Source organism: Cupressus sempervirens, chromosome 10 (genome assembly GCF_028749045.1).
Source record: "Cupressus sempervirens isolate cs-2001-9-10 chromosome 10, ASM2874904v1, whole genome shotgun sequence".
Lineage (NCBI taxonomy): Eukaryota > Viridiplantae > Streptophyta > Pinopsida > Cupressales > Cupressaceae > Cupressus > Cupressus sempervirens.
This window is the reverse complement of record NC_143127.1, coordinates 530813174-530957352: the sequence shown is the minus strand read 5'-3', so window position 1 is coordinate 530957352 and position 144179 is coordinate 530813174.

The window sequence follows — 144179 nt, the reverse complement described above, 5'->3', positions numbered from 1 at the left end:
AAGCCAAAATGGGCTTAATCGAGTCATGTAAGGGGTCCAAACGGAGGTTTCATTTGGTTTTGAGAGTCTAAATGAGTTTAAAACCTCATTACCACATGTGGGAGACAAGTTTGGATGGTCAAAATTGATTGATAATGTAAGAGTTTTGAAGTTTGAGCAATGAATGTATAGTTTTCCCTAAAATTTGAGTGAATAAAAAGGGGTATGTGATTGCTCCAAAGGTGGATTTAGTGTTTTCTCCAAACAAGAGTTTCATTTTATGTTGTAAGTCATCTAATATAACCAAAGTGAAGGTGTTTCAACCATTTTGGGGTTCTAGAGACGTTGCAAAGTAAGATTTCTAGAAAGCCCTAGGGTAAAGGGGCTAGAAAGGTGGGTTTTGTAAAAACCATTGTAAAGTTGATCATGAGACCAAAAACATAGAAGAATAATTGAATTTGAGTCATCTCTTAAGAATATTTTGGGTCATGGGAGTTCCAAAAGTCAAGGGATTGTAAGTTGCTTTGTAAATGGCCTTAAACTAGACCTAGTTGGCAGACTGAAATAGCCAGTTTTGAGTGATATTTTACAAAACAAGTGTAGTTGGTTTTGGAGTATATTTTAGAGTGAGGAAAAGGGTATTTTAATCACCCAATAGTTTAGGAATTTCTATGGGAAAGTTTGGAGAGAACAACAAATTAGTGAGTGGCAAGGGCTAGTTGGAACAAGCCTAGAAGAGGCAAAATTGAGAAAGTGTAAGAGATGAGTTGCTGAGAGTGTGCAAGGAGTTGGAAAATGTTAGATGGGATTTTTTGAGATTATTTAAGGTGTTGGGGTCATCGCATGAAGCCAAGGATGAGTTTTGGTATGTTGGAGGCACCAGGGTACGCTAGGTGCATGGTGAACAATGTGAGTGTTTAGAAGACAAATTGAAGATTTGGGTTATAACCTCTTAGACATGGTTGTAGGAAGATGTTACCAAGTTAGAGACCTCCTCTTGAACCCTAGTAGAGTCTAATTCCTTGGGTAGATTCCAAGAATACAAGAGAATCCCAGAGTTGAGTTGTGGTTCCTAGGGGAATATAGGAGGTCTTTGCATCAAACACACACACTTGTTGTATAGTCACAGATATTGTGATCATCCATGAACTTGAACAACACCATGTTAGAAATAATGTTGTGAAAAAGGAATACAAAATAGAGGGAAATGACCATCAAATATGCATGATTTAAATAGCTACATTAAATAGCCCTTTACTTCATAAATCACTTCAACTCAATCATTACATTGTACAAACAACCTCATCATATGTCACTTGAACAAAATGATCATGTAAAAAATGAGGAAAAAATTCACAAAATTAAATCTTAAAATGTTACAATAGTATTAACGTCATGGAACACACATGGGATGAATATACATAATCAAGTATTAACCCTTTCCAACATTACAACTTTATGATAATAATGAGTCAAAGTCCAACAAATTGGAATGCAATGATTGCATGTATTCTTGGGTATCTATTACAAGCAACCATGGTTTGCAAGAAAATTAAGAGTAAATTAGTCTTGTAGCCAGGAAAATGAGCTCAATAAACACTTTTGAGATGGTCATCTCATGATGATCATGGATAAATCATTCAAAGCATACGCTGAACCTACCCAATATATACTTGCATCACTTAAATCACATTAAATGCTGGCACAAAATCAATAAATATAGTAAAAGTTGTTAATATAAGAACCATTTTATGGAAGACTAAATTGATTTTCTGTATACTTTTAATTCTTGTCAAATCCATCAATATACATTTTGTATCCTAAAATATCAAAAGTTCAATTTCTTTTCAGTAGACTTAAATAGCCTTTTTGGTTCTCTCAACCTATACATCAGCTGATCAAAATTATCCTTAGAGAGAACTATATCTGTCATTGCCCCATTATCATCAGATCGAGACCTATTTTCCTTCTTACTTTTTGATGATTGTGATCCTCTACAATTCCAGGCATAAGATGATTAACATACAATGGTACTTGAACAAAGAACACTAATAAATATTGAGGATGTGAATTGATAATACCATTTCGCAGATGATTTTGGCATCTCACCCTTTATCACTTGTGCATCAACTTTATTAGCCCTCTTCTTTGGTGACCTGCAAATGAAGAATTAGCACAGTAAAAAATCTAAGATAAGATTAATCCACTAAAATTAGAGAATGACAAAAATTGAATTTGGCTTGTCATTAAGAATTATCCATTTGTAGAAATCCTTTCTTTCTGAGTTATATGATAACCCTTGCTTGATGAGTATTGAAAACTTCTCCCATTGTATCCTTGCTTTCACTAGTTTGAAGTTTCTAGTTACATGCACACAATCATGACTTTACATCACAAAGAATTCACATTCTAACAATATTCATGTTCTTTCATTACATTTTGATCTAAACAACAAATTCTAAACTTTCACTTATTCAAACGACTAATCTAAAAATGGGTCCTATTAAAGAATCTAATATAAATTCAAATAATGTATCTAGATTCTAAACAAATCAAAACTAAATCTCATCACTTACACATCATAACAATACGGTCCACCTTAGTCATGTGAATAGTCTTGGGGAAGAGGTTGTAACATTGTATTTAGATCCAAATGATCACTCTTTCTCTCTCTCCCTCTCTCCCTATTCAATCTAATGAGCCAACTAGATCTGCTCGACATTTTAATGTCTCAAGTATTGCCTCATGGTATGACTCACAAACTTTCCAAAGAATCTTATTATGTGGTTTTCCACCATATTTTATCAAGTGGACATTTGATGCAACAAGAAGGTTTGAATAATGAATAATCTTCCTCTCTGTTTGCCAAACCTCGAATAACCACAAGTTAGGTTTCTTCATAGAATATCATCTAAGCCATGTGCCTGTTACAACCACCGCACCGACATTGTACTCTAAACCTTCACCATCTATAACTGAGTGATCCAATTTTTGTTTGGCTTCAACACAATGACACAAATAATAATCTGTCCCTTCTTCATTGTCTTTAGGTGCAATAATAGGAAAAACATGGCCTGCAGTGACAAATGTACAAAATGTGGTCATTAATTCAAAAAATACTTGGTAAAAGTTATAAAGTTACATATAGAAATTACAAAGATATATAAATATATTTATTACTAGGTTGCACTAGATCTAACAAGCAGTCAAAGTCAATAGACGAATCCATCTCTACCATTTCCAGTGCTTGTGGGGGATGATAGGTATCAATTGGGTCCAAAACCCCTATATCCTATTTGTCCACCCATTCAGTTAACTCACAGTCATCCCAATTTTCCTCTGCACATGATGGACAATAGCATGCCATTTTTCGTGTGTGGATACTCCATGAACCTGCATCAGAGCTTCTAAAAGAGTGTAACTCACTAGATCCTATTAGTGTGCAAAAATCCTAATATGGTGCAATGTTAGTATTATCTATCAACCAAAAAAATCTACGAACCGTAGACTCATCCTCCTTACCTAGACCCATTGTAGCGTTACACCATTGGACGATGGATTTTGCATCTATCAATGTTGCTCCATCTTTGTACTTTAGTTTTTCATGAGCCAAGGCTCTTTTAATGCATGCGTCTGTACCATCGTGCTCTCCCTTACCATGACCAACCTTTATGAAATTCCACATATATTGAATTCTACACAACTTGTGCATCTTGCTCAACTAATCGAACATCCATGTATTCTTGAACTGAGATGTGCAATTTTCTAACCAAATAATGTGCTGACAATATGTTATGCCCTTGTTAGCAAAATATCCATAAAATAGTTGAAAACAACCATGTACGAAGTTCGTAGAATGTGATCGATCATTTTTGATGTAAAAATTGTACTCCCTCAAAATCTTTCTGTCATCCTCTGTTCTTGTAGGTGAATGCATGAATGTTATGTAAACAAATATGAAAACCTATTGAGAAGTATAATACTTTTCTTGCACCTCATTTTTTCTAATCTACTATTTCATTTCTAATTGCATGTGTACTATCCATATGTTGACAAGTTGATAAAAGTTGCAAATAACCACAAAATAAGCACATACCATCCAAGCATGATGTCTTGTAAAATTGTTGGCCGCCCCCTATTTCACATAAAATGTTGGATATGAATTCTATTGAAGATCTTGGTGGCTCATTCATGTCACAATCCTGCAAAACAAACTGAGAATGCAAAAGTACACATATATGCCTAAAAATATCAAAATGGTTAGAAAATTCAATATGTATCCTACAATAAAAAGTTGTGCATGTGTGATTCATCTTCACATAAAAAGGTTTACCCATCTCAAAAAATATTTGACTTATTCGAATTTGAGGATACATACCAATAAATTTTGCAAAAAATTGTGTCTGAGTTGAGTCCAAAAAATGTTTCACATGTGGGTCACGATTTTGGCTACCAATCCTTCTTACAACATCTCTTTGATTAGGGGAAACACGTGTGTTATTTTTCCAAAAATCTTCGATCAATGATTTCAAGGCTTCACTAATTTCTTTATCCTTTCGTGGTAGTCTACTGCTAAATGTCTATAACTCATTTTTTGTTGGATCTTTCAATCTCTCACGCCTTAGCATGGCTCTCCTTAGAGTACCTCTACCAATTTTTAGTGTTTTTCTTGCCTTTCTCATGAGTCAAGATTTCTTCATTTGGCTACTTACTATTGTCGATGTAAGTACTCGTCTTGTGATATTACTATCTTTGGTGTGTGATTTAGAACCCACTTTGTCATAAGCACTCATTAGATTCTTTACAATATTTTTTTCATTTGAATTGTCCATCATTCTTAGCTCAAGAATCTTCATGATAGGCCTAAATTTTAAATTTCTCATCATTTCAACAAATAATTGGCATTGACCTATAATATTTAATTCTTCAAAAAAAATCTCCACATACGATTAACTTTTTTTGACAAGTACGCTTGCTAATCTTATTAGGCATTGATTTCAAAATGTTAGTATCAATATCGATCAAATATTTTTGTCTTCTAAAATAAATTCTAGAAGGTGTTATAATCTCTTCCATTCCCTCAATATTTTGAACATCAACATAAAGTTGAGTGTATTGCGTACCTTGAACCAAAGATGATGTGCCTTGACAATAAGATGCAAAAGATGGAATATCACCTACTTGATATGTTGATGTTGTGCCTTCAACATAACATGATGGAGTCTATATATCATCATATCTACAAATTAGTGTCTCTTCAACATGAGAGGATGGTATGACTTCAACATTGGAAGATGGTGTAGTGGACAATATGACTCCAACATTGGAAGATGGTGTGGTGGACGATATGACTCCAACATTGGAAGATGGTGTAGCGGACAATATGACTCCAACATTGGAAGATGGTGTAGTAGACAATATGTCTCCAACATTGGAAGATGGTGTAGCTTCACAATTCAATTGTCTTCTTGAGTGTAACAGTCTCATTTTTTCTCTTTGTCTTTCTAATTCTTCCTCTTTGTTTCTTTGTACCAGTGGTTCTTGATCCTCTTCGAAAGTCAATTCTTCATTATTACTTTGCAATTTTTTTTGCTCACGTAGTAATTTCATTTTATCTCTTTTAATTGCCAAATCTCTCTCTCTCTCTCTCTCTCTCTCTCTCTCTATCTTCATTTGTTTGAGTTTTTGGTTTCTTCTTTGGCATGATGATGATTTCTACATGTCAAATTATTCAAACATCTAAATTACTTAAAATGTGTAAATTACAAATTATTCAAATACATATAAAAATTATAATTATTTGAATGAATACACAATATATATCAAATGACTTGTCAAATTTCTAACCATTTCGAAATAACATTTCATTCAAATATACAAATTTTAATGAATTCACTATATATTAAACATGTCAAATTATAATCAAATTTGTATCTATATATCAACAAACAATATTTAAAATAGATTGCACTAACCTTTTCTATACAAGGAATATTAAAAAAGTCTTCAAATCACATATCCAATGATTGAATTTGGTGTTTGCTAGCTTCCAAAAGTGTTGAAATAGTGTTTGCTATGTTGAAATGCATGATTTTTGTCAAAATAACAGAGTCCGTAATAGACCAAAAGCAAAGAATGGATGAAATGGGCCCCAAAGTTGCTTTTTGTCCATTTTTAGGTGATTTCACATAGTGCGTACGCACTATAGTGTGTATGCACTATGTGGAAACACATCACTCTCCATCTTCCCTACTCTCTATCCTCCCTACTCTCTCTCCCATCCCCTACCTGCTCTCTCTTCCTACTCTCTCTCCCCTCTCCCATCCCTTATACTCGCTCTCTCTCCCCTCTCCCATCCTTTACTCTCTCTCGCTCTCCCTCTCCCTCTCCCATCGCCTACTCTCTCTACCTCTCTCACCCTCTCTCCTCTCCCATCCCCTACTCTTTAGATCTCTCACACACACTCTTATCCCCCCACTCTCTTCTCTTTGATCCCCTACTCTCTACATCTGTCACACACACTCCCATCCTCCCATCTCTTTCCCTCTCCCTCTCCTTCTGCCTACTCTCTCTCTCTCTCTCTCGTTCTCTCTCTCCCTCTCTACTCTCTCTCTCTCTTCCATCCCTTACTCTCATGCTCTCTCTCCCATCCCCTAATCTCTCTCACACTCTCCCATCCCCTAATATCACTCTCTCTCCCATCCCGTATGAGCTCTCTCTGCTACCACCTACTCACTCTCACACTCTCTCCCATCTCCTACTCTATCTCTCTTACACACACACTCCCATCGCCCCCTCTCACCCTCTCCCACTCCCTCTCCCACCACCTAATTTCTCTCCCCCATCCCCTACTCTCTCTCTCCTCTCCCATCCCCTACTCTCACACTCTCACACTCTCTCTCCCATCCCCTACTTTGTCTCTCTTACACGCATTCCCATTCTTCCTCTCTCTCTCCCTCTCCCACCACCTACTTTCTCTCCCCATCATCGTACTCTCTCTCTCTGCCACCCCCTACTCTCTCTCACACTCTCACACTCTCTCCCATCCCCTACTCTCTCTCTTTCACAAACACACACACACTCTTATCCTCCCACTCTCTTCTCTCCCATCCCCCTATCTCTCTCCCTCTCCCTCTCCCACTCCCTCTCCTACTGCCTACTATCTCTCTCTATCTTTCAAGTTCTCTCTCTCTCTCTCTCTCTCTCTCTCATCTTGTACAAGCTTTCTCTGCCACCACCTACTCACTCTCACACTCTCTTCCATCCCCTACTCTATCTCTCTTACACACACACTCCCATCCCCCCTCTCTCTCTCCCTCTCCCACTCCCTCTCCCACCACCTAATTTCTCTCCCCCATCCCCTACTCTCTCTCTCCTCTCCCATCTTCTACTCTCTCACACTCTCACACTCTCTCCCATCCCCTACTCTGTCTCTCTTACACACACACTCCCATCCCCCTCTCTCTCTCCCTCTCCCACCACCTACTTTCTCTCCCCCATCACCGTACTCTCTCTCTGCCACCCCCTACTCTCTCTCACACTCTCACACTCTCCCATCCCCTACTCTCTCTCACATTCTCACACACTCTCTCCCATCCCCTAATCTCTCTCTTTCATAGACACACACACTCTTATCCCCCTACTCTTCTCCTCTCCCATTCCCTACTCTCTACATCTATCATACACACTCCCATCCCCCCTATCTCTCTCCCTCTCCCTCTCCCACTCCCTCTACTACCACCTACTATCTCTCTCTCTCTCTTCCTCTCTACTCTCTCTCTCTCTCTCTCTCTCCCATCCCTTACTCTCACTCTCTCTCTCCCATCCCCTACTCTCTCTCACACTCTCCCATCCCCTAATCTCACTCTCTCTCTCTCCCATCCTATATGAGCTCTCTCTACCACCACCTACTCTCTCTCACACTCTCACACTCTCTCCCATCCCCTACTCTGTCTCTCTTACACACACACTCCCATTCCCCCCCTCTCTCTCTCCCCTCTCCCATCCCCTACTCTCTAGATTTTTCACACACACTCCCATCCCCCCTCTCTCTCCCTCTCCAACTCCCTCTTGCACTACCTAAGTTATCTCTCTCTCTCTCTCTCTCAAGTACTCTCTCTCCCTCTCTACTTTCTCTTTCCCATTCCCTACTCTCACTCTCTCTCTTCCATCCCCTACTCTCTCTCTCTCTCACTCTCTCCCATCCCCTACTCTCTCTCTCTCTCTCACCTCCATCCCATACAAGCTCTCTCTGCCACCTCCTACTCTCTCTCAAACTCTCACACTCTCTCCCATCCCCTACTTTATCTCTCTTATAAATAAATACACATTCCCATTCCCTCTCTCTCTCTCTCTCTCTCAGTCCCTCTCCCACTACCTACTCTCTCCCATCCCCTACTCTATCTCTCTTACGCACTTCCATTCCACCTCTCTCTCCCTCTCACTCCCTCTCCTAGTGCCTACTATCTCTCTCTCTCTCTCTCTCACACACACTCTCACTTTCTCCCTCTCTCTTACATTCCTCTACCATTGCCTACTCTCTCTATCTCTCTCTCCCCTCTCTTATTTCCTACTTTCTCTCTTTCACACACACACACACCCATCCTCTCTCTCTCCTCTCCCATCCCCTACTTTTTTTGTTACTTGCTCTCCTTCTCCCACTCCCTCTGCCACCACCTACTCTCTCTCTCTCTCTCACTCTCACTCACTCTCACTCTCACTCTCTCTCTCTCTCTCTCTCTCTCTCTCCCTCTCCCTCTCTCCCTCTCTACTCTCTCTCTCTCTCTCTCTCTCTCTCTCTCTCTCTCTCTACTCTCTTTGTCTCTACTACCCCCTACTCTCTCTTACATTTTCACACTCTCTCCTATCCCCTACTCTCTCTCTCTTTCTCTCTTACATATATTTATATCCCCACTCTCTCTCCCTCTCCCATCTCCTACTCTCTCTTCCATCCCCTACTATCTCTCAAGCTACTTTGTCTTCCCCCTCTCCCATTCCATACCCTCTCTCTTTCACACACATGCACTCCCATCCTCCTCTCTCACGCTCTTCCTCTCCCACTCTATCTCCCACCGCCTACTCTCTCTATCTCTTTGTCTCTCTCACACACACACATAGCCATTCTCTTGCCCCCCCCAACCTAGCTCTCTTTTGGTCTTGGTTTGTAATTTAGGCCTCAATAGTGCGTGCGCCCTATAGCGCACACCTACTACTAAGAATTCAATGCTTCTAATAGCGCATGCACATATAGGGCGCACGTGCTATTGAAAGATTTGCATTAAACCCAAGCCTAAGGCTTGGTTTTGCCTTGAAGATCCAAACCAAAGGTTTGGCATTTATAAATAGGTTTGATACATGTTTTCTAGCAAACATACCAAAAATGATTGATTTTTCTTGTGTGCTCCCTTTCAAGATTCCTCATGGTTGGGTATTGATAAGATCAGCTTACATAGCATTATAGGTCTTTGTGTTAGCTATCTAACCATATAATTTATTTTTAATTTGAACTATTTCAAGCCTTTCATCTATAATTTCTTTTGAATGTATGTTCATTTTTTTGTCAAAAACCACCATGTACTAATTGGGCTATAGATTTTAGCTCGTTCATCAAATTTTACAAGAACTTAGTTTTTTAGAAACTAGACTCCATTATACACACTTTGAAAAAAAGAAGTTTTGATTTTAGATTAGTTTTCAATTATTTCTAGGGGGAGCACATAGATATTTCACATTTTTTGGATGTGTCTAGTTAAAAAATTTATTAAAAAAAAATACACATTATAAAATTACTCGAAAAATCTGGGATAAACTACATAGTGTTAAGTAACTTTTGACTAGAGCAATTAAAGAATTTCAAAAAAAAGTTAAAATTTTAGGGGGCCCACACTTTGTACTGTGTTATGTTTTTTTGGAATAAACAGTACCACTTCTTGTGGCCCCCTTTTTTAAGGATCTAAAACTAAACCATTTTGAAAAAAATTAGTATTTTAGAAACTAGATTCAAAGGACTATGACTTTTGTTTTTGTCATATCTTAAAATTTTGAGCATAACTATCTTCAAATTCTTGTTGAAGTTCAAAATTTGCAGATTTCAGGAAAAAGGTGTCCACTTATACCCCCCTTTTGGCACCACAACTTGGTGCACTTACCCTTGTAGGATTATATTATGCTTTACTTCTAGCATGTTAGATTTCCTTATTCTTATGTTGTAGCACATTTTAGTAGTGATGTCCTCATAAGATAATGCCGACAATTTGAATGATAGTTTGGGATGTTACGCATGGGGGATGTCTAGGATCCATGATGGTCTTATGATGCTATTATGGTTGGGAGGAACCACACACTTAGTTTAGTTGTTCTGTTCATTGTGATGTTGTCTTAGTTTATTGTGATGTTGCTTTAGTTCACTATGATGTTACCTTCTGTACTTTCCCTTTACTACTATGTTAGATGGCTAGATGAAGTTTCTATCTTGTAGCTATTGTTTCAAGTGTCTTTTCCTTGACTATAGATCTAGTAATCCCATTGTGGAGGTTTGATTTCCTATTTTATCCCTTATTTTGGTCCTTAGAGTAATTCTTACTTTCATTGGGAAACTATGCATCAGCATTGGGTAATACATTAAAGTATCGCACGCTGAAAGGAGAAGAATCATATGATACTAGAAAGTATCACATGCACTTGCAAACTCTAGTGAGTGTGACACTTTCTTGTATCACACACCTCTTGGAGAAAGGTCATATAAAAATTGGTAAAGTATCACACACCTTCATTAGAAAGGTTGTACGATACTAGAAAGTATCGTACTATGCTGATTTAAAATATTACTTGGGTTTGGAAAAACCTACTTGGGTAGGCAGCAAGAACTTCTCGATTTGTCTAAAAGTTTTTCAGAGGTGTTTTGGATACCCTTTATGGTTTTCTTGTATACCTTGGAATTTCATTTTGAATTCAAATTTTTTCCAGATTCTTATTTGTTTGTGTCCTTCCATGGTTAGTCATTTTGTTCAGATAGCAACATTTGGAGATTCATTGGTTGTCGAGATGGTGGTTAAGTCTTCCATGGTGGTTAAGTCTTCAATTTTTTCATCCTTGTTCTAAGGATCACTAGGTGGGGCATTACAGATCAATCGTGGTGTCTGTGTTGATTAGAAGAGGACTAGTAAATGTGACCTCTCATCCGATATCAATCTAGTCATTAGAGCTTATAATGACTCTAGCACACACCACTATGTACCAGAAGAGAAAGTGGTTAAAAGTGTGATCGAGGAAATTGTTTTGGATATCAAACCTCAAAATATTGAAAATTTTTCCCATCTACCATAGGTAGATGAGTACTTACAAATAACCTATGACATGGTAGATAGGTAGTACAGAGAAAATTTGCAAGAAGCTAAGGAAATCACAACAATTATCAAAAAGTTATAGAATTAACATCTAGACATCATTTTTCTCCAAAGGGAAGAAAACTCATTTGTTGGAAATTATGTTTTGGTACTCAATAAAATCTTGGTAAAATCTGATCTTGTTAGAAGGTGCACTTTTCTAGAGATGCACTTTTTTGAAGGTGCACCAAACCCAAAAGGTGCACTTTTTACAAGGTGTGCCAAATCAAGAGGTGCGCCAACAATTTTGGAAGATGAAGTAGTGCACTATTAGTTAACAACTAGTTGCTATTTTTGAGTGTTTCATGCATTGGAAATGCATTTTGATGACAATTTAACTACCAAAAACACCTAGAGAAGTCCAATCTTGCATTTTTAGAAGTCCTAGTGACTCCCAAATCATCTCATGGATTCTCTCTTCTTATCTTCTTCTTTTATTATTTTAAGTCATGTAAAGGTTGATGCGACCATTACTTGATATAAACAAGGGTGGAGACATACTTAACACCATTTAGAGTCATTTTATATTTAGTTAGCTTTATTTTATTAATTTTTTAGCATGAGTTTGCATTATAATATCTCTCACTCTTAGCAGAAAAGAAGGAGAGAGTTTCTTATAAATACATGGATGTAAAATGTACTCAAGGCTATATTTTGATGCAATAATATATGCTATTGGTGCTCCTAGTCTAAGTGTATTATATCTTTCTCGAGTGTGGTATTTTTTGTGAATTCATGTTTATGAATGATAATAGAGCTAATGGTTTTATTGCATTATTGTAATTGGGTGATGTTTTAGTTCTGGTGTTTTTCTTATGTTAACAAATTTTATTGTTGTGACAAATTGGAGAAAGGATCATTATTGTTCTTATATAGCATTTTGTCTTGTGTGACACACTTTTGTGGCCACATGGTTTGATGAATCATGAAACATCTTTTAGTATTCATTAAAGTTCCCCTAGATGATTCCATGAATGGGGTTGAGGAAGTGTTTCTCCTAATTCGATTAGTTTCCTACCAGGTCCTTTTGATAATTTAATTTGAAGATGTGTTGTTGCTTTGGCTTATGTCTGTTAGGAATTTTATTTTCAGCAATTTTCTTTAAATCTCTTGTTACTCTATCTCTATTATTTTCTTTTCAAGCACTTGGTTAAAATATAAATTCATATAGTTGCAATGATTAGAAATTGCATTCATCATAAAATAGAAAATACAAAAATACAATATTTTGTAGTTATGTTCCAACAAAGTTGTGTAGAATCAGTAGATACCAGCAAAGGCCTTCTTGTGAACATTCACATTTATCTTCAATTGAGTTACCCAACAAGTTGAAAAATAGCCATCTAGAACCTTGGAGTTGGTTATTGTTCAGGTTTTTAAAAGAAATATTTATGAGAATTGTTGTTAGCCTCCTACAAAAAAAATGCTCACTAATATCATAAAGCATAAATTTAATATCTCATAGTAAGTCTCAAATCAAGTTGCTAGTGTGGCACTACATGACACAATAGCAATAGTGGAACAAGCAAGGAGCAATTACAAGCTAAGAAATAGGAACATAAATCTAGACTTTGGAAAACCTCCACAATCTCCTATTAAGAAGTCACTACTTAATTTATAGAAGGAAAAAAGGAGAGGGAAATACCAAATGATCAACATTCCCAAGATCAAGTAATTCTTCCAAAGGTAACAAACCCTATTGATAAGAAATTAACAAGTACCAATTTATTTATTTTTAATGCTTTATCTCAAGTAAATTTTAGTTTCTTTTCTTGAAAATATTAAATTATTGAATATGGGAAAGAAGTTATGGACATTCTATCTAAAGTGAATGAAATCCCTACTAAAGATCATATGAAAGGGGAAAGTGTTAGTGGGTCACCAATCATATATCTTGGAACTAATGTTAATAAAACTCATCACAAGTGGATCCCTTGTACTTGACTCTAATAATAAACAATAAATTGCTTAAGAACTGTATGATTGATTCACATTCTACAATGAATATTATGCTTGTAGATGTTATGAGAAATTTAGGAATAATAGTGGATACACCTTATGAAAGATGTTATACAATGGATAATAGGTAACTACCTACAGTTAGAATTATGAGGAGTGTTGATTTTAGATTCTCTACATCTCTGAAATTATCATATAATATAGATGATACTGTATTAGACCTATAGGACTAGTATAGAATTCTTCTATCTAGGCAATGGTCAAACCTAGTTAGCGGAATGTCCATTTGGATATGTCATATGCAACTATCCTGGTAAATGAATTTTTTTATAGAATTGATAGAGAACTAAGATCAACATATTTGGTGGAAGATTTTGACCCCAACTATGGAATTAACTTTTGTTAGACTTACATGGATAACTTTTAGGTGAGTATAAATAAGCCTTTTGAAATGTTAATAATCCTAATGAAGTATACTTACAAAATGAAGATGGTGATATTTGGTAGATGTAGTTTGATGGAGCTTGTAGCAAGGAAGAATTTTGGTAAGAGCTTCAAGTATTCATTCTAATTAAACTTTGAATGTACTAACAACATCTATGAATACAATTCATTAATCTTAGGGTTGACTCTTACAAAAATGCATACGATCAAAATACTTTCTATCTTTAGTGATTCTAAACTGATTGTCTATCAAATTAGAAATAAATTCATTACCAAAAAATCTAGGTTAAAATAATTTAGGAATTACATTTGGGACTTAATTAAATTTTTTAGATGCATACCCAATTAAATGGGTTAATATAGAGGATAATTCCTTAGCTGACTTGATGGATAACATATCCATCAAAGAAGTTGACATCCTATTTGAAGAAGTTGCAAAATTTGAAATGAAAATAAACCATCTATACTAGATAATATGCACAATTAGCAAGTATTTGATGATGATAAAGACTTATTCAAGTTTCTAACTTGTGAAGAGAAATATTAGGTGGAAACCCAAGATGGCAAGTAAACTTTGTTTGGAAAGGAAGTGGTGTATCTAAAGAAAAATAAGATATCCAAAGGATTGGTTACCTTAGAAATATATATTGATGAGCATGAAGTCTCAAGGCTTCTAAACCAATTTTCGTACAAGAAGTAGAGAAAATTAATCTTGGGAATGAGAATACTTTGAAGAAATATTTTATTTGTCAAATATTATCCCAAAAGATAAGATCAAAGTTGATATCTCTACCGAGAAAATATAGGAATTTATTTTCTTGGTCTTATGATGAATTAAAAGCTTATAGATAAGATATTTTATAGCATGAAATACCTTTAAAACTTGATGCTAAGCTCTTTAGAAAAAAGAAGAGACATATTAAACCAATGCTAGCCCCAAAAATAAAGAAATAAATAATTAAAATGAGAGATGATGAAATTGTTAAAACCCATTTGACACCCCACATAGGTCTCTAACCTTGTCCCAGTGAGAAAAAAGAGTGGGAATATAAGGTTGTGTGTGGATTTCAAAAATATGAACATATCACCATTGAAAGATATCTATGAATTGCTAAATATAGATATACTATTGTGAAAGATGACAGGTAATGAATTGCTTTTAATGATAGATGATTTTTTAGGGTATAATCAGGTAAAATTTAGGGAGTTAGAATAGTACAAAATAACATTTACCACTTCATGGGGGTACGTATGTGTATGCAAGAATGCCTTTTAGATTGTCCAATGTAGGTGTTACTTTTCAAAGAGCCATTGATGTTTCTTTTGAAGGGCTCAATGATCTCATTTTTTTTTTATCACAATGACATCACTACTTAAATAAGGTAGAAGATTAGTGTAATCACTTGGAGAAACTATTCACGAGGGTTTTTGAGCATGAGATGTTGCTTAATCCTAAAAAGTATCAGTTTGGGGTAATAGAGGGAAAGCTTCTAGGGAATATTGTGTCCAAAGATGGAGTACAGATTGAGATAAAGAGAGTTGTAGTAATTAATGACATAAAAATTCTTAAGATGGTCAAAGAAATTCAATCATCCTTTGGCCAGATTAATTTTTAAAAAAGACTTGTCTCCAATTTTGCAGAAGTAATCAAACCTATTGCTAAGTTGTTGAAAAGAGGAGAAAATATGGATTGGGATGAAGAAGCCTTACAAGAAATTTTAGACATAAAAAAAAAGGTAATTAAAGAAGCACTAGTTTTCAAATCTCTTGATATTTTTCTCATTTTCTTCTTATGAAATCATTGCTGTAGTTATGCTACAAAAGAATGAAATGAGGCATGAACAACCCATTGCTTTCTTTAGCAGAAGTTTGAAAAGTGTTGAGCTTAAATATGATATCAATGAGAAAAAAGATTATGCATTTTTTAGAGTAGTAATATCATTAAAAACATACTTGGTTGTTGTAGAGATTATTGCATATGTACCAAATGTTGTTGTCAAAGACCTCTTTAGACAAAAGAAAGACTATAGAAAAAACATACAAATGGATAAATAAAATTCTTTAACTTTGAAATCCAAATAATGAAGTTTGTGATAGGTCAAGCGTTGGAAAAGTTCATGGCTAATACAAATATAAATGTAGCCCATGTAAATCATGTAAATCTTGAACACATGGAGGTGAGCATTGAAAGATGTCCCTAGTATGGTGAAGTAGTATATTACTTGAGACATATCATATATCATTATGATGTAGATGAGAATCAAAAGAGAACTATAAAAATCTAGGTAGAAAAGTATGTTCTAATTCATGGTGATCTCTACTAGAAAAATAGATATTGAGTGCTTCTTTTTTGCTTGGACACATATCAAGTAGAATCTATCTTAAGGAATTTCATGAGGGAGTTTGTGAAGGACATTTTTCAGCTAAAATATAGCACACATGATTATACATGCATGATACTATTGGCCACACATATTTAGGGAGTTCTATACATATGTGAGAAAGTGTAAGCATGCCAAAAGTTTTCAAGAAAATTAAAGTATAATTGAGCCTTTCCTTTAAGGACTCTACAAGCATAGGATCCCTTTCAAATGTGGGGAATAGAATTTATAGGAGGGATGAGTACTAAGACTAGTGGGGGATACAATTGGATCTTGCTAGCCATTGATTATTTCACTAAATGGGTGGAAGATATACCACTTAAGCAATCTATTAGTAAAGTTGTAAAAAAAATTATGATGGAAAACATCATGAAAAGGTTTGGAGTCCTTGACAAGATTATTGTAAAAAATGGCATGTGCTTTAGGTAAAAATAGTTTTATGATATGTGCAATACGTATGGTATAAACATTCCTTACTCTTCTCCATATCATCCTAGAGAAATGGACAGGTTGAGTCAAGTAATAAAAAAATTCTTAAGATCATCAAAATAATGTTGGATAACAATAATAAGGCATGAGACACTAAATTGAACCTAGCATTATGGGTGTTAGAATTATTTCAAATAACTGAGAGGGGGGGGGGGGGGGGGGGTGAATCATTTATTCAAGGTCCAAATGCCCTAATAATACTTTTTCACAAATTATAGTGAATCCATAAACTTTTCATCCATCCAAGCTTAAATCAATCATCCTTAGCAAATTACAATAAATCAACATGCGGAGATAAAACATACAAGATCAACACATGACACAATGATTTACGTGGAAACCCAACTTGGGAAAAACCACCAGTAACATGCTACTTGATTTTCACTCTTCTAAAGTGATGCTCTGTTAAAAGTTTGCCCTGTTAAAGGCTTGCAACACACTGTTAAATGTGACCTTGTTAGAGGATTTCACCATACTGTTAGGAATGGGCCTAGTCAAATGACTCTAGAACATTCACTTGGAATGTCACCTTATAACATATCTTGCAGATTTCAGATCACACTTTAGCTCAATCCTTTGCTTGGCTTTAATCACTTCAGCTCTGAGAGCTTGTCATCTCAAGTTTCATCTCCTTCAATCTTCTTACTCATCATACCAATGTAATCATATTTGTGGTCATTTGTTGAAGCAGAGTAACTATGCTTTCTTACTCCTTAGCACCTCCTTCAACACTTTATGCTTTCATGCTTGACCTCTTCTCTCTCTTAGCTTTGTGACCTTGTTATTCCTTAAATAGAAATCTAGATTATCTTTGCCGCTCGATTCTCCCTCTCCAACTTTAGGGTTTCAAATGGATTAGGTAAGATACAATGTATCTACCCCATATCTTGCTCTTTTCTAGAAACTTTGTCTAGAGTCCAGTTGTATTCTTCAAAAATGTTCTACATGGTGTTTGACACCACCAACTCATCACTCTTATCTTCTATTTAATTCACAGAATTCAAGATAATAACCTTGTCGGCTTGAATCTTTGATCTTTGAAATAATGGAGCAGCTTGACACTATTGGTTTACTAATGCTCGGCACCTGATCTTCGCTCGGCATTTGATCTTTACTCGGCATCTGATCTTTACTCGGCATCTGATATTTACTCGGCATCTAACATTTACTTGGCATCTGAAGATCACTCGGCATCTGATATTTACTCGGCATCTGACACTCACTCGACACTTGTTGTCTTGACTCGGCACTTGAAGATCACTCGGCATCTGAAGTTGAACTTACTCAGCTTCAACTAGGAATCTGTTTGGCACTAACTTGCTTGCTTGGTTCTCTCTCTCTAATAAACTTAGTTAGGCTTTACAAATAACTTAGCTAAAACCTTACATCTTTGATATGTTTCAGTGTGCCCATTCTCTGTGTCTTAGAGTATGTCATCAATACACTTTTTTCATCAATGGCTTAGCTAATCCTTGTACTTCATTACAACATCATAACTTCAACCTTTCTCTAGATGTTCTAGTTACATCTTATTGATTGCCTCCTCCTTGTCAATCAACCAATTGATAGTATTTGGATCACTAAAGAAATTGTCATTCCTGCAAGTAGCAAGTTTGACATCAATGAAGAAATAATGATTGAGAACATTCTTTACCAGTTCCATTACTTTTTATGTATGATCTCTTCAGTTATTTCTAAAAATCTCCCTCATGATCTTTTTCAATCATTTCCAACAATCTCTCTCATGATCTTTTTCAATCATTTCCAACAATCTCCCTCTTTGGAATTGATGGCAAACCAAATTGATCAATTGATCAACTTAGTTACCACCAAGATTGTATATGTTATCTTGACTGTTGCATCCATACTACTAATCTCATATATCTCCCTCTTACATATATATCTCCCTCTTGCTTTGTATTGATCAAATTTTCTACATATTTCTCCCTCTTTGACATAAATGCCAAAGATGTAGCATCTTTATCATGTGAAATATAAGCTTTGGCTCTAATGTTTTTCTCCCTCTGTCACCATGCTTGTGACTGATTTGGAGTTTCTGCTCCTGCTGTCATCCTCTACATCATTTTTCTGATATTTCAATGATTTGTTCCTGTTGATGCAGGGCAGCTTCCTTGTTATTTTATACTACTTGAGTTAGGGGTATTGCCCCCAACTTGCCTCTAAGATATTCATAAGCATCCTTGGGCAATGGTTTGGTGAAGATATCTGCAGTTTGTTCCTTTTTGTGAATGTAATCCAACTTCACTTGTTTGTCTTCTATCAATTCTCTGACATAATGATACTTGATTGCAATGTGCTTGGTTTTTGCATGCATTACTGAATTTTTGGATATGTTTATAGAACTTGTATTATCACAATACAATATCACATGTTTAGTTACTTCTTCTTTCATTCCTTTCAATAAATGTGTGAGCCACACAATGTTTGTGCAATTGACTGCTACTGCCACATATTCTGATTTTGCAGTGGACTGGGATGTGCATGTTTGTTTCTTGCTAGTCCAAGTAACTAGCTTTTTACCTAAAAATAATGCACCTCCACTTGTGGTTTTTCTATCATCAATGTTACCTCCCCAATCTGCATCTGTACATTGAGTTCAAACTTCTCATTCTTTTTGTAATATAGACCAAAGTTATCAGTTCCTTTAAGATACCTCATTATTCTTTTTACTGCTTTGAGATGATTTTCTTTGGGATTAGCAGAGAATCTAGCCACTATTCCAACTACTAATGCTATGTCTGGTCTGCTATGTACAACATATTGTAGTTTTCCAATCATGGATATGTACATTGTTTGATTGAATTTAGCTAATTCATCATTTTTGGATAGCTAATTTCCTATTGCCATTGGTGTGCTGATTGGTTTGGACTCCTCCAATCCAAACATTTTAAGTATCTCTTTGATGTATTTTGATTGTGTCACAAATATACCATGTTTTAGTTGATGTACTTGCAATCGAACAAAAAATTTGATCTCTCCAAACATAGCCATCTCAAACTCATGTTTCATTTTGTTAGCAAAGCCTTTGCAAAGCACTTCCTTTCCTCCAAAAACTATGTCATCCACACAGATCTCAGATACAATAATATCCTTATCTTCTTCTGATTTGATGTACATGTTGCTGTTATCATCAATTCTTTCAAATCCTATTTGCACTAGATACTTGTGAAGTCTTTCATACCATGCTTTAGGTGCTTGTTTTAGACCATAGAGTGCTTTATGTAATTTACAAACCATATCCCTATTGTTCTCATCAACAAATCCCTCTGGTTGTTCAATATAGACTTCTTCTTCTAGTATACCATTTAAAAAAGTAGACTTTACATCCATTTGATAGAATTTAAAATTTTTATATGCAGCATATGCAAGTAAAGTTCTTACTTCTTCCATTCTGGCAATAGGAGCGAATGTTTCCCCATATTCTAATCCTTCTTCTTGAGCATAACCCTTGCATACTAGTCTAGCTTTGTTTCTAGTAATCTCACCATTCTCATCTAGCTTGTTTCTGAATACCCACTTTGTGCCAATCACATTCTTGTCAACTGGTCTGGGAACCAAACTCCAGGTTTTATTCTTCTTTATTTGATCAATCTCTTCTTCCATAGCTTTATACTAGTCATCATCTTGTAATGCACCATATACTATCTTAGGTTCATATTTTCTAATCAGACATGATTCATGTCTTAGTTTGTTCCTTGTCATTGGTCTTGCATCTTTGTCACCAATTATCTGTTCAACAGGGTGATGCCTTTTTACATATTTAGATAATCTTGGTTTTGTCCTTGTTTACATGTTTGATCTTTCAGATTTGGGGTCACTATGCACTTCGTTGTCAGGTTGTTCTTCATCTGTTTCATGTGTACTGACTTCAAGATTAGATTGTGCATTTTCTTCATTTTGTAACCCGGCTTCTGAATGTAACTTGGCATTCACTGGTTGTGACTTGGCTAAAACTAAAATTTGTTGTTGAATTTCAATTGTATTGACAACATCCTCGTCAACAGGCATTCCTTCATAAGAATACACGAAGGTTTTGTATTCGTTCATTCTCTTTGGTTCTTCGGCTTGGACTTTTGTATGCTCATCAAAGGTTACATTTGCACTTTCCATAATTTTGTTAGTGTTAGTATTCAAACACTTATATGCTTTACTTCTAGTGGAGTACCAAGGAATATACCTTCATCACTTTTTGCATCAAATTTCTCATTTCTAGCATCTTTAAGGATAAATCATTTACAACCAAATACTTTGAAATGTTTTACATTGGGTGAGTGACCATACCATAATTCAAAAAGTTTTTTATTTGTGCCTTTATTGACTTGTACTCAGTTCAATGTATGAACAACTACACTTATAGCTTCTTTCCAGTATTTTAGAGCAATAGTCTTTTCAATCATTAATATTCTGGCACAGTCAATCATAGACCTATTTCTTCTCTCAGCAATTCCATTTTGTGGGGGAGTTCTAGGAGCTGACATTTGTCTTTTGATTGCTTTTTCATTACAAAATATCTTGAATTAATTTGATGTGAATTCACCACCTCTGTCTAATCTCAGGCATTTCAAACTCTTTCTTGTTTCCTTTTCAACTCTAGCCACATACCACTTAAACATTTGAAAAGCATCAAATTTTTGTTTTAGGAACATAACAGTCATCATCTTGGAATAGTCATCAACAAACAACATTATGTATTTATCTCCTTTGTAGCTTTGTACTTCCATTAGACCACATAAGTTAGTATGAACTAACTCAAGTACTTCTTTAGATGTATAGTTCTTACTTTTGAAACTTGACTTTGTCATCTTTCCTAGCTGACATTGTTTGCACATGATATTGTTAAGTTTTTTAAATTTAGGTAAACCTCTAACTTTCTTCATTTTACTGATATTGACCAGATTCTCAAAGTTGACATGACATATCCTTCTATGCCATAACCACTCATCATCAAATTTTGCAACAAAACAAGAAACATCATCCATATCAAGGTAAAATAGATTACTTCTTGTTTGATCTCCTTTTCCTATCAATTTGCCATCAGTATCATAGATTTTTGCAATTTTGTTTCCAAATTCTACTTTGCATCCTACATTGCCTAACTGTGAGACACTCAGCAAATTGTATTTTAATCTTTCAACATAGTATGCATTATAACATGAAATTTGTTCTGTAAGCTTAATTGAGCCTTTTCCTTTTATTTGACATGGAGAATCATTACCAAATCTAACACTATTTCCATCATACAGAGTAAAGTTAACAAACTTACTTTTGTCTTCTGTCATGTGATGTGAGCATCCACTGTCTATGATCCATCTGTCATTTTTGTTCATACGTGTTACCAGTGCTATAGGTTCATCTTCATCAGACTAATCCTTCATGGCTACATAAACAACTTCATCATCATTATTATCAGAATTCTCTTCAGCAATATAACACTTCTTGCCTTTGTCTCTGTAATCTTTCTTATCATCTTCTCTTCTATATTTGTATTTTTTGCCTTCCTTGTAATCCTTTTTCTATGTACACCTTGCAGCAATATGTCCTACTTCATTGCAATTGAAATAAATGTTAGGAATCTTACCTTTGAATTTTCCTTTGCCTCTGTGAAATCTTCTAGCTAGCAATGCTTCCAATTGTTCCACATCTTCCTCATCAGTGCTACTATCATTGGATACATATTTCATTTTTCTTCCTTTCTTTAATTTTACCTATTCAACATCTTTCTTGGCTTTGAAAGTAGATTCAACATTCTCAGGTCCGTAGTTGTCAAAGTTAGATAACTCAAATGCAGTGAGTCTACCCAGTATTCCTTCAAAACTTAGATTATTTTCTCGTACACATCTTAGTTCTTGTATTGCTAATACTCTAATAGCATAGATAGGGAGAAAGGTTCTTAAGAACTTACTATTAATAGTACCTTCATCCAATTAACCATTTAAACATCTTATTGCACTTACCACTTCTTTTATTCTTGCACCATACTAAGCAACATTCTCATTTTCCTCCATTTTCATATCATCAAAATTTCTAGTGAGGCTTTCTCTTTTAGCTCTTTGGACATTTTGATCTCCTCCATAGATGTCTGATAGGGATTTCCACATTTTGAATGTAGTGTCACATCCTTTGATATCATCAAATTCAACATAGTTGAGTGCAGAAGCAATTTCCAGCATTGTCTGATTGTGTTCCTGTTTGTTTTTCAAATCTTTTGCAGTAAGAGTACCAGTTGGATCAACATGTTTAGTAACAATTGAATTTTGGGCATAATCTCCTATGTATCCAATATTTAGCTTCATCAAACTTTTCCATGCAACAAAGTTGTCTTTGTTGAGCATGGGGACTTCTCTCTTAGGCATTCTGATCTTTTCTACTTCTAGTCCCTTTAAACTGAATCAGCAGTTTGGCTCTGATACCAATTGTTAGAATTCTTTAGAATAACTGAGGGAGGGGGGGGGGGGGGAATCAGTTATTCAAGGTCCAAATGCCCTAATAATACTTTTTCACAAATTATAGTGAATCCATAAACTTTTCATCCATCCAAGCTTAAATCAATCATCCTTAGCAAATTATAGTAAATCAACATGCAGAGATAAAACATACAAGATCAACACATGACACAATGATTTGCGTGGAAACCCAATTTGGGAAAACCACCAGTAACATGCTACTTGATTTTCACTCTTCTAAAGTGATGCTCTATTAAAAGCCTGCCCTATTAAAGGCTTACAACACACTGTTAAATATGACCTTGTTAGAGGATTTCACCATACTGTTAGGAATGGGCCTGGTCAAAGGACTTTAGAACATTCACTTGGAATGTCACCTTACAACATATCTTGCAGATTTCATATCACACTTTAGCTCAATCCTTTGCTTGGCTTTAATCACTTCAGCTCTGAGAGCTTGTCATCTCAAGCTTCATCTCCTTGAGTCTTCTTACTCATCATACCAATGCAATCATATCTGTGGTCATCTGTTGAAGCAGAGTAACTGTGCTTTCTTACTCCTTAACACCTCCTTCAACACTTTATGCTTTCATGCTTGACCTCTTCTCTCTCTTAGCTTCATGACCTTGTTATTCCTTAAATAGAAATCTAGATTATCTTTTCATCTCGATTCTCCCTCTCCAACTTTAGGGTTTCAAATGGATTAGGTAAGATACAATGTATCTACCCCATATCTTGATCTTTTCTAGAAACTTCGTCTAGAGTCTAGTTGTATTTTTCAAAAACATTTTACATGGTGTTCTATGCCACCAGCTCATCACTCTTATCTTCTATTTAATTCAAAAAATTCAAGATAACAACCTTGTCAGCTTGAATCTTCGATCTTTGAAATAATGCAGCAACTCGGCACTATTGGTTTACTAATGCTCGACACCTGATCTTCACTCGGCATCTGATCTTTACTTGACATCTGATATTTAATCGACATCTGACATTTACTTGACATCTGAAGATCACTCAAAATCTGAAGATCACTCGGCATCTGATATTTACTCGGCATTTGACATTCACTCGACACTTGTTGTCTTGACTCGACACTTGAAGATCACTCGGCATCTGAAGTTGAACTTGCTTGACTTCAACTAGGACTTTGTTCGGCACTAACTTGCTTGCTTGACTCTCTCTCTCTCTAATGAGCTTAGTTAGGCTTTACAAATGACTTAGCTAAAACCTTACATCTTTGATATGTTTTAGTGTGCCCATTCTCTGTGTCTTAGAGTATGTCATCAATACACTTTTTTCATCAATGGCTTAGCGGATCCTTGTACTTCATTACAACATCATAACTTCAACCTTTCTCTAGGTGTTCTAGTTACATCTTATTGATTGCCTCCTCCTTGTCAATCAACCAATTGATAGTATTTGGATCACTAAAGCAATTGTCATTCTTGCAAGTAGCAAGTTTGACATCAATGACAAAACAATGATTGAGAACATTCTTTACCAGTTCCATTACTTTTTATGTATGATCTCTTTAGTTATTTTCAACAACCTCCCTCATGATCTTTTTCAATCATTTCCAATAATCTCCCTCATGATCTTTTTCAATCATTTCCAATAATCTCCCTCATGATCTTTTTCAATCATTTCCAACAATGGGAAGATCATATCACAATGAAAAAAGCTATAGGCTTTTCTCCCTTCAATCTAGTTTATGGTAAAGTCAAACTTTCAATGAAAAATTTCTTTCTAGTATATAAATTCATGATTGATGAACAATTTGAAGATATAGACTTCATGGAGGAGAGGATAAACACCCTTTTTGAATTTGATGAGACCAAATCAACATTTGAGCACAACATTACTAAGAAAAAATAGGTTAAGTTCCTCGGTGATAAGAAATCAAAGGAAAGTCTTTCTAACATTGGGGACTAGGTACTAAAGTAGAATGTTAAGGACCAAGACAAAGGAAAACATGGTAAATTTTATGCCATGTGGATGAGTCCTTTCATCATTTTGGAGAAATAAGGAGAATGCTCTTATTTCTTGTAAGAAATATCCATGAATTCCGTATGCACACCCAATATCTAAAACCCTTTTTTACATAAATATGATATGATTTATCTGTACAATTAGATATGTTTAATCTGTTTATTTTTCTCTTATTTTTATTTATTTTTCATAGAGATAGATATATTCTTTCCATATTTATAGGAAATATGCATCCCTAAAAATAACTATTGATTGTGCCTCAAAAAAATTCCTAGAAGTAATCATAAAAACCCATTAAAATTAGGTTTTCTTAATTTTAGAAGCAAGTTGATAATGACCAAGTGAAATAGCATAATTTTTCTATTTTGGATGTAGCATATTAATAGGAAGGCAAAAAAATAATTTTTTTCTATTTCACAAAGACCATGCAAAGAACCTTGGAAAATCATGATTTCACAAGCATGATTTGGGAGGCCTAAGTAGAGAAATTTTACAAAATTGTAGGAAGAAAGTTGAAGAGCTATGAGTTGGAAAATTTTGAAATGTTTATTGTAGTTTTGGAACCCATGGGTACAGAAGCATGTGAAATGGTGAAATAATGACCTATCATAAAAATGTCTTAAAAAATATAAAGCTTGAATTAAATGTTTAGTTAGATGTAACAATTTTGAAGCACGTGTAAGGGAAAATATGCATGGAATGGTTTCTAAAGTGACATTCAAATTAAAGGAGCATTAAATGTACTTTTTATATTACGCAACCATGCTGGGTTGGTATCGTTGTGGAAAATATTAAGCACATAGGTCAAAGATCCATCTTCATTACATCATAATTTTTGTTTGTAAGTCTACAAGAATAGGTGAAGAGCCAAAGCTAGTGTCTCAGCTAGATCTTACCCTTGAAAAAAAGGACCAAATGGATTTTCATCCACAATTTTTAGGTGGTCACATGGGAGATGCAGACTAGCTATGCCATTTATGCCAATGACTGCCATGAACTTGAAGTAGAAGAGGATAATGCCGAAATACAAATTATCCTTGTAGAATTTCTAGATCAATGGGACAATGGGTGACATGTGATTGAGATATTTAACATGGCCTGAATACTCTAAACTATTTGATCAAGGAAAATAATAAAGTTTTTAAAATTTTTTGTTTCAAATTATTCTACAAATTAGCAATTGACACCAATTAGTTTTGGTTAGTTACATTTTTAAAAGGGTATGAAGCTGTGTTGCACCCCTGCATTTTCTATAAGAAGGGGTATCAAGACCACACACACACACACACACACACACACACACACACATGTATATCTATATATGTATATATATATATATATATATATATATCTATGTATATACATGTATATATACATATATACATATACATATATATATATACATATATGTATATACATATATACATATATGTATATACATATATACATATATGTATATATACATACATACATCTATATATATATACATACATACATACATATATATACATATATATATACATATATATATATGTATATATATATATGTATCTATATATATATATATATGTATATATATATATATATATATGTATATATATATATATATGTATATGTATGTATGTATATATATATGATGGAGACACAACCCAAGAATAGAATGGACACAATAGAAAAAGGGAAATTGTATTAACTGAAAAATAAGCTAGTACATTCAATATAGAGAAAATAAACTTCAAAACATGCCTTAAGGGCTTACAATAGCATAAATGTGGAGATAATTTCTCCTTTTAGTACCTCCTCTCAAACTACACTCCGAACTGCCTTCTACAATGCCAGGAATCTCCTTAAATAGACCCCGGAGGGTTAAGGACTAGGAATACATTCTAGAAAGTGCTAGTAGGCATCCACTGACCAAATAGAAGGCTCCAGAAGCTGCATTAGAAGTCGGCACAAATCTAGAAGAATCCAAAAATGGTAACCGAACTTCCGAGAGGCATAACTGTTGAACCGTAGCTCCGATTGACGAACCGTTTACATTTTCAAAAAGCTCTTGAAGCGCTCTATAGCTCTATGGACCAGATTTGCTCATCCCCCATTTTCAGCCCTTTTCTAAGTCATTTAATGCCCCTAACCTGACTTTGAAGCATTCTTAGGAGGTCTCCAAAACCCAAAAAATTGCAATAACTTTCAAACCGTGGGGCCTTTTGATCTGATTCTTTTTTTGGAATGCTCTAAATCACAATTACATTCATATGGCCAATTCACACCTTCTAGTTTACCAAAATGATGGCCCAATTACATACTCCTATTTTTTTGGGATTTACTAGCACACTAATAGTGGAACTGTGAGAGTTGGAACCTTTATTTGACCCAAATGGGTGTCGAAAAATGAAAACACATGAAACAAAAACTAAGTCTAAGTACATTTTTTTGGGTGACACAGGATTGCCCTTATACCTCTGGATGCTCCTGCATCAAACAGCCAGGGTAGATTGAAAAGTGATCCTGTCACTTTATGAATGGTAGAGGAAATCCCAAATGGGAAACCTCAGCTACTGAAATCCAATTTGAGTCCTTGATCAGTCATCCTTTCCATTTGACCAAATACTCTTCATACTACCTATTTCTGGTACTCCTACCCACATGATGATCTAGAATGTCTTCTATCTCCTCCTTCTTAGAAGCAGGAATCAGACATGGCTCTACCACCAACTCCTCATATGCACCATCATCATGATACTCTATTAAATCTGCAATGTTGAAAATGGGAGAAATGTGAATACCATCTGGCAGCTCCACCTCATATGCATTTCCTGGATCATATTTCTTCAAAACTTTGCAGGGGCCAAATTTCTTCATTTTCAGCTTGTTGTAAGTACCGGTTGGAAATTTTTCTTTTCGTAAGTGCACCATGACTAGATCCCCTACTTGGAATTCCTTATGTCTTCTCCATTGATCAGCCCTAGCTTTATACTCTTGATTCATCTTGGTAATGTGTGCCTAAACCTCCTCATGTAGACGCTTGATATGTTTAGCAAATTCTTCTGCTTCAGCACTTGTCCTCTCCCCTTGCTCTATCTTCCTCAATTCTGGTCCAGTCCTGGGGCTATTCCCATATACAATTTGGAATGGTGATTTTCCAGTACTCCTATTTATAGAGCTATTGTAAGAAAACTCTGCTTGTGGTAGAATCAAATCCCATCCCTTGGGCTTATCCCCAACTAAACATCTCAGCAAATTGCCCAGACTTCTGTTTACCACTTCTGTTTGGCCATCAGTTTGTGGGTGATGCGTGGAACTAAATTTCAAGTCGGTTCTTAACTTTTTCCACAATGTCCTCCAGAAATACCTCACAAATTTAGTATCTCTGTCAGAAACTATGCTCCTTGGAAGACCATGTAGTCTTACCACCTCTTTGAAAAACAAGCCTGCAATATGGACAGCATCATGAGTTTTGTGGCATGGAATGAAATGTGCCATTTTGGAGAACCTATCAACCACCACAAATACTGAGTCATTACCCCTTTGTGTCTTTGGAAATCCAAGAACAAAATCCATACTTATGTCCTCCCATGGCCTTGATGGAACAAGCAATGGCTGATATAGGCCAGTATTGTGACTAAACCCCTTGGCAACTTGACAAACCTGGCAACTCTGTACAAACTTCTTCACATCCTATGAAATTTGAGGCCAGAAATAATGTTCTCTAAGAATGGCAATGATCTTATCTTGACCAAAATGTCCTGCCATCCCTCCATTGTGTTTCTCCTTAATCAGATTTTCCCTCATGGAACTCCTTGGAATGCACAATTGACTACCTTTGAACAACATGCCATCCTGAATCAAATAGTCTAACCACTTGGTTCTATCTACAACAATAGGTTCTTTACAAGCTTTCCATGCTTCAACAAAATCAGGATCCTCGGGGTACAAATTCTTGAGTTCATCAAACCCAACTACTTCAACCTGCATAACTGTAAGCAACAACTGTCTCCTACTTAGTGTATTGCAACCCTGTTAGATTTTCTACTTCTATGCTTCAACACAAATGTATAACTCTGCAGAACTCTACCCACTTCATATGCCTCTGATTCAATTTACCTTGGCTATTTAGGTACTGTAATGCCTGATGATCAGTATACAAAACAAATTCCTTTGGCAATAAATAATGCCTCCATTTCTTTAAGGCCTGAACTATTGCATAGAACTCTTGATCATAAACATAATACGTCTTTTTTGCATCATTCAATTTTTCACTACAATATGCAATAGGCTTACCTTCTTGGCTTAATATAGCCCCAATAGCGCTGCCACTGGCATCACAATCCACCTGGAAAACCTTTCTAAAATCTGGAAGTGCCAACACAGGTTGTTCTGTTACCTTCTTCTTTAGCAATTCAAAACTTCTCGCAGCTGCTGCAGTCCATTTGAACTCTTTTCTATCCCCTCTTATTTTATCAGTTAGGGGTGCACATATGCCACTGAAATTCTTAATAAACTTCCTGTAAAAACTAATTAGACCATGAAATGATCTTACCTCAGTAGCAAACCTTGGAGTAGGCCATTCCAAGATGGATTTTACCTTCTCTAGATCCATTTTGAGACCTTCGGGTGATATAACAAACCCTAAATAGACTAACTCCCTTTTTGCAAAGATACACTTCTTCAGATTAATTAACAGTTTCTCTTCACTTAGCCTTTCAAGGACACTACGAATATGCAATAAATGTTCTTCCAAAGTCTTGCTGAAAATTAAATTATCATCCAAATAGACAATAAATTTTTTTTCCAAGAACTTCTTGAGTACCTCATTCATGAGCCGCATGAAGGTGCTTGGGGCGTTCGTCAATCCAAAGGGCATGACTAACCACTCATAGAGACTCTCCTTGGTCTTGAAGGCTATTTTCCACTCATCTCCTTCTCGAATCTATATCTGATGATAACCACTCTTGAGATCTATCATTGTGAAGTACTGAGCTCCACTCAAGCAGTCTATAAGATCATCCATCCTTGGCAAAGGAAATCAGTACTTGATGGTTATCCTATTTATAGCTCGAGAATCTGTACACATCCTCCACTCTCCATCCTTCTTTGGTGCAAGTACTATAGGTACTGCACATGGACTCAGGCTCTCTCGAATCAAGCCCTTCCTCAATAGCTCCTGAACCTGTCTATTTAGCTCCTCTCTTTCAGTAGGAGTCATCCTGTGAGCAGCTTGTTAGGCAAACTAGCTCTTGGAATCAGATCTATCTGATGACTGATTTGTCTTACTGGTGGCAATCTATCTGGAACATTATTAGAGATAATATCTCCAAACTCCCCTAGTAAATCTAAAACTTCAAGTGGTATTTCACTACTACCTTCTTTATCTTTCCTAGGAATCAAAGAATAGCACATATGCTGATGTTTCATGCCATCTAAAAACTTCCTTTCATCAACAAGACAAATCCTAGCACTGCTACATACCTTTTCACCTTCCTTTTTCATGGGCTTCAATTTGTGGCAAACTCCATCCTTTGTCAGAGATTATGTGTTTGCATGTCCATCATGTACTGCATGTCTATCAAACTACCATGGTCTACCCAACAATAGATGGCAAACATCCATCGGAATAACATCACAGAGAACTTCATCATGGTAACTCCCAATTTTGAATTTCACTAAACATTGTTCACTTACTAGGACCTTATGATCATCTTTTACCCAAGCAATCCGATAGGGCTGGGGATGTTTCTCCTTCTTGAGCTTCAGCTTAGAGACCATCTCTTCTGATACCAAGTTATTAGTGCTACCACCATCAATGATCACGTCACAACATTTATCCTCACACTTGCATCTGGTATGGAACAAACTCCTCCATTGTCCTGGTTCAATCTCACCACTTAGTAGGACTCTTTCATTTACCAAGGTCTCTCCTCTTTCTGCATCCTCTGAATGTGATGATTGTGCATCTTCATCCACATGAGCAACCCTAGCTTGGCCCTCAGCTCTCCTATTTGTCCTTCCTTGTCATTGAGGGCATTCAAAGGCACGATGACCTTCTTCATTGCAATGGAAATAGGTACCACAGAAGCCTCCTCTTCCTTGTCCATGTCCTCTACCTCTTCCTCTCTAATTTCCAATGTCTTGATCATGGGAGCGGTTGAAACCCTCATTCCTCTGGTTCCTGCTAGTACCCACATCTTCTTTTTTCTTTTGGGTTTCATTGCGGCCTCCAGATGATCTACCACTTCCCCTTCCTCCTTGACCATGCCCTCTTTGTCTTCCTTCAAACCTTTTATTTAGCTTCTCTTCAACTTTTAAGGCAAACTCGTATGCCTCTTCAACGCTGGTCATTCTTACCAGACTTAATTCCTCCTGGATACTAGGTCACAACCCACTGATATAATGAGAAACCTTCTCCTTATTTGCTTCTGCATGCCCTACTCTAATCAAGAGTCGATAAAATTCCTCTGTATATTCTTGGACTAATCTTCCTGCTTGCTTTAACCCATGCATCTTCTTAAACAAATCAAGCTCATAGTCCATAGGAATGAATTGCTTCTTCAATTTGTCCACCATGCGATCCCATCTTGTGATCTTCTCCTTTCCTCTTTTGTTTCTTTCCAATTGAACCTCTTGCCACCAAATTTTGGCATGGTCTTTCAATTTGGCCTTTGAAAACTTAACCCTATCTGGGTCCCTGATATCCTCATACTCAAAGTATTCTTCCAGTTCATTGATCCAATCGATCAACTCATCTGGTTTCAGATTTCCTGAAAATACACCCACTTCAATTGTGGGTCTTTTCCCAAACTTAGTAATGGCCCTAAAAAGCCTTTCCTCTACATGATTCAAAACTTCCCCATCAAATTCCCCTTTTGTTTCCATTTCTTCTTCTTCATTGTCATCCTCACTGTCGTCACCTGTGGCAACATTTGCTCCTCTACGAAGCTCCTCTTGCAATGCCTGTACCTACCTTTGGAGGGCTCTAACCTCCTCAAGATTAATAGCTCTGGCCCTTCCATCATGCTCTCTTCATGGAGGAATCTTCTAACTCGAACCCACAACTACACAGTCCTGGTGCAAACTGCCTCACAGTCGGCGCTTTGTCTACACACTCAGGAAAACTGGCTCTGATACCACTTGATGGAGACACAACCCAAGAACAGAATTGACACAACAGAAAAAGGGAAATTTTATTATCTAAAAAATAAGCTAGTACATTTAGTACAGAGAAAATAAACTTCAAAACATGCCCTAAGGGCTTACAATAGCATAAATGTGGAGATAATTTCTCCTTTCAGTACCTCCTCTCAAACTCCATTTCGAGCTGCCTTCTACAATGCTAGGAATCTCCTTAAATAGACCTCAGAGGGTTATGGACTAGGAATACATTCTAGAAAGTGCTAGTAGGCATCCACCAACCAAATAGAAGGCTCCAAAAGCTGCATTAGAAGTTAGTGCAAATCTAAAAGAATCCAGAAATAGTAATTGAACTTTCGGGAGGCATAACTTTTGAACCGTAGCTCTGATTGACAAACCGTTTACATTTTTGGAAAGCTCTCAAAGCGCTCTATAGCCTTATGGACCAGCTTTTCTTGTCCCCCATTTTTTGGCCCTTTTTGAGGTCATTTAATGCCCCTAACCTGACTTTGAAGCATTCTTAGGAGGTCTCCACAACTTGAAAAGCTGCAATAACTTTCAAACTGTGGGGGCTTTTGACCTAATTCTTTTTTTGGAATGCTCTAAATCATAGTTACATTCATCTGGCCAATTCACACCTTCTAGTTTACCAAAATGATAGCCCAATTACATACTCCCATTTTTTTGGGATTTACTAGCACACTGATAGTGGAACTATGAGATTTGGAACCTTTATTTGACCCAAATGGGTGTCGAAAAATGAAAACACATGAAACAAAAACTAAATCTAAGTACATTTTTTTGGGTGACACAGGATTGCCCTTATACCTCTGGATGCTCCTGCATCAATATATACATATATACATATATACATATACATACATATATGTATATATATATATACATTATATATATATACATATATATACATATACATATATATATATATATATCTATATATATATATGTATATCTATATATGTATGTATATATATATATGTATATATACATCTATACATACATATATATCTCTATATATATGTATATATATATGTATATCTATATATGTATGTATATATATGTATATATGTATATATACATCTATACATATATATACATATATGTATATATGTATATATACATATGCATATATACATATATACATATATATATATATATATATATATATATATGTATATATAGCAAATATTGAACTAAATATAGCATAAAGCTAAATGCTTTTGTAGTCTTTTGATTAGGTATTGCAACTAGTCACCACTTAATTATACTTATCCTTTTGAAATTAATACAAAAACCCTATTTTCATTTCAAGATTGGGAAAATGATTTCCATATACTTGCATTTTCTAAATTATGCTCTTAGATTAAAAATTACTATTGATAGATTGAATTCAATACCAAATCTTGATTATCAAAGTATACATGCAATGTTTTCTTTGCCTATTCAATCTTCTTAAGTTGAAGTTAGACTAGGGTTCGGTATTTTGATGTTCTCTATCTAATGGTTGATAGTACTATGAACTATCTCCAAAGAGTTTGATGATTACAATTTCATTTAAGTTGGACTCTATTTGCCCAAATCTTGATAAGGAACTGGTCTTATTTATTTCATCAAATAGGCCATCTCTTTTGGTTTATGATATTTATTACCATATTCATTTTCTTATCATTGAATTTCCCTGCATACATTCCCTCAATATTTTAAAACACTCTAAATAAAAATTAAGTCTCAGTTTTGATTTCTATTATGAATTACTTTCCTTTCAAAAGAGAATCACCCAAGAAATCTACAATAAAAGATGTGAACCAGTTTGAGAGTTTAAGGTGTAGGTATACCCATCTAGGTTTTGCAAAGCCTGAAGAGTAGGGGGTTTGATATTTGAAGGATAAATTCTATTCATTGACCAAATTGTATTGGAATTCCCAACATTAAGTAGGTAAGTTCATAGGATTTCAACCAACAATTTGCAAAACTAATAGGGTGATCTTCTTGGGGAGGTTTTGTTAGAAAGTAGAGTCCACCAATACAAGGGTGGGGGGGGGGGGGGGGGGGGTGGTGTTGGGGTTAATTAATTGTACGATTAGTTAAACCTAACCTTAACTTATAAAATCCAACTTTAATAATCAATGATGTGAATAATACGAAGAGATATAACATACAAAATGATACAATGATTTGTTAACTATGGAAACCATTTATTAGAGGGAAAACCTTGGTGGGGATGTAACCTGCAAAATGATGTACCAATATTAAAGTTTATTGTAAGAGGATATGAACCTATTAGGAGTATATTCAATAAAATCAATGCATATGAATCCCTATTTGTTTGAATATTTGTTAGAAGATCCTAGCCCTGTTAGGAGCAATAAAGAAGACAATTGAACTCATTGTCCAAATTTCTTTATAATTATTACATAAAATAGATCTCTAGAATAATATATCCAAGTAGTGAACTAACCAAAACCTCTTTTCTAATACAATTCCTTTGAAGTTATCTAACTAATCTCAACATCATATTATATTCTTCTCTAATCAAATTTGCTTCCTTAGCATCCAAACATCAATTACACAATATCTGTACAATACATTTACAAACAAGGAAACAATATTTCATTTATACCTTATCCTAATAACTAATTGAGTCAAAATTTTGAGATTTGAAAATGTATAATAAGTAATATAGGAGATAAATATGATATTATAATTAAGTTCCACATGCTACATTAAAATTTACAACTTCCAAAATAAATCTCATTACAAAAGTTGACTACTAGTGAGCATATCACACATTACACTTTAGAGACCTCCAATGAATAATCTCCAACATCTGCTATCATGGACATAAAATCAAAAAAATATCTTTAACCATGATCTAAGATGAAATACCTTAATTCCATGTCACTTACTAGATAGAACTGAATTACTAGTAGACTATTTCCTGCACATTAGCCTACAACAAGTCTTCACTAAATCATCTCAAACTCATTCAATTATTTGTATCAACATAAGAAGAAAATATGTAGCATCTGAATACATCCATGAGCATAAAAAATAATCCCACATATCTTAATTTATCATACCCAAACCTCATTTATCCAATCTTCCTTTGTGATGTATAGAAACTATGTCTATCACATACCAAAATACATATATGTTGACATCAATAATATAAAAATCATGAGTGAAACCCATAAGAATCTAATCCAAGTACTAATAATATGCCACTTTGGTATGTACTCAATTCTCAACAATCTTGACATGCTAACAATCTCCACCTTTGACATTGATGGCTATATATGATAAAAAACCATCAACGCAAAAAATAAATCTCTCTCTAAACAATCTACCCAACTATCAAACATCAACTTCATGTAACATAATGAGTACTATACATATTCTATAGTACTCTCCCCCATAGATATAAGAGTTTTTCATGTATTACTCCCCTCTCATTGAAATCAATGATAAAGGTGTCACTATGTCAATCTAGGAATTTGAAGTGTTATCATTATTTACCTATCAAACCAATCTATAGATACCAAGTGTCAATATAATCTTTTGTATCAAAAATTACATTTGAGTTCTTCAATAACTCTACCCAAATAAACTACTTTCCCATAGGAGGAACATCAAGCATCTAGTCTAAAATGAATAGTGCTTTGGTTTCAGTGGGCCGATGCTATCCTTGCATTAATTACTCTAAAATAGGCTAGGGAATTACCCCAATCTTACCTCTAAGTTACTTAATAGTATCCCTAGCCGAAGAAGTAGTAAAGATATCTGCTATTTTTTCCTTTTTACAAACCTTCTCCAATCTAATTTCCTTTTCAACAACTTTCTCTTTGAGAAAATGATACTTTATAGAAATGTGTTTTTCCTTTAATAGTAAAACTGAATTCTTTGACACATTTTTGGCACTTTTGTTGTCATAATGAATACTTATAGGTTCTAGAAATTGAATGCCTGTATATTTCAACATTTTTTTCATCCAAATAATTTGATTATAATCTTTTTTTTGCCACATACTTTGCTTCAACAATTGATTATGAAATGTAATTTTGTTTCTTGCTTAGCCAAGAAACCAGTCTTTCTCCTAAGAAGAATGCATCACCACTAGTAGTTTTCATGTAATCCACATTACTTTTCTAGTTTGCATCAGTTTATGCATACAAAGTGAAATCATGTAATTTTTCATAATGTAATCCATAATTGATTCACCCTTCAAACTTATGAATATTCTATTTACTATTGCTAAGTGAGTTTCTTTAGGGTCTTCCTAGTATTTTGCAATAATTCCGGTTGCATTTTCTATATCTAGCCTTGTATGAGTTAGATATTGCAATCCTCCTATTATTGATATGTACTAGCTTCTTTATATTGAACTAGGGGACTCATCCTTGATAATTTTCAACCTATAACCATAGGTGTACTGACTTTCTTACATTTCTCCATCCCAAATCTTGTCAATAGGTCCTTTAGATACTTGGTCTATGAAGTGGAGAGTCCATCCTTGATTTAATTTATTTTTAATAAAAAGAAATATTCTATTTCACAAATCATACTCATGTCAAATTCATTCTTCATTTCCTCAAAAACTTTCTCACTAGCTTCATGATTACCTCCAAATATAATATTATCAAAATATACTATAACGATCAATAACCAATCTGAATTCTTTCATAAGTACATGATACTATCTACATTACATTTCTTGAATCCTAATCTTATCAAGGTCTTGTCCAATATTGCATACCAAGCTCTAAGATCCTATTTTAGTGCATGTAATGCCTTCTTCAATCTATAAGCCATGTCTTTTTCTTCAATGAGGGTAAATGCATCAGGTTGTAGACTTCTTTCTTAAGTTCATCATTTCAAAATATTTACTTAACATCCATCTGATATACTTTTAAGTTCTTGTTAGATGTATAAGACAAAAATAATATCACTTCTACAAGTCTTGCAACAAGGACAAAAGTCTTTTCAAAATCAAATCCTTCTTGTTTTGAGTAACCTTTACATACCAGCCTTGCTTTTTTTCTTACCGTTTCACCTTTTTTATTCATCTTGTTCCTAAATACCCACTCCAAATTAATAACATTCTTATCTTTAGGTCTAATAACTAGTTCCCAACTCTAATTCTTTTCTATCTAATCAAGTTCTTCTCTCATAACCTTTATTAGATATTCATATTTGCATGCCTCATCTATTATCTTAGGCTCAACTTCTAAAATTAAACACATATCTTCAATTACATTGTTCCTTGTCATCAATCCTCTATTTATGGTTTCAATGATTTTTTCCATAGGATGGTTCCTTACAACATATTTTAGTGTCCTCCATTCTAGCATCCTCTGCTCTCCTTTAGCTTATTGTTCAGGTTCGTCTCTAGATTCCTCAATATGTAACTATAAATCATTATCTATCTCATAGAATATTTCTTACATTCTACATTTTGATTATTAGTCCTTTGACTTGTACCTTCTTTATTATCACAATCATAATCAAACCTCCTCTCTTGTACCCTACATTTCTCATCAACTCTTACACGTTCACTCTCAACTATTGATCTCAATCTATTATTATAACATCTATACAATTTTCTCTCTAATGTATAACAAAGGAATATACCTTCTTCACATCTTGGATCAAAATTTTCTATGTCATCCTCTCTCTTTATATAACATTTTCTTCCAAAGATTCTAAGGTATTACATGGTAGGTGTATGTCCTATCCAAAACTCTTAAGGTGTCTTACTAGTACCTTGTATGATATGGACCTTGTTCATAGTGTATAATATTTTGGTAAATTATTCTCTCTAATGGACATGTGCTACATTTTGATGTAGAGGAATCAAAATTCCAAAATACTCTTCCAAGATTTCACAAAATTAGTGGATAAATAGATGTGATTTGGCCACATTAAGAAAGAAAGTACCAAAAATCATATTGATTTGACAAAAATAATAATCATAATAGCTAGGGAATCTAAAAATAATCCAAATCCCAAGTTTTAGCCTCTATCTTACTATTGTTTGTAAGTTACAGGTATTTTTATAGATGCATTCCTTGAAAATGAAAGAAATAACCCTACGTGCTACTGGGATAAACTATTGAAAATAGATTGATACAAGTGTGATAAATGTGTTTCAATCATTCTTTTGTCACTTATGTCAAACCTAATATTTTCTCATAAGACAACTGCTTATATGATTTAAGTACTATCACTTATTTGATTAATGAAGAGGATTTGATCAAATGATGTAACAATAGCACCTAGAGGAAAGGTTGGGTTGTGATATGAAAAGGAGTACAAGAATTAGCTAAGACAATGATATCATAGTGCTATGGTAATCTACTTAAGGCTGCAAAGATTGGTTGCACTAAGCAAGTTTAGAAGAACAAGTTAAACAAAGTTTGTCTGTTAAGCTTGACCAAGTGGACAATAGGTGCTGAGAAAAGTTAGTACAAGTTGAGTAGAAAATTAGCTGGATCCGAGTAAAAATCTATTTTAGTGTATTCCGAGTAAAATAGTTAATGCTAAGTAAATTTTAGTTGATGTCAAGCATTAGTAAACTTTTGTTTGTACCATGTGATTTTTACATAGGATTCTAAGCAATGTAGTATGTGTTGAGCATTAGAAGCTTGTCAATTTTGAGTGTCAAAATTATTTGAAAGATCATGAATTTTATAGATCTAAGCCAACAACTTTGTTTTCTTGGATTATGTGAACCATATGGAAGATAAGATTGATGAGCTAGTGACACAAAATCCATCATAAACCATTTTGAGGAAAATTCAAAGAGGATTGAAGGTGAAATTTCAAGAAAGGGATGAAATGAAATAAGGGGTAGATTCATTGAATCCTACCTAATATTTCCTAACCCTGAATTGGACGATGGAGAATGAATGAAAAAATATCTTAATTCTCTATTTATAGGGATGACTGGTCAGAAGGAAATGTTATCACGTGTGAGAACTTAAGGAAGAAAAGGAGTCTAGGGTATTGCTTCATTCAGTGACCTAAGTGAAGAGTTTGCATTGACAAGTTAAACAAAAAAGCTTAAGGGTATAGGTGCTTGAAGGGTGAACAAGCTATCAGAGCTGAAGTGTGTGAAAGCCAAGTAGAATGGAGGACTAAAATAGAGATCTATAATCTGCAAATGGAGTTGTAAGTTGTTATCAAGTCAAGCCTTGTTGCTATTCTCTAATAATTGTATCAGTCTAGGGTCATTCCTTTGGATTAAGGTTGGCCTAACAATCATTGAAAAATCCTTTAATCAGGTGACATTCCAAGTGAATGGTCTAAAGTCCTCTAACAAGGCTCACTCCTAATAGGGTGATTGAAATCCTTTAATTGGGTCACATTTAACAATATGCATTGTAACCTTTAACAAGGTTGGACTTTCAAAGGGCATCCATTCAGAAGAGTGAGAAAGAGTAGCATGTTACTGATGGTTTTTTTCCCAAATTGGGTTTCCATGTAAATCATTATGTCAAGTGTGTTATTGAATCTATTATGTTTCGTGTTTACATTTTTGCAAATTGATTTGATAGTAACCTACAAGTTTTAAATGACTACATAATCTTATGTATGCATGCATGCTGATAAATGTTTTATGGGTTCACTAAGCTGTGAAAAGTTTTAATAGTACACCTAGACCTTGGATAATTGATTCACTTCCCTCTTAATTATTCTAAAGAATTTCAACAATTAGTATCATAGCCATCTACTTAAGAGGACTAGTTTGAAGGTATAGAAGCACAAAGATCAAGCTATAAAAAAGAGAAGTACCCAATCTTAATAGAGATAGCTTTCCTACATGGAAAAGTTTGATGAAGCTACACCTTGGAGGACTAGGAGATCATGCACAATCTACCATTACTATTGAGCATACTGATCTTACTGGAGCCCAAACTACTGAGGATCTAAAAAAGAAGAAAGAACACAACCAAAAAATGTTGGAGATTGCCTCTACCCTAACTTATGCTAAGTTTTATGATATTAAAAGTCTTGATAGTGTAAAGAAAATGTGGGATGCTCTACACACCATCTATGGAGGAGACAAGAATGTATTGAGAGCTAAAGCTAAAAGTCTTTGAGGTAAGTTTGATGATATGAGAATGCAAGAAGGTGAGGATATTTCTCAATATTGCTCTAGGATAAAATATGTTGTTAATGCAATAAGAGGAGCTACTGGTACAATAGACGATGATACAATACTAATAAAAGTTTTAAGAACACTGCTACCTATATATGCTATTAGAGTTTCTACTATACAAGAACTAAGATGTGTACCAAGGAATGTTCTAACTCTTGAAGGTCTATTAGGTAGACTCACTACTTTTGAACTATCTAACTTTGATAATGACAAACCTAAAAATATTTAATTTACTTTAAAAGCTAAGTTTTCAGTGAAGAAACCTGACAAGAAGAAGAAGAAGAAAAAGACAAAATATGTGTCTAGTGATAGTGATACAGATGAGGAGGATGTAGATAAACTTAAAGCACTATTGGCAAGGATATTTCATAGAGGTAAAGGAAAGTTTAAAGGTAAATTACCTATCATTTGCAATGAGGTTGTTCATATTGCTACTAGATGTCTAGATAAGAAGAACTACAGAGATGGTGACAAGTATAAAAGTAGAAGAGATAAAGATAGCAAAGATTATAAAGACAAAGGCAAGAAATCTTGCTACATTGATGAAGAGGAAATAAGAGATGAATATGATGAACATGATGATGAAGTGGTGTATGTTGTAATGGAGAATGAATCTAATGAAGATGAGGCAACTACACTTGTGTCTTGTGTGAACAAGAATGATAGATGGATAATTGATAATGGGTGTTCACATTACATGACTGGAGATAAAAGTAAGTTCATTACCTTGAATTGTTATGATGGAAATAGTGTAAGATTTGGTAGTGATGCATAATCTTATGGATGCAAGCATGATGATAAATTTTTTATGGGTTCACTAAGCTATGAAAAGATTTAATAGTACATATGGACCTTAGATAGCTAATTCACCCCCCCTCTCAATTATTCTAAAGAGTTCCAACATAAAATAGAATCAAATGATACATAAAAATAAAATTTATAATCCTTGAATATATTCTCTAAATCACTTAAATCCAAAATTCCATTGAGTTTTTCTAGAGGAATGAGGAGAAGAACATATTTCTTTTTAGAACCCTTGATTTACAAGCAATTTCAGAGCTCCTATCAAATATTTTATCATTTGTCACATATAATGGCATATAAGGAATTATAACCTATTTTACTTGAAATATATTTTGCGCCCCTAAAAATTCATAGAGGTTTCATGCCTTTATCCTTCCATACATGCAAGTGCCAAAGCCAAAAACAAGAAAAAAAAGTGAAAAATAACACTCAAAATTTCAACCACTATTTAATAAATTTTACTTTTCTCTTACATACAGATGATTTATAACCTATAACTATTATAATTTCTAGAATAATTAAGGAGGGGAGGAGGGTGAATCAATTCTCCAAGGTCTAGATGTATTGATTGAATAAACAAACAATTAAACTAATTTAGATCTTATTATTCCATAGCTTAATCTCTATGATCAAATTTTAGTAACACCAACTAGAAGTTCACTATCTTAAATATAAAATACTTGCATAATTTGAATGTAAATTGTATATTGTCAAAAATAACATCCATACAAGTTTGGCACTAAGATTTAATGTGGTAACCCAATTTGGGAAAAATCACTAGTAACATGTCACCAATAGTTTCACTCTTATAAAGTGAGCTCTGTTAGGAGCCAACCCTGTTAAAGGTTTACAAAGCACACTCTTAAATGTGACCTTGTTAAAATATTTAACCACCCTATTAAAAATAGCCTAGTTAGAGGACTTTAGAACATTCTATTAAAATGCCACCTTGATTAAAGGATTTACATATAACTATTCAGTCAACATTGATTAGAGGATTTCAATTACTAATTATAATGGTTAGAAATTAATAATAGATTTTGATCTATCAAGTACAAATCACTTTGAAAATTTAGATCTCTATTCAACTCTCATGTTGATCCACCAACTAGCCTTCATTGTCATCTCAATCTTTGATTCACTTGGAAACCCTTCAAGAAATCACTCTTCTCCTCTTCTCAACTCTTCTCAACCATTTGCTTCAATTCACCAATCAATAGCATCAACACATTGTTCCAACCCTATTAGGTCTTCACTAGCTCTTGTGCTCTCTCTCTCTCTCTCTCTCTCTCTCTCTCTCACACACACACACACACACACACACACACACACACACACACACACACACACACACACACACACACACACACACACACATCTCTCTTTTTAAACTTAGCCCTTGTACTTCCTTAAATAGGTAATTATGATCTTTTGTCATTTCCTCATCACCACATATCTTAGGGTTTACAATTAGATTCAACATATAAAATGAATCTATTTGCCTTCTTGTTTATCTTTTTCTTTTCTAGAAACTTCTCTTGGAATCCATTCCTTAGTTCACTTATCTAATCCCTTCCAAGGATTAAATGATCTAGGTAACCCATCCTTACCTTTAACATGTTTTCCATTTTCCAAGAAATCGACTTAGTCAACTAGAAATCATGATTTCTCACAAATTATTTAAATGTTGTTCCTTGACCAACACTATATTCTATCATTGGGTCACCACTATGTGACTCAATCACAACTAAATACTCTACTTGACACATATACTAACACTTAGTCAATATTAATGCTTGGCCAACATTGATTCTGTTAAGCTTGTACTAGTGCTTGGTCTACACTTAGCATCACTCGACATATATCTCAAGTTCCTTAATCTTTTGCTCTATTGCTCAGTCAAGCCTATGCATTTGATCTATCTTTGATCACTTTTTTAAGGATTTAGTATAACAATATTCTCTACTTAGAATATTATTAAACAATCATTGTAGCTTGTTAAATTCTAACTAAGCAAGTGTCCATTGTAATATCTTCTCATAACTTTAACTTTTCCTCTAGGTTCTTTTGTTATGACTAACTTCTCAAATCCTTTGCATCACTTAAATATATATGACACTTAATTTAGATAGAAAACTATCTCATCACTAAGATTTGACATCAATGACAACATAACAATTATTCCAATTGTAGTTTTCAATAATCTCCCTTTTTGGCATTGATGGCAACACCTCTAGTTACCATGCATTCCAAAACATGTATTGTCTCAAGCAAACTCCCTCCATGTGCAAGTTCAGATCTTCTTTAATGTCCTTAGTTTCATTTTGATTCTCATCCATGCATAAATCACATAATATATGAACTCCCTCTTTGATACATATCCTTTATTATTCACATACTCTCCATCTAAATTACATCTTCATGGTTGATCTCTCCCTTTGCTATATGAATAAAAATCTCTCATCTTTTGGTTAATCTCTCCCTCATTTACCTTCATGGCATAATCTTTCTCTCTTTGGATAATCTCTCCCTCTTTGACAATAATGCCAAAGATATTTTAACTTATACATCTTCTTCATGTATATATCTACATGTCAGTACCAATTTCTTCATCTGTCATCTTGGTATGACTGATACAACATTTTTTCCTCCTTCATTACCACCTTATGAAACTCTTAAAGTAGGATTGTCTGTATCAATTTGTAAGATATTCCAATCACAAATTTGATGCAAAGCTTCAATTCATCTTAACTATCCTTGTCTAGGGAAATCATCCCTAGTTTACCTCTTATATATTCATGAGAATCTTTCGATAAAGCTTTAGCAAATATATTAGCTATTTTCTCTTTAGTATTCACATACTCCAATTTCACTTCTTTGTCTTGAACTAGCTCTCTCAAGTAATAATACTTGATAGAAATATGCTTAGTATTTGTGTGCATTAAAAGATTTTTGGATATTTTAATAGCACTATTGTTATATCACAATAGATAACAACTGAATCTATGATCTCTTTTTTCATGCCTTTTAACAATTGCTTGATCCAAATGATATTTGAATAATTTACTATTGCAGCCACATATCAACTTCTATTATTGATTGGGAGATGCAATTGTACTTCTTCCTTGTCCAATAAATTAGTATCTTTCCTTGAAAGAATGCACCTCCACTTGTTCTTTTTTTGTCATCAACATTACCTACCCATTATGAGCTAGTAAATACCTTCAGTTCAAACTTGTCATTCTTCTTATAATACAATCTATAGTCTTTTGTTGCTTTCATATATCTTAATATCCTTTTCACTGCCATCATGTGATTCTCCTTAGGACTTGAGGAAAATCTTGCAACTATCCTAATTTCTAATACAATATTAGTGTAATCACCCAAAAATGGTCATCTAGACTATGAGGCCCTTTTCTATCATTTTTGCATAATTTATCTAATTCTTATTCTTGATCAAATCATTATTTTTCTATTCATTCAGTTTTATCCTATAGTTTGACCACTTTATCCTAAGTTATATCCCCCTTTTAATTAAATAAAATTCCCCGCTCATCTCTTATCCTAAGTTGCACAAACAAAAGCATTTTCCTTATTTCAAAATAAAAGATATTTTTGTTCCCAATGGGGGAAAAAAGTCAACTCTTCATCAAGATTGATGGAAATGCTTGTGCACATGGATCACTCCCACTTTCAAACTCCACCCTTGATCACACACATATTTCCTCATGATCTCTATCATCCATTTCTCTTTAAAAGGGAGAGCTCTCTCCTCACTTCAAAACTCTACTCTTTTACAAAAGTTATTCTGCAAGATTGAAGATCTCATACTTGTGGAGCTCCTCTTCTTCTGTCTTCTATTCTTCATTCTTTATGCTTCTCATTCATTCTAGTTTCTCTCCATGCTTATAGCTTAAATCATCTATTATAATTAGGGGTTGTAATACTTATTTTCTAGTTTAGCTTGCATTCTAATTGCTCTCATTTAGCTTTCATTTGCATTGCATTTATTCTACATTCTTAGATGCTAGCATTCTTGCTCCCATCTTTGAATCTCTCATTCTATAGTGCACCTTGCAAGGGTTACAAATTTTGGTTTAGTTTAGAGCCACCATCTCATAGCTTTTGCACATCATAGATAGAGAGCTATATGCCACTTCTTTAGATTCCCTCTTTCATGGGTATTCTCAAGAATAATGCTTTATAGAAGTGTGAAACTTTTTGAACACACATTTTTGGTACCGAGTTTGGGGCTTGAATCAAGTTTATAGCTCGAATTGCTTTCTTTTTAGTTTCATTTCTCATTTTTCATTTTTTATAGTAGCATATTGGATCTAATCAAGTGATTTTGAAGGTTTCCACTTTGGTTTTAAGGCCAATCCTTGTGTAGATTCATTAGGAGGCCAAAACTCTAGATTTTTGAAGATTTAATCATATCTCCTAAATCATTTGGATTTTGATCCTAATATTTTTTTAATAGTTTAGGGATGCATCCAGAATGTCTCTGTCTAATTTTCATATTTTTTTGAGTTGATGTATGCCTGTTATACTTTTTCTTTGTTTTTCATAAAAAGTCATTTCTAGTTGCAAATCAACAACATTTTCAAAAAATGTTACATTTTTGGAAAGATCTTTAAATTATATAGGGGATTAGTTATTTGTGCTTTGAATTTAGAGGTCATATTAGGGCTCAAAAACTCAATTTGAAAAAGAATGAGATATTTTGGAAAAATGAGTCAGTAGGGCACAAATTAAGAGATATTGTTGAATTTATTGTATTTTTAGAAATCTCTCCAATTTTTAGCAATAGTCTCTTCTTTTCATTTTTATTTTTGAATCTGAAATCATAGAAAACAAGTCCAATCTTGTTGACTAGGTAAAAAATAAAAAATAAAAAAGAGAGCAATTGTGATTAGTTTGCACTCTTTTTGCATATGCTTTATTAGAAGACAACTTGGATTTTTGAGGCAACTAACCACTTTGTGTTGCAGGCTTTACTTATTTTTTATACCTTAACCTTATTGTTTTGTAGAGGTTTCACACTTGCTTGCCAAAATAAAATAAAAGAACACATGTTAAAGAATCTATGCTAAGAGGCTACTAATACTTAATTGGAGGGGTGTCTAAAAACATAACAACAAACAAATAAATGTGCTTGTATTTCCTTTATTTTGTGTGCAAAATTATACTAGTTGTTGATTTTTGTAGGTATGTAAACTTGAAATTAGGATATTTTGGTGGTAGGAAAGTATTTTCTTCACCCTTGGGGTGAATCAAAAATCTTTACCCACCTTTAGATTTCTAAAGTAAGTGGGATAATTGAGATTCTTGGTGTATTTGGTGGAAGCGATTGGAATAGGAGAGTATGCTCTTCACCCTTGCAATGAATTAGAAATCTTGACCTCTAAAAGTGTATCCATTTTGTGTAGCCTAGAATATGACTATTTTGACCCACTATAAACTCAAAGCTATCAAGGACACAAAACCTTGGTAGACATAGTTCTTGTCTTTTCTTAGTGTGAGTACTTGTGGGATTTGGAAAATGAGGAAAATTCTAGACAAGAATGCTTAAGGTACTCTTATGGCGTGAAGTCTATTACTTACTACAAGGTAAGGTATGCCATAATTGAGAGCAAGAGGAGCATTATGAATGAAAGCCCTTTCTAAATACCATAGGTTACAAACTACCTTATTTTTCCACTCAACATCTTGGTGCAAGGACCGATCCTATTGGATTACCCAAATCACCCCAAGATTTTCCACTCACCATTTGTGTCCCCTTTGTTTTATCGATGACATCTCCATGAAAAAGATAATATCTCTCATGTAAAACCACTTGGTGTGAGATGAAGGGGCATCAAGCATGGGCCAAGTTGTTGAGTAACGAACCATGACTCTTACTCAAATCTTTCTTGATGTGTTCTCAAATGTATTAGACCTATGGAAATTATTTGAACATACACATGATGGTATTCTTTAGAGGTCTTTTTTTCTTTGAAACCTCACAAGTGCTTGGATTAGCAAGGTTACTTTGTCCTTTGTCCAATTTCTTGAAGACATATGCTTGTATCTCAATGGATATCAAAACTTGTTACTTTGCTATCAAAAATACAACTTAACACTACTAAAATGGTAGTATGACATTTTATGCTATCAAACTATCACCTAGATTACCATATTGTCTTGCCTGGTTGCTAAACTTGATGTTTTTTTCTCCAAACTTGTTCTTGGGTTGTCTAGGGTGTCTATACTTGGTTTACCATGGTTCCTTGGGTCTAAAATCTATATGTTAGAGTAGGTTTTGCTAAAATGGCTACCTTGATCTCTTGATTACATTGCTTGATTGGGAGAGTCATTCACTTGCCTTTACCTATCTATCTACTTGGCTATTTGGCTTCTTTCCTAGCTCTTGACTTGTGTCACTCATGTCATAGTTTTATTCAACACTTTATTTAACAAGTCATTCATTGCTACTATAATCACTTAAAAATGGTCATCTAGACTATTAGTCCCCCTTCTTAGTATTTTGGCTAATTTAATTAATCATTTACCTAGACCAAATTGCTAATAATCAATTCATTTGATTATAACCTATAGTTTAAGTATGCTATCATGAGTTTATTATTTGATTAAAAGAACATGTCCCCTTTTAATTAAATTAAAGACCCCATTCTTCTAACCCACTTAAAGTGCACACATAAAGTCCTTTTTCCATTTTACAATTTAAAGAAAACGCTTTTGAGACTTTTTGTCTTATATGACTAGTCAACTTATATTCTATTGGTTGACTTGTGTATGCACATGGATCACTCCTCTTTTTTAATTCCACCATTGATCATCCACCCATCTTTATCTTGATCTCTACCATCCATACAACTTTAAAAGGGAGAGAGCTTTCCCCCTCAAAGGATCTACACTCTTGAGTATTGTTATTCTATGGGTTTTCTATTCAAATTCTTGAGAGATTTTGTGGAGAACTTCTATTTTTTGTCTAAATTTATTTCATCCATGACATTTTGTCATATGGCATTCTAGTTTACTTTTATGTTAATGTAGTTATTTTGAAATAGTTTAGCTCACATAGTTTAATTAGTATGGATGTAACACTTTCATTTTCTTAGCTTAGTAGCATTGTGCATTTCATCTTAGCTTACTCTTATTCTTGCATTACATACTCAAGGATTCTTCGACACTAGCATTCTTGCTCTTGCTTAAAGAATCTCCCATCTCATGGTTTAGTAGCAAGGGTTGTGTTTCTAAGGCTCAACTGAGAGCTTTCTTTATGCTCATTTGTATGCCTCTTGCACTCCATGACTAGGGAGCTCTAAGTTGCCATTCAAGCTTTCTAATCTATGGAAAACCTTGGATAAGGGTTTAGAGGAGTACACTTTTTGAGTGTACATTTTTGGCACTCACCATGGGGTAGAATGTCTTAGTTTTGCTTTGCTTTTAGGTTCATTTTTTCACATTTTCTACATTTTGTTTGCAAGTTTCTTTTCTTTAGTCATAATTCTTGGGTGATATTTTTCTAGTGTTGCATGATAGTTCTCCCAACTGTTAGGTGATACATTTTGGAAAAAGTGTCATACTACTATCTAAACATTATCACCCCAGTATAGGAAGTTCTATCATCTAGCTTAGAAAGAAATATCAGACAGGAAAGTTCTATCATGCGGCTATACTAAGAGGTATCGCATGAAAGTCTTCCACCAAAAACTATTGCCTAACAGAGATTTTCTTGCTGTTAGGGTTTTTTTGGTCAGTTCTCAGTTTCTACTTGTTGGTTACTAGTTTTTCTATAACTCTTTAGCTATTCTATAGAGGTCCATGTTGGGGAGCAATTTTGCACAAGGCCAATGGCAAGAATCCATTGCATGATATCCTCTCTTGAAAAGCTAATCCTTTTAGGGATCAACTCCAAGGTTTCGTATTTGTCTTGTGATACACTAGAATCCGCTCAGTTGAAGATAAATGTGATTGTTCACAAGGAGGCCTTTGCTGGTACTAATCACTTTCTTTTGTTTTGAAATCGAAGTAGATCTGTTTGTTGTCTCAGAATCACACACAAAAGAACAATATTTTGTATTTTTGTTTTTTTGAATGAATGCAAACTACCAATGCAACTAAAATGCGTTCCTATTCTAAAAAAGGGGTTTAGTAAAGAAAATAAAAAAACTAAAAGCAAATAATTTGAAATTGAAAATCCTAATTGGACATAAGCTACAAAACACAACATGCTGCGAGTTAAGCTTTCGAATAAATTGGTGGAAAACCAATGAAAATAGGAGCAATGCTTCCTAGAATCCACTGATGCAATCATCAATGAGAAACTTTAATGATCGAATGATGTTTCACCTTCCATCAAATTGCAAGGCCATAGAAAGTGTGCTCATGTGAGATAGAAAGCTATGCAGACACAATTTTGTTGATCTCTTCTCAAGCTTGTTACATCAATGGAATTCGTATACCTGTAGCAAACACCAAAACTATAGAATCACACAACCAGAAATCACACAAAAAACTTTTGGCTCAATCACAATCTCAAGAATCAAATCCACAAAAATATGACACATTCAGGAAAGAATGACTACACTGCAAGTGCGAGCACCAAAAGCATAATTTTATTACATAATAATGGTGGCCCTTGTTACATCTTACAATGGGGTATTTATAAGAAATAATTTCCTCAATTTAAGTTGAGAGTGAGAGATATATTCATGCAATAAAATGCTTTTAAAATATTAAAAAAACTAAATATATAAAAACTAACAATCTAACTGGTGCTTAGAGGGACTCATCCATATTTTATTCATTAATTAGATGCATGAGTCCTTTACATGTCAAAAATAGAGAAAGCATGAGAGATAAAGTAGGAGGAAGCCATTAGTCAAAGTGGAAGTGCATGGAGACACCCAAAATAGAAGTTAGCCCTTCACTAGGTGTGTGTCGAAGTTAACTTGCCATCAAAATGCACTCCCGATGCATGGAAAGTGCTATTTTTGGAATTGGCAGTTAGTTGTTGATGCACCTCTGAATTGTGGAGCTACAGACTTGTATAAAAATGAGGAGCTATGGACCTACAGAGCTACATGAAAATGTGGAGCTACGGAGCTACATGAAAATGTGGAGTGGACCTACGTACCTCGATAGCTCAAATCGCCAAAAAATCAAAGTTGTTAATTTTGAAAATAGTTTCTAGGTTTTTCTCAAATGTTGTTTTAGATCACTTTTTTTGTACATTCTTTGCCCCTTTTTGATGATTTATACCCTCTTTATTGCCAAATCACTTTCATAAACTTGAACTCCTACTTCTTCGATCTAAAATCCCAAGGCACCTACGTTGAATCTTGCCATTAACAGCTACATAAGATGAGGAACTTGTTCCACTTCATGTGTCTAACCTTTGTATCTTTGACCTTTTTCTTCTCTCCAACTACCCTATCCTTCCCGATGAGAAACCAAGTGATCCAGATGATCAAATGTTTGAAATTTTTTCATATTTTTTCACAAGTTTTTCTAGGCATTTTTAAATGGCTTTTTTAGAGGTTTTTCGCTCAAAATTTCAAGTCGACATGTTCGTTGGTTCCTAAAATTGGGAAATTGAAGGTGCACTATTTTAGGGACTAAAATTAGATCTTTAGTTCTTCTTTCCAACGGTGTAAATGGTTCTGAATTTCAATCTCTGAGTCAAAAGTTATGACCCTGACAAGTTAAGGATACCTTTTTTTACCTACACAAAGAAGCACAAATTAGTCTAGAGATGAAAATGCTTAATTAAGACAAAGTAAAAAAAACCCTATTAAAACACCTAAAAAAAAAAACACTTAACACCTTTGAAATACAAATTTGGGCATACCTTGCACACCACGAAGGTGCGCTAGGTGCATCCTTTTATTTTATTAAAAAAAAAATTTCATCATTTTTTTTTTGGTTTTTTTGAGAAATGCATAGTTGTGTGGTGCAAAATTGTGCATGGAGGAGAGTGCAGAGCTTGTGGCAAAGGTACATGATTTGTTATTATGGGTGCATGCACTAGGAGGGCATGTGCAGTGCCACCACAAAGGGCGTGCACGACACACCTTCATGAGGGGCATGCAACACTGCCATGGAGGTTGCACGCAGTGCATCTCCATGAAGGGCATGTGTGACACCTCCATGGAGGGTGCATGCAACATTGCCACTGAGGGCGTGCTCAGCATGCCTCCATGAGGGGCACACCCTACACCTCCATGGAGGGTGTGCCCAGTGCCTCCACAAAGGGCACACATGGCATCACCACTGAGGGTGTGCTCAGCATGCCTCCATGAGGGGTGTGCACGGTGCCTCCATGGAGCGCGTGCATGGCACACCTTCATGAGGGGCGCATGTGATGCAAGAAAAAGAAGAAGGGCACAATTGTTTGAATGCACCTTGTGTGCGATGAGCAAAAAACCAAAGTGTAATGAGAGTAAAATGAAATGATAAGGGGGGGAATGAGTTTTATAGCCCCTTGGGTGTGCAGGGTATATATTGCACCCCTGCACAGGTGTGCGGTGTGCAGCTTGCGGGCCACTCGCACTTTTTTTTTTGACTCTAAAATTCTAACTCTAACAAAACTTTTTTCTCCTGACTCTCAAACTGTGAGTTTAGGAGTCAAAAAAAGTAGGGGGTCCCCATTCCTAGTAAGGAATGGGGCATGTGATGTGGACACCACAATAGTCCATTTACAGATTTCTTTTTGTTTCTTTTTTTAAGGCTAACTTGTGGTGCTAAAATTTGTGATTGCAAGGTGTTGTTTTGAAGCATTAAATGTTGCCTAAAATTGCCTAAATGAATGCATGTCAAAGCTTCACATGCATAAGGGCTACTAATGATTGTTTGTAGGGCTTCCCAATGCATAAAAACCCATCTTGCTTGCTTTTTGATTTCATGTGCGACATCTCCTAGTTGTTCTTTTTTTTTAGGCACATTAAACTTATGATTGAGGTTCCTTGTTAATAAGAGAGTATGCTCTTCACCCTTGCAATAAATAAAAAATCTTGACCCACCTTTTAATTTTGAAATAAAGTGGATAATTGAATCTTCTTGGCATGTTTGGGGGAAGCAATCAAGGTAGGAGAGTATGCTCTTCACCCTTGAGGTGAATCAGAAATCTTGACCCTTGAGAGTGGATCCATTTTGTGGTCGTTAGGATCTGTTAGAGGGCCTACTTTTAGACAACCTAAGAGGAACAACCCAAATGGGGACAAGAAAATTACCTAGCTCTTCCAACTCACTATAAACTCAAGGCTATCAAGTAAACAAAACCTTGGTAGACATAGTGTTTGTCTTTTCTTAGTGTGATCTATTATGGGATTTCAACCATAGGGAGATCACTAGGAAAGAACACTTAAGATGCTCTTATGGCTACAAGGTTTGTTACCTACTACAAGGTGGGGTGTCCCTTAATTGGAAGCAAGAGGAACACTACAAATGGAGGCCCTTTCTAGACACCCCAGGTTAGTATGTAGCCTATTTTGTCGCTCAACTTCTTGGTGCAAGGATCAATCCTAGTGGACTACTCAGATCACCCCAAGATTTACGCTCACAATATGTGTTTCCTTGGTTGCGCTTATGGCACTTCCATGAAAAAGCTAGTATCTATTGTGGGCAACCACTTGGTGTGAGGTGAAGGAGCATCAAGCGAGGGGCAAGTTGTTGAGTAATGAACCATGACCTTAAGGTAGATTGCTTGGCTACTATTTTCAAATGTGTTGACCAGTGTTAATGTTCTTACACATCAAAAATCTTAGTAATATTGATAGAAAGGTTGTGCTAATAGCATAGGTGTGTGTTGGAAAGGTTGTTTTTACCCTTGTTCAATTGTTTGACACATGTTAACACTCCTATTGTTTGTAAACCTTGTTGATAATTGACATGAACTAAAATTTCTCACTGTCTAACTCAAAAACCACTTGATTGATCAGCTGAAACATAGAATTTTGGAGTCAAACTTGTCCTTTTTGCACAAAAACTGTCACTTTATCATCTATTCACTAAAGAAATATCATGTCACATTATTTTTTACAAATTATGTCACCTGCCTTTACTAAAGTCTATCGTCCTAGTATACAAAAGTTTGTTGTCTCGCCTTGGGAAAGCTATTGTCTATAAGAAAAGTATCACATGGGTGTTTTGAACTGTGTTGTACAATATATTATGCTATCCTAATATCACCTAGCCTCTAAAAAAGTATTTCCTAAGACTCTTTGCTATCAAAATAGAGTCTGTGTTCTACTTTTTTTGATCTAGGGTCTGATCACTTCCTTCCCCTTGGTTTTGGTTGCACATCCATGTGTTAGGAAACTATCCTAAGTTGAAAAGATGGGTTTAGTCTATTAGATGTAAGTCTTGAAATTTCATTGATAAATCACTTGTCAAGATCTGATTACCATTCTATTTTAGCTATTTTCTATTGAGCTTCTTGCTCACTCACTCAGCTCAAGTTACTAGGGCTGTAAATTCTTGGGCATTGTTTGACAAGCCATCTATTATACTTTGACAAGTGATTTTTCTTGATTGTAAGAGCTTCAAATCAAACTTACTTTTCTTGTCTTATTAAATAAAGACAAGTCCTTACCTACTGGTTACAACTAGATTTCAAGTTGAGAGTGGTAGTCATACCCCTTTTGTCTTCAAACAATTAGAAAACCCACCTAGACATCCTCATGGACAACCTTGTGTGGAAGACCTTGGACCTATTGAAACATGAATAGCTAACATCAGGCATAATTCACTTTATAGTTTTGAAAACCCATTCGGCACACCCTGTGAGACACCTAAGGGTGAGAATGGTTTGGTCACCATGGTGCACCTTGATGAAGTCCAATGCCACTTAGAAGAACAAGCACATGAAAATCAAAGGATCTTAGAAGCTATGTATGCTAGGGAGAAAGAACATCAATAAGTTGAAAAAAAAACCATACCTGCCATGAAGGGAACAAGGGGACTTGCTCTCAAAATCCTTTTGATGGAAATGATGGCAACAACACACCTCCAAGAACTCCTAGAGTCACAATGGGCATATGCCCTTCTAATCATGAAAGTGATGAAGAGGTAACTAGTGAGGATGTTATAAAATTCCAACAAGATGACTTTGCTCAAAAACTAATGCTTAGTACTTTAGAGTTAAACAAACACCAATACTTTCGATAAATGGCATCAAGAGGATGGAAACACCCTCAAGATTTTGATGTAGAGTGCATAATTCCAAAATTAGAACCCACTGAAGCTAAAATATTAAGGGAAGAAATACAAGAATTAAGGAAACAATTTGGACAACTACAAACTTCAAAAGAACCACCCAAAACTTCATTTGTTGAATCAATATGTGCTCTTCCATTTGATAGGAGTCTTTACATGCTACCATTTCCCAAGGATATAGAGGTTCCTAAGTATGAAAAATATGATGGAAATGGTGATCCTCATGATCATGTGAGGCATTTTTATGCTCTTAGCATAGATTTTATGCATGAATACACCTTTCTTTCTTATGTGATTGTTTCCTAGGAGTCTAAGAGGAAAAGCTATGGAATGGTTCACCAAATTGAGTCCTCCTCTTAAAACATTTGTGAGCTTCTACAACATTTTATTGAGCAATACTCCTATAATATTCAACATCCTTCAATGCCATGGTTGAGAGTGTGTATCACATCAAAGATGTTGCAAATGGGGTTGCAAGATTTGGGTTTAACCATGGAGGAAACTCTGTAGTTAAGCACGTTGAGGTTGGAGTAGTACTAGGATGGGTGACCTTCTGGGAAGTCCTAGTGCTTCACACCTATGAGCATCACCTAGATCCAATGAGTGCTAAGTATTCCATTTATTCTCATGAGAGATGGATTCATGTTGAATCACTACTCATGAAATATGGTTCAATGAGTTTGACTCAAAATCACACAGTTAAATCTTGATAGCAATATCACAAAGATGTTGCTATAAAAAAGGGTGACATTGTTATAAATAAAAACAAGAACAACAATGGAAATGGTAAAGACAAAGGTAAACCTTGGAATAAAAATAGATATGTTGTCAATGATGGAGTAGTGGACACTTGTAAGACCAAGGAACCTATTTTAATCTTTCTACTACCATCTATGCCACAAAGTAACAAGAAAATGTGAAACCACAAACATTTGACAAGAGCTCTAAGTTTATCAATAAACAATGTGTTTATACATGAATGGTTGAGCCGTATGAAGTGGTCTTAAAAAATTCAATTGCAAACAAGCTGGTTACTTTGCTAGATAATTCTCGACCCTATGACCCACCCATCAATCCCCTGTGGTGGAGAGAGGATCATATCTATAGTTATCACCAAAGCAAGGGTCACAACATTGAAAACTATTTCAAGCTCAAAGATATAATTCAAGACCTTATTGAGGAAGGAAAAGTTGTCACAGATGGTCTCACCACAAATGCTAATCACAAAGCTTTTAAACAACCCTTACCAGAATATGATAAAGGTGAAACCTCTAAAGTTGCTAAAAAGAATCATGATGCTAAGATAAGCTATGCTTATGTTGACACAGACAATGTTATAGGCACACTTGAGCCTGTTGAGTATTTATGCATGGCAAATTCTAATGATGACAACCAATATATAGATGAATGATTCAAACTAATCTTAAAAATGCACAATGTTCCTCAATACCATAATGAATCTAGACCTAAGGTGGTGCTCTAGGTGACCGATTCTTTTTCATCATAAGTGAACCACTTAATGCCATTAGTAGGGGGCAATCCAAGGTTGTTCTAAAAGTTTCCTAGGATCCTAAGAATGCTTTATCTTCTAAACAACTAACTACTTCCAGAATCTCAAACTATGACCTTGTCAGTCAACTACAAAGTGCCCTAGCTCAAATTTCCTTGTTTGAGTCATTGGAATTATCCCCTTTGCATAAGGATATCCTTAAAAAGGCTTTACATTCTACCAATACTCCCACATATATTGATGTAGAATGATTCCAAGCTATGGTGAACCATATCTCTTCACCTCGCTATGTCACCTTTTCTAAAGAAGATGACTGAGCTATTAGTCATCCCTATAACCTTGCTCTCCATGTTGAAGTTCAAATCTTCTGCACTCACATTTGTCAAGCCTTGATAAAAAATGGTGTAGGGTTAAGCATCATTTCATTCAATGTAATCCAATAGTTGGGCATGTTTGAATTTTCCATTGACCCTAAAAGAAAGATCACTATAAAAGCCTATGACAAGGTTGAAAGACCTTCCAAAGGTCTAATTGTGCTTCCAATTAGAATTGGTCTAGTTGAGAAGAATGTTATTTTTCAAGTCCTAGACATACTACTTGAATACAATTTGTTGTTGGGATGACCATAGATTTATGACATGCAAGCAGTAGTCTCTATGTACCATCAGTGCATCAAGTTCCCTTTTAATGGTATTGAAGTAGTTGTCCTTGGCAACAACTCAATGTCTATCAACACACTATCCACTGCTAAAACATTGGTTCCACATAATTTCTCTTCTCATGAGTAGACACCATCCTTTACAGAGTGTGAATGGAAATTGAAGATAATGAGCCTTGTAATGGGAAAATACACTTTAGACTCTATTGCTACTCAACCTATTTCCCCTTAGTCTTATATGAAGTCATCTACTAAAAAAAACCTTTCATGTCTACCATGACTCTTTTTGGAACTTTTGTCTAGTCCTTAGTTCCCCTAGAAGCAAAAAAAGAAGAACAAGCTATTAAAGATTGGATATATAGGGGAGAGGAAGATGAGAAGGACATTACAGTCACCACTCTCATTTCTCCTAAATGATATGGAAAAGGATATAAGATGCTTGCAAACATGGGCTATCAAGGTCATGGGTCCTTAACTGGTAATAAAAAAGATCTAGTTGAACCTTTAAGTCATACTCAAGGTCATGATGCTTGGGATACTACTGGCCTAGGATTTGGGTAAGAGGATAATATACCAATGTCTGCTCGAAGTGTGCCCATATCTACTAAATCAAAGGATGATGATCCTCCCTTTTTTGCTACCACTTGACAAGATAAAGACTTTATACCCATAAGTTCTCTTCTTTGGGGAGAAGAAACATGTACCACTAATGATGATGCTTAGGCTTCCACCTCTAGATAGCTAGAACAAGATGAATCTGACCCTAAAGATTTAAATAGAGGATGAGTTAGATAAAATATTTCTCATCTAATTGTTAGATATTAGAGTACAAACTCCCAAGAGTATGAATGGGAAATTTTATTAGACGCCTCTTGTGAACTTGGGGTTGATGTCATTCATACTTATGCAATCCAACCAAATGGGGTAGATGAGTCTAGTTTAGGGTTAGATGAGTTTGGCTTGCAAAATTCTTTAGTGGGCCATGCTAGTCCCTCTAGGACTATTCTTGATCTGGATACCTTTGAAACATTCACTATAGGCTCAACTTCCCATATCACCAAAGATGACTCTTTTTGCATCAGTAACCTTGAAGCTTCTACCTTACTCTCATTGATTTATCTTGATCTCATAGATTGGTCCATTCAACATTAGAAATTGAAAATACATTCTTTTTGAAACAACTATTAGATTTCCTATTACCTAAATACCATTGAACTCGTCACTTCTTCCACCAGTGAACCCTGATTCAAATGATAGAATTAGATATCAAGTACCTCAGTCATAAAATCAAAAGAAAAAATAAATAGTCAGATGGTGAAAACCACATTATGGCGGTATCTGAGCTTTAAAATAATAAAAATAAAGGCTTATCTAATGGTGAAAACCTCTTTGAGGCACCTAAAGATGAGGTACTTGGTAGTCTACCAAGCTATTTTCAAGGTAGATCATTGGTTCTCATTGAGCCTACATAGCCTATCAACTTGGGGACAAAGGAATCTCCTAAAATCATTCATGTAGCTCAATCTTTGTTAGTTGAAGAAAAGGAACAATTTGCCTAGTTTTTTCAAGACAAAAGATCAATTTTACATGGACATACTTAGACATGCCTAGGTTTGACATAGATATTATCATGCATCATTTTTCTATTTTTCGTAATATCAAGCCTATTAAACAAAAGTTGAGAAAGATGCATCCACATGTAGCCTTGTTGGTGAAGGCAAAATTGGAAAACTCTCGAGTGCAAATTTTGTTAGAGATATTGACTATGCAAAATGAATTTCTAACATTGTACTTGTATCTAAACATGATAAAACCATCTGAGTTTATATTGATTTCAAAGACCTTAACAAAGCATGCCCCAAGGATGACTTTCTACTACCAAACATCGATATGATAGTGGACATGACTGTGGGTTATGAAATGTACTCCCTTATGTATGGGTTTTCTAGTATAATCAAATTAAGATAGCTCCAGATGATCAAGAGAAGAGAACCTTTACATTTTCATGAGGTACTTTCTATTAGCACATCATGCCTTTTGGGCTCAAGAATGCTGGTTCTACCTATCAAAGAGTAATGACCACCATATTTAATGATATGAGTTATAGAAATATGGAAGATTATGTTGATGATACATTGGAAAAATCTAGAAAACGAGATACACATCTTTAAGAGATTAGTTTGATATTGGACCATATGGGACAATTTCAACTTAGGATGAATCCAAAAAAGTGTGCCTTTGGTTTCACTTCTAGAAAATTGCTAGGCTACATTATCTCAACAAAAGGTATTGAGGTTGATCCTGAAAAGGTCCAAGCTATCATGGATATGCCTCCTCCAAGAAATATCAGTCAACTTAGAAGTCTATAAGGATGTCTAGAATCCATAAGAAGGTTTATTTCTCAATTGGCTGATAAAGCTCAAACTTTTAACAATAATTTGCATAAAGGCTCTACTCATATCTGGAATGACAAGTGTCAACAAATTCTAGACCAAATCAAAGGATACTTGGCAAAACCTCTAGTTTTGATTCCAACTATTCTAGGAAAACCTTTGATCTTGTATATCTTAGCTATAACTTCATCTCTAGAAGTGCTATTAGCCTAGAGTGATGAGACTAATAAAGAATAGGCTATATATTATATTAGTCAAACTTTGGTTTCTTATGAGATGAATGACACCAACATCGAGAGGATACAACACCCATACAAGCTAAATTTCTAGATGCCTCAATTATGTACATCACTGAGAGAATTTGGAAAATGTTCTTTGATGGTTCTCATACACAAAATGGAGCTAAATCAGGTATCTTTTTTATTGCCCCTCATGGATATAGAATCCCCAAATCTTACAAACTCTTGTTCCCTTGTACAAACAACATGGCAAAATATGAGGCTTTAACAAATGGGATCAAGATGGCTCTTGAATGGAGAATAACTAAATTTTATATCTACAAAGATTCTCAACTTGTTATTAACCAAGTGAATAATGACCATCAAACAAAAGATGACAAGTGGATACCTTGCAAAAGATTGATAGAAGTTCTAAGGACCTATTTCACTTTTGTGACATTTCAGCAAATCCTTAAAGTAGAAAACAAGGCTATTGATGCTATAGCCACTCTAGCATCTATCATCCAACTACAAGAACATGAATCTCGATTTGAGTTCCTGGTGGAAGAACTATGTCATCCCACCTATGATTCCTTTGATAACCAAGTGATTTGCACCATTGTAGCTGATTCCTCCCGCTATGCATCCATTTTCTCTTACCTGCATGATCAAATTGTTCTTAAGAACCTCACACACAACCAAAAATACCAATTCCTCTATAGTGCCTCACATTACACTTTGGTCTCTGGTGACTTGTACAGGAAGGGTCTAGATAGAACATTGCTTAGGTGTTTAGAACTAGAAGAGTTTGAAAAGGAACTTGCTGAAGTTCATGATGGCATTTGTGGGGCACATTCTAATGGCCTTGCACTTGCTTGAAAGTTACTTATGGTGGGTTATTATTGGTCAACTATGCAAGTTGATGTTGTTCGTTATGCTAAGTCTTGTCAAAAATGCCAACTCCATGGTAACTTAACTCATGCTCCTAGATGTGAGTTGATTCCTTCTGTGACATATTGGCCATTTCAACATTGGGCCTTTGACTTGGTAGGAAAAATTCACCCAAGTTCATCTAGTGGTCACAAGTTCATCATTACAGTAACTGAGTATTTCACCAAATGGGTTGAAGCTATGCCACTATCTGCTACTACTGGAAAACATATTGCCCTATTTATACTAAATCACATCAGTTGTTAGTATGGTACTCCTTCCTCTATTGTCACTAATAATGGAGGACAATTCAAAAATAAGGACCTTAGACAACTATGTAAGAAGTTTTGAATCAAACAACATTGGTCTTCTATTTACTACCCTCAAGGGAATGGCCAAGTAAAGGCCTCCAAAAAAATATTGTTGAAAATCTTGCATTGCATAGTTCATTTGAAAATCTTGCATTGCATAGTTCATAAGTTTGGGAGAGATCGGCACCTACAGATAAATCCAACACTTTGGGCCTACAAAACTACCATCTGTACTCCTATTGGGACCACACCCTTTTCTTTAGTCTATTGCTTTGAGGCCATTCTCCCATTAAAAGTATAGATCCCCTCCTTATGAGTCTCCTTACATGGGTTAATAACTGATGAAGAACACATAGCTATGCAAATATAGGAATTAAATACTCTTGATGAGTGCTGCAAGGTAGCTTTTGATCCATGCAAGTTTCAAGTTGGTGACTTCATGATTAGAGAAAATCTAGAAAATCAACAACATAGAGAGCAAAAGGGAAAGTTTGAACCTAACTGGTTAGGCCCATATATTATCACAACAACATTTGAGTCTGGTGCTTATTAGTTGTCTACTCTTGAAGATATAGAACTTGTAGAGCCTATCAATGTCCTACATTTAAAGAAGTTATATGCTTAGAGGCTTGCTGCTTAGTTATCTTGTACATATATATGATGTTGAAAAACTCCTTAAAAAAATTAGAAAATGTCTTGAAAAAATGATCATCTTAGTGAAAACATAGTAATAGGAACTTTGATGTATCACCAAAAAAAAAAAAAAATACAAAAAATACATAAACAAAAAAAAAAAAGAGTCCTACATTTTTTTGCCAAGTGGTGAAAACCTGGAAATAGGTGCTACTTGAGACCCTAACACCTATTTCTATCAGTCTCAATCACTTATTTCACTACACATTTCCTAGCTCGAGATATTTTCTTGTCCTTGTCTCAAGGGCACAACTACTTAGCCTATTGAGATTTTCCTTATGCATTAGGGTTTCTTTGGAAACTCATAAAATAGTGTTTTTCAACACTTACCCCCCCCCCCCCCCTCCCAAACAAACTTGACATCAAGTGTTTCTCAACACTTTTCACATAGTTTACCTATGGTCTCCAATGTCATGATATTTCTCACTATTAGAATGAAGAAAGGGTCAAGTGACTTACACACACGCACTTAATCACTTAAATGAATGAGCTATGTTGATTTTTATCTACTTTGTGTGTTGTTTATGATGATTCCTTTGCTATATATTCCCTCCCTAATAGTCTCTCAAGGATGTCATGGACTAGAAGACTGGGGGCATGGGGCATGTTTGCTTGATTTTTGCTTGTGGGTATACTTTATTGTTCTATAGTGCTGAAAGTATTCAAGCTTGTCCTATTTGACACTTTGATTTATCAATGTATCATGCCTGACTATTTTTGCAAGACCACAATTGGGGGTTATCCTAGCGCTTATGCCTTGATACATGTGTAATCTTGCTATACTAAACTTAAGGAATCTAATTGCATACTCATCTTGACCTATTTGTCTTTGATGCATAGGTTAGATTCCCACATTTCTATCTGACATAGATCATATTCATATTCTCATAGTTATACTAGTGATGATTGTATGATCTCATGATGTCCCTAATAAATGCTCAATGATGAAATAAGATTCTAAATATTATGTGTCCTTTGTTGGTAAACCACTTTGCATGTTAGCTTGCATTATAGGTTCATTTTTTAGCTTAGTCTTGCATTCCTATATATGGGAGAGATCTCTCTTCATCTTTTGTGGACATGTCAGCTAATTGCTTTCACATCTTTCTTCTTTATCATGTCTTTTCATCTTCTTGATCTTTTGCTTCATCCTTTGCTATCCTATCATCATAAGGGAGTTAATCTAAACATCACATTCAATCTATCCAAGTGTCACATATTTTTTGAAACATAAGATACACATGAGAGCTAAAAAAATCCTACATGAGAGAGATACACGAACATATACACATATGTATCCAAACAATGCATATATGAGCAAGCAACAAAAATTGAAACATCACATGAAAACTGAAAATACTAAAACATCCATTTAAGACAAGTACACAAAATTGCCAATCAAATCTAGTATCTCATATATCAATGTGTCACAGTAAATATACAAATGTGAGATCCAAAATTTGGATATCTATCTTTAAAATACATGATGTACAATCAAAACTATCAAAACTATCATAATCAACATATGACTAGCTTGCACTCTCTCTAGCTAGTGGTGGCCTAGGTGGTGGAGCATGTCTCCTATTTGGTCATTGTACCACACCCTCTGATCTACCTGCCCACTCTAAGTAGTTAGGAAGTCCTTTCCCTAGTGGCACTACACCCTTATAGGTGGCATAATAATATGTGGCACATACACCATGATGTGCTACCTCTTGCATCGCCACAACTCGCTCCCTACGGAGCTCATTCCAGCTTGCCCATTCATCTATAAGCTGCTGATCTCATACCATAATAAAAAAACAAGCTATTTTAAGCTCCACCTCCAAAGTGCGGATCCTCATATCTTGATTATTATCCCCACTAGCTAGCTACTCTTCTTGCACCTCCTCCACCCACACCACTCACCATCCCCTTAGTAGCACCTCCTCCTCCCCCTCCTCCCTAGTGGTCTATGCCCACATCCTCCTCCTCCTAGAGTGGGAATCCTCTCCAACCTCCATCTATCTCCCTCCTCTGCCTCCACATCCACCTCCTCTATGTCCCCCTACTACAGGAAATGCATCCAAATCTATAAACTAAGGGAATGAGTGTCTCTACATCTCATAAAAATATGTTGGGTCCACCCCTACATCTACCACATTTGGGCAATAATTCCAACTAGAGCCCAAACTAGAGCTATTGTCTTTCGCACTGTTGCATGATAATCTAACATAGGCAAGCAACTCCATGCCTTATCAGAATAAAACTAAGCATAGGTGGTGGACTCCACTAATATCACCTATCACTCTGCAAACTACTACCATACTCAGATGATCATGAATCACTCTATGATCTTTGCATGCTTGTCTACCAGTGGCTTACCATACCTCATGTACTCTAGCTCTCAAACATCTGACCATCTATGGAAATCTGAGTAAGGCCACCATATGAACACTATCAAATAATAAATAATATGCTAGTAATAGGTAGTTTCCCCACTATGAGTCTATCAAAAAAATCCTCTATACCCAAAAATGTATGGCTGGCTTTGTTCCCATGGTTGCACCTATGGTCAGATCACAACAATGTGCTCCTAGGCCCAGTTTTGTGCCAACACTGCCCCAAATGTCTAGGAATGACCACTATGGTATACTATCTCATGGAGCTCATGGTACATCTCTGCTAGTATTCCTAGCCCCCATGCCATCTTGTGTGGTTCTGCAATCAGATCCACTACCAATTGACCCCATCTAGTTGGAAACCCTTATGGCCCTTGTCTATCACCAAGGCCTTAAGCTACCTGAGAACACAATAAGTTGGGAAGAGGGTAATCTACTCCATACTCCTCAATTAGTCACTCCAAACTCAAATGGCAGTCTAGGATGGTAACATCTTGGAATAGCCACTGCATCACTGCTCATCCCTCTATCAAAGTCTGATCATAATACACCTGTCACACATCATCAAACTTGATACTAGCACAACATTACAATCCAAATTGTAAAGCATGATAAGGAAATCAAATGGACAACTTACTAGATCACCATAACAAGGCACTCAAAGAATATGATACACATCCTCTAATGTGATCAAGGCCTCTCGAGTTGGCAAGTGAAAGGTGTTATGCTCACTGTGCCACCGCTCAACCAATGTAGTCAACAATCCATGGTTTTCCTGGATATGGGGCATTCGTATAACCCATTGCAAACCCATGGTAGATATAGTTGCATGCTCATCATCTTTCAAATGCTCTATAACTCATAACCCCACCACTTTGGGGGCTCTAATGAGTAGTGCTGGAAATACCTCCTATAAGCACACAACATGTACACATCAGTAACCCATTGCTAACATGATCACAATGCAAAAATAACCATAGAAATGCTCAAAAAAAAGTTGTACAATACTTTTCCCATGCACAGGTGATACAATATGTTGGAAATATATCATGCAATACTTTTTGTAAAGGAGTGCGATACAATTCTTTCATATGACATTTCATACTAGTGCAGGTGACAATTGGGTATGTTTCATATGAAAAACTTAAAACTACTCATGCAACACTTTTTCTACTTTGAAATATCGTGTGATATTTTATAAAGTACCCATGTGATACTTTTAAAATATTACACAATATTTTGCATTTAAAACCTTAAAATGTGTGAAAAACACTAAAAATGCTCAAAAATTTGACAAAAAGAGTAGTCACTTACTAGTGTCCTATAGTGCTTTGGCCAGTTGTGCAACTGGTTGTGCTCAAAATGGTGTTGGTGAGTTAGAATGTTCACCAAAGCCATGATTCTCTCTCGACCACTCACAAGCTCTCACAAAAGACAAATGATTTTGAAAATGACACTTGGGCCCCTTTTATAGCTTTCAATCTCATTTTGACCTAATTTCCAAACTCCTCAAAATTTCATGAAAATTGCACCCCTAGCTAATTTTTACATCCTAGATCCATTTTCAAGATCAAAATCAAAATCCAAGTTCATCTTGATCGTCAAAATTTCATTTTAAAATTGTACCTTCTTTTGAGAAGTTTGCTGACCTTCTGAGGTCCAATCTCTGAATCATCATTGGGGCATCTTCATTTCTTCATGTGTTCATCACCTCTATGCTTCATATCTACTCAAATTCACCCTTTAATATCTAAAATAATCTTTCTACTTGATTTACCTAATTTTTATGCTGTATCCTTCATGGTCAACTCTAGTCAAACTAGGGCATTCCGTCACTCCTTCATAGTCACTCTTTGGTTCTAATCATCTATCTATCATCTTGGACATTGCTATATTCTAATTTACTCATATCTAGCTTGTTTCTATATCCCCTTACCTCATTTTGATTTTGATCCCGAGGGGGCAAAAATACCCTATCATTTCTTGCTACAACCATCTATTTCTTAGGAGCATTTTGTTTGATCTTTTCACTTGCTCTTGATCTATCCGCTTTGCTAGGTGTTATCATTCTTCTTGAATTTTGACATCATCTTTTTCCTAGTGTTCAGTACTACCACTATCAAGCTGTACATTCAGGATGTGCTATCTGCATTTCATTCTTTGGAATCAAATATCTATATCTACCACTGCCTACTTGGCTTCTTTTTTCTTTGATGTAATGTGTTCTCAGATCGATCACACATTAATCAAAGAGGGGCAAATGTAATCAATTAAAAATGGTCATTTAGACTATTAGCCCCCTTCTCTACATTTTGGCTAATTTAATTAATCATTTACCTAGACCAAATTGCTAATAATCAATTAATTTGATTATAACTTATAGTTTGACTATGTTATCCTAAGTTCATTATTTAATTAGAAGAACATGTCCCCTTTTAATTAAATAAAAGACCCCATTCTTCTAACCCACTTAAAGTGCACACATAAATTCCTTTTTCCATTTTACAATTAAAAGAAAAGGCTTTTGAGACTTTTTGTCTTATATGACAAGTGAACTTATATTTTATTGGTCGACTTGTGTGTGCACATGGATCACTCTTCTTTTCAAATTCTACTATTGATCATCCACCATCTTCATCTTGATCTCTACCATCTATACAACTTTAAAATGGAGAGAGCTTCCCCCTCAAATGATCCACACTCTTGAGTATTTTATGCTGCAAGTTTTCTATTTGAATTCTTGAGAGCTTTTGTGGAGAACTTCTATTTCTTGTCTACATTTCTTTCATCCATGGCATTTTGTCATATGGCATTCTAGTCTAGTTGCATGTTAATGTAGTTCTTTTGCAATAGTTTAGCTCACATAGTTTAATTAGTATGGATGTAACACTTTCATTTTCTTAGCTTAGTAGTATTGTGCATTTCATCTTAGCTTACTCTCATTCTTGCATTATATACTCAAGAGTTATTTGATACTAGAATTCTTGCTCTTGCTCAAAGAATCTCTCATCTCATGGTTTACTAGCAAGGGCTATATTTCTAAGGCTCAGCTGAGAGTTTTCTTTATGCTCATTTTTATGCCTCATGCACTCCATGACTAGGTAGCTCTAAGCCACCATTCAAGCTTTCCAATCTATCGAAAACCTTGGATAGAAGGGTTTAGTGGAGTGCACTTTTTGAGTGTATAGCTACCTCTTCTTGACAAGTGAATACTCTACCCCTCTAGTTTGAATATCAAGTTGTCTTGTGTCATTTTATTATCTTCGTCTAGTCTCTTTCATGCTTGGCTTTTTTTTTACAACTATGGGATTAAAATTTTGTGCTACCAAATCTCAATGAAGTCTAGACAATCCTGAGTTGCTTGATCTCTTTAGGGAATTGCAAAGCCTACACACTCAATATAATAAACTTGAAGAGATCCCGGACCCTTCTTACATTAGTCTCACTAGTGGAATGATAAAAATATACTCTATATTTGAAAAAATGGTAGAGGAATAAATGACATCATCATACAATTCTCTCTCTAGTCCTCTATATGCACACCAGTTAGCTTCTTTAATGTCATCTGGTGTAGGAGAACCTAGGCTATTCCTAAATTCCTAATCAGCTTTGGCTTGTAATTGACTCTAGCCAAGTTAGTATGTCTTTTCTGAGACCTTAAAAGGTCTTGTTTTTGTGTGTGTCTAGATGAATTTTCAATTAGTGCTAATTTCAATCTAGTTTAATTTAGTTTGCTTTTAAGTGTTTAGTCCTTAGAATAGGCCTAAATTTGGGAAATGTGGTCTAAATGTATCCCAGACCTTAGCATAGTGAAAATATTATTTAAAAGGATTTAATGTTTTTAATTCATAAAGTTGTATGGGTTAGAGGCCCTAAAAGTTAGGTTGCATCATAAATGCAAAAGTTGCTAAAAAGTTGTCATGACAACATTTGCAATTTTTGCAAAGGTTGCATGCAACTTGAAAAATTTGGATTCTCTTCATTCTAGGAGTTGAAAATAAATGTTGAAGAATTTAAAACATGGGAGAGGAACCTTATGATACTTTGTGGCTCATTTCTTGAAGTGGGGGATTACATTTTGAAGTGAATGAATAGAACACTATTTTAATTTTCTAGTACAGTTGAGGTGTTTTGAGTTAATGAGTGATTACATGGATTGAAATGAAAATTTAATGTTGTATCTCTATCAAGTATTTAGTTTCAAGTAATTTTCATTTTTTTATCAAGTTTATTAGAGTATATTAGAGTGCATTTATAAATTATTTAAGTTTTAGGCTAGTTGCTGGTCTAGTTTAGTGTAGTTTTTAGTTTCATGGCTCCCCCATGAAATACAACAATAGGAAAGTCCAAAGGTTGGGGAGCCTCTATAAAATAGAAACATTCAAGTAGGAGGTCAGAGGAATAAATTTTCTATTTTTAAAACCATGCCCTAGGAGAGCTTAGACTATTCAAATAGGTGTATCGAAGATGAAAATCTAAATGCAGAAGCAAGGGTGAGTGTGAAAGAACTAAACAAAGTTTTGCCAATCCATTTGAATATATTTCTAGGTAGAAATCAATCCACTACTTTCTAGGAACCAAACTAGCCCTATTAGCCCTACATTTTAGGACATTGGTGTATAGAGGATTTGCAGACCTTAGACCAAGAAAATATTTTAGATTTTTGAAAAGGTTATAAGGATCCTAGGTTATAATTTGGGGTTGTTTGTAATTTTTGGGAGAAAATTTAGAAAAACCCCTTGGATAGGGCTAATAGATCAATTTGGCCTAATAGGGTCCTAAAAATAGTGAATTTGAAACTCAAATGAATTGGGGTTGGAGACATATTAAAATGGGAATGAACAGATTCAAAATGAGTGAAAAAATAGTGGATGAGGCCCTTGTAGAATTGGTGGAATTAATAAGAAGGATTTACACCTAGAATCCTTGAAGAAAATGTAAAGAATTGAGACAAAACTAGTGATAGTTGTCCTTCAAGGTCTTAGGCTTGGAGTCTTGAGGCTATTGATATCCTAGTAGAGGAATCATGATCCAAAGAATATTGGACAAATAGAGTCCTTTGGGAGACTTGTGTGGACACCCCTTGGAGGACATCCATCAGATTGGTATCATAGCCTAAAATATTAGGCTTGTGGTTAATATTCCAACCAAAAGAGTTAGTTGGTGTGTCCATAATGGTTACCAATGTAGAGATTTCTAAGAAGGTAGATGAACAAGAGGAAGATAATAGGTTTCTCAAAGCTAGGCTAGCTCAATTGGAACAAAAGTGGATGAAGTGGATGAGAAGGTTGAAGAAGTCAAGAACAAGATTGAGGAACAATCTAAAGAAAAAAAAAGGCAAGGAGGTTGCAATTGAGGATGAGGTCCCTGAACTAGACCCTATATTCCTTAAAGCATTGAGAGCCTTAAGTGGAAAATCTCTAGAAGGAATTCCAATCTTTAGTGGTAAGATGAAACTTGAGGTAGTCCTTGATTGGATAGAAGGACTAGAAATTCACATTGAATGTGATGACGTAACTAAAGCTCAAAAGGTTAGAGTTGCAAAGGCCAAGTTAAGAGGGTCATACTCACTTGGTGGAAATTTATTGGAGATGGGATAGAGAGAAGGAAAGAAATAAGCCCATTGCCCAATGGAAGGCTATGGTAAAAAAAATCAGAGATACTTATGTGCCTAAGGATTATGAAATCTAGTTACATAAAAGGAGACAAAGTCTTAGATAGAAAGACTTGGATGTGAAATCTTATGCTAAGGAGTTTCAAAGATTGCATATGAGGTCAAGGGTTGTAGAAGATGAGAAGGTGAAGGTAGAAAGATACCTCAATGGACTTAAGTGGACCATACAAGATGAGATGAGTCTCTTGACTCTAGACACTACTTAGAAGTGCCACCAAATTATTGTCAAAGCTAAAGAGAAGTTGAGAAAGAAACAAGATTCTAGTACTACTAGAGGCAGAAATAAAGGCAATTACAATAAAGGATAAAGAGGGGGATATGGAGGAAGAAAATCTAAAGAAAAGAGTCAAGGAGAGAATAAGTTTACTAAACATCAAGAAGGAAACTCCAATAGAGGGCATTAAAATAGAGAAAGAAACCCTAACAATAGAGGAAGAGGCATTAGCCAAGGAAGAGGCAACTATTCTGCCAATATGAAGTGTTACCACTATAACCAATTAGGACATCCTACATATAGGTGTCTAGAGAAAGGCAATACCTCTCAAGGAGGTGACAAAAGAGTGATTTATGTTCATAAAGAAATAAGTGGAGGAGGAAAAAACCCTAAATTGACCTTAGAATATGAGGAAGGAGAGAATGTCATGATGAGAAGAACTCTAATAAAGGAGCCAGTAAATGAGGAACCTAGTCAAAGAAGGTCACTATTTAGAGTGAAGTGCAAGATGATGGGTAAGGTTTATAGAGTCATTATAGACTCAATGTCTATTGAAAAATAGTGTCAAAGGAGGAAGCCAGTAAATTGAAGATGAAAAGAATACCTCACACTAGTCCATATAAAGTTACTTGGTTGAACAAGGGACAACATGTCCTGTCAATGAACAAACTTGGGTGGAGTTTTCAATTGGGATATATAAGGATAAAATATTATGTGATGTCTTAATTATGGATATATGTCACCTTCTCCTAGGTGTCTAGACCATGGAAATTTGATAGACATGTGATACATGATGGAGTGAAAAGCTCATACTCTTTCAAGAAGGATAATGTGACATTTAAAATACAATCATTGTTAGAGGGTGCTAAAGTAAAGGCAAATAGTCCCAATGTCCTCATGGTGAGTGAAAAGAAATTCTTAGGAGGCCTAGAAGAAGGAGAAAAAGTTGGTCTTGCATTGGTGTTGAAGCCAAAATGAGAAGTTGTAGACAAGACAAAAAAGAGGACAAACTTGCTAATAGAAGTGTAGGAAATATTGCAAAAGTATGAAGGCATTGTGAGTGATGGAAAACCACCAAATGTGCCCCATAAGAGGGCTATAAGCCATCAAATAGATGTTATTTTAGGAGCTACCCTTCCCAATAAGGTAGCCTATAAGATGACCCCTCAACAAAATGAGGAAATTTCAAAACAAATACAAGAAATCTTAAGCCAAAGACTCATTAGGAAAATCATTAGCACTTATGTTGTACCCACTATCTTAACCCCTAAAAAGGGAGGAACTTAGAGACTATGTAATAACTCCAAAGCAATAAAAAGGATAACCATTAGGTATAGATTCCCTATCCCTAGGATAGAAGACCTAATGGACTATCTAAGAGAAGCCAAAATTTTTACTAAGATTGACCTAAAATGTGGATACCGCCAAATTAGGGTCAATGGGGGAGATGAGTAGAAGAAAACCTTCAAAACCATAGGACTGTATGAGTGGCTTGTAATGCCATTTGGTCTATCCAATGCCCCATCTACATTCATGAGGTTGATGAATGAAGTCCTTAAGGATTTTATTGGCAAATTTTTGGTGGTGTACTTAGATGATATACTCATCTATAGTAAGACAAGAGAAGAACACCTCAGACACCTAGAATTAGTATTCAAGAAGCTACATGAGGAGAAGTTGATGATCAACTTAGAGAAATGTGAGTTCATCAAGATAGAGCTAGTGTACCTTAGACTTGTGCTATCCCAAGGAAACCTAAAGATGGATCCAAGAAAAGTGGAAGCAATTATCAATTGGCCTACTCCAAGGACAACAACTGGGGTAAGAATTTGTCATGGTTTAGCTCAATATTATAGAAACTTTACCAAGCAATTTAGTGCAGCTTGTGCTCCTATGTTAGACACTATTAAAGGGGTTATCAAAACTGAGTTTGTATGGAATGAAAAAGTTGACCATGGCTTTGAGTTTCTGAAAAGAAGATTGCTATCCAACTTATTTTGGTTTTTCCAAGATTTGAGAAGCTATTTATAGTAGAGTGTGATGCTATAAATGTAGCAATTTGTATTTTCTTGAGCCAAGAGGGAAGACTGGTGGCTTTCCATTCTGAGAAGTTAGGTGAATCCAAGAAGAAATGTTCTTCTTATGACTAGAGATGCATGCTCTGGTTCAAGCACTAAGAAAGTGGAGGCACCACTTGCTTCCAAAGGAGTTTTTAGTTTGTTCAAAAAACCAAGCACTAATTTTTTTGAATTAACCAGAGAATCTTAGGCATAAACATATGAAATGGTGGAATATCTATAGGCATACACATTCAACATCAAATAGAAAAAGGGAATAAAAAATAAAGTAGTAGACGCCTTAAGCACAAGAACCCTCACTATTCAAGAAATCCAACTGCAAAGAATGGGGATAAACAACTTTAAAGACCTCTAAAATGAAGATGAAGAATTTGCAGACATCTATAAGGTATGCCAATAATACAAGAATCACTTTTATAGAGAATACTCTAAGTATACTTTGTAGAGTAATCTATTGTTTAAAGGGAGTAAATTATGTGTCTTAGGGGGTCTATAAGGGAGTATTTGATTCAAGAAAAACACAATGGTGCACTTAGTGACCATTTTTGGGTCAATAAGACACAAGAATTAGTTCATATATTTTACTTTTAACCCAAGATGAATTTTGATATTAGGAAGTATGTAGAAATTTGTGCTGTAATGCCCAAAAATTATAGGGAAAAAGCACAACTACAATTTTTTTTAAAATAATGTTTTTAATAATTCTTTTTTTAAATTTTTTTTAAAGCTAAACTTAAGGTATCACATGCTAACATATGCATATTGCAACTAGGAGACTGAATAGTTTGATGACATTGTCAGATAATTCACTCATTCAAATACTTCTATTTCACTACTTAGATAACTGAATGGAAGATCATATATCATTTATTAGGGTTCAGGTTATGACACATGGGCTAGATTATAATTGCTTCCAGAGCAATAGGCTTTCCTCGAGGCTTTATTGAGCATGTGTTAATAAGCGACATCACTTTTAATTTCATAACCTAACTTATAAGTAATGTTGTATTCATAGATGTGGGATATCAAGTCTTTATATAGGTTCACAACTTAATAAAGGTGATGTATCAATGATAGATAGTCATATTCATTCTAGTACATATATATGTTTCCAACATTTTTAAGGCAACCTCAATTCATAATTTTCTATTCCAATTTTCACATCTTGAAATAAATGTTTTAATGGACTCTTACATTCTAGGTACACATTTCATAGGTTAAGCGCATGTATAGTATTTGCATTCAAATTTAACATTACAACACTAGAGTATAGAGTAATTAGCATGAAAATATAATATAAACCCTTATATTACTGTAGAGTTATTGACCCTTTAATTATGTACTTCTAATGTCTACTAGTATTAATACAATTACATTTTATTTTTTAATAAAACTCTAATCACACTACTAAACTACTAGCTATGCTATGAAAGTTATTTACTAATTATTTTAATTCTAAATACTACTACGATAATATTATTATCTACTAATTATCAATTATCTACTAAAAATTTAACATCTATTAATAATTAATTTAGTAAACTTAAATACTAAATTCCAACTAAGCTTATCTACTAATTCACTATAACTATCACTAAATCCTAACATCAATTAATAACTATTCCTAACCAACCACCATTTACAACTATCTCACTTAATTTATTCATTTATTAGTCTCAAAACCAAACCAAATGCATAGATAATACTATGGACATATACTTTATCCTAACATTTGTTTCCCTTTACCTCCTATATCCACGTGGCCCACCCTAAACTCCAACCTTACTTATTCCTACGTGGTCCTTCCTAGACTTTTCTTAGTGCTAAAGACCAAACACTAATCCTAGCACTTCTAAGCCTATGCTCTATACTACATTTACTAATACTCCTTTATTTTCTACTCAATTCCCTAACTCCTAACCTCCATAAGTTTACATTCCAAAAACATCGCATGGTCCAAAGGAGTATGTGAGTGATGTGATGGGTGGTCGGTCCATGTCCTTTGGTGGCCCTTTTTGTGGCACCTAGGGAGGAGAGAGAGGGAAAAGGTTTGAATCATGTGATTCTTACTCTCTAACACAAATACACATGTCCTTGATTTACACAGACTTTACTTTGATTGGAGCATGGTATATATTTTTATTTTATTTTATTTAGGCCACTTTTTCCATAGACCTAAGGCAATGGTTTATGGGATGATTTATAAGGTGATTGTACATTTTTTAAGGTATTATAGTATATACATATATTTTTCTAATTTTTTTTTCTCCAGGTCATAATGAGATGTCAATCTCAACGCACAGACTTTATAATCTGCTTACTCTTTTGTTCACGGTAGTAATAGTTTATCCTTGCTTTTCATGTAAGGAATTATTTAATTTATTTTCTATGTAGGAGATCTTGAGTATATTCTACCTGATTATTATATGAGTTTGTATATTGATCTCACTGTATCTTATTCTTCTTCACTATCATACAAAATCTAGAGAGTGATTTTGCACTTACATGCTATTTTTTAAGGTGATTTTATACTATATTGTCTATTGATTTGTTTTCTCTATGCATCTATGATGTTATAAGCCTTCATTTTGATAGTCACCTTACATCCCAATGAAGTGTCTATGTAATTATTCTACCAGACTACTTATATTAATAAATTGAACGCAAGCATTTTAATATTGAACAAGACTGAGCAAGGAATGGATAACATTTGTGTTATAGTGGATATATTCAATAAGATGGCACACTTTGTACCTTGCAAGATAACCCACGATGCAAGTCAAATAGCTTCCCTATTCTTCAAAAAGGTAGTTAGAATACATGGTTTATCATTGACCATAGTGTCAGATAGAGACATCAAGTTTATGAGTCATTTTTGGAAGACTCTATAGTAGACGATATGAACCAAATTATCTTTTGGACCTACATACCATCCTTAGATTTATGGTGAAATTGAGGTAGTCAATAGGAGTCTTGGTAATCTCTTAAGGTGTTTAACAAAAGAGTATGGTTAAACTTGGGACCAACTCGTTGGGCAAGCTAAATATGCCTATAATGAAATTTTGAACATGATTATTGTTAAGAGTCCCTTTGAAATAGTTTATGGCCTATACCCTAGAGGAATATATGAGCTCAGAGATCTGAAGGATGCAGCTGAAGGGAGTGGAATGTAGAGGACTTTACATATGCTATGCAAGAAGCCCTGACATAGTAAGGAAGACATTGATTGAAAACACAAAGAAGATAAAGAATAAAGTGGATGAGGGAAAAAGAGATGTCCAATTAAAAGTTGGCCATCTAGTGATGGTACACCTCAAAAAATTTAGACTACAGAAAGCAATCCCACATAAGCTATATATGCAAAGAATTGGTTCATGCACCATACTAGCCAAATATGCAGACAATGATTACAAGGTGGAGTTATCAGAGAATAGTAGCTTATCACCTATTTTTAATGTAGGAAACTTGGTGTTATATAAAGGGCCAATACTTGATCTAGATCAGAGTTTGACTAAAGTTATTTAGGAGGTAGAAGAACTCAATTTGCCATCTACACCAATCAAGAAAGAAAAATACATAGTGGATTCCAGAGTATACAAGAAGATAAGGAAGAAGGATTACAAGGAACACTTGTTGAAGTGGCATGGACAACTGGATGTAGATGAAACTTGGATAAAGGAGTTAGAGTTCAAAAAGTTGGGTATTGATCTCAACTTACTTAATCCAAGGATGGTGCAAGAGCACCTAGGCTATTTGTAAAGTCCCAACGAGTTTTGGCTTGTAACTGACTCTAGCCAAGTTAGTATGTCTTTTCTTAGACCTTAGAAGGTCTTTTTTTTGTGTGTGACTAGATAAACTAGTGGTTAGTGCTAATTTTAATCTAGTTTAGTTTAGTTTATTTTTAAGTGTTTAGTCCTTAAAATAGGCCTAAATTTGGGAAATGTGGTCTCAATGTGTCCTAGAACTTATCATAGTGAAAAATATTCTTTAAAAGGATTTAATGATGTTATTTTATCAAGTTTTATGGGTTAGAGTCCCTAAAAGTTAGGTTGCATCATAAATGCAAAAGATGCTAAAAAGTTGTCATGACAACATTTGCAATTTTTGCAAAGGTTACATGAAACTTGACAACTTTGGATTCCCTTCATTCTAGGAGTGATAAATCAGTGTTGAAGGCCTAAAAAAAAATGGGAGAGGCACCTTACGATACTTTTTGGCTCATTTCTCGAAGTGGGGAATCAATATATGTAAGTTTTGAAGTGAACAAATAGAACAATGTTATGATTTTTCAGTACAGTCAAAGTGTTTTGAGTTAATGAGTGATTACATGGATTGAAATGAAAAAATTAATGTTATATTTTTGTTTAGTAGTTAGTTTCAAGTACTTTTCATTTTGTGATCAAGTTGATTAGAGTATATTAGATTGCATTTATAAATTGTTTAAGTTTTAGGCTAGTTGCTGGTCTAGTTCAGTGTAGTTTTTAGTTTCATAGCTCCCCCATGAAATTCAACCATAGGAAAATCCAAATTCTAGATGAATGTGTAAGGGGAGCCTCTATAAAATATAATTATTCAAGTATGAGGTTAGAGGAATCAATTTTCTATTTTTAATACAACGCCCTAGGTGAGCTTAGACTGTCTGACAATGTGTGTGGAAGATGGAAATCTAAATGCAAAAGCAAGGGTGAGTGTGAAAGAAATAAATAAAGAATGGTTATAGAGTCATTAGGGTACTATATAGCCCTAGGTATGAGATAAGAGCTTTTCCAATCCATTCAAGTATATTTCTAGGTAGAAATCAGTCCACTGCTTTCTAGGAACCGAAATAGCCCTATTAGCGTTACATTTCAGGATACTAGTGTATAGAGGACTTGCAAACCTTAGACCTAGAAAATATTTTAGATTTTCAAAGAGGATATTGGGATCCTAGGTTAGAATTTTGGTTTTTTTGTAAGTTTTGGGAGAAAATCTAGAAAAACCCTTTGGACAGGGCTAATTGGTCAATTAGGCCTAATAGGGTCCTAAAAATAGTGAATTTGGAACTCGACTGAACTGGGTTTGGAGACCTATTCAAATGGGAATGAGTGGATGAAAAATGAGTGAAAAAATTATGGATGAGGCCCTTAATGTGATGGTGGAGTTAATAAGAAGTATTTACACCTAAAATCCATTAAGAAAAAGTGAAGCATTGAGACAAAACTAGCAATAGTTTTCCTTCAAGGTTAAACACAAGACAACTAAATCTTGGAGTGGAGTTAGGATAGTCTTAGGCTTAGATTATTGAAGCCATTTATATTCTAGATGAGGAATTAGGATCCAAATAATACTAGACAAGTAGAGCCCTTTGGGAAACTTGTGTGGGCACCCCTTAGAGGACATCCATCATCATCCTCTTCTTCTAGGTCTACATGATCTACTTCAAGACATTAATTATCTTTACCTACGAGATCTAAAGACCTCTTTATAGAGCTAGCAAGGAAAACCTCCTTTGATTCTATTCTAAACTTTCATTACAAGGCTATCTTTAAATAATACGATGAAGATATGGATGCATACTATGCATTTGAGAAGCAATAAAAAGAGCCTAAACATACTTTTGAGATGATGTTTACTCCCTTGAAAGATTCTTATGATGTCATCTTGCAAATTATTCTTATCTAATGAATTCATCAAATTTCCTAAGTCTAGCTCACATGGATATCTATTGTTCTTATCATTGATATATTGAGCATAGTATGTCAGATTGCATTAAGATGAAACATAAGGTCCAAGATCTTATTGATGGTGGGATTTTTGATGCCTGCAATGACTCATGTGATGAGGATACTTCTCTTGAACAAGATCATGTTGATGAACCTATGTCTAGTGATGGTCTCCTTGATTCCTCCACTTCTTCCAACACTCATGAACCTCTTAAAAATTCAAAGCTTTCCAACATGCCTCCATTAAACAAAGAACCTAATGCTTTGTATTCACTATGCATACCCTCAAGGAATACCTCTAAAAAAAAGCAAGCTAATCTTCACTTGGTTGCAAAGATTTTTCATGCTACTAGGACTAAACATCCACAACCTTCATGTGCTACTATACCTACTCCATTCCCTCTTCATTCTCCCTTGTCCTTAGAAGTGTTTCCATGTCAAGAGGACTCTCAAAATGCTAAATTTCTAAAGAAATACCAAGATCAAGCACCCTTTCATCTCCTTTAAGAGGTCACTCTTCCATATCCTATATTTTTATCCACCTCCTAGGTATGATGAAGACATCACTTCCACTATTTCCATTAAGCTTATTGAAAATCATGATAAATGTTCTAAGCCTTTGCTATCTAAAGAAACATGTCAAGATCAAAGTATCCCCTCTTATTCTACTTCTCCATATCCACTTCAAAAATATGCTCAAGCTTCAAACATTCTTTCTAAAGATATTGCTTCTATCAAAGTTATGCATGGGTCTATTGATGCTCTTGACCATGTCACTCACTCTACAGATGTTGATATCCCTGCTCACTATGCCTTTACATCTCCTAAGTCTATACTTGGTCTTTATCCATCTAAGATAAATCCTTCAAACCTTCCATCCACATTGGGACTATATTGTTGGAAATATAAGATAGGCTAGGTCACTGAGAGGGGAGGGGTGAATCAAAAATCAATAAAACTTAATCTTATTTCACCAATTAATCCTTCATATATATTATGATCTAATTGCATGCACGAAAGACTAAAAGCAATAAAAAATTCATGACATATTAACACAAGATATGGTGACCTAGAAACATTCCAAATAAAAAGTAAAACCAAGGTGGGGATGATACCCACAAGCTTTAGTACTGTAGTATAAAGTTAGCCAGTTAAGACTTATAATTGATCACTTCTATTGATCTACCCTATTAGGAGTAATAAAGACTGCTAGATCCACCTTGTGAAATTTTTTACAAAACATACAAATAAGTATGCACTCAGTAAAGAGATTTGCAAAAGACTATGAAGTCTACCTTGTTAAAATATTTACCTAGTACACCTATTAGGATGAACCAGTGGCTGATCTTTGATCAGTAACTCTGATTTTCTGATTGAGATTCCTTTGAAATGTAATGATCACCTTGTTGTGATAGATAAATCTTTTCTACTCCTTATACTGATTATATCCTTTTCACTTCACACTTTTTTTTCTCTATATTTTCTTCATTACTTATTACACATATATTTTTGATGTGATACAATACATTACAATCCAAATCATAATTCATTAAAGTTGGCTACAACATAAATTACCAATAATAATCATAAAGTTGACCCAACTGCTAGTACTCGGGTTGTGAAGAAAAATGCAGTGAGGTTCTGATACTCGAAAAACATTGTCAACACTTAGCATCATCATGTTCTCAGTAGATGTAGAAGCTTGGCTCATCTAATCACTTCAAAGTAGTTTGAACTTGATCAACACTAGTGACTTGGTGAACACTCTAAAAATTGGTATATAAACTGAATCACTTGGTTGACAATATATGGCTTAGTCAACACTAACATTGCAAGCTCGGGATAAATTGAATCACTTGGTTGACCCTCCTTGGATCGGTCAACACTAGATTCACATCACTAGCACAATTAGCTTGGTAGACACTGTAGATCATGGTTGACACTATGCAACTCGATAAGAACTATGAAGCTCAATTTGCATTGTCACTGATCAACTCATTAGATACTACTTGATGTGAATTGGATACTGATTCTAAAATTTTGTAACAACTATAGAATTCAATAGAACTTGGATTACACAATTAACATAGAAAACTACAAGATAAGCTTAGTAGCTATTTAACCAATTGACTGATTTTGAGTCACTGATAAACAAACTTGACCTTAATGTCAATAGTCTCACCTTTGGCATTAGTGAAAAAAAAACTTATCAATCCAAAACTAAATTCTCAAAATTTCAAGTCCAAAATACTGTTCTATCTCCATCTCATGTCTTCAACTCAATAATATACTCTATTTTGATATTTTTCAAAATTTCTTTTGCAAAAGATGTTTTTTGATTATTAATACATGTATTTGTATAATATTATGCTACTCCCCCATACATATTTGCACTTAGTATACTTTTCTCAATATATATTATCTTTTCTCCTTTTTATATATCATATCTTATCCCATCTTTTCTCCTTTATATATCACATCTTCTCCCTCTTTTTGACATAAATGCAAAAGGTATATGCTATATTGTAATGCCAAAATTTGATAAAAAGTTAGAATGTACCTTCAAAATCTATGCCATTCTCTTGTCCCAATTTTCCTATAATACCTTGCTTGCATGAAGTGCAATCTATACTTCTATTGATAACTCCATCATGTGTTCAGCTATGGAGAAGTTATTATCATGGATGAGAGTTTTAACATGTGCAATGTGTTTCTACAATGCATCCCTATTTGGTAGAATCATGCCTTAGATGTCTACAAGTGTGGCATTAATCCTATCTTCTTCCCTTAATAATTTTTCTTGCATATTATTCAAAAATTTGATCTTAGAGTAGTGAGTAGAACTGTAGCTCGGGTCAAGTGACAACTAGTGTTCACTTGCCTTCAAGTCTTCATCTATCTTAGATAGTTTTTCTTTGATTCCCTAGGTGAGGATAGATGTATCACACAACTTGCTAAATAATACTACATTATTTGTAGAGTTTTCTAATGAGATGAGAATAGTAGACAATTCTGTTTGATTTATTGCAATTTTTAGTGCAACTTGCTCCAATACTTTGTTCTCAAATATCCTCTCTACTCTTTGTAACAAATTTTCTTGTCCATGAGATGCTTTAAGATAGGAGACTTTTCAATTGGAAAGGAATATCTAGAGAAAATCATGCTTTCCTTAGGCACTATAACTTATCTATTGCCCAACACAACATGATTATATAGAATAGAGGATGGTGAGCAAGAGTAGGAGCAGTGCATGTGTGGTGGGTAGGACAAATGGATTCAAAATTTGGTGGGGGGGGGGAATGAGACAGATTTGACTGGATTGAAAGTGCGAGTAGAGTTAGCAAGGGAGAATACTACAAAGGTAAATGATCCCAACGATGTTGGGACTACGAAGGATCTAAGAGGGGGTCCTAGGCAAGCTATTGTTTTGCCAAAAAAATGGGCCAGTCTATTTGGTATCAAACTGACTGACAAGTTTGCATTTCTGCTAGTCAAGAATATTTCTTCAAAGGATAAAGGTATGTTTACAATAGAAATCCCAGACCAAATCATTGATAATAATATTCTAGGATGGATTCAACCTTGGTAGAAGATTTTTAGATACTAGGCCCAACATTGAGGTTGTTAGGGCCTTTGTTTGAAGGAAGTGGGCCTTAAAAGGCTAGGTGGACATTGCTGTGATGGCTAAAGGATGCCTATCATTTAGTTTTTCTTGTGAAGATGATAAACATGAGATCCTTTGTAATGGTCCCTAGGTTATGGGTAAACATACTTTGATTATGTAGAAATAGGCTCCAAACTTGTATTCTCTAGATGAATCTAGAATTCAAGCTCCAGTTTAGATTAGAGTAACAAGGTTACTACTAGAGTTTTGGGTGGAGGATGTGTTTCAAGGTATTGCTGGTACCTTTGGTGAGCTCTTCTCTATGGATTTAGAGTTTTGAGGAGAATAATGACCTATGCTAGAATCTTTGTGGGTGTTTTTCAAGGTACAGATATGCCAAAATTTATTGCGCTCAAATCTAAACTTGGCATATGGAAGTAGAATATTGAGTATGAGACTATCCCCTTTTCTTGTTTCCACTATAAAAAATCCAGACATTGGGCTAAAAAATGTCCATCTTTGAATGAAGCACCCAAAAAGTTAAAAACAATCTAGGTGTGAAAAGGATTGAATGATTAGAATGGAGATGAGATTAACAGGGGTGAGGCAAATAATTTCCAAGTGGTTAGGGATTCGGTAAAGGGGTCACTAATGGTTGATGAAGAAGCTTCTCAACCATTGATGAATCCTAAAGGGGATAATTAGGTTAGGATTCCACTGGATCATTGTAGTGGGGATATTGGTCTGGCTCATGGAGGAGGTGTGATTGGTCCCAATAATGGGGATGACAAAAATAGTGGAGAGATCCATGGTAGTGGGGATATTGGTCTAGCTCATGGAGGAGGTGAGATTTGTCCCAATAATAGGGATGAGGAAGATAGTGGGGAGTTCCAAAATGATAACAATAATGCAAATGTTTTTGATTCATTTGAGGAACCTATTTCTTTCTCCATGAGTAAGGTTGATCAATGTTTGATTCAACCCCTGGCAAATGTTATAGCCATAAAAAGTAATCATAATAGGGGGGAAGTTAAGGAAATATTTAAAGTGCTATAGGGGGTAGAGGAGAACCCTGGTGCAGACTAGATTCAAGTTGGGGGTAATAGAACCTCTAAATCTAAGAAGAAAATTGAGGGTGTATCCTCCATAAATAACAAAGAGAATGTTGTGGTTAAAACTAGGAGCAATAAGAAAGGAGATATCCCTAGCACACCTTTGGGAAAAGACAATAAAAAAGGTAAAATGAAGAGCAGTAGGGCTAGGGACTACTTTCCACCTGCAACACCATCAAGTAAAGGTTTTAAGGTTAGAAATGTTGGTTTATCTCCTTCTTAAATAGGTAGACTATCTGATGTGTAGAGAAGAATTGTTGAGACTGACAAAAGTATCATAGGCAGTAGTCAAAGGACTATCTTAGAATCAAAAAATTTCTATAAGAAATGAAGTTCATATCATGGAATATCAGAGGATTAAATAATCCTAACAAACAAAATATTATAAAAAATATGATAGGGATAACAAACCAGATATTGTACTAATTCAAGAAACTAAAATGTGGAAGGATAAGGTGGAAGGTCTCTTGGTTTTTAGGGGAGTCAAGATTATTGGGAATGATTTAGATGGGGCCTTAGGTGGTATGGCATTTTATTGGAATGATAAATGTATTGATGGGGAACTTATCCTCGGAATAGAAATATGATGAACATCAGATTTACCAATTCTAAGGATGGCTCTGCTTGGGTGCTTACTAATGTCTATGCTCCCAATTCTAAATGGGGTAGAAAGGCTCTTTGGGAAGATATCACCAATCAAAGAAATTTTTTTGTGGAGGAGAATTGGATCATTATGGGGGATATTAATACTCCTCTAAAAGAAACTAAAAATATGGGAGGAAGTCAGACTAACTTGGATAACTGATTCGATTTAATGGATTTTATTGATAATCATCTTCTACATGATATGGATTTGCATGGGATTGATTATACTTGGACAAATAGAAGAATTGGAAAGGACCTCATTCAGGTTAGGTTGGATAGAGCACTTATTAATAGTGATTGGTTTTTAAAATATAAATGATCTCTTACTGCTCAAGTTCATATTGGTTTGTATCGCTATCCCATTTTTCTTGTGGCTGATCTATTAACCTTTTAGTTGAAAAAAATGTGGACTCTCCATTTGGGTCTAGAAGATCTAATTAAGGAATGGTGGAGCATTCATGTGGAGGGTAATGCCATGTTCAAAGTTGCTGATAAGTTGAAAAATGTTTTAAAAAAATATCAAAAATGGAATAAGAATACTTTTGGGAACATTTTTGAGAATGAAAGGGTCTTGGAGGAGCTTAAAGATATTCGAGATAGTATTCAAGTTGATGGATATGAGATTGTCTCCAGGGAGGAAGAGAGTGTGAAATTGACTGAGATTCATGATATTATTATGAAGGAAGAGATGTACCAGAGGCAGTGATCATTTTGAAGGAAGGGTACTAAAATACTAAGTACTTTCACATGACCACTTTGAAGCATAGGATGGTTAATAGAATTTCCAGACTTAATACTAATGGAGGTTCAATAGAGGATGAGGAGATTATTAAGAGGGAAGCCATGGATTTTTTTAGCAATTACTATAATGTATCCCAATTTGTACAAGGACAAGTAGAATATGTTTCTAGACTACATTCCAAATTGTATTTCAAAGGATCAGAATAAATTCCTAACTTCTATTTTGTCTAATGAAGAAATTTCCAAGGTTGTTTTCTCCTTTGACAGAGACAAGGCACTAGGGCCAGACGAGTTTACTTTCTTGTTTTCTCATAAATTTTTGGGTATCATTAGTGATGATGTTTGTAATGGGGTTAAGGATTTCTTTGGTTTAGGAAAATTATCAAAGAATTGAATGGTACCTTCTTTACTTTAATTCCTAAGAAACTAGGTGTTGATAGTATGGACTAGTTTTGACCTATCAATCCTTGTAATTCTTTTTATAAAGTTATTTCTAAAGTGCTAACTCTCATAATTTTGTCTCTTCTCCCTAGTTTGATATCCAAGTAGTAGAATGGTTTTGTTTTTGGTAGGTAGATTTTGGTGCATGAAAATATTCACTCTCTCACAATTTCCAAGAAAGAAGGGTTTCTCTTTAAAATTGATCTATCTAAAGCTTATGGTTGAGTGGATTGGGATTTTCTACAAAGAGGACTCGAAGCTTTTGGTTTTAATAAGAGATTCAGGGATCTGGTACTTATAATGGTCTCTTTTGCTACTTTCTTGGTGCTTGTGAATGGTTCACCAACCCCTTTTTTTGAGCATCATGTGGTTTAAGTTAGGGGGATCCACTTTCACCTATCCTCTTCATTCTAATGGTTGAATTTCTAGGAATATTTGTGGAAAAAATGTTGAATATGGGAGATTTTGTTGGTCTAAAAACCCTCTTCCAAAGAGCTGATTTGTTCGTATCAGTAATTTGTGGATGATTCTATAGTTATAGGAGAAGCTTTAGTTAGAAATGATAGAAACATAAAGAAGGCTTTGGAGGATTATGGGTGTTACAGTAAATAATTAATTATTTATTCTATTTACTTAAGCTTACTTAGGTAAATGCATTTATTTATTAGTTGTAGTCTAGGAGTTTGTTATAAGTTGTTGACAATACGGGAGTTTGTTCTCTCCTAAGTCATACTTATCCTCTCACATTGTTTGAGGACTTTCCACCTAATGTGGATGTATGCTTAGTTGTCACACTTATCTCCTAGTGTCTTCTAGCTTGTTCTAGGAGATTCTTGGAGCTCTTTATATTCAGGCTCCCTCATTGTATCAAATCATAACATATCACTTCTAGCATATTGTAAATACATTTTTTCTTGTATTGAAATACTTTCTTGTCTCTCATGTCTGTTTAGGGTTTTTCCCTAGCTCCATGCTCTTCCTTCCTTGGCTTCTCTTTGACAGGTTTTCGCATGTAGGTGATCTTGGGCATCTTCAAAGTTGGATTTCATCAAATCCAACAATGGGTAAGCTTTGGGTCAAATCATTAACTAGAAAAAAAGTGTGATATATTTTATCAATGTGAATGATATTAGACAGAACAAAATTAAAAGGATTATCAGATGCAAGATTGGCACCTTACCGAGTTCTTATCTAGGATTACCCCTTTGTATGGATCCACTTGAGATCTTTTGGAGTTAATTGATTGATAAAATTCATTTAAGGTTAGCAGGATGGAAAGGCTCCCTCCTTAGTCAGGCTGGTAAGATTATTGTTCTCAAATCTATTTTACAAAATGTTTCGCTATATGCTCTAAGTGCTTTTAAGATCCCTAAAAAGTTTGTGTTGGCAATTGAAAAAATTTAGAGCTTTTCTTATGGATGGGTATGGAAAAAGGAAAAGACTACCCCTAATTGCTTGGGAGAAAGTTTGTATGCCTTTAAATAAAGGTGGCCTTAGATTGAGAAGAGTTACCACTATGAATGATTCTTTGTTTACCAAGTTTTTATGGAGATGGCACAAAGATGAAGGTGAATGGCATGATATTTGGATCGATGAGTATAATAGGGAGAACCAAGATCTCATACGCTTTCTTAATAATGAGCTGGTGCAAGGGGGTTCTATGATTTGGAAAAATGTTCAAAAATATAAATAGATTATTAAGAAAGGGATTAGATGGAAGGTGGGAAATGGGAGGACTTTTCTTTTTTGGGATGATATTTGGATTCTTGATCATCCTCTTAGTGCTGATCAAAGATGGAATGGTTTATAGAGCAATGTAAGAATCTCTTTAGGATTTTTGCTGAAGATTATTGGGAGGAGAATAAATGGCTAGATTTCAAGAGGGTGGATAGAAACCTATTTGATCTCAACAAGATTCTAAATGTTGTCTTTTTAAGCCATGAGGAGGATGTTCTGATCTGGAAATATAATCCTAATAGGCTCTTTTTTGTGTGTTTGATGTATGCTAATTCTTTTGAAGAGCATCCTGATCCTTGTTGGGCTAAAGCATGGTTTAAAGGTATGACCCCCAAAGTTAACATATTTCTTTGGATTCTTTTGCAGAATTTTTTTTTGACTATGGATAACTTATTGAAGAGAGGGTTCAACATTGTTAATAGATGTTACCTTTGTAAGAATGATGCTGAGTCAATTGACCATATGAATTTGTACTACTCTTATACTAAAAGGGTTTGGGAAAGGGTATGTGGTTTGCTGAATATTGCTTGGGTTTTCCCTACTACCATTCAACATTTTTGCAGTGATTGGAAGCCCCCTTCTAATAATGTCTTAGTTTTGAGATTGTGGGATTTTATTTTCTCATTCCTTTGCCTAGGTATTTGGAATAATGATAGGGTGTTTAGGGGTGTTGAATCTAATTCAAATAAGGTTTTCTATAAGATTAAGAATACAGTGACTAAGAATATCAGATCCAGTGGAAAAGGTCAACAACCTCAAAATCAATGGGAAGAATTAGTGATTTAGAATTGGAATCTAAATGGTATTAGTTTGATGAAAATTGGTCCTAACCCTAGGGATCTAGCTAGGTGGGATTGTCCCTTGATTGAGTGGTATAAGATAAATTTTGATGGGGAGTTGAAGGGAAACCCAAGAATTGTTGGTTGTGGTATCATTATTAGGAATGTGAATGGGGATAGAATAGACAAAATGGTCATCCCTATTGGAATTCAAACTAACCATATTGTAGAGGCTATTGCTTCCCTCTATGGTCGTAACTATGTAAAGAGTTTGAATTTGAATAAGATATGACTTAAGGGGGACTCCCTTAATATAATTAATTACCTTCATAAAGTTACCAATGCTTCCTAGACTATTAATAATATTATTAGTCAAGCCATTGATCTTATAAATTCCTTTGAAATCTATGTTGTCACTCATAATTATAAATAAATGAATCAAGTTTCTGACTAGGTAGCTAATGTGGCATGCAAGAGTGATGAAAAGGTAATATGGAACCATAATGATATAATACCTATTGAGAGGAGCTTACTCATCAAACATGAAAAGTTAGAAGTAAGCACAAGTGCTTCATTAATGATGATTATGTCAGGAAAAAGTAATTATTATCTGGACAAAATTGGGAGGTGGTGGGCTATTATGAGAAGGACAATGTATTACCATTCAATATCACATAGATTATGGGTCTTATTTACCACTCTGTTCCTTGGTTGCAATATCGACTATGGTATTCAATTGTAGAGGGTTTTTCTGAGAGGAAAGGAAATCCATTTTGGAGACAAGAAGATGGGAGGAAAGTGAAAAAGAATTAAACTGGCTAGTTGTAAATGGTAGAAGAAGAAGAGGGAAATCTAGGAAATTCTTGAGCAAGGGAATTTTATTGGTTTTATGGAAAAGTTAAAAGGAAACAACCTTGCTATTACCCAAAAATTCATTAAGACTTGGAAAGATGGGACTGTTCTAGTGGAAAACCAAAGGATGGAGGTGTTTGAAGACATCATAGTTGAAGCTATGGGATTGGAGATGGAGGTCATTAATTTTTATTGAGATAGGAAGCTCTTAGATAGGGTAGTCAATGAGTTTGTAGATTTAGCCAAAGAATACAATAGACTGGTTAAAATAGGTAGTTCCTACTTTAACCCAACTTCCATTTCGTGCTCTTGGAGATTTGTTATGTTTTTGATTATTGAGTATCTTACTTTGGATGGGTGCTTCACTAAGATTTATGGTCACAATTTTATGTTATTCATTCATTTTAGGGATGGGATTAGGATAAATATGCCTTTTTATCTTAGACAGTCTTTGGGTAATTCTATTCTAGCCTTTCAAAATGACCCTGACAAAGATCATGCATGCCATGAGGGGTTAATGGTTCTCATTATGAGTGTTCTAAAGTCAAAAAAGGTGGATAGGACTAGGAAAAGTAAGAAAGTGATTGATTATGAGATAGAGGGCAGTGATTTGAAGGAGGACTTTGATAAGGATACTAAGGATGAAGTGGATGAGGTGGATGCAAAGTAGAACATGAAAGGGGATTTTGGGAGCACTTCCAAGAAGAAAAGGAAGGGTAAGAGGAGTGAGTCAGATCAAGATAGTGACTATGAGGAGGAGGTGAGAAAGGGCTTTTAGAAGAGAGGAACTATAGGAATGATCTTAGGTAATAGGGGTAAGAATGAAGATAGGGTCTATGTCCTCTCTAATAATGAACCTTTAATCAAAAAGATGAAAAGAAAAAGAAAAATGATGTTAGCTCAAGATGAGGGTACTGATAATATTCCCAAGGAGGTGGAATTGGATAAAAACAAACAAGGGGAGTAGGAGCACTATTTTGAACATAATAGGGAAGAGGGTGAGAAAGGGTTACGAAAGTGTTTCATGGGTAACCCAAGGTCAATTTTGAAGGATGTTAGGACCCTTAAACAACAAATGTAGGAGATTCCAAAGGATTTTGAGCAGCTCAGTAGGACAACAAGGGGGGAGCATATGCTAGGCCAACATATTAATAGGCTATTTGAAGTCATTGGTGATGCAGAATAAGTTAAAACATAATGAAATGGGTGCCACCAATTGTAACCAAAAATAGGAACCTGGAATAGTAAAGTAAAGATATCCAAAAAAGGATGGAGATCCTAGATGCTAGAGATAGTAATATGGAAAGAATGATCCAGAAATTGGCTAATGAAAATTGTAGCATTTTGAAGACTATGGCTGATAACTTCAATACATTGTTGAACAAGATGGATCAGGCTAAAGGACTTGACTCCTCTATTGTGAATGAGGACTAGGGACTGAGAAAGTGCATAAGGGCCAATTCCAAGAAGAGTGAAGGAGTGGAAGTGAAAAAGATGGACGAAATGAAAGCTTTTACAGAAAATATGAACATTCTGGCAAACCAAGCTGTGGACCTATTGGAAACTTTGTAGTTGTCCAAGTGCTATCCATTTACTTTCCTTTTGCCATCTTTTTTGCATAGTTGCACTTGGCCTCATGTTTTTGTGTTTTTTTGTTTGTTCTTTGAGGCCTTTTATTTTCTAAACTCTTTTGTTAGTTCTTCTTTGATACTTTGTTAAAGGTTTTGGGACGTTTAAAACCTGTTTTTACATAATCAAAACTTTTCTTGTTCATTTAGATCTTCATTGAATTTCTAGACAACTTCTACTGGTTGAACCAAAATATGTTGTGTACTATTAGCCTCAGTGCTTAGTGCATCTACAAGTATGTTTTTCACATCTTCAAGAACTTGGTTTTCCACTTTTCTCTTCTCTAAGTTTCTTTTTCTTAGCTCTCTTTTGCAATAGTTCACCTATTATGTTCATTTGATTAGGATTCAAAGTAGAGATATCCCAATTTGGGATAACTATATCATCATCTAGATCAATGTATTCTTCTTTACCTTTAACCTTAATTAAAATTTTAGTACTCGATTGAGATTCGTTCTCAACTATCCTTGTACTTGCTATTTTCACATTTAAAATTGTAACAATAATAGAAATAGAAGGTCTAGCAACAAAAGTAGATATTGTACTAATAGTAGAAATACCTAGTTGTTGTGTAGCCAAATTTGATGATGGCAGAGGCATTAACTACTCAGTAGATGAAGTGTTGATTACTTCAGTCAATATGGTACTCAGCTGAGTAGGTGAAGAGTTTGGTTGAATGCTTGGTGTTGCAGTGGTTGCCACAGCCAACTTGGTAGAAGCTTTCTTTGAGCTTGATGGCATTAAAGCTTTGCTTGGAGAAAGAGGAAATGAGGCCATTGCTACTACTACAATATTTTCTAGATTGGTTTCCTCAATACACTAAATCTCAGGGAGATTCTCCTTTGTAGCTTCCTGTTCTTGCTCCTCATCATCTAGATTTACATCTTCTATTTCTATATCTTCTTCTTCATCAATTTCATCATCTTTCTTCATCTCTTCCTCATCTTCCTTATCACCAACATGAACAACAAAATTATCTAGTTTATGAAGTTTGTAAATGTTCTTCCATGTGTTAGTAGCTATCTTTACTATAGATTCTATGTCTTTCATCAATACATGAAATGTATTGAACTTTAGAGTGAGCTTCTCCTCATTTTTATTCACGGAATTTTTCACCTCTTTATTCCTGAGACTCGACATGAGCTGCCTTAGAGTCTATTCATAGATGTCTTTTGTAGTTTTCTTAACATTTTCTCATCTTGACTTGATTACTTGCATAAGCTCATTGGGGATTTTTTGTATGAGTTAATTAGGAGAGTATTTCCATTTACCTAATTTTGACATCATCATGTCCTCAATTTTCTTCTTCTCATCTTCATTCCTAGTTTCATATTTAAGGAATTTCAATTTTTTCATTCTAGCTCCTCCTTCAGTTTCCTTCAATTTCTCTTTCAATGTAGGTGGAGGTATTTTGAAAATGACTTCCTCTGCATTCTCCTCACCTAATTTCAATTTCTTTCTAGACCTTGATACTCTTCTAGTGAATACTATAGTAGATGACTTGGTAGGTCTAGTTATGATAACCTTATCTTTCTTCCTAATTGGATCTTCTTCTTTAAAATTTGTTTCTTCTGCTTCATCCTTTGTTTCATCTTCTTCTACATCTCCTTTTCCTTTAGTTAATAGGAGAGTAGAACTTTCTTTCCTTAGCTATTCTATCCTCTTCTTTCCTTTGCTGACTACTTGAGGAAGCTTGATTTCAAGTTTTATTCTAGCTTTGGCTTCATCATAAGTACCAAAATATGTGGCCCTAGGATCCACAGGTTCATTCAAGATTGCCTCAATGATATCTTTGGTTTCATTAATGTTAACCTCATAGCTTAGAGGCTTAAGCTACACTACTCTATGTTTGACTACTTGAATGTACACTTTGTCACAATCCACCATGAAACATACATCATCTTTGTAATCTTCTAAAATTTTATTTGGAATTATATATCTAATATTCATCTTTTCCTTAAATGAATCAAAATAATTGTCCATGATACTGACAAAGTTCTCACCAATCTTTGCTATATATTCATTAATCTAATATAATACTTGTACATCTTTTCTCCATACAAATGAAGGGAAAAATTTTGCACATAGAAGAATAAACAAATAAAGAGCGAACCAAACTTACATGGATTTCTCTTTGAATTTCTAATACTCTCCATGTTCTTGTTGAACTAATTTAGCATTAGCTCAACAAGGTCAAAAGATAGGTTGTTCTTTACTTCCTTAAGAGCCAGATCAACTGAATCACATGACATGTTAATGAGACAAATGGAGTTGTAGATCTTATGGGTGATCACATGGATTCCAAATTTTAGCTCCATGTCAATCACATTTCTAATCATCATTCCTCTTCCATCCCAGTTGGCAAGTGTCTTGTTGTCCATTTCTACCCGACTTAGGGTTTTGGTACTCTTTTCTTTCTTCAACATTTGGAGCCCTTTTATCCTATGAATCATTTTATTTGAGATTTGAATAGGCTTCTCCAACCATAATTAACCATTGTGCACATGACTAAGAATAAACTTGATCCATTTAATTTGAAAATCTCAGGGCATATGTGGAATGTGTGTCAAACCCTTGTTCTCCAAGTGTTGACACTCAAGTTTCAACACACCATTAACACACAACTTGTTCAAAGATTCATATATCTCTAGGTTTCTGAGCTTTTGGATTGAACAATGAAAATGTGAATGGATATCATTAATAAGTAATACCTTGGGTAGAATCTATGATTGAGCTCTAGTTGGTTCAAGCACTTCTACAATTGTCGAACTCAACTTGAAGTTTGGTGCCTTCCATTCAATTCCATGAATCAACATCTCAAATCCTTTCCTATTTTTGCTACTAGAAGACACCATCCCTAGTAGGGTTTAAGAAAATAGAAAAATCTTCAACAACAAACACAAATTTCTTGGAAGCACATTAATCACCCTTGCAAATAGCTCTTTGAAAATTCAAGGTGAAAAATGAATTCAATTTCCTTCCTTTTAACAAATTTTCACTTTTCAATTGCAAAAAATGCTTGGTAAAATTGCTCATTCGGTGTCAGACTATCTTCGACTTGGTTCAACCTTAATGCTTGGTAGAGTCATTAATATCTTGATATCCATAGAATGTTTTATTGTATCTCAACCTTGCTTGGCAGGGTCTTGCAACTCGACCTAGCTTGTTAAGGTCTTGAATTTTCTCAATTACTCAATGATCCCTTTGCATCTTGAATGTTGATATGAATCTTCCCTTCTAGTTGGCTAGAATTGATGTAAGATGTCTACTTTAGAGCCTTAGTTCCAGTCATTCTTGTGGGAGATCAAGTTAAAATGATTGAGTCACCCAATTATTGAGTGATATGTGCTTCATGACTTGGACTTGCATTCTTAGAAGAGTTTGGAATCCATTGCTACCTCATCTTCTTTCTGATATTGTCAACTTTGGTTTTCTTTTCATCTTCAATCCTTCCAGTGTTCATATAGTTCTTGGCAAGATGTCTAAGTTTTGTACATATAATACATTTTCTAGTAGTACCTCTTGTCTTCATGTGATGTTTCACATAATTTTCTCCAGTGTGCCCAAATTATCCATAGTAGTGGCATCTACACTAAGTATTGTAGTCCCATCCAAATATAGGTTTCATAATCTATTTTTCTAGGTTCAATATCTTGGTTTTGCATTTAGAAGATTTGTGCCCTTTTTATTGCACTTGTGACATTTACCTTCAAACTTAGGTTTCTCCTTGTATTCACTTTCTCTATGACCATGCTTATTGCAATTGTAACATTTTCCATTGAATTTTGCATTACCATTAGTACAAAATTTGTTTGATGTATGACCTAACTTACCATAGTGATTGCAAGTAGGCCTTTGATTGTTTTGAGCTCCTTGCTTGGATGATTCACCTTCTTTTGTGTATCCTATTCCTGCTTTTCCTTTCCATCTATATAGACTTTTCTAATTCAACTAATTCATGTCTATTTGAGATTTCAAAATCCTCTCATTGGTTCACTTTTCAATGTTTAGATCATTTTGCATTCTTTATTCTCTAATTTTAGATTCATGATTTATTCATTTGTATTAGTGAGCTGATCAACGAAGCCTATCTATTGAAGGGATAGATGTTGAATTTCATCATTCTTTTCTTCTATCTCTTCTTTGGCTTTGTCTTTCTCTTCCATGACTTCACATAATCTTATTAATTACATTTTTGGTTCCCTTTTCATCTTTATGATTTCTTCTTGAAGATTGGAATTCTTTTCTAATAGATCTTTGATTTCTTCATCAACTTCATCTAAATTTATTTCTAGATAGATGTATTCAATTATTTCTTCAGTGTAGAGGTTGTGATTTCCTTGTACTACAAGATCTTTTCTTGTTTTCAATGATTAAGAGAGTTGCTCCTTTACTTTCCTTTGTTGCCTGTATACCTCCATAGCCTTTGATCTTTTCTAAGAACCTCAAATTGCTCTGATACCAATTTTTGGAAATATAGGATAGGCTATGTTACAGAGAGGGGAGGAGTGAATCAAGAACCAATAAAACATAATCTTATTTTGCCAATTAATCCTTCATATATATTATGATATAATTCCATGCATGAAAGACTAAAAGCAATAAAACATTTATAACATATTAACACAAGATATGGTGACCTAGAAACCTTCCAAATAGAAAGTAAAATTAGGGTGGGGATGATACCCACACACTTTAGTACTACAGTATAAAGTTGACTAGGTAAGGCTTACAATTGATCACTGCTAATGATCTGCCCTGTTAGGAGCAATAAGGACTGTTAGATCCACCTTGTGAAAGTATTTACAAAATATACAATGAAGTATGCACTTAGTAAAGAGATTTGCAAAAGATTGCTAAGTATACTTTGTTAAAGGATTTAATTGATACACCTATTAGGATGAACTAGTGGCTGATCTCTGATTTATAACTTTGATTTGCTAGTTGAGATTCCTTTGAAATGTAATGATCACCTTGCTATGATAGATAAATCTTTTCTGCTCATAATACTACTTGCAGCCTTTTAACTTCATACTTGTACTCTCTATATTTACATCATTAATATTTACATATATATTTTGGATGTGATACAATAATTAAAAATATACCAATCCAAATTACAATTCATCAAAGTCAACTACAACATAGATTACCAATAAGAATCACCAAGTTGGCCCAATTGTTGGTACTTGAGTTTTGAAGACAAACTCAGTGAGGTTCTAATATTTGGAAATTATTGTCAATACTCAACATCATCATGCTCTTGGTAGACATAGAAGCTTAGTTTATACTAATCACTTCAAAGTATTCTAAACTTGGTCAACATTGGTGACTTAGTGAACACTGTGAAACTTGGCATATAAACTGAATCACTTGGTTGACATTGCATGGCTCAGTCAAAACTAACACTACAAGGTCAATATAAACTAAATCACTTGGTTGACCCTCCTTGGCTCAGTCAACACTAGATTCACATCATTGACACTATGAGCTTGGTAGACATTGGAGACCACAGTTGACACTATACGACTCGATAACAACTATGAAGCTTGGTTTGCACTCTCACTAATCAACTTGGTAGATACTACTCAACATGAATTAAATAATGATTCTAAAACTCAATAGAAATTATAGATCTCAGTACAACTTGGATCTCTCGCTTAACATAGCAAACTATAAGATAAGCTTGGTAGTTGTTTAACTAGTTGACTAAGTGTGAGTCACTAATAAATAAACTTGACCTTAATGTCAACACATATGCTCCTCCATCTCCTACTTTCACACCTATCTCATCACCTAGCTCTCCTATCATACCTCAAGATCAACAAATACACTCATCCTTGAAAAATTCCCATTAATCTATTCATATAAACCATTCGTATTAGCCTTATTCATCCACAAATCCCAAGTCCTTTGGAAGAAAATTGGATGATGAACTTAAGAACAAACAAAAGAATCCATTTACAAATGAAGATCACTATGTCCTATCTAATTGACATGTAAATACAAAGAAAGAATATTTATTCAAGAGACCACAAAGGTCCACTACCCAAAGAGCTAAATTAAACAAAATATGGGTTCCTAAACCCATTATTGATGAAATGTGTTCTAAAGTATCCAAAGAAAAATATAAAGCTATATGGATTCCCAAGTCTCTCTTGAAAGACTTGAATATTGAACATAAATCTAAGTTGGCATTCAAGATTTCAAAGGCTTCCACTCCATTTTCTTCTAAATATCTTCCTCAAAAGCATCCGAATGCTTTCACTCCCTCTTCTTTTAAGATTCTCCTCCCACCTCATACACATAAACCTCAATCTATTTCCTCCATGATTCCTCCATCATTCCAAAACCCTCCAAGGTGTGTGTCAGTTGATCTTCCCTACTTTTTCACCTATACTCATACAATCTTTTCAAAGCTACACTTACCGACTATCCATACTCCTATAATAATTTCAAGGCATGAACTCTTATCCTTAATTTACTTCTCCTACCACCATCTTTTTTACATCACCCTTTCAACATCTTTGAGCATACCTTTATGTGGTCTTGGTTTATCATGACTTATCTTTCCTATAGGAGCACTATCTAAATTGAAAAATCTTGACCTATTTTCAAAAAATAGAAAGAAAAGCAAAAAAAAAAAAAGAAGAAGAAGAAGAGAGAAAATATACCTTGGTGAAAACCACTTCTTGTCGGTCCTTGGTAGAAAAAGTAAAGAGAAATAAATTCATCCTATGGTAAAAATAACTTCTTGTGGTCCCTTGGATAAGTACCATGATGAAAACTTGGTAAACAAGCATCATGCATAATTCTTCCATCCTCCATCTATTCCCTCTTCCTATTTGATCTTGAAAATGTTGAGCTATCCTTGTGTATTGGCTATCTTATCCCCAAGCTTCCCTATTGTACTTACTCATTCATTCATAGCCTTAATATCCAAGTTCATTCTTATTTCTCTATACCATTGCTATCCTATCTAGTCAACCTCTTGGTCTTGATCACACAAAGAAAAACATGGTTCTTAAAGGTCTCTTGACATGCTTACTCTTTTAGACTTCACACTTTCATGCTATGTTTCTTATTGCTTCCATTGCTTATCCAATACCTGCTTCATATGTCTATCTTTCCCTAGCTTGGGTACTCCTAAGGAGCTAGTCCTTGAGGATTGCTTTCACTTGCTTCATACTCCTTTCCTACTTATCTTTTCTTATTGACCATCTTCCTACTCCATCATATTCTACACCTTGCTAGACATTGGGATGAATTGATGTGATCTTTCTTGAGAGTGAATAATCTCTAAATCATTCTTAAAAATATGAAAAAATCATATATGATGCTAAAAAAATCCTTTAGAAAATAGAAAATGTCTTAACAAATGATGATCTTAGTGTTAACCTAGCAATATATGTTTTATGTATCACCAAAAAAATAAAAAATTGAAAAATACCCTAAAATTTTTGCCAAGTTGTGAAAACTTGGAAATAGGTGCTACTTGAGACCCTCACACCTATGTCAATCAGTCTCACTCATCCACTCCATAACACATTTCCTCTTTTGGACTTTTCTCTTGTCATCACCTTAGGGGCATGGCTTCTTACTTATCAAGGTCTTGTTGTGCATTAGGGATTATTTTGCAACTCATGAAAAAAAATATTTTTCAACTCTTCCCCCTTGATATCGAGTGTTTTTCAACAATTTCTAGATCATCCACATACAGTCTAGGATGCTACGATATGTCTCACTATCAAATTCAAGTCTTGAAGAGATAGACATATGACTTCCACACACACATCTAAACTAATAATTTGTTGAGACTTGTTGGCTTTATTTTTGTTTGTGTGTTGTCAATGATAATTTCTTTGTTGAGTTTTCCCTCCCAAATAATCTCTTGAGGATGTCATGGACTAGAGAAATAGGGGCATGGGGCATGTTTTCTTTTTATTTCTATTTGTGGGTGTTCTCTTTGATTTTATCTTAGGCATCTTAAGCATTTTTATTGGTCCCATGGACACTTAGGATCAATTGAAAGGCCTTACCCTTGTCTATTTTGCAAGTGCATGCTTATGGGCATCTCAACTTTCTTGTGTCTTGATGCAAGCACAATCTTACTACACTAAACCTAGGGAATCTAACTACACTAGTCATCTTGACCTTTATATCTTTGATGTGTAGATTGGGTTCCCACATTTCTATCTGATATAGATCATATTCATATCCTCATAATCATGCTAATGATGATTATTAATTATTATAAATAGCCCATAAAATTCCCCTACTATTATATTATTCCCTCCTATAAAAAAATGGGCATATTATTGTTGTGGGGTTCAATATGTTTGGTAGGCTGCCCATAGTTTAAGAAGGGCCCTTCCTAATTTCCCCTATTGGGCTAAGGGTCAGTAGCTAAATTTTCACCTCTACTCGACTGGGCACTCAAGCTGAAGGCTGATATAACGTATGGATGCATTATGTCAAAATTAAGCTATATTATTCAATGGAGGGGGAATTTTAGGGTAGCTCTGGCAGTGAAGGTCTTAGCTTTCACCGACATCTTAATTTTCTAGGTGAATGGATGGTAACTTTGGACTTAATCTTCTGATGTCCCTAATAAGGCTTGATGATAAAAACTATGACCTACTTATGTAACCCTTGAAATAGAGCTCTCTTCTTTATCTTTCATGGACATGTCAAGTAATTGCATTCATCCTTCTCTTGCCTCTTCTCAATCTTATCTTATCTCTTCTTTCCTATTTCTTGCTTCTTTTCTATCTTACCATCTCATCTATGCTCTTGACCTATCTTTTCTAATCTCAACATCTTAGATCCATTTTTAGGATCAAAATCCAAATTTAGGTTCATCTTGCTAGTCGAAATTTCTTCCTTCTTCCATGCAGTTGGCTAACAAATTGAGACTTAATCTTTGAATCTTGTTGAGGGAATCATCATTTCTTCATTTCTTCATCATTTCTACTCTCTTCCACTCTTCACTTTCATTTCTATTTAACTTTCTTCTTTCTTTGACCCAATTCTTATGATTTATCTTTCTTGGTCAAACTTAATCAAACTGGAGCATACCTTCATTGCTTGGTGATCACTCTTTGCTCTTAATCTCTTTTCTATCATCATGAACTTTTCTTTGTTCTAATTTGATCAAATATAACTTATTTCATCTCCTTTATCTCATTTTAATTTCAATCATGAGGGGAAAATAATATTCTATCATTTTTACAAATTGCTTTCTACTACAACTATCCATTTTATTATATTCTATTTGCTTTCTTTTCTTGACATATTACTGCTCATCTCAAGTATTGATATTCTCTCTCTCTCTCTCTCTCTCTCTCTCTCTCTCTCTCTCCAAATTTTTAGTATTGTTGCTAATAGATTGTGCATTTAGTGTCTACTATCTCTTTATGATTAATTATTCAGAGTCAAATCTCTTTATCATCTTGCAATGTTCATTCTTTCACATAATGTGTTTCCAAACCTATCACACATTAGTCAAAGAGGGGAAAATGTAATCACCCAAAAATGTTCATCTAGACCATGAGCTCCCTTTATAGCATTTTTAGATAATTTATCTAATGCTTATTCCTGATCAAATCATTATTTATTCAATTTTATCCTATAGTTTGACCACTTTATCCTAAGTTCATATTTAATTAAACGAATATGTCCCCCTTTTAATTAAATAAAATTCCCCACTCATCTCTTATGCTAAGTTACACACACAAAATAATTTCCCTTCTTTAAAAAGAAAAGAAAAGACATTTTTGTCCCACATGGGGGTCAAAAGTCAACTCTTCATCATGATTGGTGGAAATTATTGTGCACATGAATCACTCCCACTTTAAAACTCTATGACTAATCACATGCATCCTTCCTCATGATCTCTACCATCCATTTCTCTTTAAAAGGGAGAGCTCTCTCCTCACTTTAGAACTCTACTCATTTACTAACATTATGTTGTAGGATTGAAGATCTCATACTTGTAAAGATCCCTTTCTTCTATCCTATATTCTTCATTCTTCGTGCTTTTCATTCATTCTAGTTTCTTTCCATGCTTATAGGTTAAATAATCTATTCTAAATAGTGGTTGTAATACTTATTTTCTTTTTAAGTTTGCATTCTACTTTCTCTCATTTAGCCTTCATTTGAATTACATTCATTCTAGATTCTTCGATTCTAGTATTCTTTCTCTCATCTTTGAATATCTCATTCTATGGTGCACCCTGCAAGGGTTGTGTTGAGCTATCATTTTGCATGATGCCTAATGACAAGAATCCTTTTGAGAACTCCTCTCTTGAAAAGCTAATCCAAGGATCAACTCTAAGGTTCCAGGTGATCTTGTGACCTACTGAAATTTTCTTAGTTGAAGATAAATGTGAATGTTCATGAGGAGGCTTTTGCTAATTTGAACCAATTTTGGATCAAATGACCAATCTGCTTATTGTTTCAAAATTAACCACAAAAGTGATACATTTTTTTTTTTGGTATTTTCTATTTTTCAAATGAATGCAATCTAATAATGCAACTATATGAATTTATAATTTAACCAAGGGGTTAGCAAAGAAAATAACAAAGGTAGGATAACAAGAAGTTTAGGAAAATAAAATGAAAGTAAAATCTTAATGGACATAAACTATGAAAATCATGTGTCTGTGAGTTAAGCCTTCGAAAAGATTGGTGGGTAACCAATGAAAATAGGAGCAATGCTTCCTTAATTCTATTGATGCAATCATCAATGGGAATTTAGTAACTATAAGATGTTTCACTTTTCATCAAACTGCAAGGCCATGGAAAGTGTGCTCATGCAAGACGAAGAGCTATGTAGGAAACAATATGGTGATCTCTTCTCAAACTAAGTATGTCAACAAAATTTGTAGACCTGTAGTAAACACTAGTATTAAAATATCACACAATTAGAACAACACAATAAAACTATTGGCTCAATTACATTTCATGAACATACATTCACAAAATATAACACACTTAGGCAAGAATCACTGTACTCCAAATGTGAGCACCAAAAGCATATATTATTGCAAAATAATGGTGACAACCTAGAATAAAAATTACTAAATTTATAAGAAATATTCTCCTCAATTTTTGTTGAGAGTGAGAGATATCTTTATGCAAATATATGCTTAAAACTAATAAAATAAATTTATTTATGTACAAACTATCGAACTAGTGTTTAGTAGGACTCCATCCATATTTATATCATTAATTGGATGCATGAGTGTTTACATGTCATAAAAAAAAGAAAGCATGAGAAAATAAGAAAGAGAAAGCCTTCAATTGATGTGGGAGTGTCTAAAAGTGCCAAAAATAGAAGCTCCACTTCACTAAGTGTTTGTCAGTGTTAAATTGCTATCAAAATGCTTTTCTGATGCATGGAAAGCTCGAAATTTATAAATAGTAGTTAACTATTAGTGCACCTCTAAATTCCTCAGAATCTTCCAAAACACTAATGATTAAGTACACTTGTGCACTTTGTGCACTTGGTGCAGCAATGCACCTCAGAAGTACTAAATATCAAAATTGAAATTTTAGCTTTTGGGTTTTGTTCCCTATACAATTGCTCAACTTGGTGTTAAGTCAATCAAATAAATTGATCCACCCTTGGTAGATGGAACACCTTTTCTATATTGTTAGGTTGAAGATCTAGGATGATCTCTCTTGTTATGCTTTCATGATTGTTTCTTTAAGAACACATTTCTCTACTAGCATCATGATTAACTCTAAGGACTAAATTGAAATTGGATGCCAAGTTGCATTAACTAGTCCAGATCATATCAATATGAATACCATCTAAGATCTCTTAGTTAGTTTATTACATAGTGTCAAGAATGCACCCAAATTTGTGTGTCCTAGTTTGGTATCCTAGATCTCTGAGTACTCATCCTAAAATCATAATTTCAATGGCACACCCTAAAACTTGAACACTATAAGCTTTAGAACCATCTTTTCTATAAGGGAGGATGATGAAGACACCATAGAATCTGCACAAAAGTGATGTCTATTAGCCCAAAGTCAAAGAAAAATTTATATGCTATACCCTAGCACTGACACAAACCAAAACCCAAAACCTTAATTGTCTAAAAACATAAAAAACCTAGGTTAAACCCCAAAATGTAGAAAAATGGTATACCTAGCACACCTAATAGGTGCACCTAGTGTGCATTTTTAAAAGAAAATTTCATATTAATGGCATGCACATCAATACACTTCATGGGGTGCATTAATGCCACTTCATGTTTGACTTGGGTGTTATAGTTCAAGATTTGTAGGGGTGCACTGTAGCACACCTGATTAGGTGCATTACTGTGCACCCTTGTTATAGGTTTTGTATTGTTTATAAAGGTTTTTTTATTTTTACAATGAAGAGTAAGGTGCGCTATTGTGCACCTTAACTAACATTATTTTATCTCTTTTTTGTGTGTAGGGGGGATGAGTGCGGAAGGCACACCTTGACTGGTGCGGAGCTATAGTTCAGAGAGCTTGAAGAAAATGCAAATGAAGAAAGTATGAAAAGGGGGGTGGGGGTTATATAGACCCCCACACACCTTTGGTGTTGTGCAGGTTTGTAGCTGTGCTACTACACATCTATGCATCATCAAAGGGAAAATTGCCTTTCTCTTTTTCATTTTGGGTGCACTAGCATACCTGGGGAGGTGCGCTGGTGCACCCACCTTTTTTCTTTGCAAAATGACTTTAGTACTCTCTATGGAACTCTAGTTTTTTTGACAATTGGGTTTCTGAGCTAGAACCTAGTCTTGACCAAAAACTAAAGAAAAAAAACCCTAAAAGCCTTCTAAATCCTAGACTAGAGACATGGAAAGCCAAAAAATTAAGTAGGGGGTCCCCATTTCTAGTCAAAATGGGTCATGCATTGTGAAACCACAACAAATATACCTAATAAAAAGGAAGAAATGACAAAGGCATTTCTTTGCCAGCAAACATTCCTCTAATATGTATCCAACACCAAATGAATCCTGAACATTCCAAGCATATTTTGAGTCACTTTGCAGTCAAAACTTAGAATCTTAAATCTCCAATTTTAATGTGTGTTTAGTGTAACCATTTTCTTTGATATCTTAAAATTCCATCTTATCAAAAACCTTTGACAACTTGGAAACAATCTTCCACATTTCTAGTCCATTCATTGGAAATCCTCATGAAAGTTGTTTATCAATCCCTTGTCTGACCAGATGAGAGAATCGGTCCTGAGGGCTCTTAACAGATTATCACTTTTCATTTAAAGTCTTAGGAAATCTTCTAAATATTTGCTTCATGTATCTCATAATTTCATCATTTGGATATTTGATGAAGCAATGGTTTTGATATTGGATAGCTTATTTAAAGTGCATATCCCTATAGTCAGATTACTTTTCTTAGACTTTGTAGAATCCTTCATTCTTAACACATTTCTTTCTTTTTTTATTTTCTTTTTGTATCCTGACCATGCTTAGACTATGTGGCAAATACATTGGTGTCATTTCTTAGATTCGATGTTTTGTGAATATCCCTTGCATTCCTCTTTTAAGAACTTTTGGAAACTCTCACACCAAATAATGATCTTAGCAATTTCTTCGAGAAGACCCTTCTATTTGAACCGGTAGGGTTTGGACTATCCCTTGCGACCTTTGATCTTGGTTTGAAAACAATTTTCTAAATTTGCAAAGTGTTGAAAACTTATTGGTTTCTAATTCCAAATTTAAGACTAAAAGTCCCCTATTACTACAAGTAACATATGTTCCTCAGTTTGTATAAGAAACAAAATCATCAAAAAAATTTGACAAAGAAAGACCTCTTCCGAAAAGTTGAAACCAAAAAATGGTTTAATGAGATACATCAAGATAAAATCTTGAGTGCACCTAACCCTTAGACTGACACAACTTTGAAAGAAAAAGAAATGAAACCCAAACAAAAAGACTTGACTCAAAGAAAACTAACACCTAATTGGAAAGACTAAAAAAGACTAAGAAAAACAAAAACAAAAACGAAAACAAAAATAAAAACCTATCTAAAAAAAACCTTGAATAATAAGAATGTGGGGTGGTTGTTAGTATATTTCTTATTATGTGAAATACTAATGAACCAACCCATATAGTCCTAAGAAAAGTTGAATTGTCTTTGTACTCAAAAAAATAAAATTTGGATGATCTTGGTTCAAATTTTGAGCACAAATCACACAAAATCAGAACTTGTGGTAACTCTCCATGACCATGATTAATCTAAAAAAAAGTTCTCTTACCTTTAGCATCATATTCAAATTGAAAATCATCAAACTAAGAGGGATAATGGAAATATATCACTTGATCTAGCAAGTCTCCCACCATAGGGGTACACTCACACATTGTAATCTCTCCTTCTGGTGATCTTATCTCATGGTACACAACTCCACATGCACATGGAAACACTTTAGGTTCCTTCAAACTAGAAAAATCAATCATCAACTTCCCTTTTGAATTATAGGATTCATTACTATCATCAACAAAGATGTTTTCTACCTCATATCCCAAAGAAGTCTATTCAAAATCATACTTTCCCTCCATTGAGATCTCCCAAGCTAACAAGAATACAAGACAAGTTTCTTCTAAATGGAACCCAAATGGATGGATTCTACATGACTCAATTATTTCATGGTTTGATATATGTATAGAATACACACAAATAGACATTTCCTTAGTCAAGCTTGAGACCAAATTGAGCACTCTATCCATCTCTTCTAATGAAACATCTTGTTTTGAGGTAGGTATCTTATCATTATCCAATGGGGGGAATCAATATCACAATAGGAAGAATTGGTATCTTCTTCTTGATGATTTTCTGATTCAAAGATCCTAACAACCTTAGGATCTTCTACATTTCCATCACTTTTTGCAACTTCATGGAGTTTTGGAACTTCAAGATTTTCTGCATCCTCAAAATTTATTGGCATATCCACACTTATTGAAATATCAACACTTAAGAGAATTTCTTCATTGAATGGGAATGCAAACTCCTCTTGATCATCTTCATCATTTTGTCCTCCTACAGATTTATTGCATGATTCAAACACCATTGCACTAAATTGTAAAGTTTGTTTCTCCATGATTTGGTGAGATTGATCTAAAAAATCATTGTACCCATATCCATTTTCACTTAGACTCATACTTGTGATACTATTATTCTCATTTTTGATGTTATTGTAAAGGTCAAAAGTTTTGCTCTGATTTTGAGAACAATTGTTTTGGGAAACAAGTTGTCTTGGAGGATTGCCTTGGTTTCTTGAAGAATTCAACTTTTTTTTTATGAGCTCATTGGATAAAAGAGGCATCGTCTCCTTCATGGCCTTAAACACACTAGCCATATTGTTTTCTACTTTAGTAGATGCAACTACCTTCTACTCAAAAGAAAGTAGCATTTTGAGTATCATACCCTAAATATGTAATTGTTAGCATTGCAGTAGCAATAACCTACTTTGTGAATGCAATAGCCTCTTTGAAGACCTTTTCAATGGTATCAATGTCTCTAGGTGGGAACCTTCTTATAAAAATAGAAGTTAATGAATCCATTGTTCCAAAATAGACTTGGTTGGTAGCCTCTTGTGGTACAGTGTATGGAAACTTCATTCTTTGATACATCCTATAGAAGTGATGATTGTACACTTGAAATGTGTCACACTCTAAACCCTTCTATCCAAACGATTCCATGAGTTTGAAATGTTCGAATGCCGGCTTAGAGCTCCCTATCCACAGAGTGCAAGAGAATATATTTTAAGAATAAGAAGGCTCTCAGATGAGCCTTAGAAATACTCTTCTTGCTAGTAAACCATGCAATGGGAGGTTCCAAAGACAAGATGCAAGAATGCAAATGTCCCAAGGAGTTCCTCAAGGATGCAATGCAAATGAAGATTAAGCTAGAATGAGAATGTCAAATGCAGCTATGCTAGAATATGAATGAGAGTGTTACAATCCAAATATTAAGCTATGTGAGAGATTATTGCAAAATAGAAGCTAAACTAACATGCAACATGAATCTAAGCTAAAATGCCATGGATGAGAGAATGTAGACAAGGAAGAGAAGTTCTCCACAAAGCTCCAAAGAAAACCTGTTAGAAAACCTGCAGCATAACAATGTTCAAAAGATGGATGCATTGAGGGGGAAAGCTCTCTCCCTTTTAAAGATGTATGGATGGTAGAGATCAAGATGAAGATGGTGGATGATCAACGGTGGAATTTGAAAAGAGGAGTGATCCATGTGCACACACAAATCAACCAATAGAATATAAGTTGACTTGTCATATAAGACAAAAGTCACAAAGCCTTTTCTTTTAATTGCAAAATAGAAAAAAGACTTTATGTGTGCACTTTAAGTGGGTTAGAAGAATGGGGTCTTTTATTTAATTAAAAGGGGACATGTTCTTTTAATCAAATAATGAACTTAGGATAGCATAGTCAAACTATAGGTTACAATCAAATAAATTGATTATTAGCAATTTGGTCTAGGTAAATGATTAAATTAATTTAGCCAAAATGCTAAGAAGGGGGCTAATAGTCTAGATGACCATTTTTAGGTGATTACATTTGCCCCTCTTTGACTAATGCGTGATCGATCTGGGAACACATTATGTCAAAGAAAATAGAAAGCCAAGTAGGCGGTGATAGATATAAATATCTGATTTTGAAGAACGAAATGTAGAAAGAGATAGCAAGTCCTAAATGTACAACCTGATAGTGGTAGTACTGAACACTAGGAAGAGAACAATGTTAGAATTCAAGAAGAATGTTAACACCTAGAAAAGCGGATAGAGTGAGAGCAAGTGCGAAGATCAAACAAATGCTCCTAAGCAGTGATAGAGTATTTCTGCCCCCTCGGGATCAAAATTGAAATAAGGTAAGGGAATGCAGAAACTGGCTAGAAATGAGAAAAATAGAATATAGCAATGTCCAAGATGACAGATAGATGATTAAACCCCAAGAATGATTATAAAAAAACTGATAAAATGCCCCAGTTTGACTAGAGTTGACCTTGAAGGATATAGCATAAAAATTAGGTCAAAACGAGTAGAAAGGTGATTTTTAGACATGAAATAGTGAATTTAAGTAGATATGAAGTATGGAAATGATGAAGACATGAAGAAATGAAGATGCCCCAATGATGATTTAGAGATTAGACCTCAAAAGGTCAGCTAATTGCTCAGAAGAAAGTAGAATTTTAAAAGACAATTTTGACCATCAAGATGAACTCGAATTTGGATTTTGATCCCGAAAATGAATCGAGGATGTTGAAATTATTTAAGAGGTCAAAACTTTATATAATGTGATGATAAGATAGAAAAGAGATGAAGCGAAAGATTAAGAAGGTGAAAAGACATGAACAAGAAGAAAGTAAAGAAATATATGAAAGGAGTTAGCTGATATGTCCACAGAAAGATGAAGAGAGAGCTCTCCCCATATGCAAGAATGCAAGACTAAGCTAGAAAATGAACCTAAAATACAAGCTAATATGCAAAGTGGTTTACCAGCAAGAAGCGCATAACATTTAGACTCTTAATTTCATCATTGAGCATTTATTAGGGACATCATGAGATCATACAACCATCACTAGTATAACTATGAGGATATGAATATGATCGATATTAGATAGGTATGTGGAAATACAATCTAAGCATCAGAGACATGTAAGTCAAGATAACTACACGATTAGATTCCCTAAGTTTAATTTAGCAAGATTACACCTGTATCAAGGCATAAGCGCCAGGATAAACCCTGAGTGCGGTCTTGCAAAACAATCAAGGATGATACATTTGTAAGTCAAAATGTTGAATAGGTCAAGCATAAATGCTTACAACACTATAGACAAACAAAGTATACCCACAAGTAGAAATCAAGAAAACATGTCCCATGCCCCCAGTCTTCTAGTCAACGACATCCTCGAAAGACTATTAGGGAGGGAACACATGGCAAAGAAATCATCATAGACAACACACAAAGTAGATAAAGATCAGCATAGCTCAGTCGTTTAAGTGTTAAAGTGCGTGTGTGTAAGTCACTTGGCCATTTCTTCCAGACTTGATTCTGATAGTGAGAGATATCGCGACATCGGAGACCATAGGTAAACTATTTGTAAAGTGTTGAAAAACACTTGATGTCAAAGTGGGGGAAGTGTTGAGAAACACTATTTTGTGAGTTGTCAAAGAAACCCTAATGCACAAGAATACCTCAATAGGCTAAGTAGTTATGCCCACAAGATGAGGACAAGAAACAATTCCAAGCTAGGAAATGTGTAGCAAAGTGGATGATTGAGACTGATAGACATAGGTGCGAGGGTTTCAAGTAGCGCCTGTTTCCAGGTTTTCACCACTTGACAAATTTTTTTCAGGACTTTTTTTTTTTTTGGGTGATACATCAAAGTGCCTATTGCTAGGTTTTCACTAAGATAATCTTTTTTTCAGGACATTTTCTAATTTTTAAGATTTTTTTCAGGATCATATATGATTTTTTTTGGAATTTTTTAGAAGGTTTTAGAGATTGCTAGTTCTCGAGCAAGATCACATCATTTTCTCCTAATGTCTAGCAAGGTATAGGATATGATGGAGCAACAAGCCAGTGGATAAGCAAAGATGGATGAAAAAAAAGTATGAAGCAAGTGAAAGTGATCCTCAAGGACTGACTCCTCAAGAGTACCCAAGCTAGGGAAAGAGGTGAAATAGTCATATGAATCATGTTTTGGATAAGCAATGGAAGTAATGAGAAAGATAGCATGTAGGATAAGTGGTGAAGCCAATGAGAGAGATATCATGAAGCATGTAGTCCAAAAGAGTAGACATGTCAAGAGACCTAAGAACAATTTTTATTTATCAAGATCAAGACCAAGGGGTCAACTAGATAGTATAGCAATGGGATAGAGCAATGAGAATAAAGCTCAAGATAGAGGCTATGAGTTAATGGGAGAGCAAAATAGAAAATCTGGTGGATAAGATAGCCAATATGCAAAGATAGCTCAACATTTTCAAGATCAAAGAGAGAAGAGGGGATAGATGGATGATGGAAGAATTACGCATGATGCCTGTTTGCCAAGTTTTCATCATGGTACTTATCCAAGGTACCACAAGATGTAGTTTTCACCATAGGATGCATTTATTTCTCTTTACTTTTGCTACCAAGGTGCCACAAAAAGTGGTTTTCACCAAGGCACATTTTCATTTTTTTTTTTTTTTTTGAATTTTTAGAAAGAGCTCAAGCTGTTTGAATTTAGATAGTGCTCCTATAGGAAAGATAAGCCATGATAAGCCAAGACCATAGAAAGGTATGCTCAAAGATGTTGATAGGGTGATGAAAGGGAAATGGTAGTAGGAAGAATATATGGAGGATAAGAGTGCATATATAGAAAGTAAGTGTAAGTTTTAGAGGATTTCATGAGGGTAGCTAAAATATTGGACAAGATCAACATTGACACACACCTTGAAGGGTATTGGAATGATGGAGGAATCATGGATGAAGTAGCTTGAGGTTTAGATGTATGAGGTGGTAGAAGAGATTTGGAAAAAAGTGGAGTGGAAGGTTTTGGAATAATTTTAGGAAGATTTTTGGAAGAAGATGGAATGGAAGCCTTTGGAAGCTTGAATGTCAACTTTGAAATATTTTCAATCTTCAAGTCTTTTAAAAGAGACTTGGGAATCCATATAGCTTTAGATTTTCCTTTGGATACTTCAAAACACATTTCTTCAATAATGGGTTTAGGAACCCATATTTTCTTTGATTTAGCTTTTTTAATAGTGGACCTTTGCAGTCTCTTTTGTGCATTCTCCTTCTTAGCATTCACATGTCGATTAGATGGGACATAGTGATCTTCATTTTTTAATGGATTCTTATGTTTATCCTCACTTCCAAAGGACTTGGGATTTGTGGATGAATAAGGATGATATGACTGGTTTCGATGTATAGATGGGTGAAAAGTCATCAAGGATGAGTGTCTTTGTTGATCTTGAGGTATTATAGGAGAGCTAGGGAATGAGCTAGGAGTGAATGTAGGAGATGGAGGAACATAAGGTCCCAATATAGATGGAAGGTTTGAAGGCTTTAGCTTTGATGGATAAGGACCAAGGATAGATTTAGAAGATGAAAATGGATAGTGGGAAGGGATATCAACATCTTTAGAATGAGCAACATGGTCAAAGCCATCAATAGACTCATGAGTAGCTTTGATAGGAACAACATTTTTAATAGGAGCACTTGAAGCTTGAGTAAAATTTTGAAGTGGATATGGAGAAGTAGAACACGAGGGGACACTTTGATCTTGACAAGTAGCTTTGGATAGCATATGAAGAGAACTTTTCTCATAATTTTCAGTAAGCTCAAGGGAGATAATGGAAGTGGTATCTTCATCATACTTAGGAGGTGGACAAGTTATAGGATATGGAGGGGAAAAATCTTGAAAGAGATGAAAGGGTGCTTGATCTTGATCTTTCTTGACATTTATAGCTTTGTCTTTTTGAGAGTCCTCTTGACATGGAGCCACTTCTAAGGACAAGGGAGAATGAAGAGTGAATGGAGTAGTGCTTGGATTAGGCATAGCAGTGCATGAAGGTTGAGGATGTTTAGGATTAGTAGCATGGAAAAGGTTTGCAGCCAAGTGAAGGTTAGCTTGAGTTTCTTTTAGAGGTAGCCCTTGAGGATATGTGTAGTCAATGTGGAAAGCATTAGGTTCTTTATTTGATGGAGGCATGTTGGAAAGCTTTGAGGTGTTGGGAGATGCATGAGTGTTGGAAGAAGTGGAAGATGTAATGGAGCCACTACTAGACATAGGTTCATCAATGTAATCTTGCTCAAGAGAAGTATCCTCAACACATGAGTCACTAGAGGTTCCAAGATCAACAATCTCATCATCAATGAGATCTTGGATTTTATGTTTCAGCTCTATACAATCAGAAGTAGCATGCTCATTAGATTGATGATAGGCATAATAGGTATCCAAGAATGGATTTCCATAGGTGCTAGACTTAGGCAACATGATGAGCTTGGTTCCAAGAAGTGTTCTCAAAATGTCATCATAAGAATTCCCCAAGGGAGTAAAATTTCTCTCAAAAGTATGTCTAGAGTCATTTTGTTGTTTCTCAAGTGAATGGTATGCATACATGTCTTCATCATTGTCTTGGTCAAAGATAGGTTTATCATGAAATTTTGACGTATGCTCCAAGGATGTATCATTTTCTTGTTCTCTAAAGAGGTCTTTAGATCTAGAAGATGAAGACATTTGATGTCTTGAAGTAGAGCATGTAGACCTAGAAGAAGAGGATGACCTCAAAGAAGGTGACTCACATGCATGTAAAGACCTTAAGGAAGATTCCTGTAATGATGCAATCTTCTCCTCTAACCTTTTCTCAAGTTTAGACTTCATTTCTATCATGCACTTAGAGAGACGAAGGTAAGAAAGATCATTTGTCTCTTCTAGTTCTTTGTATTGTGCATATAGATCTTGAAACTCTTTAGTGACATGGAGGATATCATGATCATCTAGATTCGGTTGAAGTTTGGTAGCACAAGGTTTAGATCCCATAGTTTTAGATGCAAAGCCAAGCATAAAAGAGCCTAGAAGATAACTTGATGTTGAAACTATAGGAGGTAGAGTGTTCACTTGCCAAGATAGTATAGAGAGATTAAAGTGACTTGTCAAACAATATGTCCAAAAAACTTACGACATGAATGACTCAAGTCAATAGCTAGGCAAGATGCCCAAATAGCCAAATAGATAGAGCAAGCAGGGTGATAAGTGAACAACTCTCCAACCCAAGAGTGTAGTCAAGAAATCAAGGTAACCATTTTAGCAAAAGGATAACTAGCAAGCATGCATAGACCATGAAGATAGAAAGACCAAGAGAACCAAGACCAAAGAGTCACTTTAAGCATGTTCAAGAACTAGAGACATAGAGAATCAAAATCAAATGATGCGACTCCCCTTAGCAAGCAACACAAGAAAATGTTTGCATTTGATGTTTTGACTTGGTTGACAAAGTTTGACAATAGTTGATAGCATAACAAGTTTGATGTTCAAAATTAATTTCTTTCCAAGCAAGATAGTGACACATGGAGTAGTCTTCAAACAATCAAGCAAGGGACAAAGCAACCTTGCATGATACAAGCATATGTGAGGTCTTAAAAGAAAGCCATATAACTATCATCATGTGTATGTTCCAAAGATTTCCACAGGTCTAGCACATTTGAGAACATATCAAGCAATATCTACCTAAAGGACATGGTTCATTACTCAACAACTTGGCCCACGCTTGATGCTCCTTCGCCTCACACCAAGTGGTTTCCCACAAGAGATATTGGCTTTGTCATGGAAATGCCATAAGCATAACCAAGGGAACACATATGGTGAGTGTAAATCTTGGGGTGATCCGGGTAGTCCACTAGGATCAATCCTTGCACCAAGAAGTTGAGCGGCTAAAAAAAAGGTAGTTACTAACTTAGAGTTTTTAGATTGGGCTTCCGTTCATAGTGTTCCTCTTGCTCCCAATTACGGGACACCTCACCTTGCGATGAGTAACCGATCTCGCGATCACAAGAGTACCTTAAGCATTCTTGCCTAGTGATCTCCCTATGGTCGAAATCCCATAAGCGATCACACTAGACGAAGATAAACACTACGTCTACCAAGGTTTTGTGTCCTTGATAGCCTTGAGTTTATAGTGGGTTGGAAGAGCCAGGTAATTGGCTTGTTCCCACTTGGGTCGTTCCTCTCAGGTTGTCCGAGAGCAGGCCCTCTAAAGGATTCTAACTACACAAAGTAGATCAAATTTTGGAAGTCAAGATTTCTGGTTCACCACAAGGGTGAAGAGAATACTCTCCTATTCCAATCATTTTCTCTCAAACATGCCAAGAAGATTCAGTTACCCCTTGCTTTTGAAACCAAATGGCAAGTCAAGATTTCTGATTCACCACAAGGGTGAAGAGCATACTCTCCTATTACCAAAAGACTCCAATCACAAGTTTTATGTGCCTATGAAAAATGAACAATTATTCAATGCCACACATGAAAACAAAAAAATAAGAAATTTGGGTTTTTATGCTTTGGGCAGCCCTGCAAACAATCGTTAGTAGCCCTTGTGCATTTGAAGCTTTGACATGCGTTCTTTTTATGCAATGTTTCAATTTTTTTCACAAGGATGGCAACCTAAAATCACAACTTGTTAGCAACAAAAGTTAGTGTGAAATAACATAAAAATCTACAATAAAAAGTGGTGAGTTGCTTCAAAAATCTAATTTATCCTCCAACCAAGTACATGCAAAGAAAGTGCAAGTTAATCACAAATGCTCTCATTTTTACTCTTTGATTTTGACCTAGTCAACAAGATTGGACTTTTTTACTATGATTTTGTATCCAAAAATGAAAATGAAAAGAAGAGACCCATATTAAAAATCAGAGAGCTTTCCAAAAATGCAAGAAATTTTAAAAAATCTCTTCATTTTCTCCCTAGAGATTGATTTTGTCAAAACACGCCAAATTTATCAAATCGAATTTTTTATCCTTAATACGATCTCAAAATTAAAAACACAAAGAAAGAACCCCTATTAGAATTCAAAAAAATTTCTGAAAATGTAAGTTTTTCCAAAAAATGCGCTGATTTGCGATAAAAAATGGCTTTTTATGAAAAATAAAGAAAATATCATAACTTCCGAAAATCACGTCAAACTGCTCTGAAAATTGGACTGAGACATTTTGAGAATATACCTAACCTGCAAACAAAATTTCAGAACCAAATTCTAAGCGGTTTAAAAGATATGATCAAATCTTTAAACCAACTAAGTTTTTGGCCTTCAAACCAATTTACTTATGGCTTGGCCTTAAAACCAAAGTGAAAATTCTACAAAAGCATTTGATTAGACCCAATATGCTGCTGTAAAAAACCAGAGATAAGAAATGAAAGCAAATGGAGCTGAAAATTTGATTCAAGCCCCACGGTGGGCGCCAAAAATGTACACTTGAAATGTGTCACACTCTAAACCCTTCTATCCAAACGATTCCATGAGTTTGAAATGTTCGAATGCCGGCTTAGAGCTCCCTATCCACGGAGTGCAAGAGAATATATTTTAAGAATAAGAAGGCTCTCAGATGAGCCTTAGAAATACTCTTCTTGCTAGTAAACCATGCAATGGGAGGTTCCAAAGACAAGATGCAAGAATGCAAATGTCCCAAGGAGTTCCTCAAGGATGCAATGCAAATGAAGATTAAGCTAGAATGAGAATGTCAAATGCAGCTATGCTAGAATATGAATGAGAGTGTTACAATCCAAATATTAAGCTATGTGAGAGATTATTGCAAAATAGAAGCTAAACTAACATGCAACATGAATCTAAGCTAAAATGCCATGGATGAGAGAATGTAGACAAGGAAGAGAAGTTATCCACAAAGCTCCAAAGAAAACCTGTTAGAAAACCTGCAGCATAACAATGTTCAAAAGATGGATGCATTGAGGGGGAAAGCTCTCTCCCTTTTAAAGATGTATGGACGGTAGAGATCAAGATGAAGATGGTGGATGATCAACGGTGGAATTTGAAAAGAGGAGTGATCCATGTGCACACACAAATCAACCAATAGAATATAAGTTGACTTGTCATATAAGACAAAAGTCACAAAGCCTTTTCTTTTAATTGCAAAATAGAAAAAAGACTTTATGTGTGCACTTTAAGTGGGTTAGAAGAATGGGGTCTTTTATTTAATTAAAAGGGGACATGTTCTTTTAATCAAATAATGAACTTAGGATAGCATAGTCAAACTATAGGTTACAATCAAATAAATTGATTATTAGCAATTTGGTCTAGGTAAATGATTAAATTAATTTAGCCAAAATGCTAAGAAGGGGGCTAATAGTCTAGATGACCATTTTTAGGTGATTACAATGATAAACTGTGAAATAGTCTCATGGGGATACCTCTTAATTGAGATGAACTGATGATGTAGGATAGCTGGATTGATATAGATATTGAATTGTTCTAGAAACTTTCTCTCAAAAAAGTTCCAATCCCTTATTGATGCCAGTGTAAGATTGAGGTACCAATTGAATTCTGTTTCCCCCAAAGTGTAAGGAAAAAGGTGGCATACCATGTCCATAAGCTGAATTTGGTTTCAATTATAAATCTCCTTGAAAATTTTAATATGATCTTTTGCCATTCATGATTCTCTATAGATGAATCATAGGCAAAATTTTTTAGGATTTTTGGACAAGTCATGTAATGGACCAGTTAGATTCAAAGGTGAACTTTGGGCATTGAGGAAAGACATGGTGCATAATGATGGGAATGTGTGAAGTAGAATGTAGAGAGGATGATGATTACGGAATATGTATGCAAATGGGGGGAGTTCTTGGTATCTCTTTATCACTGTGGAACTTGTGTTTATTTTGGAAAAGTACACCTCTAAAGAAGCACACTTTCACAAAATAGCATACTAGCACACCAGCACACCTTATGAAAATTCACAAACTTAGATTTATTCTTTTTTAAGAATATTTTTCTTCAAAAATTGTAGAATTTTCAAACAATTGCTTAGGTTTTTTGAGTTGAATGGTTTTCAGTCCCTCCTTCTAGCACCACTTCTATTGAGCTATCATTTTGCATGATGCTTAATGGTAGGAATCCTTTCAAACTCCTCTCTTGAAAAGCTAATCCAAGGATCAACTCCAAGGTTCTGGGTGATCTTGTGACCTACTGGAATTGGCTCAGTTGTAGATAAATGTGAATGTTCACGAGGAGGCCTTTTTTGGTTCAAACCAATTTTGGATCAAATGACCAATTTACTTGCTATTTCAAAATTAACCACAAAAGAGATATGTTTTTTTTGGTATTTTCTATTTTTCAAATGAATGCAATCTAACAATGCAACTATATGAATTCCTAATTTAATCGAGGGGTTAGCAAAGCAAATAAAAAAGATAGGGTAACAAGAATTTTAAGCAAATAACATGAAAGTAAAATCCTAATAGACATAAACTACGAAAACAATGCATCAATAAGCCTTCAAATAGATTGGTGGGTAACCAATGAAAATAGGAGCAACACTTCCTTAATTCCACTTATGCAATTATTGATGGGAGTTTAGTAACTATAAGATGTTTCACTTTTCATCAAATTGCAAGGCCACAAAAAGTGCACTCATGTGAGATGAAGAGCTATGTAGGAACAATATGGTGATCTCTTCTTGAACTAAGTATGTCAGTAGAATTTGTAGACTCATAGAAAACACCAAAATTAAAAGATCGCACAATGAAAACAATGGAATGAAACTATTGGCTCAATTACACTTCATGAACATACATTCACAAAATATAACACACTTAGGCAAGAATCACTACACTCCAAATGCAAGCACCAAAAGCATATATTATTGCAAAATAATAGCAACAACTTGGAATACAAATTACATTCCTAAATTTATAAGATATATTCTCCTCAATTTGTGCTAAGAGTGAGAGATATCTTTATGCAAATATATTCATAAAACTAATAAAACTAATCTATTTATGTACAGACTAACTATCTAAGTGGTGTTTAGTAGGACTTCATCCATATTTATATTATTAATTGGATGCATGAGCCTTTACATGTCATAAAAAAAAGAAAGCATGAAAAAATAAGAAAGAGAAAGCCTTCAATAGATGTAGGAGTGTCTTAAAGTGCCAAAAATAGAAGCTCCATCTTCATTAAGCATCTATCAGAGTTAAACTACTATTAGAATGCATTTTCAATGCATGGAAAGCTCTAAATTTAGAATTTGTAGTTAATTGTTAGTGCACCTCTAAATTCCTAAAAATCTTCTAGAACACTAATGAATAAGTACACTTGCACACTTGATGCACCTGCACAACAACACACCTCAGAAGTAGGCTCCAAAAAATGCAAAATTTCACTATGTCAAAATTGAAATTCTGGCTTCTGGGTTTTGTTCCCTATACCATCTCTCAGATTGGTGATAAGACAATTAGATAAATTGATCTACCTTTGGTAGATGGAACAACTTTTCTATATTGTTAGGTCAAAGATCCAGGATGATCTCTCCTATTATGCTTTTCATGACCCTTTCTTTAGGAACATTTTTCTCTGCTAACATCATGATTAACATTGAGGACTGCACTGAAACTAGATGCAAAGCTGCATTAACTAGTCTTGATTGGATCAATGCACATACGAATAGAGATCTCTCAATCAGTTTATTACACAATGTCAAGAATGCACTCAAATCTATGTGTCCTAGTTTAGTATCCTAGATCTTTGAGTACTCATCTTGAAATCATGATTTCGTTGGCACACCTTGAAACTTGAACACTATGGGCTTTAGAACCATCTTTTCTACAAGGGAGGATGACAAAGATGCCATATAATCTACACAAAAGTGATATCCATTAGCTCAGAGTTTAAGAAAAATTGATAAGTTATACACTAGCACTAATATAGACCAAAACCCAAAACCCTAATCATTTAAAAACATGAAAAACCTAGGTTAAATCCTAAAATGCAAAAAAATGGTACACCTGATAGGTGTGGCTAGTGCACCTTTTTATAAGAAAATTTCATATTAATGGGGTGCACATTAATGCATCTCATGGGGTGTTTTTATGCACACCCCATGTTTGACTTGGGCATTATAGTTCAAGATTTGTAGGGGTCTGCAGTAGCACACCACTATGCACCCTTCTTATAGGTTTTGCATTATTTTTAAAGGTTATTTAGTTTTGCAAGAAAGAGTAAGGTGCACAGTAGTGCATCTAATTAGGTATGCTACTGTGCACCTTAATTAACATTATTTTGTCTTTTGTTTTGTAGGGGAATGAGGGCAAAAGGTGCACCTTGACTAGTGTAGAGCTACAGTTCAGAGAGTTTAGAGAAGAAGCAAATGAAAGAAGTATGAAAAGAAGGTGGGGGGTGGGGGTTATCTAGATGCCCACAAACCTTAGGCACTACACAGGTGCACAACTATGTTGTTGCATAGTTGTGCATCATCAACTAGAAAATTTCCTTTCTCTTTTGCATTTTAGGTGTACTAGCACACATTGGGAGGTGTGCTAGTGCACCTCCCTTTTTTCTTTGCAAAATGACTTTAGCAATCTCTCCAAAACTCTAGTTTTTTTGACAACTGGGTTTCTGAGCTGAAACCCAGTCTTGACCAAAAACCAAAGATAAATAACCCTAAAAGACTTCTAGCTCCCAGACTAGGGACCTAGAAAATTGAAAAATAAAGTAGGGGTTCCCCATTTCTAGTCAAAATGGGTCATGTGTTATGAAACCACAACAAGTTGAATAGTTTGGTTCATTTGAGAGACACCATCTAATAGCCTTTTCATGTCATAGATAGAGAGCTATAATCTACCTCTTGAGGTGCCCTCTTTCATGGGTAATCTAAAGAATAATGGTTTATAGAAGTGTGACACTTTTTTGTACATACAATCATGTTTTCTGCAAACAAATTATTGTAGTTTTCCAATCATTGATCTGTATAGTGTCTAGTTCACATAAATAAAATCATCATTCTTAGACAACTTATGTCCTATAACAATAGGTGTACTAACTAGTCTTGATTCTTCCATTCCAAAATTCTTTAGAATGTCCTTGATATATTTGGATTGAGTAATAAAAATGCCTTTCTTCATTTGATATACTTGTAATCCAACTAAGAATTCTATCTCACCAAACATTGAAATTTCAAACTCTTTCTTCACTTCATCAGCAAATGATCTGCATAATGCTCCAATGCCTCCAATTATAATATCATCAACAAAGATTTCAAATAAAAATACCTCAATATTGTTCTCACCAGTCTTCAAATATATATTACTATTATCATTTGTTCTTTCAAATCCAATCTTCAAGAAATAGTTATGTAGTCTTTCATACCATGCTCTAGGGGTTTGTTTCAAACCATATAGATCTTTTTTTATCTTGAAGATCATATGCTTCTTTCTAGGGCCTAAAAAACTTTATGGTTTCTCTATGTACACTTCTTCTTCAAGTATCCCATTCAGAAATGTAGATTTGACATTGATATGACATACCATAAATCTTTTATATGTAGAACATGCAAGTAGTTTTCTAACACCTTCTAGTCTTGCAATAGAGGAAGATGTCTCCCCATATTCAATTCCTTCTTCTTGTGCATATCCATTACATATGAATCTAGCCTTGTTCCTTGTGAATTGACCATTTTCATTTAGCTTGTTCCTAAACACCCACTTTGTTTCAATAAATATTTTGTCTTTAGGTCTAGGTACCAGTGTCCATGTTTTATTCTTTTCAATATGTTTAATCCCTTCATTATTGCTTGTATCCAATACTAGACCGCCTCTCCCATTTGACTTCTATAAGTCATCCTAATGGATGCAACCTTATTGATCTTTTGTTGTGAGGGATCATGATTATGACCATGAGTGGTCTACACCATTGAGGTGATTTGACTTATGTTTTTGTATCAGTTTCTTTGATTATGCTTATGGATGATTTATGAGATTATGATGTGATTTATGGTTCACTAAGGTTTGTGCCAATGGTTACTAGGATTGATGTGGTATCATGATTACCTTGACATGTGTGTAGAGATTGCACTATGTACTATTACCATGTTGCACTGGATTAGGTTCCTGTAGCAGTGGTTAGTCATGTTTATGATTGTGGTTGTTTATGTGTTTTAAGTTCTTTTTTTTTGTTCTTTAATCAACCTTTATTAAATGCTTAAATGAATAGAAATGGATTGTCTATTTGATTTGAGAGATATTTGTTACTTATGTTATGTTTTACATTTGAGAGGACCTGAGGGTTGGATGTTATACTTTGATTTTAGTATCATAGATGTTAGACTACTATGCTACTCATTTGATCATATTGCATGATGATGTCATTTTGAGATGGTAGTGTGTTTTATGATGCTATCTAGTTATCCGATATTTGGGCATATCTCTGATTATGTTATATGATGGATTTAATGCTATGGTTATTTACTTCATTCCTACATTGTTATGCTTTATGCGAATATGAGTGATGTAAATAGATTATTTTAATATAATTAAATAAATGGTTATATTAGGTGATTTAATGCATTTATTGGTTTGGCTATGTTATAATATGCAATTGCACTTGATCACGTTGTTTAGTGTGCATAATTTATATCCCTAGCAGTGGCACATGGAGTTAGTGATTCAACTATTCATATTTTACCAATGTCATCCCTGTATGGTTGACATATCCTTATTTTAATTATTTAATTAATCCTTTTGGTGATTATTAAATCTGAACTCATTTGCATTATGTGATTAGACCAGTGAGCATGTTTGTGCATTTAGAAGTTTGCATTGTTGCGAAAGTTGTTAAGGAAATTTCTCTATTTTTGGGTTTTGGGCTTTTAATTGGTTTATTTTATTTTTTGACAGCTTTACCATAGATGAATTCCTATTTCTAGCAATAGCCTATTTTCACTTGGGTCGATTTGGTGTTTAACTAGGCTGGCTAGTTATTTGCACTAATCAATTATTCACTTGAAAAGTGAATAAATATCCAAAAAGGAATGGAATTCCTCACTTCTCACTTCTAAATTAGAAATTTGGAGAGTAAAACCCAAAATCCTCTTCATGAGGATTTATTGTTTTGTTCATTGTGGGAGCTACGTGCATGGGATCATTGCGAGGTTGAGCTCGTTGGATCCAACTCGAGGAAACTTTGGATTTTCGCGATTTTTAGCTACTTCTGCATGCTATTTATTTTATGGTTCAAATTTTTGTTTTTCCCTTTTGGTTGTGAGGTAGGGCTTTCCCATTTTATTGTTTCTACTCTATTTCTACTTCTGTTTTTGGTAGCCATTTGGTTGGAGGTTGAGAACTAGTGTTCCCCTCTATTTTTGTCTATTGGTTCTGCACAGTTGGTCAAGTACGAGGACTTTCTTTTTTTTTGGGATGAGGGTTTGAGGTTTTCAACCATTATGCTAGCCATTTTTTCATATGGTGTCTCAACTTATTTATTTTTGGATTTTTGGGGTTTTTGTACCCAAAGGTCAAATGGGTTTTAGTTTAGAAGTTTTCCAAATTTTTAGGGCTTTTACCTCATTTTTCATACCACCCTATTTTCTCAAGTTTTCTTGGCACAAGGTCGGTTGTGGACTTGGATGATCCATTTGGATATTAGTCAGCCCACTATTGCACTTTTATGTTGCATTAGGATGCGTGTCACACCCGTACTCTCGACTTTGTGTTTGGTTGAGTGGTTTTTGTACCTAGTGTTATGGTATCTTTTGGACCTTTTCTTTTTTTTTGTGGACACTAAGATTCGTGTAGAATCCATGCTCCTAGATCGAGGCCAATTGAGTGAGTTCATGATGTTTGGTCTTGTTGCATCACTAGAACTCATGTAGAATCCATACTCCTAGATTGAGTCTGGCTGAGTGAGTTCATGATGTATGGTTTTATTGGCTTTGGGATTCATGTAGAATCCATCCTCCTATGTTGCTTTTAGTTGGGTTTTATCCTTTGCATTGTGTTCTCATACAGTCCTTGTGTTTTTATCTTCATGATGGTGGTGTGCCACACACGAGTACATGCGTGTACATTTGTTAGGTGACTTGCGAGGCTCGATCTTCCCTGGTACTTTCAAAAGTTATGATCATTGGGGTTGGGATGAGAATATGCATGCCCATGGGCATTTGTCAGAAGATGAGCATGGGTAGGGTAGGGTAGCATATGGAGGGGGCTTCTATCTCATAGCCTAGTGATCATTGTGCCCAAAAGGTTGGAGGAGGAAGTTTTAATTAAGTGATAACTAAATGAAATGTGTGATTGGTAATAAAATCTTAAGACAATAAAAATGTGGGGTGCTAGAGCCTTTCCATTGAGGGATGTTGAATCTCCACAAGTTTGAGCTTGGGATTTTTGATGCCAAGTGACTCTCCATGATGTCAGCCCCTACTTAGTAGCCTATTGAGTGTCTGACTAGGACCTATACTCCTTGCATTGTCTTAGGTTCTTGGTTATAGCCATCATACTATCTGGCATGAGTGTCAACCTTAGATGTTGTGCTTTATGTGTGTTTGTGGTTAGATCATTATCTCCATCAGCACGATGTGTGTGGACCTATGGGTGCCACATGGTTGGGAGGCATAGCTACCTTCACTACTACTAGGGACTAGTGTACAGAGATGGTCTTTTATCCTAGTGTGACCGTTGCTAGATGTTTTCACTTGATGCTTTGGGTTCTGGAGTAAGCTTCCTTGTGATTTATGCTTTCATTGGAATGCTTGGATATCATGTTTAGATGATGTTAGTTTATTTAAGGCATTCACATATTATGATGTTTAGCATATGACTAGATGATGCAAATTTTTGTATCAGATTATCTATTGCTTATTGGTTTAGCATGTTAGATTTCCTTATTATGATGATTAGCGTGTGACAGGTGATGTTATCTACTTGTAAGATTATCTATTGCTTATTGGTTTAGCATTTAGATTTCCTTATGCTTATATTGTACATGTTTTAGTAGTGACATCCCTATTATGATAGTTTTGATGATCTGATCGGTGGCTTGGGATGTTGCGTGTGGGGGATGGCTAGGATCTACGATGGTCCTATGATGTTATTGATAGTTGGGAGGAATTTTGTACTTAGTTTGGTTGTTCAATTATTGTGATATTATTTTTGTACATTGCAATGTTTCTTATGTTCATTGCCATGTTGATTTCAGTACGGTCTTTACTACTTTGGTTTAGATGGATGGATGTTTCTCTTTCCCGTTTCATGGCATCTTGTTGTTTATGCACTCGAGTGTTTGCTCCTCAATCTATGTGGATTTGGTACTCCCTGGTGTGGAGGTTCTGAACTCAATTTTAGTCTATTGTTTGTCTATAAGTTTTTCTTGAGTTTCCTGGGTGACCATTTATTAGCATTGTGCGATACAATATTGTATCACATGCCCATTGAAATTGTATTGTGCATCCCCTAATTCTATTGCATGCCTATTGGAGAAATATCGTGCACTACTTTCTAGTATCACACATCTTTGAGAGAAGTATTGCTCAATCCTTGAAAGTGTCACCATCCTTCCTTAGGAATGTCATGCAATACTTTCCAGTGATTTATTAAAGTATCACCTGGACTTTTGCAAAAACCTGTATGAGCGGGCAACAAGCACTTTTTGGTTTGATTTGAACTTTTTGGGAGTTGTTTGGGGTACCCTCTTAGGCATTCTTTAGTCCTTTGGTGTCACATTTTGAATTTAGAATGTGTTAGATTTGAATTCAGTTATGTGTTTTTTCTCATTGGTTATTTTGGTTAGTAGTGACATTTGGAGATTCGTTGGTTGCTGGAATGGTGGTTAAGTCTTCCATTATGATCTTTGTGATCCATGTATGTTGTTATCGTGTGTACTTACACTTATCTTAAGAAAAAATATTTTGGCTTGTATTTCATCCTTGTTTCCATGAATCTTCGGGTAGGGCATTACATCTAGTATCAGAGCCCATGTTCAAACATTGGGATCTCTATCTATATGTCGCCCTTATGGTGGTTGCTGCATTTGTTGAGTGTGAGTGTCTTAGTGAGAGCTCGTGATCTTTGTTGCTTTGGTATCTAGTAGTGATGGGCTTTCTTGTCTAGTAGATGTGGCTAGAGTAGTGTATGGAGAAGGAAGTGAATCTTCCTAGTTTTGTTAGTAGAATCAATGTACCTTGGTTGGTTGGTTGCATGTGTGTAACCCTTTTAGATGGAGCCACTAATTGGTGTCCATCTGTTGGCTTTGTGGGCCTCTTCTTGTTTCTCCTTGTGTAGAAAGGTGTGTTGTTTCCCTATTTTCTCTTAATTGTAAGTAAATAAATGAATCTCATTTGTGATTCTATGTTATATCATTATAGTAATGAAATGGTTCCTTTCATTGAGAAATGAGTGTTTATTGTGAATCATTGCAAAGGAGTAGGTTTTTCATTATATCCTTGGGTTAATGACTTAAGTCCCCAATCTGATTACTTCTTAAGCTTATGGAAATTTTCATTAAATTGATGAATATTTAAATATTGCATTGCATGGAAAAAATAATTAAGGAAATTATTGTTGTCTACATATGCATGAGATTACTAATGGTATATTGCTTGGTGTGCGTGAGTGTGTTCTCTAATGTTGTGAGGATGATGTATTCCTTAGCATTGTGTGGTGATTTATCCCTCTTGTGTGACTGTACTCAGCCATCACCTGTAATGTGAATTTTTTGATGCCTTATTTTATTTGGCTGGAGGTACTTTCCTCATGTTGTTGAGCTAGTATTGGTTTTCAGTATTTTCCTCTCTTGGAATAGTCAAAAAAATTTATCTATCGCTCTCTTTGGGATAGTTGTCACATTTGACTTATTGCTGAAGTGAGCTCTTTTTGATACTTACTATTGGAATTGACAATTCCCCCATTTGGGCTTTTTGTTTTGTTTCATGATGACTATTCTAAATGTGTTTTAACTATTGCCCAGTTGTGTGTTATGACTCTACCATGTTCATCTCGAACCTTTGGTAGTACGTATAAGGGATAATATCATAGAGAACATACTAGTGTGCTTGTAGTAATTGAATGGTTTAAATGATGATTAAACTTAATATTGTTCTAGAAAGAAAATTGAAAAGATACGTACTTATTTTACGAAAAGTGATTCTTGAACCCTTGCTATGAAAACCTTTCAGTTTCATTGTGCATTAGTGCTTATATAATGTTTAACTAATGAAATTATGAAATAGGAGTATTGATGGTTTCAATGTGTGAATTACCTTTCATTCCATGTCTTATGTTGTTCTGGGCATGTGTACTCTTGTATGGTTTTGGATGTTTTGTTCATTGCTTGTCTTGGTTACTGGGACTGTTGATTTTGCCTTTGTGGTTCTGTCTTGAGTGTTGACTCAAAATCTTAGGTCTTAGGACTCTCTTAGCTTCATCATGTTTTAGTCCTTGTTGATATCTTTTTGAAACTTTTTGAAAGGATTCAATCAAAGTCTAGACATGAAAGTTATGGTCTTCGGAGTGAAGGCAGTTTTTGTACTAATTTAACATTTCGCAAGAGAAACTGATTCATTGCACTTTCTCACCTGGTTTACTAAGAAACTTCATGTGAGATTGTGCTAATGCAAAGTTTCACCTGGGGAACAAGAAGTAACTCTTTTGCACTTCTGGAGTTGTTGATCAATGTTTTGAGTACCTTTATTGAGTAGAGGCCAATTCAATTGTGTGATATCATATTTATGGCCATTGGAGAAGTTTAACTCTTCATGTTATTTGTAATGGGAGAGTTATCTAGTCTTCATAATCTACTAGGTACTTGTTGGAGTTCATGATGGGGCTTATGTGTTTCTTATAGTAGAGAACCATCCTTGTGAGGTGAAGTGTGGTTTGGGAGTATTCCTTGGTTGAGGATGATGTTTCCTTGTCATTTGGGAGTGACTTAGTTCTTTGATGAGTCTAGATTCTCCTTTTTGAATGTTGACTTGGTGCATCTTTATATCCTTTTCTCTCTTGAGAGAATAGGCTAGTGTGGTTATGCCACTAGCTCAGTTAGTGTTTTTAGATGAGTATGTTGATGATTGGTGAAATTGGGAGTTCCCTAACATGTCATGGATTGATTTAGTGCAGAGGTTGAGAGACAGACTCCCTCTCAATCCTAATACTCTATAGTTCTTTCTCCCTAACTAGGTTGGCTAGTTATTTTTCCTAATCGATTATTCACTTGAAAAGTGAATAAATATCCAAAAAGGAATGGAATTCCTCACTTCTCACTTTTGAATTAGAAAGTTGGAGAGTAAAACCCAAAATCCTCTTCATGAGGATTTACTATTTTGTTCGTTGTGGGAGCTACAGGCATGGGATCATTGCGAGGTTGAGTTCATTGGATTTAGCTCAAGGAAACCTTAGATTGCCATGATTGTTAGCTACTTTTGCTAGCTATTTATTTTATGGTTCAGATTTCTATTTTGCCCTTTTGGCTATGAGGTAGGGCTTTCTTGTTTTATTGTTTCTACTCTGTTTCTACTTCTATTTTTGGTAGCCATTTGGCTGGAGGTTGAGAACTAGTGTTGCCCTCTATTTTTGTTTGTTGGTTTTGCCCGATTGGTCAGGTATGATCATTTTCTTATTTTTTGGGATGAGGGTTTAGGGTTTTGCACCATTATGCTGGCTATTTTTGCATACGGTGTCCAAAATTATTTATTTTTAGATTTTTGGGGGGTTTTTTTACCCAATGGTTAAATGGGTTTTAGTTTCAAAGTTTTCCAATTTTTTGGGGTTTTTACCTCATTTTGCGTGCCACCTTGTTTTCTTGAGTTTTGTTAGCACAAGGTGGTTTCTAGACCTAGATGATCTATTTAGACATTAGTCAACCCACTATTACACTTTTATGTTGGATTGGGATGCATGTTGCACCTGTACTCTTGACTTTTTGTTTAGCTGAGTGATTTTTATACCTGGTGTTATGGTATCTTTTGGACCTTTGGTTTTGTTTCATGGACACTAGGATTCACGTAGAATCCATGCTCCTAGATCAAGGCCGATTGAGTGAGTTCATGATGTTTGGTCTTGTTGCATCATTGGGATTCGTGTAGAATCCATACTCCCAGATTAAGGCTAGTTGAGCGAGTTCATGATGTATGGTTTTATTGGCTTTGGGAATCATGTAGAATCTATCCTCCCATGTTTCTTTCAGTTGGGTGTTATCCTTTGCATTATGTTCTCATCTAGTCCTTGTGTTTTGATCTTTATGATGGTGGTGTGCCACACATGAGTACATGTGCATACATTTGTCGGGTGACTTACGCGGCCCGATCTTCTATGGTACTTTTAAAAGTTATGATCATTGGGGTTGGGATGGGAGTATGCATGCCCATAGGCATTTTTCATAGGATGAGCATGGGTAGGGTAGGGTAGCATATGGAGGGGGCTTCTATCCTATAGCCTAGTGTTCATTGTGCCCAGAGGGTTGGTGGAGGAAGTTTTAATTAAGTGATAATTAAATGAAATGTGTGATTGGTAATAAAATCTTAAGATAATAAAAATGTGGGGTGCTAGAGCCTTTCTATTGAGGGATGTTGAATTTGCACAAGTCTGAGCTTGGGCTTTTTGATGCCAAGAAACTCTCCATGATGTCAGCCCCTACTTAGTGGCCTATTGAGTGTCTAACTAGGAGTTATACTCCTTGCATTATCTTAGGTTCTTGGTTACAACCATCATACTATTTCGCGTGAGTGTTAGCCTTAGATATTGTGCTTTATGTGTGTTTGTGGTTAGATCATTATCTCCATTAGCATGGTGGGTGTGGACCTATGGGTGCCATGTGGTTGGGAGGCACAACTACCTTCACCACTATTAGGGACCAGTGTACAGAGATGGTCTTTTATCCTAGTGTGACCATTTTTGGATGTTTTCACTTGATGCTTTGAGTTTTGGAGTATGCTTTCTTGTGAAGTTGTGATTTATGATTTCATTGGAATGCTTGGATATCATGTTTAGATGATGTTAGTTTATTTGATGCATTCACATATTATGATGTTTAGCATATGAATAGATGATGTGAATTGTTTTATTGGATTATCTATTGCTTATTGGTTTAGCATGTTAGATTTCCTTATTATGATGATTAGCATGTGATAGGTGCTGTTATCTACTTGTAGGATTATTTATTACTTATTGGTTTAGGATGTAGATTTACTTATGCTTATATTATACATGTTTTAGTGGTGACATCCCTATTATGATAGTTTCAACGATCTGATCGGTGGCTTGGGATGTTACGCACAGGGGATGACTAGGATCCATAATGATCTTATGATGCTATTGATTGTTGGGAGGAACTGTGCACTTAGTTTTGTTGTTCAGTTATTTTTGTACATTGCAATGTTGCTTATGTTCACTGTGATGTTGCTTTCAGTATGATCTTTACTACTTTGGTTTAGATGGATAGATGTTCCTCTTTCCCGTTTCATGGCATCTTGTTACTTATGCACTTGAGTATTTTCTCCTTGATCTATGTGGATTCGGTACTCCCCGATGTGGAGGTTCTGAACTCACTTTTTAGTCTATTATTTGTCTTTAAGTGTTTCTTGAGTTTTTTGGACAACCATTTATCAGCATGGTGTGATACAATATTGTATCGCACACCCATTGAAATTGTATCATGTGTCCCCTGATTCTATCACATGCCTATTGGAGAAATATTGTGCATCAAGCTACGGGTGGATGGAGATAAGTAGTTTTGCAATCAATCAATTAGGCACTATGTTAGAAATCTGTCTAACCAAACATCAACTGCATCCCTCGGATCTCAGGCCCTACCCACATCTCGATAAGTGGATTGACTTCTCAAGCTGAGATTGATCACCATTACTCTTAAAGAAAAGGATGGGTAATTATGAAAGAAAGGGATTTAGCTCTAATGCCATAGAATTTATAGGGCCCATAGAATAGTAGGGCTTCTGGAATAGAATCTCATTTTTTCCACCACTTACTAGTCATTGGACCTGCATCTACTCTGACTCGGTTGGTTATCTGATCTTGCAGATATAGAGCTCTTTGATACTTTCTAGTATCACACCTTCTTGTAAGAACTATTGTACAATACCCTTAAAGTATTGCATGCCTTTAAGAGAAGTATCGCCCAATCCCTAAAAGTGTCACCCTCCTTCCTTAGGAATGCCATGCAATACTTTCTAGCGGTGTATTAAAGAATTGCTTGGATTTTTGCAAAAACCTTTGCGGGCAGGCAGTGGGCACTTTTTGGTTTGATCCAAAAAATTTTGGAGTTGATTGGGGTACCCTCTTAGGTGTTCTTTAGTCCTTTGGTGTTGCATTTTGAATTCAAAATGTGTTTGATTCAAATTTAGTTATGTGTTCTTTTTCATCAGTTATTTTGGTCAGTAGTGGCATTTGGAGATTCGTTGGTTGTCGAGATGGTAGTTAAGTCTTCTGTTGCAATCTTTGTGATTTATATATTTTTTTTTTGTGTGCACTTACACTTATCTTTTAAATAAAAAAATTTGGCTTGTATTTCATCCTTGTTTCCAAGGATCTCCGGGTGGGGCATTACAAATACTCATTCTCTAAAGCATCTTTCACGGATTTGGGCTCAAACTCACAAAGTATATATGTATCACTTCTAAGTATTTTCCTTTTCATAACACCAATTTATTTATCTCCAATGATTTTCTCTAGTGCATGATGTCTTCTCACATATTTTTCTATAATAAGTTCTTTTCTCCTTTCTTCTTTTACAAGTTCATCTTGAAAAATGACTTCAAGCTCATTTTCTCTTTCTTGTTCAAGTTCTAGTTGATGTTCTACATGCTTGACATTGTCTTCTTGATGTTTAGTTCTTTCTATCTATGACTTGGCATCATTTTTTTGTTGCTTAGTACCCACAGTCTACTGCTTGACAATGGACTGTTACAACTCAACATTTCTAGTTTGTTGTAGATTTTTAGCTTTTTTCATCAATTCAAGTGGGGTTCTAGGAGAACTATCACTCACATACATGAATGTATTGTATTCTTTAGGTTATGACTTGTATTGAACTTCATTCCTTTATACATACTCATCAACTTTCACATTTTCACTTTCCACAAATTTTTTAGTGTTAGAATTCAAACATTTATGAGCTTTTCTCTTAGTGGAATAACCTAGGAATATGCCTTCATCACTTTTATCATTAAGTCTTCCATTTCTATTGCCATTTAGTATGTAACATTTGATACCAAAAACTTTGAAACACTTCACATTATGAGTATACCCATACCACAATTCAAAAGGTGTAACATTTGTACCTTTCTTGACTTGAACTCTATTCAAGGTATAAAAAACTATACTTACAACTTCTCTCCAATATTTTTGTGATACATTCTTCTTGATTATCAGTGTTCTAGTGCAATCCATGAATGATCTATTTCTCCTTTCAGCTATTGCATTTTGAGGAGGGGTCCTTGGTGCTAGCATCTATTTTTTGATTCCTCGATCATTGAAGAATATTTTGAACTCATTGGAAATGAATTCTCCACCTTTGTCATATCTCAACCATTTAGACTCTTCCCTGTCTCATTTTCAACTCTAGCCAAATACCACTTGAATAACTAAAAAGCATCATATATTTCTTTAAGAAACATCACTGTCATCATTCTATAGTAATCATCAACAAATAGAATGAAATATTTGTCTCTACAATAGCTTTGAACACCAATAGGTCCACATAAGTCAATATGAACCAATTTGAAAATATCACTAGAAGAATATGCCTTGCTCTTGAAACTTGACTTTTTAATTTTCCCCATTTGATATTGTTTATATATCATTATCAGGTTTCTTCAATTTGGAAAAATTCTTACTCATTTCACTTTGCTAATGCTAACTAGATTGTCAAAATTTGCATGACATAACCTCTTGTGTCATAATCATATATCATCATATTATGAAAACAAACATTTCTTATCAAGTAAGTCTAGGTAGAACAAGTTATCTCTTATTTGGTCACTGCTTCCAATTAGTTTACCATCAATATCAAATATCTTAGACTTTCTATGATAAAATTCAAATGTCTATCTTGATTTGTTCAATTTTGAAATACTCAACAAATTATAGTTAAGTCCTTTATCCCAATAAATATTGTCACACTTGATCTTGTCAGTCAATTACATTGACCTTTTACCCTTCACAAGACATGGAACATCATTTCCAAATTTAACACAACTACCCTTGTATGGCCCAATGTTCTCAAATTACTTCTATCACTAGTCATGTGATTTGAACAACCACTACAAATTATCCACCTATCACTTTTATTCACATAAGAGATTGATGTAGTTTACTCTTCTTCATTAGAATATTCTTTTATAGAAACATAGACAACTTCTTCATCATTACTTTCAGATTCAATATTAGTTTCTTCTTCAAAAATGTAATAATATTGCTTACCTTCATCTTTGTAGTCTTTTTTTCTCTTGTTGTCTCAACCATGTCTTCTTCCTTTATATTTTCTTTCCTTTCTTTCATCCTTGTCTTCTCTGTTAGGACATCTTGTAGCAATATGACCAACTTTTTTATATGAAAAATATATTACAAGACATTTACCTTTGTATTTTCCTTTGCCTCTTGAAAGACTCATAGCCATCAACACTTCAAGTTCATCATGAAAAGTGTTACTATCACTTCTCACATATTTTCCTTTTCCTTTCTTGCTAAGAACTAGTTGTGATTTAAAAGTAGATTCAACAATAGTTGGGGTGTAATTATCAAAATTAGACATCTCAAAAGTAGTAAGCCTACCAATCACACCTTCTAGGTTAGGAAATTACCTAGAGTACATCTCATTTCTTGTATTGAATAAACCCTAATAACATTAATAGGAAGTAGAGTTCTCAATACCTTACTTATCATTGTTTCATCCTCAATCTTTCCATTAGCTCCTCTAATAGCATTAACAACCTCTATGATCCTTTCAAGGTACTAAACTATATTCTCACCTTCTGTCATTCTCATTTCATCAAATTTTCCTCTCAAGATTTTTGATTTGGCTCTCATGACATTATCATCTCATCCATAGATGGTCTTTACCTTATCCTACTTTTTCTTTGCATTGTTTCAATCTTTCATATCATTAAACTCAATATATAGCTTAGGCTGATGCAATTTCCAACATTGCCTGATTGTGCTCTTATTTCTCTTTTAGTTGTATAAGGACTATTGTTATTTCCAAATATGCATTATCCAAAAAATCTAGTGCAACATTACTAAATCTAGCTATATGTAACCTCGTCAATATTTTCCATGCAAGAAAATTCTTTCTTCAATCTTGGCACCTCCTTTTCGTACATCTTGATATTTAGTTTTCAGGTACCTTCAAAAGTTTCTTTATAAGCACCAATTCTCTGATACCAATTGTTAGAATGTTTAGAATAAATTGGGGGGGGGGGGGGGGGGGGGGGAGGGGTTAAATTAGTTATCCAAGGTCTAGATGTACCAATTGAACAAAACAAAAAAAAACTACTTCAGATCTTATCATTCCATTGCTTTGTCTTTATGATCAACTTTTAGTTACTCTAATTAGTAGTTCATTGTCTTAAATATAACAGACTTGCAGATTATAAACATAAACTATATAGTATCACAAATAACATCCACATAATTTTGACACTAGGATTTAATGTGACAACCCAATTTGAGAAAAAATATTAGTAACATGTCAGGAATCTTTTCACTCTTCTAAAGTGAGCTCTATTAGGAGCGAACCCTGTTAAAGGTTTACAAAACACATTGTTAAATATGACCTTGTTAAAGGATTTAATCACCCTATTAAAAGTGGCCTAGTTAGAGGACTTTAAAATATTCCATTAGAATTCCACCTTCATGAATAGATTTACATATGACTATTAGGTCATCCTTGATTAAAGGATTTAAAATACTAATTACAATGGCTAAAAAGTAATAGTAGATTTTGATCTATCAAGTACAACTCACTTGGAAAATTCAGATGTCTATTTGGCTCTCATGTTGATCCACTAGCTAGCTTTCATTGTCATCTCAGTCTCTAATTCTCTTGGAAACCCTTCAATTAATCACTCTTCTCCTCTTCTCAACTATTCTTAGCCTTTTTCTTTAATTCACCAATCAAGAGCATCAACACACTATTCTAACCTTATTAGGTCTTCACTAGCTCTTGTGCTCACACACACATATCTCCTTTTAAACTTAGCCCTTGTACTTTCTTAAATAGGTAATTCTAATCTTTTGTCATTTCCTCATCACCATAGATCTTAGGGTTTATGATTAGATTCAACACATATAATGAATCTTTTTGCCTTCTTTTTTAGAAAATTCTCTTGGAATCCATTCATTAGGTCGATTACCTAATTATTTCCTAGCATTAAATGATCTAGGTCATCCATCCTTATCTTCAACACATTCTCCATATTCCAAGAAATCAACTTAGTTAATTGGAAATCATGATTTCTCAAAAATTGTTAAAATGTTGTTCCTTGACCAACACTATATTTTGTTGCTCGGTTACCACTATATGACTCAGTCACTACTAAATCTTCTACTCAACACATATACTAACACTCAGTCAATATTGATGCTTGGTCAACACTTATTCTACTCAACTTGTACTGGCACTCGGTTGACACTTAACATCACTTGACATAAATCTCAAATTCCTTAATTGTCTTCTTTGTTTCTCGGTCAAGCCTATGCATTTGATCTATCTTTGATTGCTTCTTCAAGGCTTTAATATAACAATCTTCTCTCCTTAGAATATGATTAAACAATCACTTTATCTTGTCAAAGTCTAGCTAAGTAAGTGTCTATTGTAGTTTCTTCTCATAACTTCAACCTTTCCTCTAAATTCTTTTGTTATGTCTAACTTCTCAAATCCTCTTCATCATTCAAATAGATATGAAACTCAAATTAGATAGAAAATTGTCTCACCACTAAGATTTGAAATCAATGACAGAATAACAATTGTTCCAATTGTATTATCCAACAATAACTAGATTAATAAGAAAAATAATTTAAATATATTTCCTAACATAAAGGTTTTATAACTTTTCAAGGATTTACACACATGTGACAACCTAACTACAACAACAACTTTTCAATGAAAAATAAAAAATTTAAAATCCTTTCTTTTCTCAATGACCCAAATCGTATTCTAATCCTCCATTGATTAATTTTACAATGTTTTGAAATAAATTTATGAATGGTTCCATGCTTAAGATGTCCATTAAGGTTCCAAGTTGATTCATCTTCCCCTTTATGACTCAAAAGTTTCTATTTTGTGAATTTTACAATGTTGTCAAGTTGCATTTTTTTCAACATTGACATAATTTGACATATTTGAAAAAAAAAAAATACTCTACAATATGAAAACACTAAAAAAATTAAATAACCCTTATAATGTGTTGGTGCACAAAAATTTTGGTTGACTTCCCATGAGCTTGCCTACTCGATGTTGGGAAACTCAATACAATTTTAGTTAATGAAGAAGGTTGAATCTTAACTTGTTCAACCTCCATACTTTAGGATTTACAAGACCTTGGTGGTTGTACCTTTGATTTCAGAATGAGAATAATGAATATGATGTAGACTTAGCAATACTTTAGAGTTGGAAAAGGCTCTCAAGGAGAAATTGGTTGAAATGGTAAATGTTTGTAAAGTATGAAGGGATAATCCAAAGTGAATTGTGTAAGTTTGTAATGCAAGTCATGAAAGTGGGAGTACACTAATTATTTACCTTCCACAAAGTTGTCCTCTATTTCAAAATTACAAATATGACCAATACCTTCCAAATTAGAGAAGAGAGTCAATTTTGATAATTAATGAATAAATCTTATACTTTGGAGACATGTATGCCACCATCAACTAATAAGAAAACAAACTAAGAATAATCCAAAAACCCTAGATAATTGAATTTAATTTTTTAATGAAGACCAATTATTCAAAACATACATAAGAATATGAGTTTTGTTCTCAAAGGCTTGCCTCAATTATGCCTAAAAATAGCATTAATCCAATGAAGACTCAAATTCATAAATATGAACGACCAATTCCCTATCTTTGTTAGAAGAACACACTATATTAAATTAATTTAGAAAAAAAAGTACAACTGGGTTGTAACAAGTTATAGTGTCTACCCTACTATACATGCCTATATCTACAAAATGTTTTTTCTTCTAGTATGTATCCTTGTATATTTGTCTTTCATAAAGCCTTGGTAACCTTTCTTATAGAACACCAAAGGGTACAAAAAATCTTTAGGCCTTTTCATCCTAATTAACTAAAAACTAAATGCAACTTGTTAGTGATTAATTAAAAAATAGAAAATAGAAAAGCATCATTATTCTCGCATTATGTCAAGAGTTTTCTCCAACTGTAAGGAAACCTCCTCATCTAGAACTCCTATTAGCATGTTCAAGGCTTCCCCTATTTCCTCTTCCATCAAAATTTCATGGCAGTCACTTTGATACTATACATATGTTGTACACAAATCCCATGTAGTTGTATACATGTTGTTAATAATATTGAATTAATCTTGCTAGGGTAGTGTTACTCCAAGTTGCATGACTAGAAGTGGAACTTCATTTTCATCTCAAGATCACACTGATAAACCCATTACTTTTATCTTACAAAAAAAACATATAGAAACTACGAGAGAGTGTTTTTTGAAAAAGAATAAACCCACCAAATTTCCTAATAATCATGAGAAATAGAGCCCATTAAATGACCATATTTTCCTCAAATCATTGACATGAGCCATTTCTAAATCCAATGTCAAATTGAAAGAAGCTAGGAGAATAGAAAAAATCCTTGAAATAACCTTTTAAGTTGATGAATTAATGAAATTAATGCCTCTTCAAAAAATTTTAAACTATGAACTGTAAGAGAATCATCACTGTCAAAATCACGAAATTGATCATCAAGAATATCACCCTTTTTGAAGTCACAAAATTAGAAGCTGACTCTAAACTTAGTTCTAATTTCATGACATTGGAAGCCAATATTATTTAGTGTTCCATAATTGTAAAATTAGAATACCGCCAAATGCCATGCTTTGAAGTTACAAGATTTAATGTGAACACTTAAATCTTGAAGTTCCATCAAAATGAACTATCTACCCTAACTACATGCTCATACAAAAAATTAATAATTTGGTCATAATGCTTACAAAAAAGGCCTTTATTACAAAAATGATGAAAATAAGTGACTCACTAAAATATCATACTATGAATGGGAATGACATGATCCTATCTAATATGCATGATGGAAACATTAAACAACTTCCTCATTTGGGTGCCCCTACACCATGCACCCCACATAAGTTTATCTCAAGCCTACTTGAGATGAGCTCTTGTAGGGTCACACCCTTCTTCTTTACATCTTCCTTTGTCATTCATACACCATCTACATCACAATAACATCTAATTTTTATCAAGTACTATTTTTACTCCTTTCCTCTTGTCTTCTTCATAACTTTGATGTAAAGTACCTTCTCTATCTTTGTTTCCTCCTTCAATGGTATATTTTTATGTCTTCTACATCAGAAATATTCCCTATATTAACTCTTTCATTTGTTTCTTTGAATGGTGTGAGGTTTTTATTGTTGAAGAGGGGAGAGATTCTAATCTCAAGTAGTAATTGAATCTCATAAGCATTGGTTCCAAACTTCTTTAATATTTGGAAAGGACCTAGTTTTCTCAACAAAAGCTTGACATATTTATATTTTGGCAACCTCTACTTCTTAAGATTGATATACACTAAGTATCCAACTTCAACCATACTATCATTTCCTCTTCATGTTCTTGGCAGCCCCATTATAAAATCTATTGTTATGATTTCTCATTGCCTAGATGGTATTGGAAAAGATTGATAGAGCCCTACATTTATTGTCCTCCCTTTGGCTCTTTCAAAAACCATACATGTTTCCACAAAGTTTCTAATATTAGTCTAAATTGTAGGCAAAGAGTTAGACCTTCTAATTGATTCTAAGGTTTTATCCAAACCAAAGTGTCCACCCATTGTTCCACTATGATTTTCTTTTATAAGATTTTACCTCATAGAACACCTAGGTACACACACATAGTTTCCCTCCTTTTAAAATAAGTCAATCTTGTATCAAACAATCACAAAACTCAACATGATATCTATCACCAAACTCCATACATACCTTGCAAATTTTGCTAAAATCAAGATATGTTGCATACATGTCCTTTAGTGCTTCAATTCCCACACTTTCTAGTTGAACTTGGGAGATAGTCATGTTCCTTCTACTAAGTGCATCAACTAATTTTTTTGATATTCCTTTCTTGTCTTGATGGTTGAGGTATAGTCCTATAAAGACTCCAACCATTTCATATGCCTATGAATTAGCTTGTCTTGGATATTAAGGAAACTAAGGAACTTGGTTGTTCATATACACAACAAACTCCTTTAGTAATAAGTAATGTCTCCAAATTTTTATGGATTGAACCAAAGAAAAAATTTCTAAGTCACATGAAGAGTACTTCTTCTTAGCTTGATTTAGTTTTTCACTTTAAAAATCCACTAGTTTTTCTTCCTGACTAAGAATAACCCCTATCAAAACCTTTCTAGCATCACATTCTACTTGGAAAATTTTGTTAAAATCAAGAAAAGAAATAATTGGTTTCTCACTAACCTTTTTATTAAGAAATTCAAAAGCTTCATTAGTTGATTGACTCTAAACAAACTTACATCTCTTTCCACCTTTTGTATTTTCTAACATAGGAGCATATATATGACTAAAATTTCTTATAAAATGTAGCAAGACCCTAAAAATTTCTAACAACTTTGACTATTTTAAGAGGTGGCCAAGATTATAGAAAGTTTACCTTATCTTTATCCATCTTCAAGCTACTTTATGATATCACAAAACCAAGATATGTCATATCCTCTTGTGTGAACAAGCACTTTTCCAAATTTATCACCAACTTCTTCTCATTAAATCTTCTCAAAACCATGTCAATGTTTTTGAGGTGTTCTTCCTCTTTCTTTCTAAAAATTAACATATCATACAAATATACTATGATGAACTTACCTTTGAAGTCTTTGAGCACTTCATTCATAAGTCTCATGAAGGTACTAGAAGCATTAGAGATTTCAAATGACATTTCCTTCTACACATAAAATCCATAATAGGTTTTGAAAGATGTCTTCCTCTCATCTCCATCACTTATCTATATTTGATGGTACCCACTCTTCAAGTCAATCTTGGAGAAATACTTTGCATCTCCCAAGCAATAAAGAAAATCTTCAATTCTTGGCATTAGAAACTTGTATCTAATTATAATCTTATTAATAGTCCTTAAATTAGTGCACAACCTCCATATCCATTCATTCTTTGGTGTAAAAATAGTAGGTACAGTACATGTACTTCAACTTTTTGCAATTAAACCAAAACCTTGCAATGCCTTCACTTTTCTTCAAATGTCCTCATTTTGTCGAGGTGTCACTTATATGCATCCTTAATTGGAAAAGTAGCTCCTAAAATTAAATCAATGTAATGAAAAATGTCTATTATAGGTAGTAAAGACTTGGGAATACCTTCTAAAATTAGACCTTCATACTTGTTCAAGAGTGCTTTCACTTCACTAGGAATTGCCTTCTTTGTTTCAGCCTTCTTCTTGTCATCTTCAATTGGTTCTTATTATTGTAGTTTGGTCATTAAAAGGAAAAAAGGCATAGGTTCATCCTTTATATCTTGAAAAAATTTCTTCCTTCCTACCATCATAATTTTGGCTTCCTTCTCCTTGCTCTCTTCCACTTCTTTCTGATCAACAAATGGAATCAATCTAATCACCTTTCCATCCTTCTTGATGGCATGCACATTCAAACTACTAACATGAGTCAATGAAATAATTATGGACAAAGGTACACCTAACTATCAAACCACCTTGCTAAGTAAACACAACAAAAGGAAAAAATAGAGAGCAACACCAAGGAGAGAGAGAGAGAGAGAGAGAGAGAGAGAGAGAGAGAGAGAGAGAGAGAGAGAGAGAGAATGTCTTATAGATTCATCAAATAATATATAAACATGCTTGATTGTAAGGTCTTATGTGTTATGACTAACAAAATGATTAAAAGCTATAAATTGAGATCCATAATCTCATTGTGATTCCATCCCTAAACTCAACTCTCTATTATTATTTTTATGTTCCACAAACTCCCATTATGACTCCCTAACCTATTCCTAGAAATTTTTATTTATACTTTCCAAAACGAATTATAGAAGATTCTATATCTTCAAATTAGAGAAGGCTAGCCACATAATGATATGCCCACATCCCAATGCACAATTATTATATTTAGATTCACAACTTAAAATAAATGAATAATTTGGCTCATAAAAGAACCAACACATAGATAAACTTGACCAAAGAAAGATTTAGAATAAATGAACAATTTGGCTCATAAAAGAACCAACAAATAGAGAAACTTGACCAAAGAAAGACTTAGACATGATTGAGCATCAGACATAATAACCACCAAATAGGCTTGACTAGCGAAGTACTCAACAAATATTGGTGCTCAATACACACTAGATTTTGACCAACACTAAAACTTAGCCTTGGTCGAAACTGGAACACAACCAACAAAGAAGCTTGACATGAATAACAACTCTGCACTCATGGGAAAAACCAACAAGTTTGAGTAGGATAGAAAGACAACCCAAGATACTCCTGCATTAGACAACTAGGTTCGAAAGAAATGATTCTTTTGAATATGAAGGTATCACAATTTGAGTTGAATCCAACTCAAGTTGAGAGATCCACATAGTATCTTCACCTGGTATCTTCTTCTATTTCACCAAATACTCATAGTAATTATTTCCTTTTATTTTCTTTCCAACTCTCTAGTCCACTATCTATTTAATATGTTCAATAAAATTCTTGGGATAGTCATTTGGTACAATAATTTTATCATCTGCCTCATAATAGTCATATCAATCAACAACATTGAACATAGGAGATATATCCATGTCATTAGGAAACTCAACTTTATAAACATTACTACTGTCAAACGACCAAACTTCTTCATTTTCAACTTACTATATGTACCAATAGGAAATCTACTCTTTTCAAATGAACAATCACCTCATCACCAACTTGAAAAATATGGTTTCTTTTAGACTATTTTGTATTCTCCTTATACTTCTTATTACTTTGGTTCAACCTCCAATTCACTTCCTCACAAAAAGACTTCATAACATCAGAAAATACTTCCGCTTCGATACTTCTCTTATCTTCACCAATAATATCCCTCAAATCTAATATACCTCTAGGCTAAATTCTAGTAACAATTTGAAAAAGGTGTTTTCCTAGTACTCCTATCAACAAAATTGCTATATGCAAATGCATCTTGTGCAATACCATATCCTAGTTACTAGGTTTATCCTAAACTAAGTATCTTAGTTAACTACCCATAATTCTATTCACAACCTTTGTCTACCCATCTATATATGGATGGAATGTAGAACTAAACTTCAACTCAATATCCATTTTGTTCCACAAATTCTTCTAGAAATAACCAACAAACTTTCTATGTCAGTCAGAGATAATGCACTTTGATAATCCATGCAATCTAACAACTTATTTGAAAAAAATCTTTGAAACATGTAAGACATCAGATGTCTTCTTACATGGTACAAAATTTGACATCTTAGAAAATCTATCCACAACAATATGTATGGAATCATACCCTCTTGTTTTCTTAGGTAAGCCAAGAACAAAATCTATACTAATGTCACTCTAAGGTTTCTCTAGAATAGAAATAGGTGTATACAATCTAGTATTCTAACTTACTCCTTTAGAAACTTGATAAATTCCACAACTCTTTACAAACTTTTGAACATCCTTATACATATGTAACCAATAATACTTGTCTTTAGTAAACTCAATGTCTTATCAATACCAAAATATCTAACCAATCCACCACAATGTTTTTTCTTAATTAAACTAACTCTCATAGAACTTCATCATATGCATAACCAAATTCCATTGAACAACATATCTTCTTGAATGAAATAATCATCATACTTACTTGGTTGATTTTAAAAATTTGGTGCTTTGCACTCTCTCCATGCCTCATAAAAATTAGGACCAGTATCATATAATTCATTCATCTCATTAAGGAAAAGAACTTCAACCTTCATCTTGATCAGCAAAGATAATCTTCTCCTTAATGCATCTTCAACATGCTTACTGAATCTACTTCTATGCTTGACTACAAATGTGAGACTCCACAAGTACTCAACCTACTTCATATGTCTCAGATTCAACATATGTTGACTTTCCAAGTATTGTAAAGCTTTATGATCAATATACAATATAGATTCTTTAAAAAGAAAATAATGTCTTCACTTCTTCAAGGCTTGAAAAATATCATGTACAACTCTTGATCATATACAAAATACTTATTTTTATCATCATTCAACTTCTCACTAGAGAAAGCAATAGGTTTTCCTTCTTGACTCAACACAACTCCTATTGCACTACCACTTGCATCACATTCAACTTGAAATACCATATTGATAGGTAATTTGACAATATTTTGTTTCAAAGCTTCAAAACTCTAATTAGAACCATATGTTGACTTGAAACCCTTTTCTCATAGTTTCAGTGATAGTATTACAAAGAAAACTAAAATTCCTTATGAACTTTCTATAGCAATTAGCTAAACAATTAAATGATCTTACCTCACCCACTTTCTCAAGTGTTGTTCATCCATGAATTTCTTTAACCTTCTTAGAATCCATTTTCAAACCATTAGCTAAAATTAAAAATCCAAATAAATAATCTCTTCTTGCATGGACGAACACTTCTGCAAACTAATCAATAATTTATCCTCCTTCAATCTCTAAAACACTTGTCTAATGTGTTCAACATGTTCTTCCTTAGTCTTATTGAATATCAAAATGTCATCCAAATAAGCAATCAAAAACTTACCCAAGAATCTTTTTACAACCTCATTCATCATCCTCATGAAAGTACTTGGTGCATTAGTCAAACCAAATGGTATAACCAACCACTCATACAAACCATCTTTTATTTTGAAAGTAATCTTCCACTCATCACCTTTTCTAATTATAATCTTCTTACAGTCACTCTTCAAATCAATCTTAGTAAATTATTTTTCTCCACTCAAAAAATCCATTATGTCATCCATCCTCGACATAGGGAACCTATATTTCATTGTTATCTTGTTAATAGCTGGGTATGTGTAGGAACATGGTGTACCAAAAAGTGGTGATCTAAAAAATATGTAGTTTTGAAATGTCTCAAAGCATTTCAAATTCTATTCTAACTTTTTTCCCACCCTTTTTGATACCAAACCAAAATATTAATACATTTATAAGTCCTAGTATTTCTTTGGATACCAACCCTACACGGTCAACTTAAAAAATGTCTAGAAAACATGTTTATAGCTTGTTCTTATGTGTTTTTTACTTCAAACATGTATCTAATGACTTTTTTCACCCAAATTTGATGAAATGAAAAGGGTTTCTTAAGAATGTTTTTATCTTTCCATAAATATAATGTCTTTAAAATTATGAGTTCAATAAGTAATTATTATTTATTTTTAATGGAGCTACACATAAAGTGTTGATTCACACATTGATTGAAAAGAAAATATAACTTTCAAATGGTATAACATTTTTGAAATCCAAAAGATGCATCACATTATATACCTCTTCTACTATGAGGAAAATAAAATAATAATTAAATTTTGTAAAATTTTGAATCAGTTAAGGTGGTCAGACATGAGAGTTTTTTTATTCTGAAAATACTATAGTAGAAAATTCATAATTAATTAATTATTTGAAATAAAAATACCCAAAAATGTGTCACATCTAGGCATGAGTCTACTTCTTATATCTAGAATCTTATTAAAAAATATTATCAGTTATTTATGATTAAGGTGGTTCTTCATACATGTACTTCTTATTTTTGTCTTAAAAGCTTTGTACTATTGCATCAAAATTCAAAATTTGACCAATCAAATTTTTCTTTCTTTAGATAAAGCTTTGTAGTTCAAAAACTAAATTTAATTTCCTAAAAATTATTTTCTCACAACTTTTTTATTGAAATTTCATAACAAGTTTAAAATTGAATGTCAAGTTGACATAACCCTAATTTGCTGATTTTTCATTGCCACTTTAGGCATAGTTTGGTTGACCATGACCTTGCACATACCTAGCTCTAGAATAAATACACATTCTCCATTCTCTATTTTTCTTGGGTGCTATTACAATAGGTACAACAAATGGACTCAAGATTTCTTTGATCAAACATTTCTGCAAAAACTCTTGCACTTTCCTATTAAGTTCTTCATTCTCATTAGGTGTCAATCTATATGGTGTTTTTTATTAGAAAAAAAGCTTTAGGAATCAGATCCATACAATGACTTATACTTCTTACTAGTGGTAAACCATCAAGTATATCTTCTGTAATAATCTCCTAGTACTCATTAAGAAATCTTTCAATCTCTGTTAACACCCAACTAACATTGTCATCTTTTTTTTATCACTCAATCAATTATGTCCTCTATTACTCAATCATTTATACCTTATGTCACTCAATCAATACTATCACAACTCAATCCTCTAAGAACAAAAAAAATCAATCAATTATGTCCTCTATCACTCAATCATTTATACCTTATGTCACTCAATCAATACTATCACAACTCAATCCTCTAAGAACAAAAAAAACCATTTTTTTCTTCTTTATGTCTTTTTCAAAAAAATTCCCATTAACCATACAAACTATAGTAGTACAATTAATCTCATTAGGAACTTTGATCAAAGGCAACATAAGTTTTCTTTCTTCCATTCACCCAAATAGTATATTTATTCAATTTACCATCATTCACAATAGGTCTATCATATTGCCACGATCTATCCAAAAAAAATGAAAAAAATCCATATGCATAATATCATACAAAACTTCATTAAAGCAATTTCCAATCTTACATTTTACAACACATTGCTCATTTACCAATAAATTATGCTCATCCTTGATCCATGACACATGATAGGATTTAGGGTGTCTCAACCTCTGCAACTAAAACTTTGTAGCCATCTCCTTAGATGCCAAATTTGTTGAGTTTCTATTATAAATGATCACTTTGCAATATTTTCCTTCCAACTTACATCTGGTCTAGAAAAGACTTCTCCTCAAGATAAGTTCTTAATCAACTCTTTCACTAGACAAAGTTCTTCTAACCATTAAATTTTCTCAAGCCTCAAGTCGACTTGGATGACTCACAAATTCACTTTGCACTATAGCATTTCTATTACTACCTTAAGATTTTCTAGAGTATTTACACTCAAAGGCTCCATGTCCTTCTTCACTGCACTTAAAACAAGTACCACTAAAACCCCCTCTAGTATATTAATTACCTCTTACTCAATAATAAATAATACCTCCTTAATAAGAATTACCACCTTTCTATTTGGTATTGCCTTTTTCTTCACTTTTCCACTTAGTGTTTCCTTTATCTTGCACAAAATTGTCATATTTTCTACATTCTCCATATGATCTACTCCTACCTCTCTAAAATATACCCCTTCTCTTTTCCTTTGCTCATTATTGTTTGTCAAGATCTCCTCCACTTTCAAGGCATATTGGTATGCTTCTTCCACACTATCCAATTTCACAAAGCTTATCTCATCTTGAATTGAAAATCTCAAACCATTTAGGTACCTTGTAACCTTCTCAACCTTGTCATAAACATGTTCAAATTTAATATCTAATCTTTATAATTTATCAATGTAATCCTTCACATTCATATCCTTTTGCCTCAAACTTTTCATCTTCCTCAAAAAATTCACTTGATAATCAACAAAGGAGAAAAATTTTCTTCAATTTATTCACCATCTTCAACTAGGTTTGTATCTTTCCTTTGCCCTTCTTTTATCTATCAATTTGTAAATATTCCCACCAAAGTAAGGCATGACCTTTGAACTTAGTAACAACTATCTTCACCTTTTGATTATTAGGAGTGCCTTCAAACATAAAGAATTTCTCCATATTAGGATTTGATCCAACAAAGCATGGGTGTCCAGTCTTCCATCATAACTTGTCACTTCAATAATAGGCTTTGAATGTGTCCTAGATGAAACTCAGAATCATATTTCCTCATCCAATTCTATCTTAGGTTTAGGATAAGGGTTTTGTGATCCAGGTGCTCCTTTTTCATCACTAACATCATAAAGATGCTTTCCTTTCCTTTGGGATGTCCCACAACATCTAATTTGGTAGTGATATGTATCAATATATCTATTATGACATTATCACCATTTACTCTTCATCAAACTATTTTGATGAATAGGTTCTTGCAAGATCATAACCCTCTACAAATTATAGGTCAAATATATAGATCTTTTGCCTAAAAAAAAAATTAATTATGGTTCTACACAATCCACTCTTCAAAGTACAAACCTATGCTTTGATACCACCTAATGCAAGTAGATCACATTGTTGACATTATGGTCAAATCATTTGTCAATTATGACCTACCACTTAGTAAGTTGTTCAGATTTGCTAACAAGATTCATAGAGTTTACCAAGCTCATCAATGTAAGTAATGAAGGTTTTAATGTTAACTGAGCTCTATTGTGTCTACTAAGTTTATCAATGTCTAATGAGCTACAATGTATTAACCAACCTGAAGGAAGATAGTGTTGACCAAGCTATAGTGTCAACCAAGTTGTTCAGTGTCTACTGAGTTATTTAGTATTCAATGAGTCATCCAATGCTAACCAAGTTCCTACTATTCCAGAGTGATTAATGTGGATTGAGCACCAATGTCAAATGAATGCCAAAGTTTTCCAAGTTAATAGTGTTTTCGGGTGTCAAATTATCACCCAAGTGGTCTTTAGAACCCAAGTTATAGCAGTAAGCCAAACTAGTG